At 39.4% G+C, this 121,562-nt stretch overlaps 1 protein-coding gene across 1 annotated transcript; it reads left to right on the top strand.

The window, feature by feature from the left end:
* Nucleotides 1-14,735: 14,735 nt before the first annotated feature.
* LAMA3 (laminin subunit alpha 3) lies at nucleotides 14,736-121,262 on the top strand. The gene is made up of 77 exons (XM_066182428.1): nucleotides 14,736-14,993; nucleotides 20,855-21,007; nucleotides 31,497-31,614; nucleotides 32,241-32,359; nucleotides 33,935-34,105; nucleotides 35,170-35,267; nucleotides 36,798-36,913; nucleotides 39,845-39,963; nucleotides 43,814-43,904; nucleotides 44,911-45,042; nucleotides 46,527-46,589; nucleotides 47,661-47,702; nucleotides 47,834-47,971; nucleotides 48,821-48,955; nucleotides 51,413-51,547; nucleotides 51,946-51,992; nucleotides 52,887-52,986; nucleotides 54,188-54,240; nucleotides 54,778-54,883; nucleotides 55,814-55,913; nucleotides 56,338-56,494; nucleotides 58,340-58,478; nucleotides 60,225-60,367; nucleotides 61,648-61,748; nucleotides 61,887-62,040; nucleotides 63,383-63,543; nucleotides 65,311-65,419; nucleotides 67,322-67,419; nucleotides 69,637-69,802; nucleotides 70,219-70,345; nucleotides 71,371-71,510; nucleotides 71,889-72,004; nucleotides 72,528-72,739; nucleotides 73,553-73,757; nucleotides 74,370-74,514; nucleotides 75,299-75,439; nucleotides 76,825-76,989; nucleotides 78,969-79,070; nucleotides 80,034-80,117; nucleotides 81,089-81,319; nucleotides 85,059-85,172; nucleotides 88,860-88,969; nucleotides 90,871-90,951; nucleotides 92,373-92,479; nucleotides 95,165-95,215; nucleotides 95,590-95,741; nucleotides 96,285-96,395; nucleotides 96,496-96,607; nucleotides 97,193-97,360; nucleotides 98,469-98,665; nucleotides 99,424-99,540; nucleotides 100,066-100,217; nucleotides 101,520-101,661; nucleotides 102,252-102,351; nucleotides 102,735-102,851; nucleotides 102,935-103,114; nucleotides 104,908-105,050; nucleotides 106,114-106,287; nucleotides 107,418-107,569; nucleotides 107,668-107,830; nucleotides 108,298-108,431; nucleotides 108,921-109,068; nucleotides 109,924-110,043; nucleotides 110,951-111,075; nucleotides 111,431-111,551; nucleotides 112,683-112,823; nucleotides 113,564-113,694; nucleotides 114,537-114,671; nucleotides 116,875-117,019; nucleotides 117,323-117,474; nucleotides 117,869-118,058; nucleotides 118,366-118,503; nucleotides 119,298-119,457; nucleotides 119,599-119,726; nucleotides 119,831-119,924; nucleotides 120,263-120,382; nucleotides 120,562-121,262. The coding sequence occupies exons 1-77, from the start codon at nucleotides 14,736-14,738 to the stop codon at nucleotides 120,705-120,707; spliced, it is 10,161 nt and encodes a 3,386-aa protein (XP_066038525.1). The 3' UTR covers nucleotides 120,708-121,262.
* Nucleotides 121,263-121,562: the final 300 nt, after the last annotated feature.

Genomic DNA, 121,562 nt, shown 5'->3' with positions numbered 1-121,562 from the left:
ACAATTTTATATAAGTACGGAAAATTATATTTTATCGTTATTTTTGTTGCTTTTAATTATTATTGTTCTATTCTTGTTGTTATTATTATTGTTAATTGTAGTAGTAGTATTTGAAATGGGCCCCTGCTCCAGGAGCATCCTGAGAAGCCAGCCTCCAGGGTGGGGGGACCCACACCACTCAACCTCTGGGTCAGACCTACAGATCAGCCCTCTGCAGCTCAGGAATAGCACTGAAATGGTCCAAACCCCAAGCACCCTCACCGCAGCCCTAGCCTCATCACGGTGCTAATGCCACCTGCATAGCACCACTTTTGCATTTCACAGCCTCTTCCCTTCGTATCTAGGAAAAACCTGTTCAGAGATTCTGTTGTGAGTACACCCAATGTGCTGCCACCCAAACCTGTGCTGGGGGTGAGCATTCCTTCATCTTGCGAGAATCCAGCTATCACCAACACTATCTCCTATGGCTGATGTGCTCTCATTAGGAAGCCAGTAAGTTCTTAAGGGCTTAATTTTAAGCCTTTAAAAATGAACAACCATAAAGCCAATTCATGTCCTGTTTTGCCTGGCTGCCACAGATTTCATTCAAAGTCTTCGTGATATGAAGTAGGCAAAGCAGGGCATGCTCTGGTGAGAGATTCCTGAATTTCTTTGCTATTGTTGGTTTAAACTGAGCCCTTAGGGATTTTCCTCTTTTGATGTGCACACATAAATCCCATTCACGGGAAAATTATGTGTGTGCATTGAGAGAAAATACTTGTGCTGAGATCCAAATAGCTTATTCTACAAATCTGCAAGTGAAGGGGTTTCTGCAGATCTTTTTCCTGAGGCAATGTTCATCTGTGCATCTGTGCATACAGTAAAACAAATGGGAGGCAGGCAGATGAAAGCTGCTAATAGCACCAGCTCATCTCAGAATGCATGGCCTGGTGTGAACCTTAATAACTGAGATCATGCAATCCTGGATGATCACTCAGGTTGCTTCTTAAACTTAAAAATACCAAATAAACTCAGCCAATTGTATAGCTGAGAGTCATCCTTGCTCTGATCCAGTTGCACAGTGATGATTGTCCACTGAAAGAGGAAAATACTACTGATCTGCACACACTCCCTACCTCACCCTTGGAAAATCCCTTTGTTTATTCAATCTATTGTGAATAACATGCCAAACTTTTCACATTCATCAGCCCAAATACTAAATTTTATGACCAGAAAAACCCTAAAGAATTATCTGAATGAACAACAAAGAAGGAGATGAAAGCAATATCGTTTTTTGGGGATCCGTATTTATCTTAGGTGTCAGGGGAAAAAATTTAAAGTGCTTTTCTTAATATCCCCACAAAATCTGAAATTGCACCTGTTTTCAGTTGCACATGGTCTCCTGTGACTTTTCCGTTTTCATATATAGGCATAATAATTTATCAGAACAGCTGAATACAGAAATACATATATAAGGTATGTTCCTTTTTAGTGATCCTTTGAAAGTTTATCCCAGAAAGCATGTAGAAACAATGTTTTTTGATGCAGACCTCTGCCTATTGTTGCACTTGTTTATGGGCAAAGCGGACGCACGTCATATATACATATATATATATATATATATATATATATATATGCCCAAGAATTTATAATTATTATAACTGAATCTTAACTGTCTAATATAAGAACAATTCCTAGAGCAAATGTAATTATAGCAGAAAAAAAAAAAGGCTATACAGAGAAAAAATCAGTAAAAACATTACAGTTAAAACTTATATACACTTCCTAGTTTTCACTCCTTTTCTGGATGTTATCCTCACCTTTCCCCTGCTCTGCTAGATCCCAGAGTCGGTGGTTTCATTCTGGTGTTGGTGGTTTGGGATGTTATGGTGAGCTGTAGCATCTGGAATTGGTAATTGCAGGGTCTCTGATGTTTGTGTTAAAGGCTTCTTCTTCTTCTTCCTTCTAGAATCTACATAGTTCTGTTTTATACATTTGCTAACATGCTTTTACCTCTGACTCTTTTTTTCACTGGTCTGCAGCTCCATATTACAACCAAACTAATTCTCATTTCAATTAGAAAAGCTGCTGTTAGAGATAAGCCATGTAAAACAAAATTGAGGGAGGTCAAGAGGAGTTTAAAGACAGCAAACCTGGCAAGGCTCAGTCCCAAGGCCCTGAAAAGTCAGTGCCTATTACTATCATGGGAACACTGTATTTTAGGGCTACATTTCTCCCCTACTCTTTAGTCTTGGCAGACTATTTAAGATTGCAAGATACTCGGACTGGTTGGGATTTGCTAGCTGCTTGGCAGAATTCATCTGCAGGGCAGCAGCTTGCATTCCTCACCTAATATTTCATCACAGCAATTATTTCAAAAATCCTGAGTCATGTTGTTTTGTTCAAACTGAAGGCTACTTAAGATGAATTGCACGAACAAATAAAATTATTGTGTTTAAAAGCTGATCCAACCATTCTATGTAAGTCACAGAAAAACCTTACCTGAGTCAGAACAGTTCAAGCACATATATATATGGATTATTAAGAGAAGTAGCACAAATTTTGGGTTAGACAAAACATTCCTTCAGAGATTGTGATCTAAACTGCTACAATTTTTTATGCAAAGATGACATTATTTTCTATCTGCTTTAAAAAACAGCAATGAACAAACGAATACCTATTTCAAAATGTGAATAGACAGCAATGTCACTTTGCCAGCTATGTATGGAAGTGGATAAATACATTTCAGCCGACAAGATGGTGAATGTGTGTTCTGTAACTTCAGTGAACTCTGACACGAGACTCTGCCCCTATCTCAAAAACCTGTTGTTAAATATGCCTGCCATCTTCCAGACTCCCGAGCTCTTTACTGCAGGGTGTGCCACACAACTGCATCTGTGTAACTCAGATGATAGAGCATTGACAAATACATTTCTGCAATAGCTTTTGTCATTTCCCATATGGCGGCATGTCAATAATGTCAGTGCTTCTGCTTTCAATATCACCTGTATAAAGATCATTGATGGAGGTTCGTAACATTTATTCTCTGATTTTAACTTTTTTTTTCCCTGAAACTTTGCAAATGGTGGAGATCTTAGTATAATGTTATTGATTTCAGCTGTATCTGCATTGTCTTCTTTCCTTGGACATTTGCTTCCATTAACATTTAGTTATTTAAATATTTTTAAAATGTAAATAGGTTTCTATGTTTTTCTAGAAATAAATTACTTTATCCAAAGTATGAAAAAAAGGCAATTAAAAATGCAAAATGGAGCAATCTTCAGCAGTTTCAGTTACAAATTTTGAAGCCTGATTTTACCCAGACAACAACAGTAATAAGCCTGGCTACCGTGAATAGCAAATTCTATTTCTACTTTACTAAAGGTAGAAGTCCTCTTTACTACTCTAGTTTTCTCTGCATGATTTCAAAACCCTGGATCATTGCCTCTTAGCCGACTGTATGCTTCTGCCTATGACCTCCTGTGCAGGCCCAGGGAAGCCTTTTGTGCCAAAATCTTTAAAAATAACTTCTCAGTTTGGCTTCCTTACGTTCTTTTGCCTTGTGACTCAAAATGATGACACCAAGACAGAGACTACTTTTGAAACCATCAGCATAAGGTTTTTGCACATCAAGATTCAATACCAGTGCACAGTAAGAGAGCAGCTCTAAAACTTTTGTCTGTTTCTCAACCTTTAGACTCTTTATGTTGCTGAAATCATTCTTGATCTTGGTTAAATCCTGCACTGTGCTGTGGAATGAACTGAGCTGGCAAGCTCAGATACCACCAGCAGTTCTGCTGTGCCAGCATGGACATCTGCATAGACCAGCAAATCCAACTGCTTGGCCGGCTAAATCAGTTCATGCTGACCTCTCTGGGACAGCTACTTCAGTGCTCTAGTCTGGATGAGGAGTACACAGCTGAAGAGAATCTCCTGATCGTCTCCCCTTATGGTGCTCTTTTCTAATTGTGATGGGATCCGGTACCTTGCAAACTGGATCCTGTTTGAACAAACCTCAAAGAACTCCTCCAGGAGCAGACTCAGTGGGTTGCAGTTGCCAACTGGGATTGAAAGAGAGCTGGTCTGAATTAAAACTAAACATGAAATGGGTACAATGTAGACTTCAGGTCCTCAGCACTGTTCTCTCTACAGATTCGCTCCTGTCAGGCTGCAGTACTTGCAAACATAAACAACCTGTGTTGTGCTACTACTACCACAGGTAGCCTAGACATCTCTAAACTGCAGTGGAATCTTTGATCCAGAAAAAGTACCTTATAAGATGTCTGCTACAGCCATGTTGGCCCTCCTCTCCTGCCTGAAAAGTAGCCAAAGTCTTGGCTCCTTCCCTTTACCCTGTGTGTGTTCTCTCATCCAGTGAGAATCTGGGAAGTCTCACTATTTGCCAAGGACTTCCAGATGTTCTGCCGCACCTGCAAATGGGACACAAACCATCAGGAAATCCTAGGCCTGTCCACTGCAGTTTACTGTGGGGTTCATGTATGTGTGCTTCATCAACCCATTTCAAGGACATGATGAGCCTGACCTTTTTCAAGGCGAATGATGCAAATTCATGATACATAACACACACAATAAATGTGATACTTTCTAAGCATGCTGTGTCTGCTGACAACAGCTTGTGTCATCAGCTTGTACATGTCCAACAAGAGTGATACACCCTGGAGTGCCTGGGCTTGCCCATCCCCTGCCTGGGAGTATTATTCATTCCTAATCCAGTAGGTTATACCACCTAGGAATATTCTTCAGCCCAAAAGGAGTCCTTGTCTGATTCTTGATGTGATGTCCTTTGGCTCCTTCACAGGACTTAAGGTTGAGTAAATGGGTTTGCTTCTTTCAATGAGAGTGCACTGCTCTTCTCATGTTGAAACACTTGAACAGCCATAGAGAAAACCTCCTGCATGTCTCAGATTGGTTATTGCATATGTACTTAGCCAAAGTTTGCATGCAAAATGCTAGGACATTATGAGGTGGATATTAATTTGAGTGCAATTCAAACTGTCTTTTGATTAAAAAGAGGAATAGTGACAGATCTGAGAGGCATTTCTAAATTAATTCAGCAAATTGGTATTTTACCTCCAGCCTTCCCTGGCATGCACAAGGAGTTTTAAATCAGGAAAGCACCAGAGCAGATCCATGAATGTGTCACTATGGAAGTGCACAGAAAAACACACAGCCTTGATGCTGAGGTGGTATCTATTCCCCTAAATTTTTTCTCTTTATGAACAAAAAGTGCTGCTCATTTCAAGCCAAAAATCTTATTCTTTCTGGAACTCCATAGACAAAGATTTCAATAACATAGCTTCGGGGAGATCTGCTACTTGAGACACTGAAATCAATACATTCTACCACATTGTGACAACTCCAAGGATTAATTCACAGGATTGTATCAGGTTAATTCATGCTGTCATGCCTTTCCAGTACATTTTCGCCCTGTGTTATGAGCCTGATTTCAGGATTTAGGAAGAACTTTTGTGTGGTTCTTTAAGGAACATGACCCGATTTTGTTGATTTCTTTGTTGTAGGACCTACCTCAATTTGAAGATGGAATATTGCAAATTTTAAGGAAAACTAAGCTAATAGATTGACTTCAATTTTGCAATTACCAGGAACATTACAGTCTTCAGGTTGTATATCGCACTTTTTGGGTTTTTTTTGACTGATAATTTAAATTTTTCATGTTGAAGAAAATGCATTTAAATCATCAGCAATAACTTTGATAAAACAGTCTATAAACAAAAAGATTTTCCATCTGGTCTACCATTTCCATTAATCTTTCCCTTGCTAAACTGCAGAATAAATAGCGACATGGCCTGTTCCTTATTTCCATAGTATTAAAAAACAAACAAACAAAACCTAGTGCATGAAGAAAGTACTTTGAGTTACTCTTTATTTTGGAAGGTACTCCTGGAAATGAACGGGGATAATATTAGAAACAGTAAAAGTTACTTTGAAAATAAATCTTGCAAACTTATCAGGAAAACTGTACTAAGTATTTATGTGTCTCCTAAACCTTTTAAAAATAGCATGGGGGATTTACAGAACTGGACCTTAAAATGGAAAAGTTTGTCTATTAATAGAAATAGTTTACCCAACATGTTGGTAACTGTATTCATTCATCCTTCTAGGGAACTCTTACCTTGAATCTTTCTTTTTACTACACAGCCTTTTTGCTGAGGCCTCCTGTAACATCCAACTTTCTATCAAATTTCCTGGTATAAGTTGGTGTAAGGACATGTAGCTGCTGGGCACCACAAGAGTGTTTTTAACTTCCTTCATGTGAACCTGTGAACTGATGCCTGGGCTAATGACCAGGGAATCAGAGAGAAGTTAGCACTTGCACTTGAATAAGTAGCAGAGAAAAATTCCACAAACTGCCACTTGAATTTTTCAATGAGTTTGCTCTTTTCCTTCCTCTTTTCCATTTGTTCACAGCAAATTGATGACTTTTGTCACAGGTATGAAGAGAAAAGTCAAGGAAATTGATGAAAGGATGACAACTACCATGTAAGACCAATTTCTAGCCCAGTATAAATACCAACATGCTATCTTCACTTAAGTGCAAATGCCTTCCAACCTTCAAACAGCTCAACTTAAACATCTCTATGTTAGCATCTGTACAGGCACATCATACTCAAATGGTTTTTTATCCTTCTCCTCCCAGTCTTGGAATTTTGCTCTCTTCAAGTTATATTGCTTTAAGACAGTGTGTACAGGTTGTGACTGCATGTTTTCTTCATCTGTCATTTCCTTTTGCTTTCCATGCCTACCATCTATATATGCTGATTTTATGAGTCAGTCTGAAATGAACTGTTTACCTATTTTCCATCTGCTCAGCCAGAGAGAAGCCTATGAGCCTGTGTTCAAGTTTGCAATCTTTCTAACCCTATACCTGGCACTTAAATGCTAATGGATAGTGGTGCACAGAAATGAAACTGGGTGACTCCATGAACAATCTAAACTTGATGGCTAGTGAAGTTCTCTAAATAGAAAGGCATATTCAAATCAAATAATATCATATCCATTTTTCCCAGCCATTGTTTGTATATTATAGTATGTAACTTCACTGTGAGAAGTGTTGAGGATCTGAAAACATATGTGTCACGTGAGTGTGAGAACAATGCATGATATATCCCATATACTACTACAGGTAGGAAAAACAGCAGATGATCCAAGGCTTTCTACTTCCCCCCCCCCCCCCCCCCACCCAAATAAAACTAACTTCTTAAATGGAAGAAGTAAATGGACGATTTGTGTGCATTTACCAAGATAGAAAAACCTCAGTTTAAGAAATCAGGCCAAACCCTAGTTATCCTCCAAAGCCTAAGTAAACAGATTTGTTAAAGGGGGACACACCTCATTATCCTTGCACAGGAACCCCAAAACTGCTCTGTATTTAGCATGGAATTGTAAGATTCTCACTGTCTCATTCACATGAGCCGTTCTGACCAGCTGAACGGTGTGTGTTTGGCTATTTCTTCTCTGTCCCAATAGCTCTGTCTGAGGACAACAGAAGATGTTGTGGAGCATTACTTTCAGAGTTCAGACTCTGAGATGCCTCCCTGGGCCCTCAGAGCTCACCCCACCCAGTAAAACTGATCTGGCAGATTAATTTCATCCTCACTTGGAGAGAGTGGAGGTCCTCAAAGGAAGGCAGTGAGACCCTGGGCTGAGGGTATGGATGACAAGGCACAAGCAAGTTCAGTAGAAGTCAACTCTATGCATGTGAGAGAGAAACTACTTGTCTTACCAGGTAAAAAAATTGAGTTACTGGCTACAGCTCAGTCAGTTCAATTTCTCTGTCTTATGCTCTGCTGGTCAGAAAATCAGTCCACTAATTGAAAAGAAAGGGTTTGGCTAAAGAGCATGCACATACAACTGTATGATAAAATACCCAAATGACAAAATAATACCAGAGTAGGGTTACCAAGCATAATCACATTTCCTAATGAAGCTCCTGGTAATTAACATGACTGAAACTAATTACTACTACTAAAAAAAACAACAACAATAACAACAACAACAACAACAAAAAAACAAACAAAAAAAAAGAACCAAAAAAACCCCCACACAAAACCAAAAAAGAAAAAAAACCACCCAAAAATTTATAAGAGCTGAAACTCTTACAATTATAAACTCTCTTCCATGGAGAATTTTTGTAATGCATTATGTTTGTGTCACAGAAATCTGTAATTATGCTCAAAAAAAAAAAAAAAAGTATTCTCCACTAAATTTTTGGCACTTTCACAAGGGATTTGTTTTAAATGTACTATATTTTCTGAGTTTCAAAAATTAAAATAAATAGATCAATATTCTTAAACTACATCTGTTTGAATTTTCACTTAGTTTTTTTGCCTGATCCTCAGCTGGAACAAACTGATGAAGCACTCAAGTCTTCTCAGTTTATACTGCTGAGAGTCTGGCTTCCTATCACATTTAAACATAAGGTTCTATTTAAAAATTAAGACCTTGATGAGACTATGGTCCAGCTAGAGCTGAGATTGAAGTAAACCTGAGGCAGTTTGTAAAAGCAACACTACCTAAAACCTTTCTGGAAACAGATCCCAGAAAAAACACTGTCTTATTATTAGAGATCAGATCAAAGACAATTCTGGCAGAGAAAAATATGAAATTCAAATGCCATTGGCTAAAAAAGTCTCTGAAGAAAAGCAGTCTAAAAAGAAATGGTTTCCATGAGTAGCTGCTTGGTGTACTGTGGCAGAGAGTCTGTGGAGTGCTGTTTTCCCCTATTATGATGGCCAAAGTAGCAATAATAGCACCAATGTCAGCAAATAGAAAAACAGGATGTAAAAAATACAAGAGCTGACATTTTAGTTTTCCTCAGATGTTTGACTGACAAGTCATCGGGTACTGACCAAAGGGATCATGTGCTTTTTCACAAAACATCAGCCATTTTATGACCAAGATTCATTTTCTTCTTTTTGAACTTTGAAGTCCACGAGCAACTCTATTAAAAAGTACAGGCAGCCAAGAATAAGAAGGAAATCCATTAAGAAACAAAACAATAAAGTGGATGGATTTTAATGTTGTCCATTAGAAAGTTTATTCAAGAAAAAAAAAGATACAACTGCTTGTGTAGTTAACATGAGTTATGGTCAAGCATAGTTTGCTTAGGGAGTCTTAGCTATACCTTTAACTACAGAGAATGTTCCTCTAGACTTATTCTTTGGAACTGGGTGGCAAGGAAGTTGTGCCTCACTTCCAGGGTTGTCCCAGCCCCAGGATACTTACTGAGTAAACATAAAAATATCAAAACTGGAATGGACTGTCATGAGTTCTACACACTGGCTAAGGATGAGAGGTCCTCATGTTTGTGCCTTGGAAGTGTAATTTGCCTTCTCAGGAAAATGCAATTTGCCTTCCGATGAATGGGGAAAGTGTTGTAAAGTTGTAAAGTACCAAACGTTCACCTTCCCTCCTCTTTTGGCTTAGCACTTCTCTGCAGTGAAAGAGCATGAAATACCAATCTGCCACAAAGCCATTTTAAAGTTTCTTGAACCACAATCCCATCAAGCCATGAGTGCTTACTAGTAAGTTGTTTGTAGCCAGGACATTTCAAGAAAGACAAGAGATAGGAAAGAAAGACAAAAGATAGGAAAAAATGAGCTGTGATGAGAATGCTCTTCAGATGTTGTAATTTAACTTGAGGGCCCTTAGAAACTGAAAGTATTCACAGTGGTCTTCTATTATAAGACTATGTCAAGTAAACTTAGGAAGCAGAATGTACAGGAAAATCTTAGTACATGACATTGCTGTCTGGCAGAAGGAAAGACAGACCTGGTATTAGGCTGTAGAACAATGCTAAGTAAATGGTAGCAACTAAACTACCATGCAACAGGCACAGTTGCATGGTACAGCAACATTATGCAGCCATCTAATTATGAAAAGTTCAAAAAGCATCAGCTGAAATACCTGAATCATGTTGTAGTAGATGTAGTGAATAAATTTGCGTATAAAATGTTGGACGTGATAAATCTGACGTTGTCACTGTAATTTTGGATTCCCAAAGCTGCACAAGGCATCTCCGAAATTCCAAGGTCCATTGTACAACTGTGAAATGGCAGAATTTGCAACAGAAATGGCAAGGCTGAACGGGAGATGGCCCATTCATCAAGGATGGGCCTCCACTTCATGGCTGATCAACATCTGATATCAGTCTAGGTGGAGGGCATCTGGAGATTGAACAGATCAGCATCCCAATGCAAGGTTCTCAGAACACCTTTCATACTGCCAGGAAATTCTTCCAAAACCCAACATTGAAATAAAGAAATACATGAATATGCAGACTCTCAATAGACATTGCCTCCGGGCAGAAAAACTGTATAAAATCTGTGCGCCGAAAACCAGCATTCGTGGACAAGGTTGGACAGCACCATTGCTGCTGCTCCTCTGTCCACCCAGCATTCAATCAATGTTGTCCAATTTTATTATGGCTGTCTCAGATTGATTTTGGAAATTGCTAAATAAATTCTTTGATATTGGATTGGCTATTGATCATTTACAACAATGTGAGATGATAGGGCAGACAATAAGAGAGGCTCCAATTGGATGGATAACAAGATCTAGCAGGCATAGTATAAGGACATTCAGAAAAAGACGGTCTATGAAGGAGGATGGTGTAATCCTAGTGTGTAAATCCAGAAAGAAACAGGTGTAAGAAACAAGAAAAAATTAACTCAAACCAAAGGACAGAGCAAAAGTGCAGTTCCGAATAAATGAGTTTGGGATTACACTAAGTAATGTAATGTAGTCAACTAAACTGTTTCTGCTGATAGACCTGCATTTGAGACCTCAGTCCTAAACTCTGTATGCCTCTATTCCAGTTACAAAGAGGATAATTTATCTTTTTCAAAGTGGCATGGTAGGGTCCTCAAATACTAAAGGAATTTCTGAGAGATTAACTTTTCTACTTTTTGTCAGAAAAGCAGAGACTAAAATGATCTTAATGCATTTTATTTAATGATACTCAGTGAGGACACTGGTCTTACCAGAATGCTGCACCATTTTACTATTACACCAGAGTGCCTGCAAATAACCTTATTTTACTCTAGGTTTACTGCAAAACAATGTTATTAAAACTAAAGAAAGTTTACATATAGACACAAACTGAGTATTAGTCATGCATAAGCATTTATGACAGGATATGATAAATGGCTTATTTCTGTGATAAAAGTAGGGATTGTTATTTGAGCTTGAAAGCTTCTGGTTGAGTATTTACACTCTAGGCTACAGACATATTTACCTGATAAAGATTTAGTCTGTGGAAGAGTCTTCCTGTAAAGTATTGAACCTCTCATCAAAATTATTAAAACTGTCTTAAACATAAATACCAGATAGGAAACATTAATGGGGGAACAAGATGCACAATTTCATCTTTGATGGTCACTGAGCAGAGACTCGGGACTATCTAACTGGAGAGACTTTCTGGCTACCTGGTAGGATATTGATTCATTATTATCTCAGAAAGAAAGAGCAAATTCCCATAACATCACATGTGGCAAGGTGTGATTGTAAAGTAGGAGCTAAATATTACCACTAATTACTCAGTGAGCAATAAAAAACATTAATCACTGGGACTATCTATTGATGGTTTCATTTTCGCTGGAGGTTTATAACATAACATACATGGAAAAGCAGTATGAAGCGAGATATGCTGTACTGCACATATCAATAAGAGAGTGAAACAGGAGTTACACCAGCAAGGCTAATTTTCAACATTCTTGACTTGAAATTTTAAATGAACATATTTCAAAATAGAAAGAATGATCTATACTCATAGTAGTGTAAATGCCTAATAAAGTAATGTAATCTGCTTATGTTATAACAATACAGAGCCATTAACATTTTCAATTGCCTACATTTATTCAATAAAGTGCTCAACATCAGTCAACTAACAAAGTTTACTCCTTGCAGACAGGAAGAAACAAGGAAAGCAAACCTTATAAAAGCTGAAGGAAAAAGGAGGAAAGTCTTTAGTGGGAGGAAAAAAGGGCAGATAGCTGTAGAAGAGTGTTTTCTGCAGAGGGGCACAGCCACATAAATGCTGATTGCAGAGAGTTGCCAGCTATTTAATTCTTATCTGTGTTTCTGGAACCTGTAATTACAAAAAAAGATGACATGTGGGGAAGATGAAGTATTATTTCATGAATTATTGATAGTGACCTTTTTAGAGGATGAAGTTCTATATTAGTTAAGGTGAGCAAAAACTCAGTGAAGTCACAGAAGGATTACAGTTTTCCATCTGCTAGTGACAGGCCATGCTGTTATCATCACCTCCATGTACACACCCACACTACTGCTCTGTTTCCTCACACAAATTATTATCTCTGACTCAGCATAACTGCAGGGTCTCTGAATAAAATTTCTGGTCACTTTGTATAGGAATCAAGTTATTGAGTACCTCTGCTGGGGACGCCCCTATAAACATTTTTTCCAACAACTTTGAATCAAAGGCAAAAATTGTCATTGCATTTTTTTCATAATATCTGCCCAAATATTTAGAGAGATCTCTAGAGATTTTTCAAGAAAATCTAAAAGGTGGCACTTTGATCTCTATTTCTAGAAAACACTGAATTTTTTAAAAAAATCCCCTAGTTTGGCATAAGTGATTTACAAAATGACAGAAAAATCACCTAGAAGGCCAACAAAATGTTTTTAAATCTAGGTATACATTAAGGAAAATGCACACTATTTTATGAGGGAAAGAACAGGCATATTTCTCCCTCTCTTTTCTATCTGATGGGCTAATTTTGTGAATGTTTACAAAGTTTCATCCCTGTTTCTAACTTTTAGGAAACTAGATCCAAAAATACGTAATTATTTTACTAAACTGTTAGGTTCTTGCTCATGTAAGCTGTGTTTTCTCATGTGATGCTTACCAATAAATGAATACTCTCTGTTTGAGAATGGGCATCTCTCGTGAGCAACCCACCAAAAAGCTCACAAGAATCTTCTCTTTAAAGTGAGATTGCAAAGGATCTCCTGAAGCTAGGTTTCTTACCTGAACCACCCAAAAAAGTGAGGGGCCTTTCTAAGAGCTTGCTTGTTCTGGATTTCCATCAGATACTTCCAGATCTCCATTTCTAAAAGCTGATATACTCCAGGACATACTTGGAATGTAACCGTTTTTCAATAAATAGTTTGAAATGACTGGTGGCTGTCCTATCTGAGAGCATGGCATTTTGCTTAATGGAACATTTGTTTGTATTCAAACCTCTCATATTTGTTATGAAGTGCAATCTATTTGATGAAGTGAAATGATGTACATATGTAATAAGATGTCACAGTTGGAAAACGGAAATATTTTAAGGTGCCCTAGGAGCCAAAAGCATTTAAGAAATTTGATATATGTGAATTGACAGCATGCTACATTTATGAAAGTCAACTTTTATTACAGAGGACACAAAAATTGTCTCCCATAGATATGTCTCTATGCTGTGCTAAAGCCATAGCCAAACAAACAAGGGTGGTGAGATTTTCTTGTAGGCAAAATCAATAGCTTGAGGCTGATGCTTCCTGAAACAGTGTACCAGGGATCTCTCTTGCCACTGCTGAGTGGCATGTAGCAAAGCTTTCATAAAGTTATGAAATGCTTTGCAACTCACATGAATCACTCTTAAACTATTGCAAGCATTTGTCTGAACCCATATCTTTTGTCTTAATCCTTCAAATTTTGTTAGAGGAAAGAACACTGGATGTGTGAGCATGTGTAGGATTGGAAATGTGAATAGGTATGAAACTTAGGAGAGCAATGCCATTGATTAGGCCTCCCTCTCCCTCCCCAACCTTCCCCCTCACCCCTCCAGCTCCTGTGCTATCCAAAATCCGTGCCAAATAGCTTCAAAAAGACAGGAGACTCATTGTTTGCCCTGGATGAGCAGGAACACCCATTTCACAAGGAGCTGCGAGCACTGGCTGTGCATTGCAGGAGGGTGGCCCAGGCTGCGCCGTTTCCAGCAGACTCAGAGCACTGAATATAGCAAGAGGAGCTGCGATTTCTGCAGCACAGTCACACAGGGTCTTCCCAAGGACCGGCACAGGGAAGCGGCGTATACCTTGTGAAGGATGTCCCTGCTCGTGGAGAAAGTTTGACCACCTTAACTTTACTCCCTGTATGTGACATGATGGGTCAGGGGTTATCAAAGAATCATAGAATAGTTTGGGTTGGAAGGAGCCTTTATGATGATCTAGTTTTCCAAGCCCCCTGCCCTGGGCAGGGTGACCTTCCTCTAGACCAGGTCGCTCAGAGCCCCATCCTGGCCTTGAACACTATCAGGAATGGGGCATCCACAACGTAACGTGCTGCGGGCAGATTTTGAGGGTGGCATGCTCCGAGACTTCTTCACGGCCTGTCAAAACTACTGACCCGCGCACTTATCACGCAAGAGGCAGCTCCCAGAGCTCCAGCTGAACCGGGGGCGGCAGCGCTGGGCACGCCCGCGGAGCTCCGCACACACCTGGGCAACCCCGCCAGCCCCGCGACCCTTCCCCCGTCCCGTCCCGCCCCGTCCAGCGCACCCGCACGCCCCGGGGGACGGAGCTGCGCCTCGTCCCGCCCCAGCCCGCACCGCGCAGCGCAGGCAGGGCGTGAGAGAGGTGCGGGCAGCCCCCAGCCTGCTCCTTCTCTTTCTCAGCTGCCGTTCCTTCTCCTGCCCCTCTCCCGCCCGCCCAGCACCCCGGCAGTGCCGCCCCGGGGCGGCCAGGGCAGAGCCCGGCGCAGGATGGCCGCGCCGCCGGGCTCGGCGCTGCTCTGGGCGCTGCTGCCGCCGCTCCTCGCCCTGAGTGCCGCGCAGCCGGGCCCCGGCGCCTCCCGCGGGACGGGGCTCAGCCTCCACCCGCCCTACTTCAACCTGGCGGCGGCCGCCCGCATCTGGGCCACGGCCACCTGCGGGGAGGCGCCGGGCGGCGGCGGGCGGCCGCAGCTCTTCTGCAAGCTGGTGGGGGGCCCGGCCGCCGCCCCGCTGGGACGAGCCATCCAGGTAACCGGGCGGCCGGGACCCCTTCCCTGCGCAGCATCCCCGGGGGGTGTGCGGGTGTGGGTGTCTTTTGCGGGGGTCTGACGTGACCCTGCTGTGCGCGGTTTCGTTTCCTCCTGGCTGGGCGTGTGCCACGGGCATGGAAGGGGAGCGTGGACCGGCGGGAGCCCAGGCAGGGAAGCGCCGGGCAGGATGGATGGATGGAAGCGGACAGCGTCGCCTCTGCCGGCGCACCTGCCCTCGGGTGTCCCGGCACCTCCTGGAGCCACACACCCACACACCGCCCGGGCTGCGGGGAGCGGCAGCCGCCCCTCGGCCGCGGTGCCACGGGGCTGCGGCTGCTCCCGGCCGTGTGGAGCTGCTTGTCCCGTCGGGCGCACCTGGAAGTGCCCCAGGGAGTGCTCAGGGTGGTGTTTTGTGGCCTCAGCGTGTGGCCCGTGGTCTGCGGTGAGCAGCGCGGTACTGCTGAGGGTAAAACAGCGAGCTTGAGGGAATGGATGGGGCAGAACTTCACTGGCGGCTGGTGGCTGGGCAGCAGGCATCTCTCTGCAGGCGGCGCGAAAGGAGTGTCTGGCTCTTTTCTACTGGCTTTAGTTAAGTATTTTGTGCTATTTTAGAAGCAATAAAAGCCTTATCGTTTGTGCCTTGCATTGCTTGTGGGAGGAAGCCAGAGGCTCCTTGGGACTCTTGACGGGGAGTATAAGCGCAGAGGGCAGCGAGGATCATGCTGTTCTTTCCTGGCATAGCGCAAGATTACTACACGCTTTTAGTGCCAGTCACAAGAAAGATAACAATAAACTGCAAAACTACTGAAAAAGGATTAGTGGAAATGTACGTTTCCTTTGGAAGAAACACGTATTTACACATTTGTTTGAGGATAAGGAAGAAGTAACAAATGCTCCAAACTGTTGTGCTGCAGTAGATGCTTGGTATCTGTTTGATCAAAGCTTTGCTAAAAGAGGGGACTTTCCTGAAGCCTCAGACCTTCCAAAGTTATTTTAATTGTATTCTCTCTTAGTGGGAGGAGAACCAGAAAGAAACTGCAATTTGAAAGGGATCTTGAAAGCTTAAAAGTGCTCTGACTTTAGGCAATACAGAAAGGATGCAAGTAATATTTTAGCATCTTGGAAGAAGAGCTAGTGTTTCAAAGTCTTATGAGGTGTTTCTATGTTTCAAAGTGAAATAAACCATAAGACATGGTTTCAGAAGGGATTGCAATGGATAACAGAGTGGTCCTCGTTCTTTAAATGAGAATAGGCACTCAGGATAGGGGGAGAGGACTAAGAAGGTGCAGCATGTGTATTCCTTGCCATGTGCCAGAAGGGAGCGTGCACCATCATGCAACCTGCCCTCACAGTTCATTGGACAGCCACAGCCAGCAGTGTGCTTTGCTCTGGACTTCCCTCTGCCATAACTCCCTGTCTTACAATGAAATATTTTTTATCTCTCTCTCTCTCTCTTTATATTACCTTCTATCTCTGTTGTGCTTTCAGTCATAAAAAGAAGCTCAAAGTACTTTGGAGATGCTTACAGGCTGAGTAGTATACAGTCCTAGTAAAAGGGAGACTGGGACATAGGTATTAGACGCTTAAACTGAGGTTAAAAAAAGTTTGTGATGATCAGGGGGAAACTGCTTGGTTTGCTGTTTCTAACACAGCTCTGAAGTTTAGGCACACGTCCTTCCATACCGAATGCAAACATCCATGTTTAAAGTTGCCTGAAACAACCGTGCCACCAGGTAGATTGTAAACCCAGCAGTCTCTCAGCAGCTTGCTACAGCTCATTGCTGCAGTGAAATCTCAAACTGACATGCCTTGAAATATCAGAAATCACAAGGTAATAAAAATCAGCCAAAGCAAACATCAGATAAACTTGTCAAGTGAGCGGAACGAAGCCTGCGTGTTGCCATTGATGGTTTTTGTGGCTGTTCCCTTGGTATACTAACACTCAGCTGGAAATGGGTGTTTGCCGTGTAAAGGAAGAGGGAGGCTAGAAAGAGGGGAATTCTTAAATGTTTGACTTGCAGGTCCTAGGTTACAGGACTGTTACGGTTCCTGCCTGATTAAAGTTCCCAGAAAGACTGCTGATAGCTCAGCCCTGGCAGGAGGGAGCGTGTTGTGACTGTCAGAGCCTTGTGTAAGCACAGATACCGCAGCGTCCCTTTCCAGTTTTAACAAAGCCTCATTGAGATACATAACATGAATGCTTCTGTGGTGTACCAGTAGTTGTGGTTCAAGAAAGGCTGGAAAGTCTTTCAAAAGGCCAGGGAAATCCAGACATGGAAAATGCACAATGTGCATATTCTCAAACTGCTTCACCTCTCAAGTTCAAAGAGGTGTAAATAAGTGATTTTTTTTTCTTTCATGGAAAATTGGAGAGAATGGCATTAAACTTTTACAGAACATGAGCTTACATAGAAGGATTTAAAATCAGCAGAAGTATTCAAGTGTTGTTTCTTAAGAGTGTGAGGGAAGGCCATGTAGCTTTTACAAAGTGATAGGTGTAATGGCCACTGTGTTGTGCTGGTTCAAGTTCAAGTGATACCACACATCTGAGTCACTCTCTTTTGGACTCTCTACAATGCTGGATTGCAGGAGTTGCTCTATGAATAGTGAAATTTGAAAGGAGGTGCAGAATGTGATCCTCATTCTGGCTAAGGGAGCAGACAGCTCTGTTGCCAGTGCTATCTGAAAATAAGGTAAAGAGGAAGAGCACCCCCAGCATCATTTCCATTGCTCTGCCTTTGGTCGTTTTCATTCAGCTTGTCATTTAGTGACGTGTCTTTTAATGAAGGCTGTAATATCCAGCAAATCCAGAAAGGGCATTTGGCTGTTGTTTAGAGGTGGTCAGTGGGATGGCCAGTCCCTTTGTGGGCAGCTCAACCAAGGCTCTTAAGGCAGTGCTGGACATGCACTGTGGAAAGAGGTGGGTTTCCCTTATGTAGCACACTGGCATGTGGGACAATGACTTAATAAGAGCAGTGTTGAGTGAAGAAATGCACAACAGTATAAAATATTTCAGCAGCTGATAGATAAGTGGCATGCCTGGTTTTGCCTGCCAGTCTGTCCGCAGTGGTGTGCGGGCGTGAGTTGAAGTCTAACTGCATACCTGTCCTGCCCTGCCAGTGGGCACAGAGCTGCTAGGTATGAAATAGTGAACAAATCCTTCATTGTTGTCACTTTCTATAACTTACAGGCGAGATATTTTCATCCCTGTGTGTCCCTGGTCCACACTAGTGTATTTCAGCAAACTCTTTCATGAGGTTCCAGGTCTCTCCTCTGCTCCAGAGAAGCAGGGCAAAGGAGGGTAACAAGGTCACCAGCAAATGCACACCTGCCTGTCTGATGAACTGCAGCCAAAATCAAACCAAGTTTCAAGGCCCAATGTACTGGAATGGAGACGTGCCCTGTAGCAGCCAGGCTGAGCACGATGTGCCTGAGATACTGCCAGTGAGAAGGAAGGAAGGCTGTTCTGTCCAATAATTTTTTTTCTTTCATTTTTGTTTTGCTGCCTAGTTGGCAGGGTTGCTGGAATGTAATTTAAATAACTGAAACTCCAGCTGTTGCAATGAAATTCTTTGAATTATGTGCCCAAAAAGAGAAAGATGGTATCTTGAGTTCAGATCAAGTGCTCTGGTATACTGAAATCACTTAAGTGCATGTAAATTAAACTCTTGTGTTTAATACGCCCCACTGTTTTCTTCTCATTCAACCTTTCTTTGAGGTTGTTTCCAGATCAGGGCTGAAACTGCTGAAACAGCAACTGTTTCCTGTGTACTTCCAGCCTGATCATTTTGAGTGTAATTTAGATCTAAAGACTATGTTTCAACCCCATTATAAAGCTATTTGGGGAAGCTTGCCCTGTTGAAACATATATGTCAGAACTCAGGTATGCGTTTCTCAGGGAAGATGCTCTGATGTGGTAGTAACTGCAGTTGCCAGGGCATAGATTGATTTCTCAGGATATGGATTTTTGCAGATGGTGACATGATGTTTTTTGTCGTCACTGCACAAACTGGCAGCTTTGCCTGTAGCTAGCACGGGCTGATGTGTATCTACTGCAGCAAACCACCTGAATCAGGCAGAGTCCTGACATATTGTAGTTTGTATTAAAGTCAGCTGAACTATCTTCTCTAACAGAGCTGGAGGAGAATCGTGTTATAACATGACTCCAGCTGTAGTTAACCAGCTTGTGTATGTGGGTATTTAGTCTCTTTGAATTGTCACGGGTTAACCCCCAGCCAGATTGGCACTGGCTGTGCTGAATCAGAGCAGCTAATGGTAGCCATGTCTTCTGGAAACTGCATCATATTCTGGGCTTTCTAGAAGAGGAGGATGAGGATGGAACTATTTCTAGATGCAGATGCTGAAATTACTGCTGTTGATACTGCAGAAATATTCAATTGAGTGAACATCTGTGTTTCATATTTTAAAGGCACAGGATGGTATATTCGTATCACGTGAGATGGATTAAGTATTTTCCAATCTGTTAGTAACTATGGTAGATGTTAAATAAATTCTGCTAAACATATTAAACTCACTGAGCTTGCAAGACTGAACCCAGCAAGAGTGCGAGATCTCTTCTGTTACTTCTCTGTAAAAAGCAAATGAGTATGATTGCTCCAGTTACTTTACTCTCGTTAGTCTGACAGCAGCAACAAACAGAACAATGGCACTTAGAGAGGAGTCTGTTAATTCTTAAAGGGTAGGAATGTGCTTCATGCCAGGCAGTGTGGATTGTGGAAACAGCGAAAGATTTGTCACATGCTTCTGATGGTAACATATGCTCAGTTGATAAGGAAACATTTGCCCCATTCCCTTTATTTTAAACAGGAATCCAACACAGTGTCAGCAATTCACAGACTGATGGATTAAGCAACTGTCCAACTTGAAGTAGGCATAGCGAGTGTGCTGCCATTGAATGAAAATGTTGCTTTTCTACAAAGATCTGTAGCTGGCGGAATTTAACTTTTTCACTGATTATCTCCACCTAGTGATTGGAATAAGAAGTGAATGGGACTCTAAAAAGGTCCCTTAATAACTAATTTCAGTAGTTCAGCACTTATCTTAGTAGACTGTAAAATCTCTTTTCTTGGATATAAAAATAGCTTGTGGGGCAAGCCAAGATATGAAATCAAAAGACAATTTTCCTGAAGTTTGTTCATCATTATTGTACAAAGAGCTTAAGAGACTCAAAGGGCATCTCTGGATTGTGGTTTTAGTTGAGGACTGGAAATTGGGCAGTAACTTGAAATGAAGATATAATAGCATTCTTTAAGGGAAAGCTTAAAGGAAACAGTCTTGCATTTTCCACGAGCACATATTGTTTGGAAAACTCTGATTCAGAATGTATTATAATGACATGAAAAGAGTGTTATAAAATTCTAGTACCAAACTTATAGCCAAGTAACAGAGCTTTTTTGTTACGGTTTTATTTATACCAGGCTATGTGCATATGTGGATATTTCATGGTGTTTTAGAAGAACTGAGGATAATTTGTTTGTTGTTTCTAATCCAGTTCTAAGAATCTTTATTTCACTAATTTTCTGCAGATTTCCTGCAGACCACTGTAGATGTAATATAGGTAATTTCACCAAAGTGTCGAAGTGTTAATAAAGATTTACTGTAGTTCCCTTACTGAGATTTCTGAAGTTTTAGTTTGTTACATAAAAGTTAGTGTGTTTCAGTGTGTAATTTAATTACCGGGGGAATAATTTATGCATTAAAAATTATGGTGTATAAAGGAACAACCTTCGCCCACGTTTTTAGTCAACACTGTAGTTTGGAATCTCCATTAGTGACCACATGTGTCATCAATGCCTAAGATGTTGTCTGAGACCATGTTTTTGATGGATTGTGTTTCAGGGCCAGTTTTGTGACTACTGCGATGCTGCTGATCCCAGCAAAGCTCACCCGATAACCAGCGCCATTGATGGCACTGAGCGCTGGTGGCAAAGTCCCCCTCTTTCCATGGGCTTGAAATACAACGAAGTAAATGTCACCTTAGATCTGGGGCAGGTAAGTGCCTGAGCTATGTATGGGGTGAGGTGTGATCATTTCTTGCATTTGTGCCCATGCTTTGCAGTTGGGAGAGACTTTTGAGCTGATGATTTTTTTCTTCCTGACATCACAGCTTTTTTGTCTGGTTTATGTTCTGTATTTTTTTATCAAGTTGACTATATACTGTTTAAAGTGGTTGTTTTCCTTTAGGAATTTTGATTATGGGGGTTCTTGCCAGTGGGACCACACAGATGTAGTGATGGTCTACTTTCATTCACAGACACTGTAACTCACTAATTCAAAGTTACATGGGGGGACCTCTTAGCTGAAACTCAAGCTCTGCCCTCTGTTTAATATTCCTCTTTTCCATGAGCTCAGAGAGAGAGAGGCTTCATGATCTTGGTGCCTGCACACATTTTGAGAATAATGTTTGGAGTCTGCTTTTGCCTCAGGGGTCCTTCTGGTTTCTCTGTCATCCAGCAAGATCTTCAAGATAGACAGAAAAATACTGATAAGATGGTCTAAAAGGGATGGGACAGCAAAACCAGTGTAATATAAGTTAGTAATGAGACAGTAACAAGAACACCCATATTTCCCCTGCAAGTGATAGGCAAGCTAAGAGTAAAGCCTCTGTATCTGTTTTTTAAGTCACAGGGATGGGTTCTCGGCTGCCATCACTGGGTGCTGATCCAGTGAAGTCAGTTACATTGTGCAAGTTCACACCACATGAAAACACATTTATAAATATATGTGTGGGCCTGCAAAATGTGTGTATACACATGCATATATATTTTGGACTGCAGTAATTGTTTATTGACTGGTCATATAGGACATGAGTTTTTGAGTAGACTTTCAATTTAGTTGACTGCAAGGCGGGGAGTAACTAAGAAAGTATTTCTCTGTGAGACTTAGCTGCCATTTTTGCTGGGGATTCACGTGCAACTTATTTTACCTCTTGTCTTACAAGGTGTTCTAATACTCTTTGTTCTTCCCATGGCTGGAATGGTTCTCATTTTGAGAATATCTTTATTCAGCGTTTCTATATCCAGTAGAGCTGCAGTGTAGAAAGGCCACACTAAACTTCTTTTCCTGCTATGAACTTTTTACCTTCTTTGGAGGACCTACTGACAGACACCTTACTTTTTATGTGCTTAGTAAACCTCTAAGAAACCTCTTTGACTGAGAGGAGGGATATGAACTAAGTGCCCTCTTTTCATGGACACTAGCAGCCATATGCTAAGATTTCTGTAGTTGTAAAGGATTTCTTAGAGCGAGGTTACGTGTTTCTCATTACTCTGGTACTACTTGGAAAGATGATTCTGAATCCTCTTTCTTTGAAATGAAGGCAATCCAAGACAAAGGTGAAAACTACTCCATGTCCTGTGATCAGAAATGAATCATTTTAGCTGCTGGATGGATGAGGGTTTGGTAAGATTCATGTGACTTTTTTGTTCCCGCTTCACAGACATTATCTCATATCCACTTTCATCCAGTTAAACCTTAACCTCAGAAATTGTTTGAACTTGAGATTCACTTTTGACATTTTGCTTAGTATTTTCAGTCCCAAATTCATACAGTAGCACACAATATTAGTAAAGAAGAACATTGACTGCTGTGACAGAGTAAGTCTACTCAAGTGAACAGGTAACGACAGGGACCTCAATTCACCTTACCTTATTTCATGGTCATTAATATTAAGAACTTGGTGTGTCTTAATGATGGAGACTTTCTTAGTAATTGACAGAGACAATTTTTCAGAGTGCACTTCCCCCTCAGCTTAACTGAGATGAAGGTTTTGGATTTTAAGGAATAATAAATCTACTTGAAGTTAGATGTGTATCTAAATACAGAACCACATACTGTAATATTGAAAAGATAACAGGGATATAGTTTTCCCTCACTAATTATTTGTCCTTTTGTTTTGTTTTGTTTCTTTTTTCTGCAAACAAAAAATGGAAAAGTTTTTGAGTGTGCAGAACATGACAAAGAGTAAGGTACAAATGCGTGCAGGGAAGCAATGACTGAGTGTAAGCTGCTCAAGTATCCACAATTAGAGGAAGCAGGACATAGTGCAAAGTCAAAAGCTTTTAATTTTCTGCATTCCTGCCATTATATCTTTATCACTGAGAGCAGAGTCCCAGCGGAACCTCTTACCATGGTCTCATGGCAATTTTTAATTGAATAGTTGCAACACGATGGAAGTTTTAGTGCTCACTACAATGGAGTTGGAACAGAACACCCACCTGGTGCTGCTTCTGTCTCACAAGGGGTTGGGTGATTTTGAAAATCAAAATGCCTTCAGGCTGTTAAATCTGTTTGCAAGAAGAATGCTCATTTTGCTGTACTTCGTTATATGAGGAAAAAAAACCTTAAAGCAAAACCCCTGCTTTACTTCCATTTCTGACTTTCTGTACTATGGTTACATTTCTAATCTATCACAACCCTTCCGAGTAACAATTATAATGTTTGTCCCTGAGGCAGTCTCTTCATTCTGTTAACATACCTGCTTACAGAGTGGCTATTCCTGACTTGTTTGAAATATTTGTATCAAATGAAATCTCAGTTATTCCTCTAATTGGTTATGTTTTTCCCAATGTAGTTTTCAACATATTTTAAACTTCTGAGTCCAGAATGTTTGACTGAATTTCATTGCCCTTCCCCTGACTCTATGGAATGCCTAATTTCGGCAGGTGTGTCCTCATCTTTGGCTTGCTTAGTGCTCAGCAGATATTACTGTAACACTCCCCCAGGTATTTTTCTGAACTCTCTCTTCAGAAGGAATGAAAGTTCAGGATAGCATGATAGTGTATGATGAAAAAGAAATGTCCAGCTACAAAGAAGTATAGCCCATATCTTTTATTGTTGCTTTTAGTTATGTCTAATTTTTTTTTAATTTTCCTGTGCTTTTTGGCAATAATATAGTGCTGAAAGGCTTAAACTCAGTGAAGTCTTGTGCACTAATGTGTTGAATAGTTTTTACGTAGTGATATTACTAGTCACTGTTGTAAATTAAAGGTAAACATTGGAATGTAATGTCCAAATTAGTTCTTTTACTAGGGAGGGAGGGCAACTCAACCATAAATTTAAGCTAAGTGGTGTGGCCTGTGAAGGACTTCATGCTTTTATATTTTCTAGTAGTTAAAGCCTATAATCATTTTGTAAGTAGCCTCACAGTTTGGCAAATCTTCTGAGTTGCTTTTTTATGGTGGAGGTCTAATTTTTTTATTTGGTAGCAATCCTTTGATTTATAAACAATATTTTTTGTTTGGAATATTATTCAGCTTTGGCTAGTTGTTGAGAACTAAACCCAATTGTTCTTAACTTATGAAAGATTGACGTGATAACTTAAAATGTTTCTGACATTACAGTTAATTTAAGTGTCATTCTGTAAAATAGAAAGCATTCTGTGGTCACTTCTGTAGGGAGAAACTCTCAAGGTGATGGGAGATTTATCACAAACTGCATTGAACTGAGCTTCCAAAAATAGTCGTTGGACTCATTGTGCTTGGCTTTTGAAGACTTTCCATTATCACTGACCCTGGAATCAGACCCAGCTCTAGCATGAAGTTGCATAACCTCTGTAATGACACTGGGAAGTCCTACAGATTAGGGCATGAGAACCACTGCACGAGGCTTCTGCAGTGCTACAGAGCACTACCTGCAGAGAGACAAAGCCCTTCCTCTGGAGCTCCTTCACAGCTCTGAATCCACAGCAGCACCAAACCCTGCTCTGCTGTTTTGCTTCACACTGGGGAGAAAAGAGGCTCTTGAGTCTGGGGAAGGTGCAATATTGTCCCTACAGACAGAAGTAGACAGAAATGGGGATGCTAACAGCACAGAAGTGTTCCTTTGTATTAGAGAACTCTGGTTCTGAGTATTTTAGTTTGTTTAGGAAGCTGATTTGGGATCATGCTGCAGAACAGTATGCTTTGAAGTTAGTTGTGATTTTTGGCTCATATCACAGGAAGGTGCATCAAGTTGTGAATTCGACAGTTACACTACTTCAGCTGATGAAGTAGCACCTGTGTTAGAGAATCTTCTAAAAGTTGTATCTGGTAATATAAGTTTCATTTATTCCTGGGTCACACTACAAGCAACTCATTCAGAGTTGAGCTACCAGCCTTAATAAGGGAAATACCTTAAAATGCATTCTTTCTTGCTCATAAATTTTCCTTTAAGTTGTAGTCAATATGTTGTGTTTTTTTAAAACTTTAATTAAAGACCATTTCAATGGCTCAGTATTTTTGTCTTGTGTTTTCATTAGTAGTTGTACATCATTAGTTTTAAAATGCATTTCTGATACTAATTTGATATTATTCTGAAAATATACAGGAGAAAACCTTGCAAGTTTTGTTCTCCTTTGCTTTTCTGACTGTCTTCCTCTGACTCTTCCTTAGCATCCCTTTAGGAGGGTCTTGGTTGCCACTTATTGATCTCACTTCCCTCCCTTCATGTCTGTACTTCTGCTTCCTCCATCCTCCTTTCCATACTCATTCCTACATGTTACTTTGATTTTGTGATATGTAGTTCTAAATACCTCAGTTTCAACCCAATGCAGTAAAAGCAGAACCTCTGCTGGTTGCCTGTAATCCATTGCACTTCCCTGGGTTTCTTCCCAGTGCTGACAGTCCCACTGTGTTCCTTCTACTTTGGACTGCAGCCCTCATAAGGAGACGTTTTTCTTCTGGACAACTGAGGGCTGAATCGTACAAATCCTTTCCCAAATCAATAGCTTCAGTGTTCTGTGAAGAAATAGGCCATATGTAAGAAATAATTACAAGAATTGAATTGGTCTTTGTCCAAATCCTAATGGAAAAGTGGCTGCATGAGAAATTTCAGGAAAAATGACCGAGACTCATTGAAGTAGCTGCCTGCAGCCTTGGCAAAAAGACCAGCAACTGGTTGAGTGTGGAGAATGGACTGCCCTTTCATTTCTGGATGCAGTTCTTCCTTCCAGAGTACTGCCCATGTTATATAGGGAGAGCTTCTCCCTTTGGTCCTGCCATCAACTGGGACAGAAAGAAGATCTCTAGATGTGTCTATGAGGCCTATTCACAGGCACTGACTTACCTAACTAAACACGTTTCTCGGCATCAGTGGCTGGTTAAAGGAAAGCATGATGTGAATACACCATGGACAGGGATAACTGAACAACGCTGAAAATCTTGTGCTTATTCCTGGCTTCTGCACCCCAGACTGGGAAGCTAGAACACAAGGAATGACTTCAGCATGCTGTGCAGTGGGAGCCTCTGCAGCTGCTGTCACTGTTTATGCGGGGTAGTCATTGCTGTGTGTATGTGTACTCAGTTATGCTGGATGGAACAGACTTAGGAGGTCTGAGGCGGTCTGATGCCTCTCAGGTACTACCCACACACAATTTTCTCTGCACCTCTGCTACAGCTGTTTTTCCACATACCCAGAAGGGTAGCTGGCAACTCCAGAAATGCTGGCTCAGCCCTCTCTAGTTGGCATTTTTTGTATTACTGCTTATGTTACAAAATACATTGTTGAGAATTGACAAATACTGACTGACAGGAGTGCTTTATACAGTACCTGGATCTGCCAGAGTACCTCAAGTCCTACTGGGATGTTTGAATAAAAGGACTGCTTCCCTCTGCAGCATCAAGAAATCAAAGCCTTTAATTTTAGCCAGAGTATGTGGGATTTTTATTTCATTTGAACAAACTGATGCTTTTGTGGCTTGGTCTCTGAGAGGAAACAGTACTCAAGACCTTAAGGCTTCATTACACCAAGAAACCAATGGGCATGCACACCCTAGGCAGTCAGTGGCACTAAGGTGTGTTCTGGTGCAGGTGCTAAGCACACTTCACACTCCTTGAATCCCTCTCCTGCATCAGTCTCCCTTTGAAAAGTTGAATTTGTGTACTGAATCATATCAGATTTCTGTCTCCTCTGAGCAATCTGCAACACCAACCACATTATTCAAGGTAATCAGAGAAACCTAAAACAACAACCATACCATGTTGAGGGAAGTTTTGGTGGTGCAGCTGTATTGGCCAATAACAGTCTGAGGAAATTTCACCCTTCTGGAAACATTCAAATTACATGAAGAAAGATTGCTGTGGTATCTACAGAATGCCTCAGATAGATGGTCTACCTGGATTTAGTTGGGTTCTTGCTACTACCACATTCTGGGGCTTTTAATCATCCATGAGCCAAAAAGGAAGAACAATCTTTTGCTACAGAAGCAGCACACACAGCATCGTGGTTATTGGGAACATAGTGTGTTTTTTCTTTTGTGCTAGTTTATGTCCAGCACTCATCTAACAAGTCATTTCAGTGTTTTAGTGTTCTGGTTTGAGTTTACAGTGTCAGGAATGGAGGAAAATGTGCTACACCTATATATATGCATATCAAACTTTTATCTGTTTTTAATGCTTTCTAGGATTCAAAAAAATCTTGGAAATTTCTCTAAAATTGTAAATGTAAAGAGTTGTTTAAACTTTTAAGGAGAAAGTAGGGAAAACATTTTAAACTAATATTATGGAGAATTTTAGCATTCTTGTGAGAATGTGATGGGTAACAGGAACTTTTCTTTCTGTTGGTTTAAAATAAGTAGTGTGCATGCTGTTAGAAATTATGAATATTGTTAACAATAATGGTGCAGTGTAGCTCTCAATCAATTTAAATGACCTTTTAATATTAAGTTCACCTGAAAGAGCTTTTATAGAAGTCTCTCTCTTTATAATGTAATATTGTTAATGCGTAACACTGAATTTTAATTTTCACTCTCAGATGAGGAGGGCATTTTGTTCATTCTACTGGATGATTTAAAAAAAAAAAAATTCTAGGTTTTTGTGAACCTTTAAGGCCATTGGCTGCTAGAACATTTTTAATCTGAGCAAACCTGAGTGAACAGGGAAAAGGTCCCATTGATGTGGAATTGATTAAATTCCAGCTGTTGATAATCAATCAGGTTTGACCTATGGTGCTGGATTACAGCAGGATATGGTGTTTGGCTCTTACAGTAATAAATCTTCTTTCAAGCATGCACTTCCAGAGTGCATTGTTTCCATTACTGGAAACAAAATTCTGTTTCCACTTTTAAATTCAGTTCTTTACTCATACAAGGAAATGGTCAGAATTTTGATTGTGATATTTGTGGGATTTTTTTGTGAATTTTTTTTACTATTATATAATTATACCGAAATGTTTACTTACAGTTTTAGCAATCCTTTTGAGAGATGGTATTTTTATGAAACAAATTTGGCTTAAAAGCAACCAAATAAACAGTTTTTCAAAAATAAAGGCACTTTCTTTTTTTCTCAGAACTAAATGGCTGAAGGAAAACATCGCTTTGAGTTTAGTCTGCCTCTTTTTCAGGGTAGGTCTTAGGTCAGGATCAAGATTTAAAGTAGTGAAATACCAGCTTAGAATATGTGATTAAAATTTGCTTTAATGGTTGCTTTTCTAGGTCTTATGTCAGCAAAGTTATTCTTTTATCTTCAGATGGAATTTATTTGCTAAGCCAAGGATTATTTTCCTTCTGTTGTTGTCTCATCAGATCTGGAGAGAGACCATTCATCAACTTGGTCAGTATTTAATCTTAGTGGAAGTTTAGATGTTCAAGTGCCATTCTACTTCCATGATCCAGGCCAAAAGCAAATCGCAGGCACTCATGTGAAGTCAGAAGCAGGACAGATGATAGGCTTGGTGACTATGTTTTGGTGATATGTTGTCATTAACTAACACTAATTTAATTTTTATCAGACCTGTCCCTTTTCCCTTTCTGAATGTGCCTTTACAAACCTGAGCAGTATTTCAAACTGAGAGATATAAGGAGAGCATCATGTGAATAGAAGGTTTTCATATACAACAGTATATGAAATACTGGGGTTTTTTCCCTTCCATTTTTTTTTTTGCATGGAAATATGCAAGGAGTAGCGCTGGGTGGCAGTTCTTTAAGCATTGGCAGACTTGCAGAGTTTTTAAGAGTAGGTGTAGAGTCATTGTTGTAATCACTCCACAATGTGACCACAAGGAGTGGAGCCCTGGAAAAAGGCAGGACGTTCTCTATATGCTTCCTTTATTTCCTCTTGAGCTTTCTAAATCACTTGTCTTGATTAAATCTGTGTCAGTCAACAGATGGAGTGTTATCAGCACTTCCTAAACATGCATTTCAAGATAGGATTTCCAAAGATCTTAGGACATATTAGAAGGAAGATAATATGTTTATGTTGCCTGCCAGTGCAAACCTGGTTTGAACAGGTAAATGCCCCTTGAGAGATTCAACTGACCTAAAGTGAGAACATGAACCACTTTTTTCTTTTTTTTTTTTATTGTGGGGGGGGAAGGGGGAGTTTCAGAACTATTACGCTTTCCTAGCTGAGGAAATCTTTGCACTGAGTGGCCATACCAGATGGATGACGTGTAATATCTGTATGGCCAATATCTCTACTCTGACACTTGACAGTTAAGTAGCAGAAGTTACTCAGACAAAGAGTATCAGAAACTCAGTGAAAGCAAATCTTGCTACTGTCCCCGAAGTATTCACCTATTTCTGACAATGGCTAAAACCAGACTTTGCACCAGCAGTTTGAGGGCAGAACTCCATCTGTGCAGTCATAGAGCAAAGGTTTGGGGTTTGCCATGGCTGTCAACAGAATGACTGCCTCATACTGTGCTCAGTATTGTTGTCTAGTAAGTAATTTTTCCTATGGAGATAATGTTTATTTGCTGAGGTACCTAATTTAGTATCTTTGGAGGTGAAGCTGATGCTTGTCAGGCTGTGTTAAATAGCAGGATAAATTTCAACACTAACAGAAAAGTTGAGTTATTTTCCTCTCGGTTCTCTCTGCACTGACCTAAGTCAGCAACATTCAGCAAAGCAAAAGTTTCTGAAATACGTTGCAAGGTACTATACCTGTTGCAGTGGTGCCTTGGTGTGTGTGTAGAGCAGGAGCTTGCCCTGTTGTACATACTACATTAAATGAATGCACAACACTAAAGTTTCATTTTTTTTTCTTCTGAGATGTGTGGTATATCATGAGAACATGGTGCATGAAGTCCCTGAGTTCCTCTCATTTTTCCATGAGAAGGTTTTACTTTCTGCTGTGAATACAGTATACAGCTATTCAGAAGCTGATGTCTGAAATAGGTGTGTGAGCATGGAGGCTGCATGTAGCCATGGGATTGTCATGTGCAGAGCTGGTTAGGGACAAGTATTTCCAGGTATCTGTTTCACTGCATTATTCACCATTTGCTTCTGCCTCTTGGTGGTCCCAGCTGGTGTGACAGCTATTGAATTGTTCCTAGCTGACAGCTGAATGGGCCAGGCATGCCAAAAGATGCTGCTCCCAGTTTGTGGTCGAGAGCTTGTATGCACTTGTGGTTTGGAGTCTAATAAACTTTGCAAAGTATTAGCTTCAGGGTTATGACATTTATGAGGTATGAGCAAAGATAAACTGTTAGGGTGTATTTGATGTGGGGGCTCTTGTAGCAGTTACTTGCCAAACTGCTGGCTGCAGTCTCTCCCATCAAAGTAAGAATCTCCTGCCAGCAGATGATTTTCAGCTGAGGTTGTTGAGGGGTAAATTCCAGTGCAGCTTCACTTGAATATTGAATGTACCTCGGTATTGGTTCACTTTTATTGACAGCTCCATCCATGTCATGGTTTAATTTTTAAATGGCCTTTAGAATCAATCTGTGTTTAGCTTTTTGTGTAAAGGTAATTCTTACTGATGTTCTGGTTTTTATGACTGTGGACTGTCCCAAGAGGCTTACAGTAAGACTTCCTATTTTGTAAGATCCATTTCTTCTCTGGTATTTGGGAACCCTCTGTGTGATACGCAGTGAGCACCTAAAGAAGCCAGATGAAACTCTTGGCCTTGGGAACCTTGAGCTGATGGAGCTCTTTGTGCTGTTTCAGACAATGAATTATCTACCAGTTACAAAAATCTCTCCTGTGCTATTTGATACCCACAAACTCTGGGGTGGCTTGCTTCCATTACTTGGAAAGTCTGCCAAGTGGCAAATTCATTGGGAAATAACCTTAATATGAGGGAGCGGGTGACTGGGATTATTCTCAACCAAAGGAGTCCCAGTGTGAAGGGTATTTGCATTTTCTCTTATGTGATTTTGATATTCCTTGTCTACAAGCACAATTATATAATTGGAATGTATCACAAATGTACCTGGGTTCTGCAAAAGCAGCTTAGTTGAGTGGTATAACTTTTCCAGGTTGAGTACTGTACCCTTAACACACCCAAGCAGTCAGTCAGCTGCACAACAGACCTGTTCTGAAATGTACGAGATGGCATTTAACACAGTCCTCTTGCAAATGTCTTAATGTTCTTGAACACATTGCCAGGTGAAGCAGCCAGCTGAGAATCTGGCCTCTTATTTGAATGGGAATGAAACTGCAGAGTATAACTTTCTCCCTGTACACTAAATAAAAAGTGCTTATTTGCATTAGTTTTATTATTGCTGTGCTTTTATAGAACTCAAAAAAAGCTCCTGACAATCTCTCTATATATTCTGTTACCAGCTCTTCCATGTTGCCTATATCCTTATCAAGTTTGCAAATTCTCCTCGTCCGGATCTCTGGGTCTTGGAAAGATCCGTGGACTTTGGAAAAACTTACACTCCCTGGCAATATTTTGCTTGTAAGTATCAATCCTTGTGTCACTGGTCTTTTGGTGAAAGGTTTCTTTACTAATTTCCTCAGTAGCAGAAAAATCAAGGAATGGGGCTTGCTGAAGATTTCACCTGCGAGAGAAGACAGTGAATGTTAAATACATTTTATCTTTTCTTATTTAGCCACAGTGAATTAGTGGTAGGAGTGTAAGAGTGTGGTATTTTGAAAGTGTAACTCAGCACATGAATATTTTTCACTTTCCTAGAAATTTCTGTTTCGTTTTGTTTCTCTTGTTTTTTGAGTATGTCAGAACTTCAGTGTCCTTCTTCCCTTGGGACCCTGGAGTTTCTTGCAAGAATCAAAGTGAAATACGAATGTGAAATCTTAGAGTATCTATATATATATTTTTTTTTTTTCTGGTGATGATATGAGAAATACTGTGCCATATCTTGTCAGGCACCACTGAATTGCTTAGGAAGAGAGATTATTGTTTTGAGGAATGTCTGTTACTCTGTGCTCTGTGACACAATCACTGTTCTTAATCTGTTATGGGGAGAATTTACCTGGAAGCACAGGGGATACTTCTCTGTTACTTTAAATTAGAACAATAGGGCCCATTTTTATATAAAATTAATTTTGTTCTTGCGTGACTAGACTCGAAAGCAGATTGCTTGGAGCACTTTGGAAAGGAAGCAAATCTTCCTGTGAGGAGGGACAGCGATGTCCTGTGCACCACCGAGTACTCTCGCATTCTGCCTCTTGAAAATGGAGAGGTAGGTGCTTTCAGGAGAGCCATGTGTGATGCTGGTAGCAAACATCATTGGTTTCAGAACTTTGTTGGAAGTAAATTTTTAGCTATGGCTGCTTGAATCTCCATCAGTAAGTCCATAACCTAAACCTCAGTGAGATTTTGGGAGTGTGACCTGACACCACCTAATTTCACCATTCCCTGTGGGGGTAGGGGCTGCTCAGGGAAACCTGTGTTGATATTTATCATAATTTGTGTACTTCACTGTAGCCATGTGCATTTGAAAGTGTTGACTGCATTTTCTGAATACTTCCAATGTGCATGGCAAAACTAGGTGCGCCAGAATTGCTCATGTGAATAAAGGCTGTAGAAACAGATATTTACCATTCAAGAATAAGAAGCTGTTAAAAAATATATATTTTTAATTATATATATATATATATATATGAAAGGTCCATGTTTATAATATAATAGGAGTATCTGGAAAACATTGCTTTGATTTTAGTCATTATTCTTGCTAGTCAGAACTGTGGCTTGTATTACTTGAGTGCATGCTAAACTCCTGGATGTGCTGATGGATCCTCCTGACATTCTGTTCTTATGCCTGATGTTAGAATCCGGGTCTGAACTCCTCAAGGGTTATCCAGAGTTTGGAGCAGATGGATCTAGGGTTTCATATTAAAATAGAACTTGTTTGTTAAAGTATCTGTAAAATTTTCCTAATCAGATATTGTAAAGAATAATTTCCACAGAAGAACACTGCTGGTGCCATTCCCTATTACATGCTCTATGACTTTTCCTGTGGGAATTGTGCTGCAGTTGGAACAATCAGCATGGCCTTGTTACGTGCTTCAGAGTATAGGAGCCATTTGTAAATAGAAGTCTGTTATCTGGATGGTTATAAATAAATTAAAGTTTTTTACTGAGCCCTGTACATACAAACTAGGTTGTTCATTCAATAGAGATTTATGATTGCTGAGCTGCTGGCAGCTGTTTCTTTAAAAAAAAAAAAAAAAATTATTGGATCCCTTGTTTTGGAAGTCAGACAAACCTGCTTTCATGTGAGGGGATTTTCTAAAGCAACACTGTGTACTTTCTTCCAGAAGACCATTAACATGCTCGCAGGCACTGGACCTGCTAACAATAATATTTTCCAGGAATGTTTATGCCTTGACCCAAAAATAAATGTGCTTTGGGAAAGAGCCAAAATCTGATGTTTTTAATCAGGCTAAACTTCCATTGACACTGTCAACTGTTCAAACAACTACTTGCATCTATTGCTATTGTTTTCTTCCCATTAAAATGTACTTTTTGCGTACTATACCTCGTGTTTTCAAAACAGATAGAGGCACTTTTTTTTTTTTTCTGATATGTTATATGGATAATGAGAATACAGGAGGCTTCAAGATTAACAACAATATTTTTCCCAATATCCTGATTTCAGTATGAAATGCCTGTTGTTACTGCAAATACGTTCAGAAACAATAGTAAGTTTTTGGATTCTTTTATTAATTCTGCTCTAATCCTGGTACTGATTAATGCTACTACTGGCACTTGCAGTTGATATATTTTAACAAGACTGTGCTTACTTCTTTGTTAGATTGTAGTATCTTTGATAAATGGCCGCCCAGGAGCGAAAAACTTCACTTATTCCCCTGGTCTTCAAGAATTCACAAAAGCAACAAACATCCGCCTCCGTTTTCTCAGAACTAATACTCTCCTTGGACACTTGATATCCAAAGCTCAGCGGGACCCCACTGTAACTCGTAGAGTAAGTACTGTTGTCACTGAGATGTAAATAGTCAATAAAATGTCATACCCAGCATCTTAGGGACCAAAAAATGGTCTGAATGTTTTAAGATTGCAACATCCTGACAATGAAATTTGCATTGACCCGCCTTGAAATCCCCATATTTTTCTCCAGGTTTGTTTGAGACAAGACGATAGCTGGGCCAGCATGGATTTATGGAGGGGCAGCAATGATTAATGACTTTGTAACAGACTATTTCCATTCCCTGCTTTCTAATATGGAAGGAAGCTGAGTACACCATGCGAGCTATAAAGCGCCAAAGCAAAATTATTCTAAACTACCTTATGCAGAACTGAGGAACTAAATCTCATCAGCTTTATTTGTCAGTAGTTTCTGATATTTATTCACAAAAGGTTTTCAGAAAATAGTACCTGAGTTTCTGAAGGAGCAGAAATCAAAGGCTGTACTTGAAACTTGCTGTCTTTCCACAAATCATTTGAGATCCCTAGGTGTTTTCAGTGCATTTTGAGCTATCCAAGAGCTTGAAGGCCAGAGTTCCACTCCCATTCAGAGGGCAAATGTAAGGAAATATAGGGGACACCACACATAAATTCATATACTTACAGAGATTTCAGACTTCATATTGTATTGCTATTTTTAATCTTTTCATTTAAAATGAAGATTCAGTAACAATTGGAGGAAACCCTGGGGTGAGGCACCACACAAATGTGTGTGAGGGTTTCTGCACTGGAAAACATCAAGCTATTCCAGTTATTTGACATCACTCCCATCAAGTGCCCTTACTGCCTTGAGTAAATTTTAAGACATTGCTCACAGGCAGATGTAAATGCAGTATGCAGTTTACTTGGTAAGCAGCACAACTGTAGAGTAAGGAACTTCTGGTGTTATCTGGCCATGGGGTGTAGGATAGATGAATGAAATCTCAAGTGTTTTATTAAATTCCTAAAGGAGAGTGCATATTTTTATTGTAGACACCTTCCAAGTCTAGCAAACCTGATATTTATATTTCTGACATAGTGCAAGCAAGGAAAGACCTATACATATTTCTTGTGCTTGTTCCACAGTATTACTACAGTATAAAGGACATCAGCATTGGTGGTCGATGTGTTTGCCATGGCCATGCTGAAGTATGTAATCCAAAGAGTGCTGAAAACCAATACCAGTAAGTAAAGGGAGCCTGACGTTTATCTGAGAAAAAGAATATATGAGTGCTTTCAAATGACCTTTTTTAAATTATAAAGTTATGTAGTTGTACAGGGATTTTTTTTCTTTATGTTTAAAAGAAATAGAACCTGCTAGTGGTTGGCAAGAAAACATGTCAAGAGCGATTGTATGGGAAATATAATAATAGAAAGTCTTTACTTTGGTTTTTCATTTTAATTGAAATACAAGTTTGGCAGATTGAATAATTTCTTAGAAACACATAGTTCTTTTTGGAAAACATGAATTGATGAAAGAGTTCCTTCTTATATCAGGAATTAGAAGTCCAACTCAGGAACAAAATCAGTGAACTTCATGAAGATATTCAGCACTATATCTGAGCTCATGCAAGATCCAATGGCTTTAGCTCATTACTGTAATAACATAGAAACAAACTAAATGGACTATTCCCTTTTGCTGTCAAGTTTGTGACCTCTACATTGATTTCACTGGGAGTTAAATCAGGCTTCTTGGCTCACCTGCTACAGGGATGTGACTGAATAATCAGCCTGTCTCAAACATATTTTAAAACCTGCTTTAAACCAGCTGTTGCTCTTATCCATGATGGCATTTAAACAAACTTTCATCAGGACAATGCAGTATTTTTAGTTGTGTTTAAATGAAGAGTAAGTGGGGAAGGTAAGTGCCTCCATTCCAGATATCTGTGCTAGGGAAAAGTAAGTAAAGAAGGAGAGAAATCTATGAAAATAGGATGGTTATACTCTAAAGTTTTATTGCGTCTGTGTCATTGGACTATACACATAAGAGAAGAATGTTGTAAGAAAGTATGAATAAGAAATATATAATACCCTACTGAATAAGAAATATGAAATATATAATAGCCTTATGAATAGCCTACTTAATAATAATAATAATAATAACGATAATAATAATAATAATAATAATAAATAAAGTAGGCTCTTCAGCTAAATAAATCAAAAACATCCCTACATTTCATTGATGAATAGTGTGCACTATCTTAAAAATAACAAGATCAAGTTATGATCTTGGTTTATTAAAAACACTGATAAAATTATTGTAAACAAAGCATAATGGAAAAGTTATGAAGGCATGCATTTAAAGGTAATAAATATTTTGATTGCTGTAGGCCAACAAATTTCAGTCTTGGAATGAAGCTAAAACAAGATACATCCTAAACTACTGTGTATCAACTTGATTTAATAATATAAAATGGTTTCATAACCCATTCTGTTGCATCCAATTAGAAAGGTTTTCTGTAAGTTATGTGTTCTAATAAACTCATAATCACATGACTAAAGTAATCAATTTTGAAGAATTTGAGGAAAGTTCCAAATCGTTTTAGTATTACTGATTGACTTCTTTTCATGTGAGGTTTATGTCCTGTCCTTTTCCTACTATATATAAGTCTTGGACTGCAGTAAAATGAAGAAAAAAAACAATTATGTTTGATTTAAAAACTTAAGAGAAAGATTTTAAGCCCAGCTTCTTTAAGAGGCTTTCATTTCTGTAGGTTTCAGTGTGAATGTCAGCATAACACTTGTGGAGAAACCTGTGATCGCTGCTGCCCTGGATATAATCAGAAGCAGTGGCAACCTGCAACAGCTGGGAGCACAAACATATGTGAACGTGAGTAGCCAAAAAGATGGTGGGTTGAAAGAAATACTGACAGGAGGGTGGGAATTAGCTGTAGCACACATGTTCATGAAACATAACCAGCATACTTTAACACCTTTTTTTTTTTTTCTGTATAGAGAAAAAGCTTTCCATACAGAAATAAAGAATCAAAAATGCGGTGAATATTTTTATTGTCTTCTTTCTTATTAAACAGTGGAAGTGATAATTTGTGTGAGAATATGACATAAGAAAAGTGGAAGACTTTCTGTAGAACATTGGGTCAGCATCTCAGTCATATCTGTCTGCTGACAGACTGTGGATCTCCAAGCAGAGCAGAGGCTACAGGCATCTTGTACAACTCCAAAATGTTCCTTTCCATCACCCTCTTGGTGTTCAGATTGCAGAGAGGTTGCTTGAGGCTAACACTGCTTGCAGGTGCTTGAGCTGCCCTCCCTTCTCAGACTGAGTGTTGCCCCTCACTGACCGTGTGCCAGTGGCACAAAGGTGTTCCTGGTGGGGAATCCTGGTGATTCCACACTTGTCCCTCTTCCCATCCTTGTATTTGGGCATTTGGAGTACATTAGCCCTACAGACTGACTAGTCAGGCTGGAGAAGCCCATTCATTTGCCTTTCCCCCACTTTCCCTGTGTTTCATTCTTAGACAAAGCGACAGCATGGACCCTCTTTTGGTGATGGGCTGTACTGTCACACACAGGTGTTTTCCATTCCCCTGGGTAGAAACCAGGTGGGGTGCTACAGAGCATTGCAATCTCTGTGCACAACCATTTCCTTTGTGTCTGGCCCAATCTATTTTTCTTGTCTGCCTCTCCTGAGAGTAGCATAGCCAGTGGGTACAAACTCTTAACAGGAGAACCTTATTTGAAAGTCAAAGAGATGTACCTATATAATTACTCTGAGGAATAAAGAGATGACTTGTTTAATTAAAACTGCAGTACTAAGACTTGGGAGGGGGGAAGGAGGTTGTGTGTGATTAAAATGTTTGATAGGAGGTAGGCATGTTGGGACACAGTTTTTGAACAATATTTAAAACCTCAATCAAGTCCCCCTCTTTAAAAGGAAAGCATTTTTTGCCAGAAAAGAGACAAAGAGCATAAATAATGTCATGTTTTTTGAAGAATGAGTGTATAGAAGATCATCTACAAGATTCTGAGCCAAAACCACTTCGTTTCTAACTACCTCTGAGAAAATATCCCTTTTATTATGGATTGCTCCTAGCGGTTTGAGGTGATTTGTTGAGAGCATTTGCCAGGTGCAGGCCTCTTTAGCTGGCAGCCAGTAGTGAAGGAATTAAAACAACCTTATTCAGCTTTCTAGAAGCCTGAGGTTCCTTGAGAGAAACTGATTGTAAAAAATTGGTGAAAGCTTGTAGGGATCGGCCCAACATTTTGCTGTGAGCTTCCCAGCATGTATGGATCAGCAAATGGCCCAAAGTGGTGGAAAGGTGCTGATGAGGTTATAAGGGGTTTCTATTCCTCTTTGAGTAAAAGTGTGTTACTGTAATCAGAGCAAATAATTTCCCATTGCTGTTAGAAGACATAGCTGAGCTGTAGCCCACAGATGGTTTGGCCCTAGAGGCAAGGGAGGTTTTATTTACATTGTAATTATACACATATATATGTATATATATATAAAATACTCTCTTTTTTTTCCTTTTCTGACTTAATATCTTGCGCCAGCATCTCATTTGTGTTATGTTTTATTTTCTTGAATAATTTTATGAGTAAGAAAACCTAAAGGTCTTCATAGGCTATTACATCCTGGCCAGGGGTCCCAGTCTTGAGCCCTGTCCAGTTCTTGTCAGCAGACCATAAGGGAGCCTAATGGCAGGGCCCCTCCTCAGCTGTGTGGTTGGCGATTTCTAGGCAAAGGGTTCCTTATCCACAGCTCTCCAGATAAAAAGATACAGAGAGAATGTAGAGAATGATCCAGTTTCTCTTCTCTTGTCTCTGTGATTATGTAGCAAGAAAATCAGTTCTCCCTGAGTTGTGCTCCCAGTTGTGCCAGGAACTTGGAATAGAGTTTGTAAGAATTACCTCCCATATGTTTCCCTCATCCTGAAGAAGGGGCAGAGCCCTTAGCTTCTGTAATCCGTTGCCTTCCAGAGTATTGTGTCCCCTGGTCCAGATGAAGGGAGGGTTTCCCTAAACATAGGGTCATAAACGTGATTTTATCAAGTCATAAGTTTAGGAATTTCCTGGGAAGGCAATTTCCTGTAATTAAAAGATCAACTAGCACCCAGATGCTTGGGGAAGCCTGTTTTTCCTACCTGCATTCTTTCAAAAAAATTGCCATTTTCCTCTCCAGTGAAGAAGGAAGATCAGATCAGAAAAAAAAAGAGGATGTTGAATGAATTTATGGCCCTTTGGTTTATTCTATTTGTCTGTTGTTATGGAATTATATTATAGCCAAGTTTGCTGGTATATCTGTACCCACAGCTGAGTATGAGAGTTCTTTGATGTAGGTCTTTTTATTTAAATGTGTACATCTTATCTGTAATTGTTAATTTTAAATAAAGGTTTAGTGCACATAGCATCAGTCCAGATGTTTTTTTTGAGACATGAAAAAATAAACATTTGAGCCTGTTTTTGATAATTTAAAAAAAACCTGCTGTGACCATTCTTCTGGAGCTTCCTAGTTCTGCATTTGTGCATAGCTATATAGTTTTGAGATGGTACAACTGTTGCCTTCTCTGGTAAGAGTAGCTGCACGTTTTCTTCATGTCTACATTACTGTACTGTTTCTGGTATGAAAATCCAGTTGTTTATAGGTAAATATGTGCATTTGAGTATACTTCAGCATGCCTGAGTGTGTGTACACACAAAAAAAGCTAATCTTATTTTACACCTCTGCTGGAGGTAGATGCTGTAGATTGCTAAATTACAGCGTTATAAAGAAAGCTGACATGGAATATTGCTTTTTCAGCCTGCAATTGCCATGGACATGCCACTGATTGCTACTATGATGCTGATGTTGATCAGCATCGAGAAAGCTTAAACATTCATGGGCATTATGAAGGTGGAGGAGTCTGCATTAACTGCCAGGTAAAAAGATTATTTTGATCAGTTAAAAAAAATGTTCACACCAGTAGTTTTGGGTCTGACCAGTCCAAATAGGCCCATTTCTGTGATGGTGTTACTGCTTGTACTCAAAGTGTGGAAAAAGGTGCATGAAAATAATTTACCTTATTCAACATTATTTGGTAATGTGTAAAAGTCACATAAAAATTGTATTTATGCTCAGTCCTGTGTGATCAAAACAAAACCACACAATCAAACCAAACAATTTAATCAGCTATAAAAATCCCCTTTCCTGTTGTTACAAAGTCTGCCATTTCCCTGCTTAACAGAAGGAAGTAAAACTAACCAAATTAAATGCCAGCTCAGGCCAGCTTGTTCCTTACTGCAGCAAAACACAGAGGGCTCTCTCTCATCAGCAGAAATAAAGGAGGGTCTAGACTATACCAAGATGGAAAGTTATAAATTGGGAAAGCCAGAATCTTAGAAGAGCCCTCTGGAATCCTTTTGGATTAGTGCTCCACCCAAACCAAGGCTAGATGCAAAATTATATCCAGTTGTATTGAGAAACACCCAGTTGAATTCTCCAAATTTCTGAGGATGCACTTTACACACACTCTTGGTAATCTTTAACAGCACTTAATCACACTCCTGTTCAGTTGGAATTTCCCCAGTTGCAGCTTGTGATAGTTGGCTTTTGGACTTGTGCTGTGCTTACGTGAGAAGAGTTGATTCTGTCTTTTGTGTAGAGGAAAGGTGGCTTAAGTAGAGGAAACAGTCATTACGCACCTTCCCCCTCCATGCCAACCAAAGTCATTCCCTCAGTTTCCTCTGAAAACTGGGGGGATGAGCTCCATAACTATCTTAGGGGCTTCGTTGGACTGAATCAAAAGTTGTAAATTTGGAATCAGAGAGTGACTTTGGAATCAGAGACTGTGTCTGTCATAAATGGATAGCACATTCTTGGAAGGAACAAGAATTTCTTTCATCCTGATTTTGTTGTACTTTGGCAATGACTATGAGGAAAGATCAAATAAGAATCTGATGAAGATCTAATCTTGGCCTTTTCTCTGCTTGTAGCAGGACTGAATTACTTGACCTCCTGAGGTCCCTTACAACCTGAGTCATTCATTGGTTCAGTGATCTTGTGGTTAAATAAATCCAGACTTAGTTGGAAGTCTGTCTTCCTTTTGTTATCAAGTCATCTGATGTCTGACAAGCAGCTGACCAGAATTTGGCATTACAGGAAAGTTATCATCAATTCTATGTTCCTGTGAAATCTATGCATCATGGTTTATGTATTATCATGTTGTGCATTTTAAAATATTGCTGTATTTAAGCAACTAAAAAGGCAAATATCCAGTATAGAGCATGTTTTCCATATTCTTGCCACAATACAATTAGATATTGTCCAAAAGGCAGTCAGAAGAGAGTAGCGTTATTTTTACTAACATGAGTAGAAGAAATGTTCTTTGTCTTCCAGTTGACATTTATGTGCAGAACTTTGTTCATGCAGTCTACTAAGATTTACCATGTTGTTCCTTTCTGTCAGCTCTTTGTTCATGAAAGAACATTTCTTTTAATACTGCTTCAAAGATAGAACAAAATTAGTCAAATTAGTCTAAATCTACAAATCCTAGTTTTATGACCGATATGAATTGTTTGTAATTAATTTTGTGGAAGTCATGTTGGATTAAATGAATCCAATAAGTCCAATTATAGATGTGGTTTTTTGTTGGGTTTTTTTTGTTGTTGTTTTATTTTTGTTTTGGTTTTTTGTTTGTTTTGATTTTTTTGGCTTTTGTTTGTTTTTTGCGGTGTTTTTGTTTGTTTGTTTTGTTTTTCTGGTTTTTGTTTTTTGGTTTTTGGTTTTCCCTGACAAAGTGCAAGAATTTTAGTTTACTTTTTCTGTTTGTGTCAGGGGAAAGAAAAGTTTTAGGAATGGATGCCTGAATGAAGAAGTGATATAACTGAGCTGTTGCATACAATAATAGAATCAGTTTCTTTAGAGTATGATGACAAAGGAGCTGTGGAAATCACAGAGTCCTACTCAAAGTGCTCAGCAACTCATTCCTCCAAGCTTTGAACACCTGCAAAGATTGGAATGCCACAGCCACTCACAGCAACGTGTTTCAGTGTTTGACTGCCTGAATGACAAATTTTGTCCCTAGTATCTAATCGAAATTTTTTATGTTCCAGTCTGTGCCTGTTGCCTCTCATCCTTTTGCTGTGCACCTCTGATACGAGACTGGGTCCATGTCCTCTGGGTTCTCTAATCCAGTAGTTGTAGGTAGCAGTAAATTCACCCTTCTCTTCTTAATTCTGAAAAAACCAAAGCATCTCAACCTCTTCTTGGATGCCATGTGCTTCTGCCTGGGTCTGCCCACAGCACCTGTCATCATATCACAGAAGTTCATGAGGTTGATTTGGGAATATTTTGCCCTGGAAATCTCCTATTACCTTCCTTTGTGTGTTCCGAATTTCTTCACTGAATCTCCTTCCCCACTGAGCCATGGGCCCCTACCCCCATTAGCTTTTCTTTTGCTGCTCCTCTAATCTTTCTTCTTGCACTTCACCTTCTTTGCTAGTTTTAACACTGCCAAGCTTTGGCTTTCCTAACTCCACTATCACATATTTGGGCAATGTCTTTGTATTGCCACCAAGCAGCCTGTCCCTGCTTCCACTTTCCATGCACTTTCTTTCTGAGTTTGAGATCAATCAGGAACTCTATGTTTATCTGTGTTGGCCTTCTGCCATGCTTGCATGTTGGGAAAAATGGTTCTAGTTCTAAGGACGCTGTCCATGAGAATCAACTGTCTCTCTTGGTCCCCTTTCCCACTCACGACACTTCCACACAGTGTCTTGTCAAGCAGCTCTCTGAGCAAGGACAAGTTTGCTTTCCAGAAGCCCAGAACTGTAATTCTGCTAATTGTCTTGTTTGCGTGGCTTTCATACATTCAAAATAACTTCTGGATTACTTGCACCCTGCTGCATTGTCCTTCTGGCATCTTCCTGAAGCTCTGTCTGGGCTGGGGCCACTGATGTGCCACTGGAGTGAGCTCCAGTAGCCACTGAGGAACAGGCAGAGTCCTGAATGCCCTGCTCATGAACTGTTCACCAGTCCATCCAGGAAATGCTGTGTCCCTGCTCAGCTCTGATTTGCAACACTCCCTAAAGAGGAACTAAACAGGGAGTGGGAGCTGGGGGAAATGTTTTGGTTGCTCCAGGGCTGAGCTTCCTCCTCTGGTTCCCTGGTTCTATGTCTGTGAGCTCATCAGGGTGCCTCATGACCATGATTTACTCAACTTGTACTTGCCATCACTGCAGTAGTTCAAATTACTTAGGATTTTTTTTTCTGGTGTGCCCAAACCACATATTTATAGAGACATACACTTTTCTAATGAAAAATATATTTTGTGCTTGCTGGACTGTTCAGTTTTTGGTGTCTTTTGGTATTGCTGATCTTAGACACAAGGTATTCAGAAAATTAATATATAGTACAAGAAAAAATTCATGATGCAGCCTCTTGAGCAATATGTACAATACGTGGTGGTAAGTAGCCTAAAAGAGATATTTTATGATATAAAGAAATATTTTTCCAAAGATTTTTTTTGTATGGGAGGAGGGGTTTGTAGTGCTTTAAAGAAAAAATCCAGCTGCTTTATGTGAGAATACCATGATTCAGAACCCTGTAGAGAACAGGTGGTTAAAGAACACCGCATGATGATTGATTCTTTATTGCAGTCATATTCTATTTTTTCCCATTCTTAATTGTATACAGAAACAGTGTAGAGGATGTTATTGTTTCTTAGTATTTCTTAGTTCTTCCAAGTTCCTCTCTTTATCTTGTATTATCCTTCTGTTTTATTTTGCACAGCACAACACGGCTGGGATTAACTGTGAGAAGTGTGCAAAAGGTTACTATCGTCCCTACGGTGTTCCAGTGAGAGCTCCTGGTGGTTGTATACGTGAGTCCTTCTCCAAAATCTTCTCTTGGTGGCTTGAGGGGTTTGGGCTATATAACCAAGGCATAGGATGTGTCTTTTGGGGAGGAAGAAATGGAAGAATGGGCAAAAGATGTTGGAGAACAGCTACAAATTAATTTCTGTGTTGCTTTAAACTCTTTAAATTATATTCTTCTCAATTTACGAGAAGAATAAGTTGTGTTTATGAGCATATTCAGAACGGCAGACAAATAGATAATAGGGCATAAAAGGGTATAGAGGAGACAGGATCATGGAAACCTGGGATACTGCTACACACCCCACAGTGAGGAGGATCTCAGGACCCCTAGGAAACCATTCTCATCTCATGTTCCCATGATCTTGTTTTTCTTAGCTCTCTGATGTACATGGGAGCTATCCTTTGATGCTTGGTCACTTGAAAATTTTATTTTTTAGCTCAGAAGGTCACAAGGATCACTACTCTGATCTTATGCAGTGCTGAGCCCATTGACTAATAGGTAATGCAGTAGGGTAATTACTAATAGAACATTTGAAAAAGAACTGAATATAGGTAAGAGGGAAGTGTTTAATTACAAACAGGTTGAAGGAGCCATGTGACAGGTTGTAGGAAACTACAGTTATGTTGTGTTTGGGGATTGAAAGGAGTGGGAAGTCAGCAGGGCTGTGGTCATAGTGTTGCATGTAGTGTGTAAGTGAAAGTGAATGGTGTGGCACTTAGTCTAGACCATGGAGAGAGATGAGTGGTTGCCACAGAAAAATTGCTGCCATGCTGTGGAGGAGCAATATGCAGGTTTTAGAATTAAAAAATCCTAAACCCTCCAAGAAACTAATGTGGGTTTTACTTTTAAGGGATGTATTGGTGATATGTAAGTACTTGGGAAGTGTTAATTCCTTAAATAATGAGTCATTCACATCTGCAGGTTTGTTGTTACAATGCCATTGTGCACTGCTGTAAAAGGCAAATTGATTATTTTCCAGAGAGTGCCTAATTGCTGGTACTTTTGCTTAGCCTGCAGTTGTAACTTGGAGCATGCAGATGGCTGTGAGGAAGGGTCTGGCCGCTGCTTCTGTAAGCAGAATTTCCAGGGAGACCACTGTGAACGCTGTGCTGATGGATTCTATGGTTATCCATTTTGTGTCTGTAAGTGTGCAAGTAAAATAGCCTCTTTTTCTGTATTTTAAATGTGCATGAAAGAATTAATGGTTTTAAATTGCTCATGACTTGGTTAAAAAAAACATCTGGTATTTCACCTTCGCATGTTTATGTGTTCTGATAAATCAGTTGTTGCAATACTGAGAGAGTTGGGTTTATTTAACAAAATGATAGTGACTTGAAAAACAGAGATTGTGCTGCATTCTCACAATTCTTTAAAACAAAAGAATCATTTTGATTCTTTTGAAAGAAAAAAATCATTTGAGACATCAAGTTTGCAGCCTATCCTCAGTGAGTTGTGAACTCCAGTTCTAAAGCCCTGAACAAATTGTTTAAACATGTGTCAGGATTTTTAGGGATAAAGACCACCTGCACAGAGAAATAGAACATGACTGTAATGACAGAGAGGGGAGAAAATGATTATGTGTTCTCCTTGACACCTCCTAGGACTTGGAACTCGCATCTCTGATAAACAATGCTTTTCCCATTAAAAATTACATATAAATAACTGAGCAGATAATGTAGCATCAGGATTGCTGCATAAAAGCTTCTGATTTCATGAAAAGATTGCAGAAATGCATCAGTGGGATGTTTTGTGCCTTCAGGAAAAAGACGTGTGTTTCTGACAGCTGGTAAAAAACGAGTGTTAATCTGGGACAAGATCTGAGGTCTGACTAGAAGAGATGTACCACAATAGAAACACAAGAAGAGGGAAAACAATGCAAAACAAAGGGAAAAAAAAACCCTGTGAAAATTGAATGTTGTTTGAATGCAATGGCTGTGATAGAATGTTGTCTGTACACTGCATTCTAGATTATCACATGTCATGCATCTTCTTGAATGAAACTTGACCTTTTAAAATTAGTTCAGCTCAGGTAGACATTGATCTAAGTTACACTGATGTTTGTAGCTCATTGACTTTGGATCCCATCTCAGTGCAAGAATGTTTAAGAATGGAAAGATAATGTTTAAGAATGGAAAGATAATCTAGCAATCTGGAGGACTCTCAAATAAAAGCTTCTAAGGTGTACATGTCATGAATTATGACAGTTCCTGTGGCAGGTGGTAATGCCACATAGAAGGAGATGGACCTTCAGCTGGAAGCAGGAAATGTGAAAGAAATATAAAGATCTTAGATAATTTTCACAAGGCTGTCCAGTGTAAGAAAGCTTTCTGCACAAAAGGATAGGGAGCAGGAAAGCAACCCGGTGGCATTTCCAAATGGTGTCTGGCCTTTCATGCTGCTTTTTTGAGAAGGGAACTTTGTATCTGAATTGGGAATCAGAAGTGCCATCTCTCTTACCTCTCTCCTAAGAAAACTAAAGAAAACTAAGCGGAAGTTTGTTACTGGAGTAATATGAATATCATGCTCTCTGTATTGGGATGGTAGATGACTTCATTGTTTGTCATGGTTCTTAATGAAATTAATGTGTTTGTTTCAAATGCTCCTCATTGTTTCTCTTGTTTTAAAGATACTCCTGTATATCCTCCTACTCCTTCAATTCCAAGAGATGAAGTGGCTGGTGACATAATAGGCAAGTTCTTGGTGGTTTTTCCCCATTTCACTCTTTTTCTCTATGTTGCTATTTTTCACTGTTTCAGTGGTGCCTGCTCTTCTTAGAGTCATAGAAGCATTAAGCTGATTTTTAGGCAGTAATTTTGCCTCTGTTGGTATTTATCTTTCAAGAGAACATTTTTTCTTGTCAGAAGTTCATCACGTTGTCATGTTTATACCAAACAGTTTAGTGGGCTAGCTCCAGAAAGAGTTGTGGATCAAAATGACTTCGGCCAGCCTCTGGCAGACATCTGCAGGAGGGGCTGACCATCTTGTTTAGTGCACTTAAGAACAAATCTATCAAGACTTTCTGACATGTACAACTTTCTGACATGACAGCCACTGCTTTGTGGTGTAAATCTCTTTCTTGAGGCTAATTGGTCTCTGCCTCTGGACTGTCCTCTCTCACCTGGAAAATTGTACGTTGCCGTTGGCAGTGAAGGACTTGATTTTTAAGAAAACTTCATATTTCTTGTTTAGCCCACTGCAAAGCTGCCTGAAATCCATACAATGATTCCCTTGGTAGAGTTACATTTTCTAGCCTATATTATCGTATAGCGCAACGGAGACATCATCACAGCTAGCACTTAATCACTTGCATACTTCTAATGCACTTCACCTTCATGCAGCATCCAGAATAATTGCCCTGGTAGGCCTCTGGGTATGCTCTGTTTCATATCCCCTTCTCTCACAAATTTTTAAAAGAAAAAAAAATCCAAAGGAAAGTGAATAAATATAACAGGAGAAAACAAATATTGAGCTCTTTGCACTTTCAACGAGCAGCACCTGAATTTGAAGGCATAAGAAAGGCAGCTTCCTCCAAGTGGAATTTTCAGTAGAAGTTGTAAATTTGTGCTGTCAGGCTAAGCACAATTGCAGATTGTGGCTTTTTGAATGAGATTTTGCATGTAAGGCTCATACAAACAGGGTATTTTTGTTCAAGAGTAATGTTTAATAAGTACTGATTTACTATTCTCTGCAAAATAACAAGGAATTCTGGGAATATACGCACTAACTTCATTTATTTCTTTTCCTTTCCTGTTTCAACTAGAAGGAGGCTGCAAACCAGGGTATTTTGGCCCCCAGTGTCTACGTAAGTGATGTAGTTTCTTTGACACTTGGAGCTTGTGCTCCAGGATAAATGCCAACCTTTGGCTTCCAAGGGAAATAAGAACTTTAAGATCATAATACTGCAAATGTTTTCTTTTCAAATGTGCTCTTCAGCATGCCAGTGCCATGGTGCAGGAGTGCTGGGCAGTGACTGTGATGGACGTACTGGGCAGTGCAGATGTCGAACTGGATTTGGGGGTTTTTCCTGTGATGCCTGTGCAGCTGGATTTTTTCAGTACCCCTTCTGCCATGGTAAGCCAAACACTCCCTTTTGGCAAGCATATCCCAAACACCAAATGCCCAGGTTTTATACTGAAGGATGAAGTTATTTTGCCATGGACATGTATTTGTAATATGCTCTCCCAAAATTCACACAAGTCAAACAAGAATAATATGATGAGGGGAGATTTTGATCTAAAAATGCCTGTTTCGTTGGTTGCTGTGTCATGTTTGATGTAGTTGCCAGACTCTAGTTTGTGTTTGGATTTAGTAACATTGATTAAACTTAGAATAAGTTTGGAAATATTGCTGTTACTTATCCTTGGGTTTTTTTTTTTTAAATTGTGTTTAATATGAGTTTGCAGCCTCACTTTGATGCATCAAGCTACCACCCCATCTAATCAATACTAGAAAACTGACTGGTTTTGAACTTTAATAGCTATCTCTGTACTGTCTTTTCAGGCAAGTTATTGACCACTCCCACCTGAGATTGTAAATCTAAACCATAAATTGTTTTGCTTCAGTCCCAGAAGCAATGGAACTGCTTTCAAAGTTGGCAAACCACTTGGGATTGATAAATCAGACTCTCAGTGGGGCCAGGCCAAGTGTAGTGCTTTGACACTGATAATGGAACTTTGAACATGCTTCACTGCTCTTTCATTAATGTTTTCCTTGTTCCTGAATTGCTACAGATGTGAGCCATCAATAAAAGCTGTTACGAATCTGTATAAATTTGATGGGAAAATTGTTGTCCTGTTGAGTGTCAGGGAGCAGGGAGTTGGTTTTACTGCTTTTCTTTTCAAATGTATTTTTATTTCAATAAAGATAAAAGAAGAGAGCCTGTACAGAGGCTGCCTCTGAAATACCTTTTCTCATTGGCAGTGTGTGAATGTAACTTGGTGGGTACCCAGCCCGAAGTCTGCGATTCCCTTGGGAGGTGTCTTTGTCGCTCGGGGGTCATTGGACTTCAGTGTGACAGCTGCCAGTCTGGCCACCACTCGTTTCCTGCCTGTCAAGGTAAGGCTGCTGGTTGCATGTACAGCATCAAACAGGGCCCTGAAAAGGCACACAGCGGTGTTTTCCAGGACAGCAGCCAAAGCAATGTACACAGCAGCAAATGGGCAACTCCCTCTTCTGCTCTCCAGGGAAATCCTTATATATTTTAATTCTCCAATTTCAGGCCTTTTTTTCCCTCATGGTCAGACTGTTTGATGTACCCTCAGTCAGCACAGCTGTCTTACTAATAACCAAAGCATTTGAGAGCTGTCCTCACATGGAGGCCCACAGCAACAGGGCACACTTGACTACTGAGGAAGCAGGATAGCAGAACTGTGAAACACTGGTTTGCTTTTGCAGAGAATCTTTGGTCCCTTGTTTGGTACCAAAGTTCGGTACCTTGAAAAAGGTGTGTCCTGTAAATCTGAAAATCTGAAGCTCTCATTTTGCTCTTCATGGTGGTTTCTCACTCATTTGAGATCATCTGACAGGAGGAACTAACCCAACCTGTGTCCACATAGGCATGAAACTTAAAGATATCGGTGGAGTTTCCCAAGGACTAGCCTGCATTTTACAAGACAAGGAAGTTAATGGAGTATAACTTTTGAGTGTTATAATGGTCTTGAGTTTATATGACGACTTCCATCAAGTCCTATTTGGCCCTAGGTTTTGTCTGCCTTTAAAGTGAATGATTTTTCCATTGAGAAAAAATATAGAATATTGCAGAGTTCTGGTATGTGCTTTCCTGGACTGATTAACGAGATTTATGTATAACATTGTGATTTGCTTTCTTCTCTCTTGTTATTTTTGGCTGTTGGCTACATCAGTCTTCTTCCTTTGGGCTTATACAGTTATTTGACTCCTGTAAAGGGACAGCAGAATTCTTTATGCCCTCATGCCCTGGTTTCAGCTGGGGTAGAGTTAATTTTATTCCTAGTACTGGGTGCAGTGCTGTGTTTTACCTTTTTTCCCAATTCTTCCCCCCATCCCATGGGTGGGGTGTGAGTGGCTGATTGTACCTATTTGTCAGCTGGGGTTAAACTGTGGCACCTTGCAAAGATAGACTGGGTTGTGTTACCAAACACAATGGGTGGAATAAATTGTGGGTTAATAAAACCCATGATTGTGGGTTTTGTGGTTTGGAGTAAATGAACATTTTTAATGAAAAACATTAAATCAGGATTCTGCATTGGTACACACTGTTCAGTGGTTTTAAAATGACGGGGGTTTTTCCTAGAGCAAAATCAAGTAGCAATCTTAAAGCAAATCAAGCCCGTATTGAATATGTTTGATCTTTGAACACCAAAAGCTGAAAAGAGACATAAAAGCTTAAAAGAGCATGCAAAAACAAATTGTAAAAGACAGATAAAAATACTTGAAAACACAGTCAGTGGGATTACTCAGAATTGCCGCAGTTCACAGTTTGTTCAGTTAAAATGAGCTGCCATGGGTTTAAACATAAATTAACACAGTGTGCTGCAAGCTGTGGGGGAAAGTGAGCAACCCAGCCTGCTATTCCTGTAAGGAATTGTCATCTTCAAAGGGGAGACAGATCTATATTTTTTGGGCTGCTGTGACTAGAACTAATCTCTCTGGTCTTGACTTGTTGAACTCAATAGAAGCTTTATTCAAATAAAGTGATATCGAAACAAAGCCTTTAAACAAAACTCTTAATACTAAAATTAGGAGAGAATGCAATATAATAGTCAAATGATGGGGACTCTAGTGGAGGTGCTGTTCTTGGAAGCTTCAGTGTTTGGATTTCTCTTACCCTAACTTCCTAGCAAGCCCTGTGTCTTTCCAAGCATCTTTGAAGTAAACATGGCAAAGTCAGATGTCTTTGACTGCAGCAGAAAGAGGAACCAAAAGGGGGAACCAGAAACATGAACATGTAACAAGGAAGACAGTGTTAGCTTTTTATTTCTGTCAGTCAGCCATTTCTGCCAGTCATGACATCCAAGTGGTTTAACTACAGCACTTCGTCTTGTACCTGGGACAGCTGGGATGCCCAGATGGGATCCCATTCCCGCGCCTGTGAAGTGTGACCCTGTGGAACATCCCAGCATCATCTCAAGAAAATGGCAGGTCTTGTCTTTAGCTGTTTGTCCAAAGTAGTGATATCTCAATAGTGGTACCATGACAACATGCTTTGAGTATATTTTTTAAAGATTTCTGAAGTATTTTTCTCATGAGACATTCTTCCCAAATGTAAGACAGATTTATGTCTCTTACATGTGGTTTGCAAGGCATCAAACTGAATCCCTTAGCTGTGAGTTACAGAACTGCAGGAACCAAGATTATCAGTGGTTGAGGAGGCAATTGCAGAATAACCTTCCGTTTTGGGATATTTATTTTTGGTGGTAAAATTATGGTTTGTCTGGTAATCTGAACGTAAATGATAGATTTATATTCAAAGGTAAGTTTTTTTGAAAATTCTAGGTTTAGACATGTATCTGTTATATTTTTTCCTCTGTGCAGAATGCAGTTGTGATGGTGTTGGCTCACTGGGGAGTACCTGTGGTCCTGGAGGACAGTGTCTGTGCCATAGTAACTATGCTGGGCTGAGATGTGACCGGTGTGCTCCAGGATATTACAGCTATCCCAACTGCTGGCGTGAGTAAAAGCCTTCCATACTTTTACCAGGGTTTTCCTTCCTATTTCTGCAACATGGAAGAAAATAAATCTTCTCAAATATATTTCCATTTAAAAGATCTCAATTTTGACGGGACAGGAACTTTAAGAAAATATCTGTCAGTTCCATAGGTTAATGTTCTGTTTTTCCATGTGACTGCTTTGTATACAAACCCAAATACTATAAATCAGGCTAAACACACATTTAAAAGATCATTATTAAAGGCTTCCTGTGTCTTGGAGTTCAAAGCATTTGAGCCTCTACAAAGTAACCGTATTAAAAAACCCTTTCCAGCTCATACCTGCTACGTTGTGCTTCTCACTACCACATTCCACATCTCTGTTTTCAAAAGATCTTTCCATGTTTCTGTTTCATAAAGGTGTCAACAGCGAGTGTGACCCTGCAGGTAGCGTTGGTTCTCACTCTGTAAGTATTGTGCCACTGCAGCTAACAGTGCATGTTAATCATTCATGTGCCTTTGCTGAACACATCCAGCTCATTGCTCAAGCCCTGAAGCCTGCTCTTAGATTCTAAAAGAATTGCATGAGCTTTTTTGAAAAGTAGGAGTGGAAATAAACTTTGTGTTTTGTTCTTTGATCATACCAGTGCAAAACCTTGTCAAGGGTGGGGGGGGTTATCTTTTATATATAAAATATGCATACTGTTCATGTTCTTAACACTAACATATACAGGAAAATATAAGCCTATGCATGTCTCAAAGACCTTCTGGGTCTGGGTTGCAACAGGCCTTTCAGCATCAAATTATTCTTGAAAAATCATTACATCTTTGTTGCCATTCCACTATTATTGTTATTAATACTATGATGGGTATTAGTAGTTGTATATTACCAGAAATTACAGGCATTGTTAAATGTGTAGCAAAGACCACCCAAAGGGTGAGATGGATGGTAGGGGCTATGTAGGCTTCTGTGTAGAGCTATGTGTGTCTTCCACCAATAAAGAAAAGATTAAATATGAAAATGAGTTGGTATTTTTAAGGAAATATGGGGTTTATTCTTTGTGCAAAACAGTTAATACTTTAGAGCAGTTCTAATAAGGCTATAAAAGAATTGGAAAGAACATCCTTTGGGACCCTTAGAATAAATTAGATACATTAAAAATATGCAGGGTGGAACAATCCTGTGCTGATAGTATGAGACAGAAATATCCAAGATGGCTGAATCAGCCTGAGACCCATGTGTCTGTAAAAGTCAGTAAAACTGCATGAGCTCTTAACAATGTTAGGTTTTTCTTAGTAGAAAAGAGCAATAGGATTTTTATGAAGCAGGTGAACCCATATTAGCTGCTTTCTGTTGTTAGGGATATTGTCAATGTCTGCAGCATGTTGAAGGTCCTACCTGCAGTAAATGCAAACCCTTGTACTGGAACCTGGCCAAAGAAAACCCCGAGGGATGTACAGGTAGGGCTTCATCGCATATTTCTCTGGCTTATGACATATAGTCATCTTTATTCTCTGAAACTGTCTGTGGTGCTCTTTGTGACTTTAACTAAACTCTTGTTAACAGCATGTTTCTCATGCTGCTTAATGGTAACACCAAATTACCCGTGATACCAGCAGTTACTTTCAGAAACCAGGCCTTAATTTCCTGGGTGTTTGGCTACTGCTGAACCTGGATGTGCTCTGGAGTTACAATGATATTCACTTCATATGGCCCTACAGCAGATCTACTGGAGCAAGGCAGGATTTTTACCTGTAACCCTGAAATCAGAATTTGATTCATTGTTTTGAGAAAAAAAATAGTGCTTTTTAACTTTATGTTATTTCCTAGCTTGGAGTGTAAAGCCTTCCTGTGCCTCCCTGTGGCCTCAGGGTGTGACAAATCTGTTATGGTTTATATCTGTATAATAACCTGTGATCGTCAATGTTTTCCAATAGGGAGTGTGTGTTTTTCAGCAGATTATAATAATTAATTAAGATTTAAAAGGGTAAAGATAAAAAAAAAAAAATCTTTAGAGGTTCTCTCCAACTGTTTCCATTGGAACAGATTCCACCCCAACAGCCACTGAAGATGAGTAGCTTTAGACCTGATAATGGTATCATTGCATTTTTTACTTTAGATCTCTAAATACTAAACAACTCCTCAAATATTAAGTACTGCACTTTCCATGTAATTCTCTACTTTCAGTCACAGAGTCAATATTGGGTTTCTCCAAACTTCTGGGTGAGCATAGTTCCTCCCTGCAATATTTTCTTCATTTCTTTTACATATGGAGGCTTGATTTAGTCCCGGAATAGCACTGCAGTAAAGAAGGTGCCAGTCAGGCTGGAAGACACTATTTTGTATCAATTGTCTGAATGTTTCTAAGAAAGAAAACAATTGTAAATTCAAACTCAATACTGTTTTTTTGTCAAATAAAAGTCACATCACTTTAAAACACACTAGTAAATCACACACACTTAGAAGTCCTCATTCCTTCTCCTTCTCTTTTTCTTCTCACCTCATACCAGTATCTTGTCTGCTGTTCTGAACCTCCCAGAATAAAATCTATCTTGTGGCACATTGACTCAAAATTGCAGATTCAGGGTGGTGGAATTTTTCCCTGTAAAGTATCATGAAAAGATGAAATGCAGGTGTCTTTGGTTTTTTTCATCTGTGCAGCATGCCAGTGTGATGTGAGTGGAACACTAAGTGGAGTTGGAGAATGTCAGCAGGTAAAGTGAAATTAAAAGAAAGATATTAATTAAATTGATTATTGTAAAGATAAATTATTATAACATTTTGTAAGGTAGAAATCTTTGTACTGTTTATTGCTTTTGAACATAAAATGGCTAGTTTTATACGTCAAAGAATCAATTTTACACATCCAAGGGATGTATAAAGTTTTTAAAAAATTATTTTCTTCTTGAGTTTATGTATTTTCTGGCCTGTTTCTGAAGATCCTAAATGACAGAAATAATGTCCAGATAATGATTTTTGGGTTTTGTGGGTTTTTTTCCTTTTTAGTTTTTTTTTCTTTCATTTGTTTGTTTATGTGGTTTTTTGGTTTGGTTCTTGGTGTGGTGTTTTTTGGTTTTTTGGGGTTTTTTTTGGTTTGGTTTGTTTGATTGGGTTTTTTTGTTGTTTCTTGGGCTTTTTTTGAGATTAGAAGGCTTTTACTCTTTAGAAGTAGAGGGAATTCAGAGTATTGAGAGATTAAAGTTCTGGAAAGGTACTGAAACGTTTTTTGATGAAATTTATTTTCTTCACAGGAAAATGGGCATTGCTACTGCAAATCTAATGTTTGTGGAGATTCCTGTGACACTTGTGAAGCTGGTTATTATGCTCTTGAAGAAAAGAATTATTTTGGCTGCCAAGGTAAAATAAATACAGGACATCTCTGGTGGAACATTTGCACTTAGCACAAAAGTCTTTAGAATTCCCTAGGCTGTACTTTTAGAATGGAGGTGTTTGAATTACTCATGTGCACAGCATTTTGCACTGGTGCTGGTCCTGTAACCTTGCTTGTGACTCCTCTTTTGCCTTTCAGCAAGAGAAGAAACAAGGCAGATGTTACCACTGTGCTTCCCAGACATTTTGTGCATGTCTTAGAAAACAGGATGCTTTTAGGCTATAATATAAATCTTCTTTGGGAACACTCAGCCTGTCAATCCAGCTTGAAATTTTTAGCCTTGACATACTTGTTCCTTAGTACATCATATTATACCTCATTACTAGAGGTCTCCTTTAGTTTGTGCCACAAGTCCTGTCTCCTGTAGAAAATCATTCAATATTGTTGTCCAGTGTCAGTTGAAAATATGTATATGAACACATACATTGCAATTTTGTCAGATAGATTAAATATTGGGGTGCCACACTTTGAGACATTAACATCTTGCAATTTTTATAAGTCAGGTTTTAGATTCTGTGGTTTGTGGGTATTTAAAAATAGTTACTCTTTGTGATATCACTGCAGAAATTCTGACTTGCTAGGAAAACATTTGCGTAACAGTTCTGCAAAACAGCAGCCCTGCATTTAGCAATGTGATATGGTGTACTGATTGAGGTTTTTTTACAAAGTGACTTCTGTCACATTCTAGGAATAAATAAAAAAGAAAACAGGCACAAACACGGGGAGCTCAAAATAATTGCAGCTTCTGCACGTGTATTAAGTTGTGTTTGAAAGAGTCTAAAGGGCTCTGGGAGGAGGAAACGAGTCATTAATGGTGTTTGATTAGGTGAAGCCGTGGTGTGTTTTCTGATAACTTTTATCACTCTTTGATCTGGCCTGTGCTCTGCTTCTGCCAGGCTGCAGGTGTGACGTTGGAGGCTCCCTCAGCCCAGCCTGTTCCCGGCCCTGGGGCAGCTGCCGGTGCAGGGCACACATCGTGGGCACCACCTGTCGGGAGTGAGTCCAGCTGTTCAGTCCATAAGTCCCATAAGTCCCTTGTTATACTTTCATTCTGGGTTTGTTGATAAGTAACTTGGTAAATTGCACTGGTTATTGATGCTAATTTTCCTGGGCAGATTCCCTTCCTATATTTTAGTAAGATTTTCTGACTTGTTTCCTTAAATGACCAATACCAATTTTGCAATAGTATTGCATATCTGTCTATGTATCTATCAAGTTGTATAGGAAAAAGTATGAAAGCTGTAAAAGCTTCTGGAAAGAAAATTCTCATTGCCTCCATTTTGAATCTATGAGTTGCTGTCAGAATTCCTCAGTCATCAGTAGATCACCTCCCTTCCACTGCTTTTTACCTTTAAATGCAGATTATAAATGACTGGTAATTCTTTGCTGATTTGTTTTGGGTTTTTTTCCTCCTTGAAAGGCCTGAAAAAAACTATTTTTTTCCTGATCTGCACCACATGAAGTTTGAGATTGAAGATGGTACTACTGTCCAAGGAGGGAAAATTCGGTTTGGCTATGATCCTCAGGAATTTCCTAGCTTCAGTTGGAGAGGATATGCACAGATGTCCTCTATACAAGTAAGCTGGTATTTCACTCAAGGCTTTGGGGTGAAAATGAAAACAAAAGTGCATAGCACATATGTCTTTATAATACTGCTATGTGTGTAGAGGGTCATGGAAAAAAGACAGAAAAAAGGACAGGATCTGACTAATCCAAACCCTTTGGCACTATGTTGCTGTTTGGATTAGTGAGTGTTGGTATTTTTGTCAGGTACTTTGCATGTTGCTTGTGCAAGTATACCTTCTTCAGAAATGTTCTTTGAGGTTGACTTTTTTGTGAGACAGCTCTAAAGAGGGAACTTACAGCTTTAAAGTCTATAATACTAGGTGCAGAAAATCTTGTCATGCCAAGAACAGTGGAAACAGCAGAAGATTAATGCTTGGCTAAATAATTTGAATTGCACAAGTCTATGACAGTCTGTATCCATAAGATTTTCAGGTAAATTCACAGTGCTGTCACTGAGGTCATCTCACACTTGAACTTACATTGGGTAAAGAAGAGAGAGATGACAGCTTTTATTATGAATGAGACCTTCACATTACAGCAAACAGGAAAATGTGTGATTCAGTAAAAGAAGCTGTGAGCAGGGGCAAATTGGCAACATTTATTTGAGTTTCATGACAGACTATAAATAAACTAAACGACAGCTGAGGGAATAAGTAAATCACAGAAATAGAAAGTCACCATAATTTCTCTGAGAAGGGCCCTTCTGACTTTGGATTGAACCGCTGATCAAATGAAGCAGAATTTTAAAACAGTAGATTTGAGTAATAAATGGGATTTGTTCACTCGTCTTGAAAGTAGTGCTTTGTTATAGTCGTGTCCAGCCTCCATTCGTCTAGGGACTAATGAATCACTGTAGCACGGGACAAAAGCACACATAACCATTGCACAATGATTTCCTTTATGTTCTTCATTTTTCAGTCATTTTTCTTTTGTTGTTTTGGTCTTGGATTTTTTTTTATCCCAGATAATTTTTGAATTTTTTGTATCTTTCCACATTCGTAAATGAGGGCAGCTCTTTGGTTTCTGTGATTTCTTAAATGCTTTCTAATTCAGCTGCTTTTTGCATTTCTTTTGTAGGGGCTTTTTGTTTTGTTTTCAGATGTGGTAAACAGAGAAACTGTTTGCATTTGGGGAAGCAGAGTGGACCACAGTGGTGGGGAGGTCACTGTGCCACAAGTAGCTTGGAAAGGGACAGCAGGTGGATTGTGACGGGTGAACTGGTGGGAACTGGATTGTGAGGGGAGCTTTAGGATTTAGGATGGAAAGGAAGAAACCAAACCCATGAGACTGCACCAGTCCTGTTTTTTCCTAATCCACCACTGACCCTTAACATGTAGTTTTTCTGTAAACTAAGTAATAGGGCTGTGTGAATGCAGAGAATTTTGTGGGTCTGGAGGTGTCAGTTCAGCCCCAGGACAAGGACAGCATTCCTGGTATTGCAGTTCTAAGCAACTGTGGGATCTGGTGGAGAATCAGAAGTTTCAGTGACAGTCTGAGGTGTCTGCATGCTGTGGGATCTCAGACTACGATCAATGACTGCAGCCTGTTCCTTGGAAAGGCAGGAATATCAACAGCCCTTGATACCATATTCCTCCTTTATGGCCCGAGTGGGGAGAATAACAGTGAAATACTGTTGGTGTATCACATTAACACATGTTAGTTCAGCCATTCCGTGTCCTTGTGGATCAGCTGGTATTCAACAAGAGTTTTATTTCACAGGAGATTTTGTTCTATGCTCTTTTGTAAGCTGCGCAAGCCTTTTGTCTTTGCCAAATGTTTTTTTCTTTCTCTGGGTGCTAGTAACAAGTAATGTACTTTCCATTCCTCCTTTTTCCCTTTCTTTTTATTTTTCCCAGCCAGAGGTGGTTGTGCCTATCACTGTGGCTTCCCCTAAGCTCTTCCACCTAGTCCTCCACTATGTCAGCCTGGGCTCAAAAAGCTCTAAAGGGAAGATCTCAGTTGCTGAGAGAAAACATATTGGCACTAATTATACTTGTAAGTGAATTAATTTTCTCACTAGGCTTCCCTGTCTTCCCCTGTCATACACCAGCATTGCCATTCCAGTATGTACTTGTCTGCATGTGCCTTTTTCTTGTAGGACTTTAGTCTGGTGCTTGCATGGCTTCTAACTCTTCCTCAATTCAGCACTTTACGGCTGTTTTTGTTTATTAACTTCCATTTTTCAGAATGAAGTGAGGATAACTTTGAATGTGGAAAAATCAAACCTCTACTTATTTCGCATTATCCTGAGGTATATTAACCCTGGAGGCGAAACATTATCTGGTCGCATATCTGCTTGTCAGTCTCAGCCTGGAGCAGGTAGGTGTCACTCAGCAGTGCAACAGTTCAGATGAATGTTAGATCAGAGAAGGCTTTCCAAGGTGCACCTAAGTCAAGTCTTTAGTGTTGCTTAAAAGGGGCATCACTTTTAACAGCTTTTGTGCTTCTCCTTGTACATTTTGCTGTGTAATTGATGTGGCTGTGTTTGCATGAAACCCCTGCTTGCAGTAGTAATCAACATTTGTTTTTCAAATGTTTGCCACACTTAGTACACTTAGTCCTGTACTTGGAAGCTCTAAACTGTGGGCTTTATGAAGCTTTTAAAGAAGGTAACAACACTTCGTTGGGTTTACTTGCCTTTAATATTTAAGTTTCAAATGTGACTTTTGCCTTCATTCAATGAGTAAGATTTGTTTAAAATTATGAACCCAGTCTACCAAGTTAGCTCTGATTACAGACCTCAAAAATGTGGTGCCTTTCAGGCCCTGATAAAAGATAAATAGTCCATATCCTTTGCATGGTAGGGGCATACCAAACCTATGTGCAGAATTATGTCTTACTATTCCTGCCTTACTGAGAGGAATAAAGTTATAGATCCTTTTAGAAGTTCAAGTAAGACAAAACTGAAGACTTCACAGACACCATTCGGCAGAGTGGCAGAAGTTTGTGGTCATCATTTTGTGGCTTCTAATGACTGGGAGACAGGGAACCAGATTTTGTCTGTTTCCAGGGTCTTCAAGGAGGAAGCTTTTAACATTCATCACAGTTGATTCTCATGACTTGTATTTGACAAAGCATACCACAACTATATTTCTGTAGTGCACAGAGGCATGTGTGTACTGGGTTGGATTGGAAGGGGCTTTAAGATCATCCATTTCCAACCCCCTGCCATGGGCAGGGACACCTTCCACTAGACCAGGTTGCTCAGAGCCCCATCCAACTTGGCCTTGAACAGTGCCAGGGATGAGGCATCCACAGCTGGCCCATCATCACTGCCTAGAAGTTATCTGTCTGTAAGTAAAAATTTTAGGTGCTACTGAGAACCTCCAATACCTGAAGTATTTGACTTAAAGTCACATGAGAATATGAAATATGTCAGCTGAACATGTTGAAAGTCAGTGCAGAGAGAGGTTGAATGGAATATTATGGAAGGGGAAACTGAAAAACTGACTATTTCAGAATATTGAAAAACTGGTCATTACAGGGGCAGAGCTCTGCTTTTCTGTACCAATTTGCTCAGGAGTAGTAAGCAGGAAAACAACAACCACTGCATAGCTCTGTCTGGTCGAGTGCATTGCTAATGCATATTGTCTGAAAAGCACTGATCAACTCCTGTCAAACAAAATTTAGTGGGCTGAATTATCAGTCCAGCTCACTAAGCAAGTAGAAACATTTTACACAGTCACTTACATTTTTCACTTGTTTTTTTTTGGTTTGTTTTTTTTTTTTTTTTTCTGGCAGGGGCTGCTCAGAGCAAAGAGTTTGTCTTCCCACCCAGCAAGGAGCCGGCTTTTATCACAATCCCAGGAAAAAGCTCCACAGAGCCTTTCTCACTGGCTCCAGGCACGTGGACTGTCAGTATAATGGCAGAGGAAGTCCTCTTGGTAAGAAAACAATTGAGGAAAACAACTGCTTGAAGGTTGTCATAAAGTTACTGCTCTGGAGTTGTTTGCTGCAAAGAACCCAGCAAGCCAGTGAAATTCAGCACTAGTGAAAGGAACAGAATACAATTATGAAAATTACACTTCTGCCTCTTATTTCTTCTTTTTCTCCTGCTTTAATTTTTCTTCTCCTTACAAACTTTAAGTCTATCTGGAATCTGTACCTTCAAATGATAAGGTATTATTAACATACAGCACAAGGCATAAATGCTTACAAAAATTAGTTGTTTTTACATATCAGATGTTGTATCTAGAGCTTAGCTCAGCCTAGGCCTTAGTTTCTTGACAAGAAAGTTTTCATAAGAGTATTGTAAGATGAGCTGCATTATAAGCAGGTCAATTTCTGACGGCTTTTATCCTCCTATCTTTCCTTTCCTTTCATTCACTGAAAAGCTGAAAAATTTTCTAGCAGCAGTTTTAAGAAATTGCTAGAGAAAGAGAAATCATTTGAGGTGATCATTGATGAAAAATCTTAAATATGTATGCTCACAAAGCATACCAAAATTCTTACGTATTTTATACAGGGATAAAAAGCGGTGTCTCTAGTCATTAAGCCTGGGGCTGTATTAAATTTATGGAATACCACATGAAGTGTTAGTAAAGAGCTTGCAAAGATATTTCTTGCTGAAAGTGACAGTATTATTGTGCTGGGTTTTTTTACTAATGTCTTTGAAAAGGTATATGTTAATTATCTTAGCCCACCATGTTCTCACATTAACGGTTGTTATACTTTAGCTCTAATGTATCAATTTAAGTAAGCAAGGCAGAACAAAAATCTACCAGCTTTTGAAACACATCTTAATAGGTTATATGGAGTATTTTTATCAAGTCATCTGGGATACATGAATCTCCTGTGTGGAGTCATCCAGAGTTGAGTTGTGTGCTTGTGGATTGCTCTCATGGATGGAAACTGCAGGCATCTGTCTGTGTGTTACTGTCCTGCGGGGAAGCTCCCTTCAGTGAACTGTCTCGTACAACACATGATGGGAGAGTGACTTCAGAGTTTCCCTGATCACAGGGTATCTGAAATTACAGGGTTAGCATTCTGATGTTACTGGCCCAAGCAGTAACAGAAAAAAAAGCCCCACCCACATCTTGCAGAGAACTTCTGTACAAATTGTGTATTTGGTTGGTTTCATTCCTTGTTACTTCTTGAAAACCTGGAGATGTTCTTTTTGTCGTTGTTTGAGTGCTTTAGCATTTGTTGTATTCTTTGTTCTTAGGATTATCTGGTGCTGTTACCTAGTGATTACTACGAGGCATCCCTGTTGCAGATCCGAGTTACAGAGCCTTGCACACATCCCAGGCCTGCTTCAGCAGAACAGTCAGTAGATAAACTACAGTGTAAACCAGTGCCTTGGTTTGTTTTGTTATCATCGTCCTGCACTTGAAAACAATAATAATCCTGTGTTTTGTTTGTTTTGTTTTTGTTTTTGTTGATTTTTTTTTTTTTTGGTGTAAGCTGCTTGCTCTATCAGCATTTGCCCCTGGGCAGATTTTCCTGTGTCCTTGGTTCAGAGGCAGTGCATTTCAGGCACTGGGGAGAATCCAGAAGAGTATCTGTGCGACAGCCAGCTCCCAGTCAGCCGGTGATGGCCCATATCAGTGGAAGAGAGGTCAGATTCCTGCCTGCTAATTGCAGTTCCATCTGTGCTGTTGACTATAAACCTACCAGACTAAAATGGTTGCGGATTTACAGCCCAGCATTTTCAGATCTTAACACATCCCTAAAACTGACTCTGCACCAAGGTCTGCATTTTACACAAAACTACGTAAAAGTATCAGTGTAGACAGATTTATAGCTGTGACTGGAGTGGACATTCCACTCTGGCAAAAGCATTTCATTAAATAAAAATCCTTCTCCTTTAGGCATACTGGCTTGTTCAGAAGAAGTGTCATGATTTGTCAGCAGAAATGGCATACATTCATCACTCTAAATTGATCTCTTTTTTTCTTAAATAGCTACACTTAGGTAAAATGTTTGCTTTACTGGAAAACAAGCAGAAGCAATTATGCCACTGCTGTAGGTCCTTTGATAGCAAAACATGTTTTATGAAATGAGAAGGTCTACTAGAAGTGTGTTTGGCAAAAAATAAAGTATTTTATCAAGTATGTGATAGTGATGTAAGATGATTGTGGCCTCCATTACTGTGCTTGGATATTTCTTTTAAAAACATCAAGTACAGCAAGAGTACTCAAATGCCACAGGCTCTGGTGCTTCTTCTCTGATGCATGTGCAAAATTTACTGGTATGAATAATTGCAGTGAAGTCAAGAGGACTGTTGACAGAATTATTTACATGTTTAAGTGTTTGTAGCCTAAGGAAATACTGAGAAAAAAACAGTTTAAATTTAAAAATAATTATGTAGTCAACTGAAGCAAAATCATTGTAACCGCAGCACTTAACTACTTAGAAGTATTTTGCACAAAATATAGTGTTAACCACTTTGTGCAAGTAACCTAAAAGATAAGCTTGATGATACAAAGTGTTATTGTTTGCTGGAGAAGACGCTTTCACTCTTTGTAGGGAATCAAAATACAGCATTGCTCTACTAGGAATTTTGTGTTCCTGTAAGTTTTTTTTCAGTGGAGAAGTAAACTAAATTTTTGTAGTTTGTTAAGGATAGCTTAGAGATGATGGTGACAATTTTTTAGCATCATAACATTTCTTCCCTTTCTGCTGGGGAGAAGAGAAATTATAATATAGTAATTTCCTGGGGTTATTTTACAACTTCCCTATCACTGTTATAATGGCAGGTGTTTCTTGAACTTGTTTGATTCTTATTAGAGGACAAAGTGATATTTATAAGTGTTGCTTGCGTTCTGCTGGGTGTCTTCTGTTGAGGCACTGCAGGACTGGCCATGGACTAATGCTGACCAGTCAAAAGTGGGAGCTTCCTGCAAGAAAAGGGAGTGAAAGATTTATTATTTTTTTATTTTTCAATTATTTTGACCCAGATCAATTTAGAGATGACCATAAATGTTCCTCAAGTCGGCCGCTATGTTCTGGTTTTTGAGTATGCCAATGAAGAGGATCAGATAAACACTGCAGAGGTAACAGTGCATAGCCCTGGACCTGTCACTGAAGGCAGAGTGAGAATATACAGTTGTAAATACAGGTAAGAATTTCTGAAGTAATCGCTAAATGATTAAATAAGCATTTGGAATGTAATCATGCTTTTTTAAAATTTGAATCTATTTTACTGTGTAGATTGTTCAAATCCTGGGGTGATTTAAAAGCAAGTGCAGGATTCTGTGGATTTTGTAGAGGTTTTTAATTCTCTTTGTGCAGTCGGCTTATTAAATATTGGTACTACTTCAATGAATTGTTTTCCTATGCAAAGGGTTACTTTTTTATATATGTTCTTAAATCCTTATAAACTATTAATCTCCACGTCCAGTGGAAGAGCATTGCTGTTTGCTGCAGATGCCTGCACTGTTTTTCCTTGGTTAAAAATGTGTCCAAGGGCTTTCGCTATAAAAAATGTAGCAGCCGGTTTTACAAGAGTATTCCCAATGTTTCTAACAAGATTTTCTGAAGCAGAAGTATAAAGGTCTCTGAAATTCTGCCTGTAGTCATCCTCTGGCTTTTAGGCTGTAGGCAAGGTCTTCAGCCAAATGCTTCTTTATCCTTGTTGACTGATAAGGTTACTGCAGATGTTTCTGCACAAGAGGTTTTGCCTGTCCTGAGTGAGATTGTCTTTAACACTTGAGCACCTCAGCTTATTTTGAGCCCGTGGGAGAGCCTACCCAGTGCCAGGGGACTACAGACATGCATCCTTTACTCACATGAGCCAACTGTTTGGCAGAATGGAGGCTTAGGGGTATTCAGGATGAAATTGCTCAGTAAGAAAAATAATTTCCATCAGCATGTTTGTGATACAGAGCACAGCCATGTGGAGCAGTGACCTTGTCACATTATTGCTGGGGAAAGCTCTTACTTTAGCCTGTTACATAACACTTTGAGCCCCAAACTTCTTGCTATAAATCTTTCATTTTACTGTTTTTTGGTTGTTTGTTTTTTTTTTTCCCCCAAAACACCCACATTTCCCCCCACATTTTATGGGCTGATTTTGAGCACACTTGCTTGTTTATTTGACACATTAGAAACATGTTCATGGAAATACAAAGAAAGCCCTTGCTGCTTTAATGTAGCAATGCAGCAAATCCCTTCTGCAGACATTCTGCATGAACTGAATGATCACATTGTGAGTGAGGTGCTGTGTCATCTTTCCCAAACAGGAAAGTGCAAGCCTCTTCTGATAAAAAATAGATCAAGCAATGACATAGTGAGGTACATGTGGATAACAGTAACTTGGAGAATTTGTAACATATTGTGCCAGACTTTCTTACAGCTCAGTGAGCTTGAATATTCCAAATAAAACATGGTAAGTGAATAAAACATCACAAGCTTTGAGCAAATATGAAAGCTGCTGATTCACATCCTCAGTGGCACATGGCAGTACTGGAAAGGAGCAACTGGTGTGTGCTGGCACCTCAAGGAGCACAGCCCAGGCAGGAGAATATTAGTTACACACCATGTTACTCAGTGTGAAAACGTCTGCAGGTGGCATCTGTGTGTAGCTGTCTGTCCACATCCTACTTAAGCCAGTAGCTCAAATGGGTGTTTGAGCTGAGATCTGGAGGCTTCAGTTCTAGGATAAGGATATCCCACCCAGATAAGCAATTTTTTTGTACATGGTAGATCCTCTGTCTCACTGGTGAGGACAGTTCATGTTCTGCAGTGGCCACAGGCAGGTTAGTTATGATCCAGCAGGAGGGCTAGTGGCTGTGGCTAGCCAACAGCCAGGCAGTGGAGCAAGGTGACCAACTAAACAACGTGGCAATGCCAGCAGGCTCATCCTTAATCCTGCTTTCTGTCTCAGCTTCCTTTGCCGCAGCGTTGTAGTTGATGACAGGAATCGCATTGCAGCCTATGACCTTCTAGCAGACACAAAGATACGTCTGAAGGCATCATCAAGTAATTTTCTCCTGGTAAGGTGACATTTTCTTTTCCCTTTGGTAATACTTGTCCCTTGATAGGGTAAACAAAGATATTTGTCTCCCTCTATTCACATTCTGTAAGGTAAGGTGTGAAATTATGTATATTAGATGCTTGACTGACATGGTTTATATATACCCTAGAATGCTGAGGCAAATTTGTCAGTTTCAAAGACAAACAAAATTTTGCCTTTATTGGCAAGGCTTTTTCTAGCTTTCTTGTGCTTTATTTCAGTTCCCCCTTCTCTTCTACAAGTAAACTTCAAAAGTAAAATATTCTGGTAGCTTTGGTACCTAATTTTTAATTTTCTTTTTTTATCTTTCATTTTTCCTAAATCCTCAAAACCCATGTAGGAGTTTCCTGGGTCTCTTGCAAAATTCAGGTAATAAATGCATTTATTTCAAGTAATAAATGCATTCATTATCATTTTCAAGTAATGCATTCAGCTTTTAGGTATTTTAATGAAAAAGCCTTCACTGACCTCTTTTGGCCACATCAGGAATATACTTTTCTGGAAACAATTTTCTTGCATGTTGTTTCTGTTTTCTATTTTAGAAACACAAGGCTTGTTAAAGTCTAGAGCTCCAATCCAGTTAGCAACAACTATTAGGACTAACAGCTGATACATGCTTTCTTCATTTCATGCGTCAGTGTAAACTAATACCTTTTACATTTTCTGTTAGCTTCCCGCAGCAACTGCTGTGCTAACAAGATCCGATCTTCACAATCCTTAATTGTAGAGGTTTCACTTAGCAAAGAATGGGAAAGGGGAAAAGAAGTGCTTCTGGTATGCAGACACTAATGAAGTCAAGGGCAGCAGTTTTGGGCTTAAAAACACTCGTGTGTTCCCTTCATGCAGAGCAGAGAGGAAAATGGGAGCCACCTCCAACGCTGGAAACACCTGGTCTAAATAAAGGGGAAATGGGATCCTTGAAGCCATCAAGAGAGGCTCTTACAGCTTGATAGTCTTTATCTCATACTGATACAGACAAGCTGTCTAAACCCAGACCACACTTGGCACTAACCTATTAGCCACTCATGAAGTGCTGTTCAAAGCTTCAGCTGTTCTGCTGCAATGCCCTGGAGCCCTGTGGGTTGCTATATGCAGGACAGGCAAAATGTTGACTGCCCAGGAAAAGGGATTTTTGACACTCTGCCTTGTGGCTCATAAAGGATTTTTTTCCCCCTGCTTACTACTGTTAAAACACAGGCTGAGCCCCCTTAGGATGTGCTTCCAAACTAAATCACATTGCATAATAATGAATTCTTCTTACACAATTTTTACTTACATTTCTACTTGGTGCTAGCTATCTTATTGCTTATTGGACATCTTCATCTCCTTTTCAAGTAGCTCATGAATAAGTTCTGTAATTTGTGCACACGTTTTTTTCTTACATATTTTATTAGTTTCCCTCTTGTGTTTACCCTCAAGCTTTCCCTTATGTCCTTACCACCATGGGTACAGTAGGACTACCACAGATTCATTTGTCCATGTCTACTTTTAGTTAAAATAAAAAATCCCATATGAGGTCTTGCTTCTTTTGAAATCAGTTCTGAATCCTGGGAGAGAAATTCTGGTGTCACTGAAACTCACTCCCATGGACTTTGTGTGAGCAGGTGTTTGTGCCTGTATTTGAGTAAGTCTGGGGGTTCCCCCAGGTTCCAAAAGTCTCTAACACCTCAGATGAGGGCGTTTCCCTCCTACCTCTCTACATTCCTTGCCTTGCTTCTCAGCCTTTGAGCTGGTCTTCTGTCTTTCCTTTTACCACACGTATATACTTACCTTTCAGTTATTTCCCTCCTGAACAGCCAACATTCCCTTGACAGGAATCCTTCCTGTTCAAGCCTGGCCCTGTTATTTATGATGTTAATTGTGCCTTGTGCTTGTTTTTCAGCACAAGGTGTGCATTATATCAGCTGAAGAATTTTCTCCAGAATATGTGGAACCTAAAGTACAGTGCATAGCTTCTTACAGGAGTAACAGTGATGGAAGGTAACTTGCTTGGTTTTATCCTTCCTATTATTTGAGGGCAATCTTGAAAGGTAGAATAAATGGTGTTTTAATTCTTTTGAGTGAAGCTTTGCTCAGTGTCTCACAGGTGATTTGTAGGCCACTTCTTTGTAAAGAAGCTGAAATGTTAGTGTGTAAATCTAGACAGAATTTTGTTGATAACAGCCTTTTCCTGGCCCATCTGAACTACCTGGTGCTGATTTGTGAGAAAACACACGTTTCACATGCCATCCAGTACGACAGGTGTCCAAGCTGGAAAATCATTCCTACTTTAGTGGCTTGAAATGCTTACTGCTCCATCTGGAGTTTTCTTCTGCATGTTACTGCTTCAGCTGTCCCAAAATGGCTTTAATTTGTCACTAGGTGAGGGATGGGACTGCCCTTTCGGGCACAAATCCACCAGCTCAACTAGGCAGCATCAGGTTATTCAACACGAGAATCCCTGCTTCCCAAACAAGCCATTCCCTTTTCCCTGTCATGGCGGGGCCCTTAGGGTGGGTGTGCCCTCGCCATTCACCCCACACAGTAATGCCAGCTGATCCTTCTTCACACGTTCTAGGAACAGTAATTGGGGGACTCGTGTACTGCTTGGTTGATCCAGGCTGACAGCTTTTCTCTTGCTGTGAGGATCTGAACCTGAACCTTGCTTTCCCAAGTTCAGGTTTGGGTTCTGCCGAGCATCTCCTCTGTCCTATTGAAGCTCCTCCCCTCCCCATCTTTTGTTCTTTGGGACAGAGAGGAACTGTCACTGTAGCTTCCAAATTAGGGACCTCCATATTTCAGTGCCTGTTGCACTCCCCAGGATGTGCCTCGTGATGCCTACTCCTAAGGCTTTCTTCCTACTGTTCTAGCAGTGGGAAGGGTCTCAAAATAAAAGTAAATGTCATTTGCAGGACTTAAGAGGCAAAAAGAGTTCATGATTTGGTCTAATAGTTTTCCAAATGGTAGCTTCTAATATAATGGTTGAATTGAAACAGAAAGCAGAAAAATCTGGATAGTAAATTGGATAAAAACATGTGACTGTGCTTGGCTTCCAAGCATGCATAGCATTGAATCACAGCTTTAATTCTGCTCAGTGTTACCACTGAGAGCAGCTTTCTAAGACCAAAGATACTTGTCCTTGCACCAAAGTTATTTTGCACGTACATGCATTTATATTTTGAGTAAAACAGGGAAAGAGGATGGGTGAAAAACATGATTCCAACTAAAACTAATGTTAAAAGGTACATTTTTACTTTGGTTTTGTGTTGGGTATTTTTTAAAACTCTTGTTACATTTGCATCATTTACTGTAGGTTTTAGTTTTGTTTTTGTTGTTATCTGGCAACATTTTTGCTTTCCTGAAAGTGTTTTAAGTTCATCAAGTTGAAGGATGAAAAGGCTTGGCTCAGTTTAACAGTATTGTAAGTGGATGATTTCCCACAAAGGCCTGGCAAATACATCTCAGTTCTGGCCCTGAAACATACTTGCCATTCCAGTTCTGGGCCCATCTTGAGCAAAGATTAATCATTGTCTGTTGAGTACTTACTAGAAGTGAACAAATACAACCAGGAAACCCCCAAATATATTTTATCCTGCAGTCTTGGAAAATTCTTTTCTCAATTCCAGAATTAAATAGGCCAAGGAAGAAATAGTTAAACACAGCAGTGAATGAATAAGGACGCTTTCAAGGAGTACTGTTATTTATTTTGGCTCCAATTCTACAAATATTTGAGTCTATACTTAACTTCTAAGTACTTGAGTATATTGACTTCAGTGGCAAAACTTGCATGTTTAAAGGATACACTTATGTAAATATTTGTAGAACTGAGAATACAACATGAGTACAGATTCTAGTGAATGTAACTAACTGGACTAACTAAAATGTATTTAATTTTTAGCGCTCGTGATTCCCATAAGTTTCATCTTCCTTAGAAAATTCTTTCCACTGAAACTTAAAGTTATGGAAATTTTGTGTGAATAAAATCAGTTAACACGTTAAAAGTGTACACACTTTTCCCTTTTTAAGTTAAATCCATACCCCTTGTTTTCATTTACTTTCTGATCATTCACAAAGAATCCAAATAGGTACAGGGGTTATTATTAAATTATCAATTGCGATACAGTCTAATACACTGACTTTCGTAAGTCAGCAGCTTTTCCTGTCATGATTAAAACTTTCTCCTGGCCCCAAGGATAATTACTGTGGTTCTGTGTTTAGTGCAGCATGCATTCCCTCAGTTTTTGAAGCTCCACCAGGAGCTTTGGTTTTGGATGCATTCAAAGATGGGAAGATTTCCGAAGTACAGGACAATATACTCCATGATCCATTGAGTGCCACTTTACCTGCTGGTTCAGTTCATGGAGTCACCTTGACACCATTACAGGTACCTCATATTTTAAAAACTTTGTTTTGCAAGCCAGAAGGTATGTTCTTAGTAAAGTTAAATAGATGAAACGCTGTAAGAGAATCAGAACTGGATGATGTGATATGATGAAAATGTTGCGAACTGAGTAAGCCACAGAGACAATATAAAGAAAGGGGGGGAAAAAAACCAAACACCAGCTTCTTTCTGAATTACACAACAGTCTCACAGACTGCAGAGGAATGTAAAATGTGCTTGGCCGGCAAACAGAGTTGTAATGCCATGTTTCTTGAAGAAATTAAACTTGCTGAGAGATGCTAAGCCCCCTCTCTTTCACTACAGGTAGGGGGCACTGAGCACAACTGATAAGCCCAAGAATGTTTCACAAAACAAATCTATTCTGCGATTTGATACCAGAGCTGTTCTTGTTTCTCCAGAACCAGATCACCTTGCGTGGCAGAGTGCCGCATTTGGGCAGATACGTATTTGTGGTACATTTTTATCAGCTGGCACACCCCATGTTCTCTGTGCAAGTCCGTGTGAATGCAGGACATGTGTGGTCAGGTAGGCATCTGAATTTGTCCTAATCCCTTTCCTTTCTCAGCATTTTGGGATATGGAGCTATGTTGGGTTGACCCTGGATGGACACCAGGTGCCCACCAAACACACTCTGTCACTCCCCTCCTCAGCTGAACAGGGGAGAGCAAATACAAGAAAAGGCATGTGGGAGGAGATAAGGACATGGAGAGATCACTCACCAGTTACCAACATGGGCAAAACAGACTTGACTTGGGGAAATTTGGCTTAATTTGTTACCAATCTCCTCAGAGCAGGTTAATGAGAACTAAAGCCAAAGCTTCAAACACTTTCCTTCCACCTTTCCCTTTGTCCTGGGCTCAGCTTTACTCCCAAATTTCTCCAACTCCTCCCACTGAGTGGCACATGGGTACAAAGAATGTGGGCTGTACTCAGTTCATCACATGTTGCCTCTGCTCCTTCCTCCTCCGTGGGGGACTGCTCACACTCTTCCCGTGATTTAGTGTGGGATCCCTCACATGGGAGAGAGTCCTCCACCAACTTCTCCAAAATGAGTCATTCTCCTGGGCTGCAATTCTTCACTAACTGCTCCAGTGTGGGTCCCTTCCATGGGGTGACAAGTCCTTCCAGGAACCTGCTGTAGTGTGGGATTCCCAGAGATTTACAGACCCCATTTGAGCATCCACCTGCTCTTGTGTGGGTTTCCCCCGCAGGCTGCAGGTGGATCTCTGCTCCAGCACCAGGAGCACCTTTTCCCTCTCCTTTTCCACTGACCTTGGTGACCGCAGAGTTGTTTTTCTTGCATGTTCTCACTCTTCTCTCTGGCTGTACCTGCTGTTGAGCTGGGTTTTTTCCCCTTTCTTAAATGTTGTACCAGAGGTGCTACTATGGTCAGCCACGGCCTTGGCCAGTGTTGGGTCTATCTTGGAGCCAGATGGCATTGGATCTGTTGGACATGGGAAAAGATTCTTACAGATTTTCATAGAACCCATCCCAGTAGCCCCCTACAACCACAACCTTTTCACATAAACCCCATATATTTTTTCTTCTAGGAACTTTCAATGCTTCATTCTGCCCTCATACTTCTGGGTGTCAGGTTGAGGTGATTGCGGCAAACCAAATTGAGCTTGACATTTTTGAACCCGTGGTCTCTGTTACAGTGATGATACCAGATGGAAGAACGCTCCTCCTGGTATGTGTATTACATAAATGTACTTGAAAATGTTATTCTCAGTTTCACCATTCATTTAGAGATAGATGCAAAGATGAAAAACAAAAAGAATACATTTTTTAATGTTGTGTTTCAGATTTTTAGGACCTTATGCACTGCTTTTGTTTTTATTTTAAACTTTTAAGATACTCTGCACTGTTTTGTTGTACACTGCTTATAACATCATGACTTTGAGGGCAATATGCAAAGTTTATTTTCTTAATTTTTGGTTAAAATCTTACAGGCTTTGAAAATATCCAGAATATATAATGAAGCAACATTTAAACATGTAAATGCCTTTAGCTTGTGCCTTTTTGTTTTTCTCTGAAATGTACAATTTAGCTTTCTTATTGTTTTAAGGAAAATATCTTAGTTGTTCCAGCAGACACCTACAGTTACAAAATTCTTGACAAAAAGACAGTGGACAAGTCATTTGATTTTATCAGCCAATGTGGAGGAAACAGTTTTTATATTGAGTAAGCATCACTTTCGAAAAAACTGAACATTGACAACAAGCTGGGAATAATAATACTTCTACTATGTATTTAGAGATCTGTCTAAAATCCCTGTAATTGTGCTACATTAAAATGCTTTTCATGGCTTATGCTGGCCCAATTAATTTCCATGAGTCATTTTTCCATTACTTTCTATTGCAAATGCATTGTAAAGGTAGAGCTTTATTGCTCACAGTACAAAAGAGGAAAATCTGTGTCATCTTCTGCCTTTGGTATTTCCATCTTTGCTATTTGGTATTTTGCTTGGCATGTCTGAACTGATACAACTAATATGCACTTGCTATGAAAAAAAACCCTCTTACCTGCATGTTCAAAGCCATTCATCCCTGATTTAATTAAAGTATATCCTTGCATGTGTGCTGATGCCATCCTTATGTCCAGCTGTTGGAAAGACAGAACCCTAATTTACTGAACCACTGCAAAGCACTCTCATAACAATTACCGCGTGCCAGCACTTACATGATTTATATTTCAATTTAAATAGCCCAGAACGATCATCAGCCTTCTGTAAGGACTCAGTGAGATCCCTGGTGGCTTTCTACAACAATGGGGCCCTGCCATGTGACTGCCACAGCTCAGGTGCCACCAGCCCTACGTGCAGCCCCCTGGGAGGGCAGTGTGTCTGCAGACCCAACGTCATCGGTCGCCAGTGCAGCCGCTGCCGAACCGGTTACTATGGATTCCCCTTTTGCAAGTGTAAGTATGTGCTTGCACTCCTTCAGCTCCTGACCCAGCCACCTACTTAATCCTCTGAATTTACTGCAGGTGTACTGCAGCCTGACTCTTCTTTGTAGAGCCTGATCCTGTGAGAGGTTGGTCAAGCTGTTCTAGCTTCACCGGATCATAGCTTTCAGTTTAAGGCAGAAGAAATCCCATTCCCCTAAAGCACACCTAGCTCTTGGTGAAGTGTGCCTTTGCATGTGTTGTCTGGTCAGGTATAGTAGGTTAAAAGCTGAACTGGATAAAATCCATATTGCCACTATTTCAGTGAAATGGATTTTTTCTGCACTGTTAAATAATTTCCAAGTTGTTAATGTTTAATCCCATTTTATACCTTCAAGCTTTTCCATAGATAATCAGAGACACAACATTCCTAATTCCTCATATTCTGATGTGTAATAATAACAGCAGATCAATAGATTACACCAACAGTCCTCAGCTGCTTTCACAGATACTATATTGATGTTTATAAACATCGCTTTATAAAAGTGGTGCCCTTGACACCAAAACTACTTGTTTAATCCTTGACAGTTTTGGCAAGTGATAAACAATGTCTGTGGTGAAGTAAAGCAACCAATCCATGGAAAAGAGCCAAGCACTAAACCTGCTCTTTGAAACTATTGTTACAGTCACATAGTTGGTTTCTATGACCCTGAACTTTAAACTAGTGAGGGAAAAGAGTCATGTTTTCTATACATAAAGGTTGTGTGTATTTGTTGCATATTCAATAGGAGTTGATTGTCGTAAGGTGAGATGTGATTGATTTGTAGAACAATTTCTTTGATCTAGTATGCAACTGTGGACAGCGTCTTTGTGATGACCTGACTGGTAAATGCATTTGCCCTCCACTAACTGTGAAGCCACAATGTGAAGTGTGTGAGAAATATTACTTCAGCTATCATCCCCTTGCTGGCTGCAGGAGCTGCAACTGCTCAGAAAAAGGAATTGTTGATGTGGCAAGCCCAGAATGTGATAAAACCAGTGGGCAATGCAAGTAAGTTTGGGTTATGTGTGTTAGAAACAATGCATGAATGGTTTGCTTCAATGCATTTTTCAGGTGTTCGGAGAGGATATGGGAAATTTAAGTTATTCACTCTTCAGTGTGAGCAGAATGGATTTTATCCACTGTGTACAGTTGTAAACTAACCCAAGCTTTGTGGGTGGTTGAGTAATTATTCACATGTTTGCAATTTCCCATTTTACCAGGTGCATGCTTTGAGTAATGCCCAGGCACATTTTCCAGATATAAGCCTTCTTCCAGCTCTGCTTACCTATATTCAACATCTGTGTTTTACACTGTGGTGTACAGGGAGAATAGTTGTGGACTGCAAGGACTGAATAGCTGCAGAAGTCTAATTATATTGTGAGCATTTTTGTCCTTCAAAGTCAAATCCATTCCCAGTCAGTTCTGTGGCCATTTTAAATGTCACACTGTTCAAAATCTGAGAACAATACTAACCAGCTGCTTTTTCTCTGTGGAAGTCATGAAGTTGTGTCACAGCCATGCATTCCCTTTGAAAATCCACCTGCCTGTTGTTTTATTTTCCCTTCCCTGCTCCATTCCTGCCTCTATTATTGACTCTCTCCTCTGTGATTGTTGATGAAGATGCAAACCAGGAATAACAGGACGTCGGTGTGATCAGTGTGCTCCTGGAACTTATGGTTTCCCTAACTGTGTGCCGTGTAGCTGTAACAGAGATGGAACAGAACCAGATGTTTGCGATCCCCAGACAGGAATTTGTCTTTGCAAGGTCAGATAAATCAAATTACTTCTGCATTCACAAGCATCACTTGCACACCAGTGACTATTTCATATATAATGGGGTGAATATAGTGAGTTTATCATTAAGTTTTCAGTGAAAATTAAGTGCAGCTGTACAAATGCATCACACTTTGCGGTACGTGCACAGATTATCATGGTAACCTGAAATACCATTTTTAAATGGCTCCAATATCTGCCAGTTGTACAGGTGGTCTTAGGTTTTGTAGGATGTTAGAGAGCTGCAGAGTAGATGTCCTTTGAATCACTGAAGCAGTCTGTACCCTGCACAGATCCACTTTATTCATCTGCATCTTGCTTTTTGGATGTAAACCAAGTCCCATGCTTTTTTTAGCCATATTATGTCAGTTGACATTTTACCACATCATTATAGCTAGGAATTTTTCTTTTGTTCTGATCTGCATAATTAAATGTGATAAATGTGAACTTTCACAAGTGACCTTTTATATTACGGGTTTGCAAAAGCCAGCAGGAGGGTTTTGGCAAGGAAGTAACCAGCTGTCTCTGACTAGTATTCATTACTCAGTGGTTCACATTTCACATTGTAAACTGGAAAGAAAGCTCATAAGATAGCCTCCAAGACAGTTTTGTTTCCATTTGGAATATAGTCTATCCAGACTATCACATATTTTCATTCATCTGTTTCTATACATTTAAATATATATTCTTTCAGAAGATTCGTTTCATGTTCAGGAAGTTTTGAGACCTCAGCAAAGCAAAAAGCACTGAAATTTCTTTGAACTATGCCTTAACAGGAAAATGTTGAAGGTGCAGCATGTGACACTTGCAGACCAGGATCCTTTTATCTGAACCCTTCTAACCCCAGGGGATGCACACCTTGCTTTTGTTTTGGGGCAACCAGCAACTGTCGCAGCACGGATCGTCGTAGAACCAAGGTGTACCAAAGATTTTTTTTCCTTTTCTGTCATGAACTTACACTTGTTCCATTAAGGAAATTTCAGACTTCTTCCGAAGCTGAAAATATATTTTATTTGTTTCTAAGGTTGAGAAATATTCTCCAAGCAATTCTCCAAGTGAAGATTTAGTGCAGCTTTCTTAAGATTAGGTGTAGACTGAAAGGGCTGTTCAGCAGAAATGGCCCTTTTCACCTGTTTGTTTGCCAGTCACTAGTTCCACTGAAGCTGAGCTGGCCTTTATCTTGCTTGCTTTATCTTCAAATTCTGTGTCATCATTAAAGTCAATGATGTCCTTCAAGGTGCTTTGATAAGCACATCCCATTTTACATGTCTATATTATAGGTGCATTCTTAAGAACTGTGTGACAGATTCTGCAGAGATTGTAAAAATTGTCTTTCTTCCCTCCCTGTAAAAGAGACATGACATCCAGTGTGAGAAACAAAGATTTTTAGTAGCATAAATGAACAGTAAAATGGCTGAAGACTGACAAAAAAAGCAACAGCTGCAAAGGCAAGAGAAAGGAAAAGAGGAAAGTGAGAATAGTGGATGAGGAGTTTATTTAAGGTTTAGACATAGAGTAGATGCAATCCAGATTGTGCCCTTTACTGTTTACAAGCAAAAGGTGAAAATGTGGCCTAGGTGAAATCAGTAGAAAATTTCCTCTAGTCATTATTTGTCCTCACCAAAAACATGTTTATAAAAACATGTCTGTTTTTTTGGTTCTTTTGCTCTGGCAAGTCAAGGGCAATCCACCAGAATCCAGAACTGTTCTGGTACATCATACACATTATGCTGTCTTTCCTACAGCATAACAATAAAAAAAAGAAGAGGCATAGTCTTTCATGAAAGAACAGGCATAAACATAAAATATGCATTAAAGAGGCAGAATATTAGGCCACATTGCCTGCCTCTCCAAAATGTCATGCCATGTACCCTCCCTCACAGTTAACCTGTTCCAAACTCTGTCTTTGAGGTTAGTGCCCTGGGTTTGATTATGGAATGGACTTTAAAAAGCATCTCCAAATTATATCCTCAGGTTTGTGTGCACAATTCCTAGTAACCCCCAGAAGGCTATGTCTTCCTGTGGCTGAAGATAGAATTTAGTTTCCAGGTGACAAACCAAACCAAGTGCCTGCATCCCAAGTAGCTTTGGCACATATTCACATTTACAGTTTTTTTCACCTCAGTGTTTTGAGGTCCATGAAATATCCATTGTTCAAAGACTTTAGGCTGACTCTGAAGGGGCTGGATCAGATGCTAAGGGAATTACAGAGGCTAAACAATTTTTTCTCCTTACTTGGTGCTGGTAATGCTTTAATAAAGCATGAGGAAAACTTTTGTTTCCTTTATGTGTTTTTCATTAGTTTGTGGATATGAGGAACTGGCGCTTGGAGGCAGTAGATGAAAATATGGATATTCCAGTCACTTTCAATCCAGTCAGTAACAGTGTGGTGGCTGATGTTCAAGAATTGCCAGCTTCTGTGCATAATTTGTACTGGAAAGCACCACCATCCTACCTGGGAGAGAAGGTAAATGCCACCTAACTCTTCTGTTTTACTAGCATGTAATCATTTTTTTTTACCAGCATCATTGCTGAAGAGTCTCACTGTTTTTCTTAGATAAGTTTCTCTCTCTTCACTTGTCTCTCTTACCTTTCATGCCAGGAATCCTTTTACTTCTGAATGCAGTTTTGAAATTAACTGATAACACAGAATTAATCATATTGCTTGGTGCTAGATAGGTCTTAATGTGAACAGCATAATCAGGAGCTCAATGGCTCAAATGTCTCAAGAAGCTGGTACCTTCAGCTGTTTTTCTGAAGCCCAGAACATGTAGAACTTGCCAGTGTGGCTTCACTGAAACCCAGAACACACAGGGCTTGAGAATTCTTTAGATTCTCTAGAGTATGTCCTGGGCAGATTTCCAAAAGAATAAAAGGTGGTTATGTGCTCAGTGGCACACAAAACCCCCCCACGTTTTGCTTTTGATGTGTTGCTTGGGAAGAGCGTCAACTGGTTTTCTACCCTTTGTGTTCTTCGGGTTGCTTGCTGGTCTGTCGACGCATGCAAGGAGCAGCCTTCTGCTCACAGTTAATGCCATCAGCACCTCAGCCTGAGGGTCACACTGACCAGGGGGCTTTGCCAATGGTGACTTGCAGGCCCAGAGCCCCAGGTTCTCCCTCTTTGGAGCCCTGACAGTGCCAATACTTAACAGCCAGTTTCAGGACACACAGGCTTTTCAGATGCAATCCTGCTGACACACACGAGAAAACAAATGGTGTGGACACCAAGGCATGAAAGATGGTACAACTTTTGAAGTGTCTCCTAGTCCTCATTTTAAAGATTAGAGCAGTATTTTTCCTCCTGCTCTCCTATGCTCAGAGCTATATATACATATCTCAGGTGAACAGCACATTTAGTTAGGGTGCTTTTTGTTGATGTTATAAAGGCTCTTGTTTCAGTGCCTACAAATTATTTTTGGAAGAAATTTTGTGTTAAAGCATATGTTATCACCTGCAGTGTTAAACCAAAAGTACTTCTGTTGTTCCGCAACAAGATATAAAGCAGGCAATAACCCTTTTTAAACACAGCTATTAAGTTCAGTGCTACGAGTTTTATGTTGCATGTCACAGTATCTACCTAGGCCTGCCATTCCTTACTGTTATTTACAATGACAGCACTGCAAACAAAATAGTTCTAATTTGGGTACTACTTTTGCTGTATGCTGTGTATCAATGTATATTTTAGCACAGGCAATACTGCAGTAATGGAAGTCCCACCAAAATGCTGTCTAGCTGTGAGTTTACAAGTTCATAAATTTACCAATTATTCACGTTACTCTGTTTTGAAAATGTCAGGGTTTGGTCTGCTTCCAGTGATAGCATCTCTTTTTGAAAATGTGAACAAGATCACTTCAACTATTTTTTGTTATGATGAGGGTATAAATACTGTTTTCCATTATCTGAAACCTTTTAACTGGTTCCACTGGAACATTTATATTTAGCAGAGTGTATTTTCTTCCTTTTCTCTTTCTTTTGTTTACAAAGTTAGAAAGCAATCCAATGTAAAATGTATAGCAGTATAGAACCTAAGAGTAATTGAGAAATTCAGATCATATTCTCCCCATTTTCTTTTATATTTTAACATTCTGTTTAATAGACCACTCTTGACTTAAGAAAAAAATACTGTACATACAGAATACAAAGGTTAGTTTGTAACACCAATAGTGTCCTATTAAAAAAAAAACCAAACTGAAAAATAAGTAATTTAACAGCCTCTCAAATGGTGCAGTTCTGAAACTTGTTAAACAGAAAATCATCTCTAATTTGAATTTTCTTTTTTTTTTTTTTAATAATGTACTTATACAGAGTGATTTGATTGAGCAGCATTTACAAAGAGTAAATGTGTTATTTATAGTGCTGGAAGATGAGAGAAATTGCATTAAAATTTACGTTCATATCAAGCAATAATGCAGTAAAGTATCTCTTGTCGTGTGCATTTTGTTACAGCTTTCTTCATATGGTGGCTTCCTAAGTTACCAAGTGAAATCTTTTGGCTTACCTAGCGAGGGCATGGTTCTTCTGGATAAAAAACCTGACATACGACTAACAGTAAGCTTTAAAATACTATATTTTTCTTACAAGCAATACAAATACCATGATTTTTGTGTTACTTAACAACTATGGCAAATTTTGCTCTTATAGTGCACTTAACTATTAAAATATAACCATTAACTTTTTCTATAAAAGTGATTTTACTGCATTTTGCTCAAAGCCATCAACACATCTGTCTCTGTTGCCAAAGTAACATATTACTAAGCATAACTGATGTGAGAGCAAGTAAAAAGATAAAATAGGATTTTCTTTGTAGAATATGCCTGTGGAAAAAAAATTAATTAATGTATTGCGCACTTGTCAACAAGTATGGCCTCATCTCTGCCAAAGATGCCCTGGATTTCGTGTGTAATTAATCTCATTTTCTGTGAGATTTTTTCAGCATAAAACTAAACATAATTATAAGGCTTCAAGGGACTGAAATAAAAAATGCCATTTAGGTTGACAGTGTTTTATTTTAACCATTTTAGAGCCAAAATTGAAATCTTTAACTTTGTTGAAATTCTCAAGGGGGTGTTTTGTTTCCTCACACCATCAGAAATATTAATTCAGTGTTCTAGGATTCTTCCTGGGAAATGTACCTCATAAACTACTACCATAATACCCGTAGTTGCTGGTGCACCAGGATGCAAAGGAGAGTGTTTTAAAATGCAAAACCATTTTTATTCTGAAGTAGTAACTAGTTCCTGTGAAAGTTGATCAGCATTAACTTGATTCTCTTGGTGTATTACTTGAAAACAAGGTTGTTAACAGGCAAAAGCAGAGAAAACCTTGCTGGCACCAGAATTCAGTGCTCACTATACCAGTTTCCTGAGAAAAAGACGTACAGTTTTCCTAGCATTACTTAGTTTTGATTCCCCAAATAATAGGATTAATGTGCTTCCCCAAATTTTATTGCATCTGAACACTTTCCCATAACAAGTAGTGAAACAGCAATGTTATATCCTCATTCTCACACAGGGCCAACAAATGGAAATTGTTTATATGGACCCCAACGACCCACTGCCTGATCGTCAATATTATGGCCGAGTGCAGCTGGTTGAGGTAAGAACTGAAAAAGGTATGGACTTCTCTTTTCCTTCCAGAGTCACATAAAAATACACACATGCAGAATATGTGCAAAAATACCAAATACTTGGTAATAGTGATGAATATAAACTTAAACACTGTAGACCTGAAATGTTAAGAACACTTTTTATCTCTCTTTACTGCCACATTGAAGCAGGGTTCTGGTTCATGACACCTAATTTTAGCACCTCTGGGTTGGGTATCTTTTCCGGTGTAGCCCTTAGCACTCCCTCCAGGGCTGGTGGAGTAATGCTGAATCAGTCCTCAATAGAAGGTGATTCATTGCAACCACAGACTGTACTTAATAGGGATGGAATGGGTTGTTATCTGTTTTCCTTGGTGTCTAGGTACCTAGTTTAGAATGGGGTGTCCAACATTCAGGTAGGTGAATTCAGCAGGGATTATTCCTACCTTAAACCGGTTCTCAGAAAGTCGAACTGGGTTATTTATTCATATGCAGGCAAAAAAGATGTTCCTTGAAGCCAAATTCCATTTTCAACAAGGCTGTGTTTATTAGCAGCAAGAAAGCCCTGAAAGATCGGGTTTCTAGGACTTCACTTACTCTTAAAAACAAAAGCATTTTCCTTCACATTTTCATGTGGTTTGGTGGGTGGTATCTCAAAGAAATTTGGATGACTGAAGAAGAACCTACAGGCTTCTTCACTTTTCCATACCTCAGAGCCATACTTACCTTGCACAGTCAAAGCTACATCCCTTTGTTTATGCTCATTATTCTTTTTCCCACCCATCCTGTGTCTACTCTCCTGGACTCTATTACCCCACACTGTTGTGTTTTATTAACCAAAGTTCCAACACCACACCAATTGGCACTAGACAAGTCTGTTCCGTGGGTGTTTTCTCCCTTTTTCTGTCCTCTGGTCTTCTTTGAAGCTACTGTTTTTAAGCAGCTGCAGTGTTGTGCTCATTTTGTACCCCTTAATGTGCAGGGCAACTTCAGACACGCCAGCAGTGGTAGGCTGGTATCCCGGGAAGAGCTGATGACAATCCTGTCCAGGCTAGATGGCTTGCACATCCGGGCCCTTTACTTTACGGAGACTCAACGCCTGACACTTGGGGAGGTCGGACTGGAGGAAGCCACCAGCCAGGGCAGCGGCAGCGTCGCGCTCAGCGTGGAGACGTGTGCCTGCCCGCCGCAGTACACCGGTGACTCATGCCAGGTAGGAAACGTTCGCCTCCGTACTGTGCCATTATCTCCTGTCTTTTGCCTACAGCTGTACATACTGGAGTGAGTTAGAGGAGCAGGATGGTTGTTAAAGTAATTAAGAGTGCTTCCCCTAAGCCTGTGCATTTTCAATGGCTCAAGTGCTTTCACCGTCTAAGAAGCGCTGTGGGGTTATTCTACTCATGATTGCTTTTACGGAGCTGCAAACGTAATTTTGCATATGTAGGGCATTATAATGAAGGATTCTTCTGTGATGCCCTCTGAGAGGCTGAATAATCTCTTACTTTAATGGAGAGAAGGTCAGAATTGACTTAATCAAAGGCTGTGATACCATACACAGTAGAGAAGATTCCTGGTGTTTCTCTACTTTAACAGGGTCCAAGGGAAGTAGCCTGAATCCAGATAATTCAGGATACTATTTGTGTAGAAAAACATGTGAAATCTGAAATTAATGTATTTGCAAAAAATATTTGGAGATGTTTATTAAAGATAGTGTAGGCTTTGCAAAGTAATACTATTAGCTGAAGACTGGCAATACAGCTGTATATCCTGTCCCTGATGCAGTTCCTGTAGCTATAATTCTTTTGGCTGTCACTTTGCTTCGCTTAGAGCTTGGCTGTTGCTATGTGTAAGTACCCAATGTAGTAGAATAAAGCACCAGAGAGATAAGCAGTGCAAAGTGCAAAAAATATGAGAAATTACTCTCAGAAAGCAGTTGAGCATTACCATAAAGTAGCAATTGCTGTACCAACCTTGCAAAAGCTTTTTGAATTGAGAATGAATGAATGAATAATATCTAGGCTGGAGCAACTGCGGAGAGACTGAACAGAGCCATATATGGCTGGCTTACATTTCGTGTGTGCATCCACTACTCAGGACAGCTAATTCATCGTCTGCAGAATAACCATTTTGGAAATATTTTTTATTTTTTCACACTTCTGTTGCTCCGTGCCACACACAAATTGATGAGCATTGACTGAAAATTCTGCTGCCATCCCATTGCTTTCAACATACTGCCTTGGTTAAACTAAGCTGTTGGGTTTTTTTGGGTTGGTTTTTTTTTTGTGTAACCTGGTGCAAATACAAAGCCAAAGGAAGCGATCAAGACACTCACGGGGAAGTTCGTAAGCCCTGTATGTTTATGCAGCATTACTCAGGCAGTGATTTAGTGCTCTAATCACCATGCTCTGTCTGGCTGCCTTAGGTGGGGAGGAGGTGATGCCTGCCACACCCAGACTTAGGTATATATTGAGCTACAGGAACTGCAGAGTTACTTGTTAACCTCAGGAACAGTCCTGTGTGCTGAGCGACTTGACTCATGGATAAAGTTTAAAGGTGGGGCCCATCACGGCACAGAACCTCATTAATCTGAGTCAGAAGCTGGAGAAGAAGGGGGCGTAAAAAGAGAAGGAACAGTGAGCACTGAAGGGAGAGTAGTGAATGTTCACAGGGGAGCCAAAGTAAAATGATGGCCCAGGCACAGAGGCCAAGAAATGTAGGATGGCTGGTTGTCACTTTAGCGTCCTTTGGGCATTGTCTAGCACAAGATATGCAGCAGAAGCTCTCCTATCCCCACCTTCAGGAGAGGAGTCAGTGGCAACAAGTTCAAATGGATTTTTATCCGAGAGAGGTAATTTGCTCATTTTTTCTTCCTTGCTTCCTTCCTTCTTTCACTTGGTTTTTAAATAAACTAATTTGGCAACAGCTTCTATATTACTTGTTGTAGAAGTAATGAGAAGATTAATCTTTTGTCTCAAAGTGCTTTACTAACAAAAGTGTGTACAAGAGGTTTCTTTTAAATTGCTGTTTACTTGAAAACAATGATCCTAAAAAGCACTTGAAAGTCCCTGGAACTTTATCTTCATGTGGAATCAATTTATCATTTGTATGGAATCACAAATGCTGCTTCAAAAACGAAGTGCCCACGTACTCCAAATGTGTCATTGTAAAGACAGCATAAATAGAAAAACAAAAGGCTGTACAGATTTTTTTTTTCCAAAAGCAATTAGATGTATTTCTAAAATGTCTGATTTATTTTTCTCTCCAAAAATAGACTTTAAGTAAATAAAATTTATATGCATTAGAGCATATATTTTACTTAGTCATGCTGTTTAATGTACTTCAGGCCCTGGTTTCCTCTGAAACTGTGTATATTGGCTCCCTGTTGTTCAGGGAAAATATTCACCCTTTAAAAAATGTATCTGAAAAACTTCAACTGTCTTTTCTAAATTTAGTCCTTGCTCACACTGAAGTCAGTATTCAAAGCTGTTTATGGTATTAGTATTCTGCATACTCTTTTTTCTTTTCCAAATATCCTACGTGTAGAGAAGGCAAAGGTGCCAGTAGTGATTGTTTCGGCGGCAGTAATTCAATAATCCTTTTGGGATCTGCTTTGTGATGGATGAGTATTTTTTTCCCTGTGGTAGTTTTATCATTGAAAAATTCCCTGGTAAATCCTGCCTCTGCATAAATTCTTATACCTCTAACCACTGGAATGTGATTTGTGACACAGTCCCACAGACCCTTTGCTCTTCAGATCGCTTCCACCAGTCTTGGTGGTGCACTTACTATGAGAAAAGATTTATGGCTTTAGAGTTCAACTTTTGCTTGTTTTCTGCATGTTGTTGGGGCCAGCCTCTGCCCGTGAGGCAGAGGCAAGGCATAGGTACAGCTCACAAGAACGTTGCTGGAGGCAGGAACTTGGGAGGTGCTGGCTTCGTGGGGAGCACGGCTTTCTCCCCACTTCCATAAGCCTTTGATCTTCCTTGCACCACACCAGCTTAGCTCCTAGGGGAAAAGAGCTACAGAATGGAAAGGACAGATGGATGTCCAGTCATTTTTAGTGTGGTTGGCGTGCCTGAGTGTTCCAGGAGAAGACGGGCGTGAATTTTTGATCTGTATGCAGAAGGGCTTCCTGCCCAGGGGGAATTCCTTGTGATTTTCCTGCTCATGCCAAGTAAGGACCTGATTTTAACATATTAGTTACTACCTCCCTGCTGTAGGTGAACAAACTTGATGTCTCTTGCTTCATTTAGAATGTTCCTCTGGTTCAGCTCCCTGTTTAAATGCAACTGTGATCTGACAGGCTGTGCTTCTGCTCCTGTGCCCTCAACAGTTGGAACATTCTTCTCATGCTTCCCTTGTCTCCAGGGCAAGCCTGTACTTAGAAATTAGACCACTGTATGTTTTGTTACATCACCTAGCTATGTCTAGGTGTGGCTTTAGCTCTTTGTAGACTTAACCGTGGAAGTCGTGATGAATGTATGTAAAAGGGATCCAGAATTGTTTCCAAGGAAAATAATTTCACTGTAGTGAAATTATTATCAAGATATAACCACTAATTAGTATGTGAGATTTTCAGATGTTCTTCTTTAGATTCACACTACAGTGTTCTCATACTCAAATATTTTTCTGTGGTTTAAAAATCATATTTTATACCTTTGTACATAGCCACAGGAAATGTGTTTTTCTCCGAGGTTAGAGAGAAAATGATTAAATCATCACTGCCAAAGTATTTAAAGCACAGGGTCCAAATGAAACTTCATCAGCTCCATTAATTGCTATTTACTGCATTAAAAATTTTAAACAGTATTATGAGCTTAGGAGAGCTTGAAAGGAAATTCATGCCTTCACTACTCCTTGGAAATGGCAGACATTTTCAAAATATACTTCCTGTAACATGTAAAACTTTCTACCAATGCTCACCATTTTTTTTCTTTCCTCTTGCTGTCCAGGAGTGCAGCACTGGATTTTATCGTGAAAATAAAGGATTATTTGCTGGACGCTGTGTGCCCTGCAACTGCAATGGAAATTCAAATAGATGTCAAGATGGTACTGGAAAATGTATTGTAAGTAATTAGTAACATTCAGTAAATTAATGGGAAGAAAAGGGGAAAAAAACATTTATCTTAGTGGAGTATGGACCATACAGTATTGTTAAATTCCAAGCAACTAAGAACAATCCTTGTATGTCTCATTCTCTTAAGTTTTATATTGTTAATGAGCGTAAGATGCATACACTTAATGTACATGTAATGTAACTGTGGGTGATTGGTATAATTTATGTCCTTGTCTTCATTTTTTTCTTTACCCTGTATTTTTCGTTAGCTCCTGGTTACAAAAAGACATCAAAGTTGTACATAAGGAAACATTTGTAGTTATTTATAATAAACATGGGACTTATCCTGGCATATGCAGTCCCGAGCTTTATGCAAATGTACTATGTTTTATAATGATGACAAACAGCACATTCATGCATAGCATAGGTTTTGCAGAATCTTGTTTAATCAGCTTCAGTGCATCTCCACTAATGATAGTCTACAGCTAGATGGGTTAAAAAATATTGAATTAAATAAGATGAAATACAAGTAATTGAAGTTAGATTTATTAGAAGATTTCAGCTGCTACAGAAGAGGTGGTGGGGTAAAATTTGCTCCCTGGCACACTGTATTAAACCCAAATCAACCCCATGGGAGTGGATCAGCCCTCAGGAATGGAAGCGTGACACTTGGCTGACTGTGCTTCACTTTATATCCATGATGCTTCTTTGAATAGTTTGTCCTGAAAAATTCCCCCTTAAAAAGTTTTCACTAATTTCTCATTTACTGTGTAAACAAGAACCTTGCCAACATCTTTCATGGTCTGTCTTTTTCTGTTACTTTTTCCTTCTTTGCAGTGCATCCATTCTGCCTGCGGTGCATTCCTGCGCGTTATGTCACTCTCCCTGACTTTGTTTCAACCAACCATGTTGCTTTAATAGAAACTATAAACTAATTCAGCACATTCTGGGGGATGACTTACAGGCTGCTGCTTTGGAGGGGCAGGGCAGGCTGTGACAGGAAAGTGCTGCAGCACAGCAAGAAAGATCAGGAAGTTTCACTTCAGATTAGAATTACGAAGGCATATTTTACTTTCACCTCATGAAATATGTGATCTAGATTTTTCTTTATCCTGTCCTTCTCACAGCTGGATTAACTTTCAGATAGGTAGAGCTAAATCAGCCGTTGGTCCCAGGCAAGCAAAGTCATCCAGAATAATGTAGTGAAAAATGAAAGCCCTGAGGGCCTTTATTTCCATCGTGAACTTCTGCCTAACCAAAAGAAAGTTTGTCTCTCTGTAGAGGAGCCATGGGACAAAAACCTGACATGGTGCAGAGAAGACAAGGAGGATTCCCACTGTGGAGCCATCAAGTTCCACATCCAAAGTGCAAAGTTTGTTCACTTGGCTTCCTGCTCCTCACCTGGAGCCCCAGACCCGAGTACCTACATTTGTCAGTGTCTCTCCAGTGACAGCCTCCAGAGGCAGCTTTGTGAGGGAAGCTAACTAAGCCCAGGCTGGCTCCTTCCACTGTGCAGCAGTTCAGGCAGTCACTCTCCTGCTGCTGCATGCTGGTGGAAGGAGTGCACTGCCGTGCTGCTGGAAGCAGGGAACAAAGGAGGGCAGGAGGAGGTGGAGGAGACTGAAGACCTTGGTTCTCGTGTTAAGGGAAAAAGCATTTCTCTGCCATTAATCAGGCTTTGTGTCCTTGTGGTCCCTGCCCTTCCTCCTGGAAGGCACATTCCCTCAGCAGCAGCATGGTGCTGAGACTTGCTTATCCCATGGCATGTTGCTTCATGTCACGGAGCCTCGTGTGTGTGACGTAACCTCGGTAGTTCTCCTGTGGCCCTGACACACCCTGACTGCCTTGTACTGTGTGGGTGCAAATGGAGTCCGCTGGAAGTGTTACTTTAGGGTTTGCAATACTTGATGGTTTGGAGATGTTGTGACTCCAGGGGTGTGTCTGACTCTGTAAAACTTGAAGGAAGACCCATGAGGTAGTTGCTGATTTGGCTTCATTGCACTGTGCCTAGGGAGCTCCAACCTTTACATGACATCTAGCTAGAGGAGCAGCATGGCACATTTAGGGTGGCTTGTATATGAAATAGCTGAAATTTTCTTTGCAATTAACAGAATTGCTTCAGTTTCTATAGACAGAGTGAACAAAACAAAAAGCCAGGAGATAAACTTGTGGGGGTGGGAGGAAGTTGCTGTAAGATGAAACCAGCACATATATTTTAAATACATCTCTTTCTGCAGTTGAATTTATTATTCGGGATTATAAAAACTGACAGTAATTTTTCAGAAACAGTCTGAATTCTCCATTAGGTTTTTGCAGGAACATATGTACCGGCTTTTATAGAGGCCACATTTTAAAATGGTTTCTTTTGCAAACATAGTGCCTTTGTGATACTTGGTGTTTAACTTCATGTGAAATGGCTCACATGGGAACTGGAGCTTCTCCTGTTTTTCCCAGAACCTTTTATCAGTGAGCCACAGATTTAGTTCTTTAACCAAAATGAAAACAAATAAGGGGTTACCACCTGAGGGAAGAGCTCGTGTTTGAGGGAATCTGATGTGAAGAAATGTGAAGGAGAATGGAGTTTCAGAGGAGATGGGAGAGACAGAACTATTTCTCATTTGTAGGGAAAAATGCTTCTCTTTTACCAGTCATGGTAGTAAGGTCTTCAAACATAGCCCTGAGTCATCAAAGTCCCTGAAATGGAAGCACAGTTTGCTCAGTCACTGCTTCCAGCTGATTTCCCACTTTGTTTTTTCCATCTTTTGCTCTGTTAGTAAGCCTTCAGCTCTGTGGGTCATTTGTTCAGTCTGTTGCACAGAAGACAGTTGTAGAACTTCTGTGTGAATGCCTCTTGGCTGTTTGTAACTTGGAATTTTCCTTATGGCTGCTTATATATATTTATGTTGCTTATGTATTTGAACAACTTCTATTTTAAATTAGCAATGCTTTAGGTAATGCAAAGGCAACTTCCTTGTTCTGTACCCATAAAATACAAATGTATGACAATTAGACAGCACTAGAATTAAGAATGTTTCTAAACCAAGATAAAATTCCCAACAATTTTATCATGGTAGAAGGGGCTCAGCTGCATCAGTTTCAATTGTATTCCTAGCTTTTGCTTTCTATTATTTAATCCAGTTACTACAGAAAAATAAAAGTAACATGAAAATATAATATAAATATAATACAAAACATTAAATACATTAACTGGAGAAACTACAGGAAATTCAGTTCTGGTCTGAATCTACAAAGAGAAAAAATTTTTGTATTTATTTAATGAGATTTTTAAAGCAATGTACTTGGGCTCAATTGGTTGCATGCTTTTAGATTGTATCTGCCTTCTAAGCAGTGTTAAGATGCAAATTTTAAAGTTTTATATAAACAGAGAGAGAGACCATTAATGGAATGCTCCTTTACAAAATATGCCTCTGGTTGAGTTTCTTTAAAAATATGTTGAATTCAACTTACTTATCTATTGTTTTTTCACAAGAGGGAGGAAACTGTGCTTTGTACAGTTGGAAAAATGATCAAAACTGTTCTATCCTGGTTGTGAAGGCAGTTTTCACAATAAATGCTTGATTATGTGGAAGAAAAAGAACATATTCTCTGCATAAACAGGCTGTATTTTTTAAAATAATAGTAAATCCATACTGAGTGATAAAGCACTGCCAAATGTCTTGCTTGTTTCCTTTCCAAGGACTGTCAGTATAATACTGCTGGGGACAAATGTGAGCACTGTAAAGATGGTTATTTTGGAGATGCCACTCAAGGTTCCTGCCGGGAATGCCCTTGCCCATATACAAACAGGTACAGTAAAATCTTGTAAGAAGAGTCAAGCAGGGGAGGAAAGGAGAAAAAAAAAAAAAAAAAAGGAGAAAAAATAAAAAAGAGAGAGAGAGAGAGAAAAGAAATCCCAAAGCCCAAACTCTGCTACCATAGGAATATAATGATCTTCTTCTGGTATTGAGAGCTTGGTGGTCTGTCTCAGAGCATTGCCTTTGTTAATAACCTGAGTATTCCAGTTCTCATTCAAATCCTGAACTTCAGAGGCACACTGCTCATAGCCTTGGGGAGCCCCAGACAGTAGAAGTGGGCTTCCTTTCAAAACCACCAGTACTTCCTCCATAGTGAGAAATATATGATTGAGGTCTTTTGCCTTACTGGGCACATCCACAGTCTTTCTTTTTTGCTGGAATGCAAGATCTTTAAGACCATTCTTCTGGCTAGGAGATAGCAGAAAACAGTGAGGCAAGCCTTTTATAGGAATTCAGAAAAATTACTAAGATTCAAAAATAATATAAAAACATTTAAGGTCTTAAGCACTTATCTAGAAGTCTAAAAGAGTATTGTTGCTTTTCTTGTGAAAGTTCTGTTTGAAATGCAAACATACTGAGATGAAAAATGAAAAATTAAAACTTCCTTAGATCTAATAAAGTTGCCAGGCTTTTAAAATTGGCAGTTAATTGCATTTTAAATGCATGGTATGTTTAGCCAGATTGTCATCATTGGTCCATTCTGAAATGTGGTAAATAAAATCAAATTAAAAAAACCCTCAAACCCTAAGCTATCAATTGCTAAAGGCACCACATAGTATTTGCCAGGTGCATAAGCACACACCACATAACCTTTAAATAAGAGATTTACACCATCAGACAATAGACAGGTTTATCATTTATCAGAGAACTCTCTGTTAGATCTGGTTTTGACAACATCTTCTGCAGGTGCTTGCCTGAGGCTGACTGAACAAGTTCTTAGTCATCATTTGCTTTCATAGTTCTGAAATATCTAGGGAGACCATAAACCCTTGCAGTTTCAAAACTGCAGATTAAGGTGGTGAATATAATTTCTGACACAGGAAATGCACCCCACCTGGCATTAGTGGAGTTGACAATTTTTCATCTAGTCAAAATCCAGTAATTCTTAGTGCAGACCTCTGTCTTTGATACACAGACTTGCTTTATCCAACTGTTCAGAGATTAAAACATGAAAATAACTATCATGGCCCTCAACTCCTGCCTTCTCCTTCACAGACATTGAACTTTGAATCTAGGCAAATCTGCTTGGAAGAGCAGAGAAAAAAGTTAATTGTATTAACCAGATCCTTGAGATCCCAAAAATTGCTCACAACTCTACTTTGCCTTGGATAAAAAATCCCTAAATAAAATTAGCAACATAAAAATATCCTTTAATGTTTTCATTGATTAAAAAGAAAAGAGAAAAAAAAAGAGAAAGAAAAGAGAAAATATGTACAAACATGAGGAAATGTTGTCTAGCATAAGCTATTGATTCTTGCCTGCTAAGATAAAATAGCTACCCAGACTTGTTTTATGACAGCAGTATTAAAGTTTATTTTAGGTATTCCTTTGGGTAGTGAACTATTCTACTCAGTCCACAGGGCCAGGAAATTATAATCTTTTGAGTCCAAGGAAAAAATCTGCACAAAAAAATATAAAACTTCAAAGGATTAGAAACTACTGAGGAAGAAGCTACTCCCCAGGAAACTACTTCCCAAGAAATTACTCCTGAAAAAGCTACTCCCTAAGAAACTACTCCCCAAGAAACAAAATTATCTGGAGGCAATTGTATTAGCTGAGAAGTAATTTGGTGGTGTAAAAACTTTTTAATCTGAAAGTCATTAAACTGAACCTCTAGAGTGTAAAATCTAATTGATCATGTGCTCACAATGATATTTTTGCTTCTTCTCAAAGATTTGCAAGTGGCTGTGTGGCAAATGGTGAAGAAATCCAGTGTCTCTGCAAAGAAGGCTACACTGGATCTCGTTGTGAACAGTAAGTAACCTGTTTCTCTAAACCAAGAGTTTTGAAAGACACGATAAAAGGAGTGCTGTCTGTATTGGGAGAGACTTATGTGGGCATATGGACTTGCACCTATGCACCGTATGCATGTACATAAGGAGTAGCTATTTATATGAACAGCTGGTAAAGAGTGGTGCTGTGATGTAATTCCAATCACAAACCAAATTCTCCCTGGGGAAATACAAGCAATTCTCCACAGACTACTGACTGCACCATTTTGACTGAAAAGAGGTGTCTGCCTCTTTGCCCCATGCTTTGCCTCATCCTGCCCTCTAGTAATAATGACTTCCACTTACTTCACCCCTTTTCAAGTTAAAAACATTTTCCCATTTCCTCCAGTGTACACAATGGTGCCTCAACAGTCTTATCTGACAGCAGCCACATAACATTTAGCACCATACCCTTCATCCCAAATCATTCTCCTGCTCCACAGTTGGAGTTTACACAAACCAGACCAAAGCCATCTCTTTTGCTGGAACATTGCAGCAGTTTGGCAAATCAAGAGAGGAACAGCATGGCAGAGGAACCAATTTCAGGGAGGCAGAGGGACCAATTTCACTGAGTTTCAAATCCAGAGAGAACTGAAGTGTAATGGAGTGGTGTTGTCTGGTTTGGAAATTTGAAGCTAATAAGTCATGATGTTGCCTCTGAAGACAGGACCTGCAGTAGGACATGGTCTTGTCCTTCAAGACTGGTGCCTTTGACCCTGTCTTAATCTGAGGGTTATAGGTGTTTTGTCTTCCAGGTATAGCTGTTCCTCAGCTCATCTTGCCCCTTTGATCCTGTATTATCACCCCTATAGGTCTTACCACAGAATAGCTTCTAGGAATGTTAGCTATCCAGTCTGAACAAAATATTTTACCTTTAAAATATTTAGAGATCAGTCACACAGACTGCTTTGCTGGCAGGAGGCAAGAGGGGGTGTCATGCAGCAGAAGGGTGATGATGTCATTCAGTGTTGTTGCTGTTTGAAATCTCAGCTGTGCATGCAGTGTGATCCCCCTTAGTATGTGTTTTCTGGTGGGATCGCAGGCCAGAATGGTATGGTTTGCTTGGTTAAGCCCTGTCAAATTCTCTACGTATGTATGTATCAGTGTGGATTGGGTTTTGGTTTTTTTTTTTTTCAGATTAAGTGAATTATTCCTGCAAGAGCACTGTGGGAGTTCTTCTATTTTTAGAAAAAAATTCTGCAGTGCTCACAAAGATATTTTTAGCATAGTGCAGAGAATACTGTAAACCAAAAATATATTATTTCTGTCTGAGTCAAGACATTAAATCTAAAGTTATTGAAAGTTTCCTCACGAGAATAACTGGGGATTTATCTCAAAGGAAAGTATATTTCACAAAATTAGCTCCAACAATTTAATAAAAATTACTTGTATCTCTTTATCTAGCTGTGCTACTGGATATTTTGGAAACCCACAAAAATATGGAGGCTTCTGTCAGAAATGTAACTGTAATAATAATGGACAGCTGGTTAGCTGTGACCACCTGACTGGAGGTACGTGAGGGCCTGTGAATGGAGCATTGTTCTGAATGGAAGGGAGCATTGTTTTCCCTTTGGGAAGCAAAGAGGGAAGGTACTTGGATAAGCTGAACCGAAGGAAAGAACTAGACTTACAAGAAATGTAGATTGTTTTTTATAAAATGTAAGATTTCCTAAAACACAACACTATGGTAATAGAAGGGCTGTCCTGAGTCATCAGGTTTACCCTTCTAAATGGTTTTGTCCTGTATTTTCCTTCAAATACTGCTGATTTTATTTTGTTTTTGTTTTGTGGCAGTGTTTTTTAAATGTATCGTGGTTCCTTTGCTGACAGAGTTAAATCATATCCTGCCAGTCAGTGTTATGGATTTAGGAAACTGAGCATCCTCAATATGCCTATTTAAAATGTATTTGGCACAGTTTAGTGAAATCTTCAGAGTCTGCATCAGGCACTGCCGTCTTAGGTATCCAAGCCGTCTGCTTTTAGTGGAAGTTAGAACCAGACACAGGAGGCTCTTTTATAAATCCTTCTATACTGCTTTTCTAGCTAAAACATACATGATTTCCCAGAATCAGTCAAACACGTACTTCACTACTTGTAGGCTGTTAGATAATGCCATGGGCATATGTTTGCTTTATCTATTAGAATTCTGAAGTAAAGGGACTGATCTTACATTCCTCAGAGTGTCTTTACCTTAATTCACCTCAGTCCCTTGGGATACTCTTTTATATTCAGAAATACAGAGGCCACTGCTCCTGAAATGTCCTTGATTCTCCTATTTTTCATTCACCAATAGAATGTCACTTTTCCGTCCCTGTAGACAGATTTTCTTCCTCATATGTTAGTGAAATTTCCAACTAATAACTCCAAATATTTCTATACTCTTCATTTCTCTGCCCTGCTGTTCGTCCTGCAGTCCAGTAACTGCAAAGAACCCATTGTCTTTCCTTGGCCACAGAAATTAGAAAAAGAGCAAGTGATATGAAGTGCTGTTGGCATCTGGTGCAATTTTTCAATAGCTTGTTCTCATTTCCTATTTCATCATTGAAGCAATACATCTCTATTATACCCTGTATGGAACAGATCCAAGCAGTGTTTGATGTTTTATCATTCCTTTCTTTTTTCAAGCAAGAGTTTGCTAGGACAAACTAATCCATAGGGCAATATTCAACAATCCTGTTTGTTTACCTCCAGCTACACATCCTGATCCTTTCTCTTCATTAGGAATAAACCCCTCTGTGATCATTGGCACAGCATGTTCTTGCAGGTTCCTTTTGCGTGATGTTTGGTGCTTGGCCAGCACTTCACCATTTCTTGGCTGATGTTTTCGGTGCACAAGCTGTAATAATAATTCTATATAATTGGTACTTCATAGTGACAGCTGAAATGTGCCTGCTGTTAGCTGAACTACACAACAGCAGAACTGCATGGATGTTAGAATTTTGGAGGAATTTTCTGCATTCCCTTAAAAATATATTCTTTATGATTTGTCTCCTTTTGGCAGCAGCAATCATTACCAATCGCCTTTAACTTCCCGATGACTTAATGTGCAAGTGCCAAAGGAAATGGCACAGCTAGGCAGTTTGTTCCAGGCTGTTTCATGCTGCTGGTAAAGTTCAGGTCCAATTTTATCACTGTATCCTCTTGCAAGTTGCAAGCTGTTGTTGACTCTTGACAGCAGCAGGCTATACTGAGTGCATCTTTTCCTTTAGAGTAAAAGACATAGAATTGTTAAGGTTTGAAAAGACTTCCAAGATCATCAGGTTCAATCTTTGACCAAGATCCATGGCCTTTTTCATTTTCAAGAGGAGATGAGAGCTTGGCAGTGGGACCAAGCCTGTAAAAGGAACTTGGGTATCAAGATGTGGAGATTTCTGTCCTATATGATGGCATTTTTAGAAGCCAGTTTCTCTCCTGCATCCTAGAAGTTAGGATCCTAGGATGTTACTCCACATGCACCTGGAGACTGTTAAGGTTCTTAAAACGGGGTTTGTAAAAACCAAACAGATTGCATTGGACAGGATATCACCTGTGCTGGCTTGTTGGAAAGTCTGAGGCAATGTTTGTTATATACAAGCTGCATCTGTGGTCCAAGCTGCATGCCTTGTCTTACATACAGTGCCTCCATCCATGCACACACTGCGGATTTCTCTCAAGCCTGATAAATACCTTAATCTTGCAAGCTGTGACAGGCATGAAGGAAGGTCATAAACAGTTTCTTAGTTCCTTGTGGGTAAGACATTCTTTGGGGAATCAGAACCTGTGGTTTGAACCTGCACATTTAGTAGAAAAAGAGGTTTGAACCTATGTCTTGGGTAAAGTCCTTTGACAATATAATCTTGTCTCCAGTTCTGGTGGTTTTATTCTAGGCAAATTCTAGCAATACATTTGGCGCACTTGGTGTAAGAGGGTGTCCTGCTCCTAGTAGCATAAATTGTGAGATTATAGTAGGTTTCCTTTGAGGGATGGAAAAGGTCTTGCTTTCCATTAGTGGAAAAGGCACTAATTAGGCATTAGTGGGAGTTGAATGTCCTGGCATACTCAAGCCTTCTGAGCATTTCAGCTCATTCACAGTAGGTATGGGCTTATGAAAGGGTAGCATCATGTTTTAATGGCTGTCAAACGAGAAGTGAAAGAAAAAATGCAGTAGTACTTCCATAGGAAGACTTTGGTTACTAATGACAATCTTGTGATTTCAGAATGTTTCAATAATGACCCAAAAGATGTGGATCCCAATGAAGATTGTGACTGTAAGTGATAAAATAGAACTGCTCTTGTATTACTTTCAGCTGGCTCTGAATACATACTGCTGACTCTTTAAAGGGTGACATAGTTTAAAAAGGACTGAAATATCCTGTAATTAATGTTTTAAAATCAAACATTCAACCAAATACTTGGAAAAATTATTAAAGAGGTGCTCGTCTAGTCAGGTGTAGATGGAACCTCCTCCTTACTTCTGGCTTAAGTCATTTCCTTAAGGCTGCAGACTTTGTTGTTGCCTTTGTTCTTCAGGCAGCACCTGGTGACAAGCTTCAAAGGTTTTCCACCATTGCTGCTGTGTTCAGTGAAATGTTCTCTGTGTTAAATATCAATGATATGTATTGGTTTCCACTGTTCTCTCCAGCCTGTGACAGCTGTGTGATTACACTGCTGAAGGATTTGAGCACAATAGGTGACGAGCTTCAGCTCATCAAGTCTCAGCTGCAAAATGTCCATGCAAGTACCCACACTCTGGAGCAGATGAGAGATCTGGAAACACGCATCAGGGACTTAAAGGTAGGCACACAGAAACAGAAAAGTGGATTTCAGATTAAGTGGGTAGGCAGTGAACCCAGGAACCTTTGCCATAGTTTTGTCAGTTGCAAGAAGATCTACATCAACCCTGGATTTCAAATACCAGATGCTGGCAGTACTGGGCTTCACCTGTTAAAAGGTAGCTGTGGTTTCCATGCGGTTTCCATTCCAGAGAATTACTATCTCTGCTTTTCCTGAGGCCTGCTTACCTTGGAAGTTACACCTCTGAGGTGTCCCTCTCGATATGTCTTTCTCAAGCACGTCGTGTCTCTGCGTTGCTGAAAATGCTCAATATTCCACTTGCCATTACCAAAATTCATTCTAAAAAAATGTTCTTTGGTTGGAATAGCAGTTGCTATACTCATCAGGTTAAAAACCCCAGGTTTTGGGAAGGAATTGTTCAGTTTTCATATCAGTAATTCTGCTTTTATTTACTTTGGGTAAAGATTTAATCCAGTGAATTTTTTGCTTTTTGTCTGCTGTGCAGTGAGTAATTTACTGGATTATTCTTTCCTTTCTTTTCAGGTCTTATTGAACAACTACCGTTCTGTTGTTCATAATCAAGGTTCAAAGGTAGATGAGTTGGAGACAGACTTCATTAAACTAGGTCGTGATATAAATGCTCTCCAGGAAAAGGTGATTTACCAAATCAATTTAAAAGTACACATCTCCTGACTATGTATTAGCATGCTGTATCCAGATACTTTTAATCTAACAGGTTTTTTTTCCTTGCTAGGCTGAAATGAACTACAAGGAAGCTGAGAGATTATTTAACAATTTTGGCCAAACTCATCAGAAAGGAAAGGATTTGGTTTCACAGATACAAGTAGTGGTCAAAAATATACAAGGTAAAAAGTAATTTTTTGACTCATGTTTTGTTTTATACCATCTTTTCAGCTTATTTACAATATTCTTAATTATGCATAAGAGGTTTTCTTAGAAAACAACTTAATAAATCAGAATTTAGTCACAGCTGTAGAACTCACTCTTCCTATTAGAAATCTAATACATAATGTTAGTTTAGGACCCTACTTTCCCTATGAAGTAAAAAGGGACAGAGAAACTCCACTATAGAGACATTTTGAGCAACAAATTTGACTATCCTAACTCAAGTCTAACTTTGTTTGGGGTTGTTATCATGGGCTCTTTAAAGTTAGAAGCTTAAAATTATTGCTAAGAACTTGGTAATTTGGGACAAATTTCAAAGCCAGTGCTATCTTACTCTCTCTGGTTGTGTGTCATGGGATACTTTTCATCTTAACAGAATTAATGCAAAATGGATCTGCTTCATTAAGGAAAAAATAAGGCGTGCCCATTCCTGAGTTCATTAATGAAGCAGATCCATCTCAGAAAAGACGTTGGCCCCATCATTTGAGCATTTTGAATAGGCTTAAGCACATCCTGTTTTTAACTTTGACAGTGCTTTTTTTCAGCGCTCTTGGAGCAGATAGCTGGTACAAGTGGAGAAGGGAACAACCTGCCCCTGGGAGATGCCTCCGAAGAGCTGGCCGAGGCCCAGCGCATGATGGCCGAGATGCGCAACCGCAACTTTGGCCAACTGCAAGCTGAGGCAGAGAAGGAGCGAGCGGAAGCTCAGCGGTGTAAGCGCTTGTTCTCTCAGCTTCTGACTTTCCATAAAGATCAGTCTTACATCTGAAGAATTATTGATTGGGTTGGAGTAGAGGGAGCAACCTTTTGCAGTGTATCCCTGAGATTTGTAGCTGTTAGTCAACAGGAAAGTGGTCATTCTGGATGGGATTTTAAGGCATTTTTAGTGTGTTATGGAAGAAAATGGGTTGAACTGGCAAAGAAACCCAGTAGATCCTTCTTTTGTAACTAGATCAATCTCAGTAAAATAAAGATGTAGCAAATCCCAACACAACCTATGCAATGCTTCTGTGTATTGTAAGAGATAGGCAGTGGTATATAGAGTTATTTTAGAGGAATTGCATGTTTAATTTAACAACAGATTTTCAGAAGCTGCTGGAGTAGTCCAAGGGCCAGGTCATACAAGGACGAGGAAGTTCAGGAGTTCTAGTTGCACTAGTACTCCCTGTCATGTTCTCTGCAAGTGTTTGACCGGAACATTCAGAAACTTGATTCCAGACAGTGGAGATATCAAGAAAAGTTGCAAGCTTCTCTCCTAACCAGGGGCATGGTGGAGAAATGTGAAAGCCCATATGAGCGACAGTTAATTTCCCTTAACCTTGAACAATGATGCCTACCTCTGAGTGATTCTTCTGTATCCTGTTTTATTGGCAGTGAAATGGGCATGTTTAAGGGTGTGATTAATTTGACATCTTTTGTGTTCATATATTCTTTGAAATTAAATGTGCCTATATCTATCTTTCCATTGATTACAGAGGAGGGTTTGATAACTAGTGCAGTTGTAGATGAAATTGTTGATGAAATTGTTATTTTCATATAAAAAAGAAAATTAGTATTTTCAGATCAGCCTCATACTTACTTAATTAAGAGAACATTTATCTGTGCTCTGTGTCTGCAGCAGCAAACTAGTGAGCAGATTTGATCCAGCAAGATGCTGAATAGTATCTTTGCTATAGTAGCACTGAAATTAGCGTTGCAGAAGATGCTCAGTTCACACAAGAACAGCTTTATGATCCTAAGTGTCAAGCCCTTTTTAACGAAGTTTGTATCAGTTCCCTTCTTCTCTGAAAAAAACTTTTCTTTCTGGTCCTGATACTGCAGTACTGGCACGTGTTAAGAATGAACTACAAAGGTATCACCAAGAAAATCGTGGGCTTATTAAAGTTGTGAGGGATGCACTGAATGAATATGAATCCAAAATCACTGACCTTCGTGAAGCTCTGAATGATGCAACAGGACAAATCAAGCAGGCTGAAGGCTTAAACAGAGACAACACAGTTCTGTTAGAAGACATTAAGGTAATGTTGGGGTTCAGGAGAAAAAAATTAAACTTCAGAAGATAAGAAGTGGTTTTGGTTGCTGCTTTTGACCTCACGAAGCCAAGCAGCACTAATTCTTTAGACTTTCTTCAGGGTCTCTTCCCATCTTCTGGTGTGCGTATGGACAGGTGTAAATGTAGTGCACTGCTGCTTATGGCCTCTTGGTGTGACCAGAGCAGCGTGACCAAGACATAGCTCTGATGAGCGCAGGGAAGGAGAGTCTCTTCCCAGCACTTCTTTCCAGCTGCCACTAGTGTTTTTGTTTCCTTTTCTATACCAAACTCCTGATGCTGATGTACTTTTCGTAGTAAGTTCTTTAAAGTATTTAGCTTTAACAGCCATGAAAGGTGGGAGTAAAAATGTGTGCAATACTGTTAAATTATTTGGGATTAATATTCTACAGAACAGCTTCTGAGGTCTCATCAGGACAAGGAGCAGCTGTTACTACTGAGCAGTGTTTGAATTTTAGTGCTGGTAAAAGATTACAAGGAATAAGTGTGTGCTGCAGGACACATTCTCTTAATTGTAGCCTGGCTGAATTGTATCACTGGTTTAGCACACTCATGTCCATATTTAAGAAAAAAAATGTGACTGTTCCCTCGGTAAATCCTACTGCCAGCTAGATTAGGTTTGGGTTTGTTGTTTTGTTTTGTTTTAATTTTGGTTTCAAGATATTGCTTTTTCTGCCCCTTTTCTTAAGTCAATAACATGTTGTTCAACTACTCATTTTTCCTCAGAAACGGGTTGAAAAGACAAATGTGCAACAGAATGGTGTCTTGAATATTCTGAGCTCGGCCCAGTCTTCCCTGACACAAGCTAAGAGTGTACTTGGATTATTGCAAGAGAGCAAAGAGGTAAAGTTTACCACCTTAAGAGAGGGTTAAAAATCCCAATATCTTGTTGGAGATGAGGCTTATCTGAGCCAGTCAAGAAAGAAAGGATCTCGCAGCCCATCCTGGATGCAAAAAGAGTCTGCCTGCCTGCACAGGTTTCTGTGAGAGAAACTTGTTGAGGGTTGTGATGTGGCTGAGAAAGACACTGAGCCGCAGATGTCAGAATTTGGGAGAACATCTGTAAGAAGTGCCATAAGCAATTGTGCTATTCTTGTATTTCTTTTTGGTTAGTTGCTTTTAGCCACTGTTAAAGAGGCAACATACTAGGCTGGAAGGGTCTTTGCTCTGACTCAGCTTTTACGTAATGGGTCTGGAAGCATAATGTAACGACTGCCAGTTGTTTCCAGTAACCTGCAGTGTAAGTTGGAAGGGAATAGTTTTCCCTTTGGTCTCCTCAGGTGCAAGGTATGTGTAACACTGAAGTAGACATGGACAAAATGAAACACGTAAAAATACAAGTAAAATTATATATTTTTAAAACCATAGGAATACGAAACCCTAGCTGCTCAGCTGGATGGGGCAAGGAAGGATATGAATGAAAAAGTGGCAAATCTCTCATCGGCAAGCAAAGAACCGCTGGTGGTGAAGGCCGAGGAACATGCCAAATATTTGCAAGATTCGGCAAAAAAACTGGAAGAGTATGTTGCCATTCCTGTAAATTAGTAATTTTTGTACAGAACATCTGTTGTTGTAATGGTCTGTAATTTCACTTGTTTTTATAACCATTTGCAAAGCTAGAGAGAAATTAAGTTGGTCTCTTTCTGTTTCTCCATGATGTACGCAATTTTTCTTTTTCTTCAAAAAGCAGATCTTCCTGTATTTTCCAGATTTTTTTCTCCCCCAGAAGTGTGAATTCACATAATACTGTTTTATACTACTGTACTAACACTTCATTAACATCTTACTAGCAAGAGAAAATCCTCATATACAGAGTGGGAAGATGTTTAGCATATTTTTTGTAGAGTTATTTCAGGTACTCTTACTCAGGGATGTTTTTACGGTGTCAAAGAATTGAGGCAAATAATTGGAATAAATGCTGTCTTGGCACTCTTCAGATGTGCCTGCTCAGCAGTATGGAGGAAAAGACCTCCTCTAGTTTTCTCATCCTTCCATGAATCTTCTAGAAAGGCAAAAATATTATAAACTTGAAAGGAATCAAGTGTTTCTCTCTCCATTATTTGTACTTTGCATTGGAATTGTAAGAGTTTTGGAGGCCTTCTGTGATACGTCAGAACAAAATGAAAAAAAAAGTGAAATCCTGATTTATTTTTCCCTATGCAAATTGTTCACATTTTGTCATTGCACCAACTGGAAAGTCTCAGAAAGTTAAATTCCAAAATACCTAACGTGGCTGTAAAATTCTTGAAGAAAAATCCACATTTTCATTATCTTTTTTTTGTTAGTTTTCAGTGTGATTTTTTTCAATAAAGAAGGCACTGTTGTCACAAATACAAGGCACCTAATACTAGACAGTTGTACAGTTCAAAGGATGTGGGTAGAAAAGATTTTGTCTGTTGTTTCTGGTTCCAGAGCTGCTGTGCTGCTTCTTGTGGAAAACACAAAAGCTCTTGGAGTTGCTCCATGATCTGGCATCTACAGTTCTCTGAATTCCTCTTAACTGAATTGTATTCGGAGGTCTGTGATTGAGGTGCCTTATTACTGACCATGTGCTTTGGTGAATTCTCTCCATCTTAGTCATTTGAAGGCTGCTTTGGAGTCTCACAGCTGTGCTTTTCCACACACCTGAACTTATTCTATCTTCTGAAGAGTCCATGCTGGTCTATCTCCAAATTTGATATTTTTGTAGAATGAAGTTACAGATCTAATGGAAAAAAGTTTTCTGTTATTGGTGTTACGTAGAAAATACTGAGTTCAGATCTGTTTGGAATCCATCTCACAGCCTTGGCAGAAGGCTGCATTTTTCACCCTGTTTCCCACAGAATAAAGAACAGTGCCAGGAAGGACGGGTTGATAGGCTGTGCTGTGGAAGCTTCTACTGCCTATGACAATATTATTGGTACCATCAAGGCAGCAGAGGAGGCCGCCAACCAAGCTGGGAAAGCAGCTGACTCGGCTTTATCGGTAAGTAAGTGGCCAGATTATGGTAAACTTGTTACAACTGGAGTTTTATTTTAACTATTCCAGTGACCCCAAAATGTAACACCTGTGTCTTGGCATGCTTTATTTTTCTGTGACCTTTTAAATGAGTGGCTGTTCTGCATGTTGATTAATTAGTCTTGGCTCAGCACTAACCAGGCCTTTCTGATGGAACTGTCCATATGAGCACTGACTGTTGCTTTCAGTGCAAAATGAAAAGATATTACAAGGCAAGCTTGGTAATCACTGCAGACACTGCAGGTGATTTCAGGTATTCTCCTTTATTCTGCACTACTAATACCCACAAGCTCTTCAGCAGAGACATAACATCCAACAGCTGTATGCTAGTAATTTCCTCCTAATGCCCTAAAATCCATCTGAAGTTTGCTGAAGACGAAGGTTGTAGTTTGCTTAAATTAACCTTGGTAGTTGTTGCTAAAGGTGATGTTCATTAGATGAGATCTCTGCCCTTGTATAGTTGGGATTTCTTTAAATTGGATTGGGCCATCTCTTTTACTCTTTAAATTTTAATGTAATTATCAAGTGATCTTACAGTACCATGCTTCTATTATCAGACTGTGAAGAGAGAAGACCTATCAGGAAAAGCTGCAAGGTTAAAAACTGAGAGCAGTGAGCTCATGGATCAAGCACAGGAGACTAAAAGAACATTGCAAGGTACTAAGAAAGAAAGTGGTACTAGAAATGTTGATACAACATGAGAAGCTTTCCTTGAACGATAAATTTTCACATCTCGGCAAAGCCCTTCAGCACTTTTTCAATTAAAAAAACGTAGTTCCATTTCAATGGGACTTTTTGTGATGGTTATTTCCCACAGAAAAAAAAGCAAGAAAGTGGATTTCCTGCTTCTGCTATGCTGTACAGCTTTGCAGTCCTCCTGTCCAGCAAATTCTTTGCTTTGTACTTGTTTTGCAGTGCACTCAATGCTCAGTGGCAGCATGAGCTGTGTAAGAGTGTAGATAAGTGCTGCAACACCATCTGTCTTGCAGAAAATTGATATTTTTCTTTAAAATTCTTTTGGGGCTTTCACTGTTTTTCAGCTCTTGGTCCAAACCTTGAAGACCTAAAGCAAAGACTTGATGTCGCTGATGGAAAGACGAATACACTGAAAATTGATCTTGTCACTGCTCAAAACAATCTCAATGGCATAAACAGAGGTTTGTTACTTACCCATCACTTCTGGCCTGCCCCTTTCATCTGTTACTATAAAAATCTGCATGTTCATTTCTGTGTGTTTCAGGTGACATCGACAGTATCATCACCAGTGCAAGGAACATGGCAGAAAATGCCAATTCTGTCACCAATAGTGTATTGGATGATCTGGTCCCAATTAAAGCAGAAGTGGAAAGAATTAAGAGTAACTATGGAAGCACACAGACTGCCAGCTTCAATAAAGCACTGATGGAGGCAGACAATTCAGGTATTGCAGGTGCTGTGTGGGACCTGCCAAATCACTGTAGGGTGAACATGGCCAGTTTTGCATTCAAAAGTTAGTCATGTACCCTAAGCTAGTGTTCTGGCCACCTTTCGTGGCTGGTAGAAAGGGACAGGCACAGCAGAGGGTAACTCAAGCCATTCTGTGGTGTATGTTAAAAGCTCCTTATATGTTAAAAGTCAGTGCCATGACTGGTCTCTAGACATTAGAAGGCCAGTGACTAATGGGGGACCTCAGTGGTCAATACTGGGTCTGATCCTGTTCAATATCTTTATTAATGATCTGGATGATGAGGCAGAGTGTGCCTCAGCACGTTTGCTCCTGACACTAAACTAGAAGGAGTGACTGGTACAGCAGATGGTCTTGCTGCCATCCAGACAAACCTCAACAGACTGTGGAAATAAACTGCCAGGAACTTCATGAATTCCTGCACCTGAGGAGAAATGAACCCATGTACCAGTAAACAGCAGGCTGAGCAGGTGGCCAAACTGGAAAAAGCTTTGTAAAAAAGGACCTGGGGGTCTTGGTGGGCACAAAGTTGAAGATGAGCCAGCAATGTGACCTTGGGGTAAAAGTTGAAACACATGAGATTCCCTCTGAATATGACAAAAGAGTTCTTTTACTGTGAGGGTGACTGAGTACTGGCACAGGTTGCCCAGAGATGTTGTGTAGTCTCCATCCTTGGGAATATTCAGAAGCCTGCCAAGACAGAATTCTGGGAAACTGGACCTAGGTGGCCCAGCTTGAACACAGGGGTTGGACATTGGGATCTCCAGAGGTTCTTTCCAACCTCAGCTGCTCTGTGATTATGTAGTTTTCTACTACATTGGCTAGAGAAGGGCCCTAGACAATTATCTTAGACTACATATCTGTTAGCTGAAATTAAGTGAAAAGGATTGCACAGAGCCTGTGCTGAATACAAAATAAGGGGCAATCACACTCCCAAACAATTTAATTTTACATCTTTTCGGCAGCTTTATCTGATAAATTCAAGTAAACAGGAAAACATTTTAAATAATATAAATACAAGAGCTAGTCCTGCATGGTATTACAGGGTTGTAAGTCATCCCTGCAGTTATGAAACTGGTTTATAAGTCATATTTAGAAGAACAAAAGGTCTGGATTTAATTTTATTTGCCTCCTGCATCATAGGGTTGAAGTCTGCAAATACTTTCAGGGTGGATTTTTTGTTTTGGTTTTGGCTTTTTGCAGTCACTGGAGATGAGGAATTGTTTCCTGTTATAATGAAAGTTGAAATTCTCATTATTTTCTTTTCTCTGAAATAAACCTGACCTGATACTTTAAGACTCACTACTAAACTGTGCTGATTAGCAACCTTGACCCAAGAATATAATTCATGCCCTAGTCAGCCAGGCCAGCAGTCTGCCTACCGCATTATTCATTTTCTGACAGTGGCAGTAGGAGATACTAGGAGCCTGAGTCCTGTCTGCTGTCCTTTATCCTCATTCTCCCCTAGCATCCACAGTCACTGGGTAATAATGTCATAGTCCACATCACTGTTCTATTTAATACTTTTTTCTGGACCTTTACCTAAAACATTTTTGGAAATACCTTTGGCCGCAAATTTCAGAAGTACAATAACTTCTCTATAAACTGCTACTTTTAGTGAGAGCTTCCTAATATTGTAGGACCGGTCAAAACTGTTTTCTCATTACCCTGTCCACTACTTTTTTGATAATTGTGTAGTGATACCATATTTTTGCATCTTGTTTTCCTCCTCCTTTTTAATATCAATGATTTGCATTCTTTCATTGCAGTAAAAAATTTGACAAACCAACTTCCAGATCTGTTCAGCAAGATCGAGAGTATCAACCGACAGCTGATGCCAATAACCAACATCTCTGAGAACATAAATCGCATAAGAGAGCTGATTCAGCAGGCAAGAGATGCTGCAAATAAGGTCTGTCCCGAGCATTGCAATCATGCTTGACCTCAGTGGTTTGGACACATAACAGTACTTTCGTTCCTCTTTCTCTTTCTAAATCATTTTATTTAAACATGTGTGAAATGCCAGACATAAATCTAATTCAAGAGCACTACCCAGCAACTGAAGTAACTGTGGTGATGGGAAGCCTAATAATTCCTACATAAACAATGACAGGATGCAGTAGCATCCTGCTGCATCTTTCTCCCTTTAGATTTTTTTTGTTTTTCCCAGGGCATCTCTGTAATACTTATTTGTACAGCAGCCTCTTGCCTTCCAAGGTACATTTTGGTGGCTTTGGCAGCAGGGACAGACCTGGCTCTACTGCTTAGAGACAGGGCTCTCCACCCATGCATGGTCAATTGAAAGCTGACACTGCCAAAGTTGTGCAGCCCTGTGCTCCCATTACTCCAGCTGCTCCAAAATGTTAGAAATTGGCTACTGGCAGCTTATTAGACTGCCCTTTCTCATTTAAACATCTGCTGTAGTTGCTGAAGCAATAGTGTGGTCTCAGGTACTAAGAAGCATCCCTGAGATGATCACAAATAGCCTAGAGTTACAGTGAATAAGAGGAACCAGCGATCATGGTGTATTTAGCTATAATAGGATGTGTCTTTATAATATCAGAGATGCGTTGTATTTCCCAACAGACAGTCTAGGTCCAGCTAAGTGGAGCACCAGTATGTCTTTGTAGACATCTCAATAATTCATAGACTTGCTCTTCGGAGCTGCAGGGCACATCCTTCCCTGTTTGTGTATTGAAGGTAACAGTTACTTGACAGAGGCACTGTAAAGGTTGATTAATTGATGTCTGGAACAAAAAAGTGGTGTGTTAAGTATTGAGAGTACAGACTGCTGTGTTATCCAGTCTGTTGCTTAATTATTTTGTTTGGTAGGATCAGAGTCCAAATCACTGGTAATTAATGGCTGAAACATGACTAGGATGTGTAATGGGTTACTTGGCAATTAAGCACATGAGTGAAACAGGAGTAGTAGCAATAGTTAATTGTAATACACTGAGCTTTGGTTTTCTTAACAGGTTGCTATTCCTATGAGGTTCAATGGCAGCTCTGGTGTAGAGGTTCGACCTCCGAGCAACCTTGAAGATCTCAAGGGCTATACCTCACTTTCCTTATTTATCCAAAGACCTCAGCAAGAACCAGACACCCCCCAGAGGGCAAATAGGTTTGTCCTGTACCTGGGTAATAAAGATGTACGTATATTTTGATATTTAATCTGATTTTTAGTCCAGACATCATGTTTTGAGAAAAGGATGGGAAGTGATCTGTTCTGACTGAAGTTTGTACCTCTGTTGGCCTATTTCTTTAAAATTGCCTTTAAGTGGTGGTAGAAGTGTTTTGTTCATTCCTTCCCTAGCAAAGTAACTAACAAGTGGCTGAGCCTTGTCCTTTGATGTTTTGTTCTTTTGCTCCTTTAAAAGTTACTTCTCCATCATGGATACCATCACACATTCTTACCAGACCTGTCAGTTTCTGCACCAGTCAGCACAAAGACAGCCCAACTCCTGCCTCAGAGTTTTGACTCTTCACAATATAAGTCACTCTGAATTTCTCTGTTGGTTAAAAAAAAAGGATCATTTCAGTTTTAAACTTCAGCCCCTCAGCTCTTTTTTTTTTTTTTGTCTTCTAAATGTGCTGAATAATGCAGACCTGTTTGTGCATTTAGGTTTGCTCAATCACCATCAAACATTTTAAAAATTTCCTGCATGTGGTTTCTTGTTATTTGACAGCAGCTGTATCTGAAGTGAGCCTTGTGCCTACACAGAAAGCTGTTTAGAGGTATTTGTTCTACACTGAATTTAATAATTTTATCCTCTGAATAACTAGCCAGAACATCAGTTGAAAGCATTTTAATGGTTACTTCTGAAATACAGTATCTTGAAGAAATAAAATGTGGTTTTGGGGGGAAAATGACTTCTCCCAGTCACCTCAGTAGGGACCATTGTCCTTCACTGAGTGTTGTTTTGAACATCTTTTTTAAGTCACAGATGTTGAATCTAGTTCTTAGAAAAGGTGTCAAGTTTTCATAGCTTTAGCTGGGAGATGTTAGAAGTGAGAAAAATATTTTAGATACTGTTGTTACAAAATTAAAAAGCCACACATGAATTTTCAGTTAATTTATAACAATATCCATTGAATCAGTGCAACATATAGGATTACAGTTTTTTCTTCCCAGAACTGATAAACTTAATTCTCATCATTAGGTGGGTGGATTTCTTATGACTCAGGCACAGCATGATGATGTCTCTAAGGAAGTGCTGCTGTATTTTACCTTCATTACAATTAATCATGTATTAATTATTATTTGCTTTGCTATTTTTAGGCTACCAAGGACTACATTGGTATGGCTGTGAAAGATGGTTACCTTACTTGTGTTTATAACCTGGGAGGTGATGATGGAGAAGTGAGAGTGCAGTCATTGGTGACTCAAAGCAAAACTGAGGAAGCTGTTATGGATCAAGTTACATTTGAAAGGTATAAGACCCACAGCATACAACAATCTTCTTGTAAACCTGCTAATAACATCTTTTATTAGTGTGATGTGATATTCTCCCTCTCTGTTTTGATTTTAGGATTTACCAGTATGCAAAGCTGAAGTACATCAAAGCAGCAACATCAATTTCTCCAGATCCTGAAAGCCCTAGAAGTGCAAGCAGTGGAGACAGTGACATGCTCCTCAATCTTGATCCCAGCACTGTTGTCTTTTATGTTGGAGGATACCCACCAGATTTTAGGGTACAGAGTTTTCTAGAGTTTTAAAGAAATTTTGTGTCAATCATTCCATTGTTCTTACAAGTAAAGATTGGAACTAGCAGTCTTTCAAAAGCATGTGTAAAAATTTATCCATGTCAGTAGGAATAGATGAGATGCAAGGAGATGCTACTTCCTGCAGAATCTGCCTGGCTTGCAGCATGTTAGAGCTCAAAGAAGGGAGCATGATGATTTTTCACTTGCCAAGGAGAGCATGAAACCTGTCCAGCCCTGCTAAATATTGTTCCAAATCCATATGACTCTATTTTATATTGTGCTGCAGTACACCTAGGGTTGTATCAGATGGTTTGGGTATTATATACAAGCACATAGTATCTTTTTTTACATATTTAGAATGTCATATTTTGTGTCTTAATAATATTTGCAGTAAGTCTTAGCAGTTAGATAGCAATGTAAAATTTTGTTAACTAATTAATGACACTCTTTTGCAGCCTCCACGTAATCTCAACTATCCTCGTTATGAAGGCTGCATTGAATTAAACAGCCTCAATGAGCGTATTATCAGCCTTTACAACTTCAAGAGGACTTTTAATCTCAACACCACTGAAGTGCAGCCCTGCAGAAGGTATGATATGAACACAGAAGTATTTCACAGTTCTGTGATTTTATAGTTATGAATTCTTGTTTTTTCACATCCAGAAGAATAACCACTGTAGCTAAAGTGGTGATTTTTTCTAACTCTTGGTCATTATTACATTTCTTAGAGAAAATTCTCAATAATGACATGATTCATGTCTATGGCAATTTCAATCTGTTTAAATTTAAGTGTTATAAAATCCAGACACATTTGCAGACTAATGTGTTCGTCTACTTTATAAAGTAAATATTACATTAAGTTCAAAAAAGTAAGTCATTAATGATTTCCTCTCTAAAGACCATTTGTAAATCTGATAGAAGCCAGTGGAAGGTTTTCTCTCTACTTGGGTTAGATCAGAATTTGGCCCTATACCAAATGCTTTAACTTAACCTCTTTTAAAATTATAATGGCAGTAAGTCCACGTAGTAGAAGTTTTTGCTGTCACATATTCACACCTGAGACATTGAATTATTACAGGTATAAAGAGGAAACTGACCAAAGCTATTTTGAGGGCACTGGTTATGCCAGTGTCACAGCGGCAGAAAGGATTGCCCAACGAGTACGGTACGAGCAGACAATTGAGACGACTGCAGATGAAGGCATTGTGTTTTTTGCAGCAAATGGGGTAATGTGTGGAATGCTTCTGTCTGTTTTGTAGTGGAAGAACATCTTAAAAACCTTGCTTATTAAAGAACATGTTAGCCATAGTAATAACATAGTAATAATGTCCTAAAAGCGTTATTTTCATCTGTGTGAAAAATGAATAGATTCTGCTGTATGTTTAATGTCATTTGGTTTAGTCTTAGGTAGTTGTGCAAGAAACAGGGAGTTGGACTTATGGGTCCCTTCCAGCTCAATGATTCTACAATGGTTGCTGAATACTCACTTTGTCAAGGCTGAGTAAAAAATCATTCCAAGGAACTCCTCCATTAGGCCATGCAGAGAATTCAGAACTGAGGACAGGAAAGGAGAATGTAATCGGAATCAAACCAACACTGGAATATTGAAATCCTCCAAAATTGGAAGTGCACTCCTCCCAAATCTAGAAGTATATGGAAACAGAGTAAGAAAGAATATAGGAAGTGACACGATGACTTGTACCTGTAAAGATGCTCATAACCACAGTGCTGCTATTTATCTAGTAATCTTGTAGGCATATTTATAATCACTGGGACATATTCTGAATAATTTTTCCATGATATAAGAAGTCAGTAGACATTTGAAATGACACAAAGTCCTTTAGAAATTTGGAGAATACCTACAGCTGATACCAGATCTGTTTATAATAGTTTAAAGTAATTATGATTGATTAGTGTAAGTTTTAGGCCTTGTGTTATCCTTTCCCCAAAAAGCTTTCTTGAAGCAACTAGATAGCTTCATTAAAATTATTCATATGACAGTGAAATATATATCTGAAATTGTGGCAGTTTAATTGTGTTGGTGTTTGTTTGTCTTGTTTTTGTATTTTTTTTAATTGCAGGATCAGTTCATCAGTGTGCTTATTAAAAATGGTCATACAGTTTTTAGATACAAACTTGACTCTGAAACTCCAGAAGAAATAGAAGCCAAAAAAACTGTAAATGATGGAACATATCAACAAGTATGTAATTTTAAAGAATCAAGGGATCATTATTTGAAAAAATTGACATTAATTGAAACTGTCCTGTTGTAAAGTTTAGTTGAGGAGTTTTCCTTTTGTGTGAGGATATCAAGTCACTGGGGACTAGTTTGGAGATGTGAAAATGAATCTTTCTCTTGTCCTGCTTTAATGTGAATAGGTCAGTTTTAACAGTGAAACCACCAAAGGAAAGAAATTTGTCAGAGCAATGCTTTACCTAAAGATAGCTGTGCACATTGCAATTTTTTGCATTAGTTTCACACTTAGATTAGTGTTTTCACCACCCAAGGATTTATTTCTTCAGAGTGGGCTGATCTTTATAGAGATTACTCCCTTGCAGTCTTTGTTGTTGCTTGTCCCCTTAGGTTTAGCCCAGCTCTTTTGTAGCACTACCAGAGTGAAATCATAAAGATACTGTAAAAAAATCTTTTATTTCCTTGTTGGTTAGTTCTCGCTTTTCTCCTTAATATATTTCCAGCTAAATAGCATAAACTGCAGGGTCTGCTGCAAGGAATCTTTATACTCTACTGGATCAAGTTACCTTCAGCCAGCTGACTGACTTAGTTTTTCTTCAGGCAGCAGCTTCTGAATCTTCAGCTGCAAAGACAATATCTGAATCTTAGGTGAAGTGTGTTTTTAGGGCAATCTTTCAGATGAAAATAAAACCTCACCTTGTATTTGGATAGTTGAACATTTTCCTTGTCTTGACAAGGATAAAGTTTGCAAAGTACCTTTGAACTACTGCAGTTATCCTTGATTTAAGTCACTAGTAAATGAGAGGAAGGGGAAAAAAACATCACTGTGTCCTGCTCTGTGGGGATACTTTTAATCAGGTAAATGATTTTTGTTTCTGCCAAGTGAAGTGGTTCTCATTATTTGTGTATTTCAGATTAATGTGGTGCTTGACCGAAGAAACAAAGTTGTGTACGTCAGTCCTGACATTAAAGCCAACATACATGTCTTCAGTTTCACTGAGTACTACCTAGGTGGAGTTCCATCATTTCTACGGGAACAGTGAGTAAACTATAAAAAGATTGTAATATACAGGCTTTGTAGGGAAACTCCATCTAAACTCTTTCCTTACATAATTTTTTCACACTCTGTATCAACTATCTAATGTGACATAAAAAACCAAGCGTATAATACATGGTCATAATCCATGATTTTTGGCTAATGGTGAGATCTTTGTTGAAGCTCATCCTAAAGATGGGGTTTGATCAGCATGAATATGTGTACACAAGAAAGATTGCTCTCTTTCTCTTTTTCTATTTCTTATATTGTCAGCATTTGTAGGTTACTATGGTGTGGTGGTGTCTGCTTTGAAATGCCAGGCTACTGAACTCCTTTTCCTTCCCCTCCCTGAAACCAGATTCAATATATCCACACCTCCATTCCGGGGCTGCATGAAGAATGTGAAAAACCCAAGCACTGCATCTGTTGTTTTTGATAAGACTTTTGGTGTCAGCAAGAAATGCTCAGATGACTGGAAGGTAACTAATACATTTCCTCAAAAACTTCTGCTGGAGTTCACAGACTCTGGTTTGTCTATAAATCCTGGACCATTATGTTTTGCTTAGGTCAAAAATTATATTTGGTTAACATGTGATGGCAGTAAAAGAACCTGGATTGGGTGTGAAGATATGGAAATGAAAGAGACACCAGCCCTATTGTGATAGCTTGTTACAGCACATAGTCCACCCACTTATTAATAATATTTACAATTAAGTATTCATATTTACCTTGTAAACTTGTTGGCTTCCAGTTGCTCTTATTAATTAGGCTGGAATACCTAATACTATTCCATATCTTTTCTCTTGCCAAGGTTTTTACACTTCTTAATTAAATGACCTCTCAGCCTTTTTTCTTAAAAGATCTTAACAGACTACTTCCATCAAAGTCTCTTATTCTAAGGCTCCACTCATCTGATTGTTTTCTAATTATTTTCTGTGCATCCCTGAGTTTTGCCACATTGTTTTTAAAATGGGGCAACACGATATTTCAGTGCTGGCTTAACTAGTACTGCATGAAAAGATGAAAACTATGCTTCTGCTTCTACTTAATGCTGCTTACATGGTGCCTGATCTCATTTGCCATTTTTACTACAGTCTTTCACTGAAAGTTTGTGCTTATTTTCTTTTACTTGTGGCATCTAAACCTTTCACAGAGTGATTTCTTCACAGACTATCTTTGCAGAGAATTTAATCTTCATTCTCTGTATCTATAAAACTTCTCATGTATTAGAAGGTGTCCTATGACTCACACAGTTTCAGTTATGTAGCTCATCTGCACAGCTTCATAGTTATGAACTATTCCTCCAGCTACTCCGTTTTGTGTCCCCAAATGTGAAAACTTTCAAAGCCACAGTAGCTAGAGACAAACAGTTCATTATTCTCAGCAAGCCTCCTCTCTCTTTTTAGAGTTTCTCAGACCATAGTTAATGCTGGTGAAGCCAACTCTGACAGTCTGTTCTGTACTGAAATAATGGCTTTTGAGGTTTGCCTTGTGCTTGGTTTTGACTGGAGCTGATCACAATTATGTTGAGCAGGGCAGCTGTTGTCTCATATTGGCATTTCTTCTGATTAAAAGGAAAATCACTGAAAGAACTATTTTCTTTCTTACAGCTTGTCAGATCTGCAGCTTTCTCCAGGGATGGAACATTGAGCCTGAGTGCAGCAGATTTCCAATTTCCCCAGGATTTCCAAGTTGGCTTTGGCTTTCAGACCACAGCTTCAACTGGAACACTCTTAAATTACAATCTACGGGTATGAAACACATTCAGCTTAGCATATGTGATGGGTTTAATCTCTGAATCAGTCATTTCAGTTTGTGTCATGAGTCTCATGTAGATTCCTGTGTTTTAAGGTAAGAAATGCCTTTTTTGAGTGTGGCATCTTGCATGTCATAGGCCAGAGAAATGCATTCTGGCAGTTTCTTCACATGGCCAACAAGTAGTGCAATGAGTAACTAAACTTTGAACTAGAGCCTTCTGCCGAGTAGCTCATGCATCTGACACCACCATCCCAGGAAGAAAATTGTTGCTTAATTGGCTGAAAATTTTCTCAAGGAAAAATGGCACTCTTCCCACACAGAAATGTGACCCATGTCCAAATAGGCAGAGGAAAGGGATTGGTTCTGGCCATGATCCCTCAGAAAGCAGGGAAGTTTAAGTAGAACCCCATTCTGGCTGGCTGGAGGAGCTAAGAAGTGAGTGCACACCCGGCATTTGAGAAGTGGAGAACTGACTCCTCTGCTTTTTGTAAAAATAAACAAGTATTTTAAAGAAATGTTTGCTATTCAGAGTGCAGAAGTATTTTGAAATGGAAGCTATGCTCATCATGCAGAATTTGGTACATATCTGGTACTAGATGACTGAGAAATGCAGTTCTAGTGTAAGAAAATTTGTTGGCTACTGGCACCCACTGAGAACTGTATTAATGGCAGTAGCAAGAACTAAAGGCTCTTGCATTTATTTAGCTGATCGTTTTGTGGGGTTCTTTTGTAGCCTGATGTTCTTTCCATCTTTCTGAGTCCTGGCTCTGTAACTGCAAAGATCCGAGATATGGAAATTAAACTGGAAAAGAATTATGAAGATGGGTCAATGCATTATGTGACATTAATAAAAATTGAAAACAGGTGAGTCCAGTTCTTCATCTAGTTCTTATATGTTGTGGTTGGAGAAAGGAAAATCAAATTTTGTGGGACTAATCCTTTGGATAAATAGCTTAAAATGGCCTCTTCTTGCAGAGGATACCTAAATAATGAAGGGAAAGGAGATTTTTGTTCTATAAATGTGCATGCTGGTACCTGTGATGTTTCAGCTGTACCCTACTATGCATTTCTTTTATAGGTTGTGTGAGTTTTGACTGCTTGTCTAGGTAGAGCTTTGGAGTCTTTGGAGCTCTTCCCCTTCCCATAACCTTCACGTGTGTCCCTGTAACACAGGTGGTTATAGGACCAGGGAAGAAGCAAATGCTGTGTGTGTTTTTTCAATAATGATCTGTTATGCAGATATTTGCTATCAGAAGAGACAATTTACTGAAAAGCTCCTAAATCATACTGACTGCTGTGGAATGCATGAAATTACATAAATGTTAGTTGAAGTGGGAAGTTTTGAATGGTTTGCTATAACCTTGGGTGATTATAACTTAATATTGTTTCATTTTGACACAAAGAATTAAATCCTGTCCCACAGTTGACAATGAGAGCTTTTTCATTAATTTTAATTGCACCATGATTTCACTATAGGACTGAAGTATGAACTTCACCTCTTGCTCATTATCTAATACGGAAAAGCAGGGCAATTTCACAGCAGTCAACAAACACATACTGAAAAAGTCCCAGAAGTAAGCTTATGAAGCTCTAGCTCATCACAATGTAACAAGAAAACACATCTGTCAAATGGTTCTTTTTTTTATATATATATATATATATATTTAATTTCGTTTCCTATGCTTATTTTCATTCACTTTTTTCAGAGTACATCTGATGGTTGATGATGAAACAAAAGCAGTTGACTCTCCCAGGTCATCAAGCTCACAGGGATCAAACAGACCTATAAAATTCGGTGGAGATAATTTTGAAGGCTGCATCTCAAACATCTTTATTAAAAGGTATTTGGCCTAGAAAGAATTACATTTCATGCATTTTGGCCTGTTTTCCTTCTTTAATCATATTAAAATTACATTTTGCTAAAATGCTTTTCTTCTATGTGTGTGAAACCTTAATGAATGCATAACTTTGCTGCCCTCAAATACTCTTTCATTCAGGTATGTAATACATGGGATCCAGTTATAATTAAATCTGCGGCTCAGATGTAAAGGATTTTTTGTCTGAAGCATACCTGTTTAGTAGTCTGTTAGCCAAAGAATGAACACTGCAGGGTGAATTGGATATATCCCAACAAGGCATCCAAAAGGATTTGCTAGATTGTATCATTATAGCTCCCCAGGGAACCAGGTAGTGAAAGGAACAAAGCTGACGGAACCAAAATAGTTACACAAACAAGTAGAAATCATCTGCCTGATTTAGGCTGTCTCTTTTTTTTCACCTGTTTGTCTGATTATTAGAGACACCTTACAGGCAAAATTTAGGAGAAAAAAAAAAAAAAGGCATAAATATGTTTCTAGAAGACAAGCGTTCCATGCGTCATAAGTCATGTCCCAGTGGGGCTTTGTGTTAGCTACGTTTTTGATGAGTATTTATACAAGTGTAGAGTTTTAAAAAAATAGTGTATTTTGATTTGTTTGTCATAGAACCACAAAATGGGATGGGTTGGAAGGCACCTTTCAAGATCCTCTAGTTTTAGCCCCCAGCAATGAGCAGGGACACCTTCCACTAGACCAGGCTGCTCAAATTATGTCTTCATTTAAAGCACTACAAGGCAATGAAGTGATGCCGAAATGATTTTTTTGCTTTTTCTTTTACATACCTTTTATGTATCCTCAGTACTCCTAGCATGCATACTTGTAATTCCTTAAGTCTGGTAGCTCAGCATAGTCCTAGTGGTCTGTTGAGCCAGAAGACCAAACATCCTAGAGGCCTCGTAAGAGGCTGGAAAGCCCTACGCTATTTTGGGAAACCAAGAACATATCTGGGAAACGAAGATTCTTCCCATCCAGGGGGGGAATTCCTCAGATGGAGGAATATCACACTATTCATCCAAGCCTCCCAAGTCATCCTTGTTAGCTATGCTAATCTGTAAACTCTATAAATTGTATACACAATCTATCGTGTGTGTGCATTTTGGCGCATCCCGCCTTGGCAAAACGGTACACCCTAAGGATCCTTATTAAAATACTGAGGTAAAAACCCCTTATCCCTTAACCGTGTCTGGCTCTTAATTTTTTTAAGACCAGGAAAAGGCATTCAGAAGTGACCTATATATTAAACTTCCCATCAGAAAACAAATTCAGAAAGTTTTTGTGCCAAAGTAAATGAAGAATTAATGCTGTAGCTGGTCTAATGGAGTGAATGGAGAATGACCATCATTATAGAAGTTCAGGTTCTGCTCACAAATCTAACACCCTTCTCATAGAAAACCACAAGCAAGGAGCTTTGTAGCTTTTTTGTAGCTGTAAAATGTTTTGTAATTTACTGATTAGAGATGCTTTGTACAACTTAGAACATTATATTATTACTTAATATTATTCTTTATACACAGGGTAAATCGGCTTTGACAGTCTTTCTGATAATTTGGTTATAATACTAGAGCTACATATGAAGTTGTGATGGGCTTTGTCCCTTGAGAAAACTCATTAGAACATCTTATTTAAGAGACAGGGAGCAGAACCTGATGATGTTCAATTTTCTTGATTTGAAACTGGTTATGTATAATTACCAATCAAAATTTTGTAGTCTTATTCAGAAATCTTAATCAAGGCTGCTGTCATTTTTTTCTCTTTTTTCAAGGACCATATATGTTTGTGTTTTTAAATGGCGTTTAGCAAAAAACAAACAAAAAAAACAAACAACAACAAAAAAAAAAACAAAACAAACAAAAAAACAAAACAAACAAAAAAAAAACCAACAAGACAAAACAAAAAAAACCCCCACCTTTTCTTTGTTTAGAATAGATGAGAACAGAACATCAGTTTTTCTATGGCCAAAAAGAAATGAGCAGAACCAGGGTAAATATTTCACAGCATTGCAGCATTGAATGTACATTTTTCGTTGAAAAATAAGATTTGGCACTTTACTATCTTGTCACTGGGAAATAAATTTTGTGCAGAACACAGTTTTACAATATGTTTGTCATTGATTACACTAAAGAAAAGGAATGCTGAGTCACAGCACTTACTGCTTTCATCACAACAGGGCAGGTCAGCTCCCTGAGGTTCAAAATCTTGTTGTTAATACTGGCAAGACTGGTGTATCCCTCGGAGCTTGCCAGGAATATGAAAACCTTGAACCAGTGTTGCTGCAGGAATTTAAAAATCCTCTCAGGCTTAAGATGCTCAAGGTATGCTTATTATTACTGTCACCTTTACTCCATATTGATGCCCAGGCTATATTTGCACAGCCATCATTTCTGGAACTGAGATTCAGATGTTCGTCCTTTCCTTCCATTTCACATCTGAAGCAAGTTCTCCCTGTGTTGGGAGTTTCATGCTAAACTCCTACCTGTCTGGAATGAAAACAGCTTTTCTGTCTTTTAGGGAAGGCTGTCGACTGCCTTGGGTGGGAGCTCTTAAATGTGTTGATTAAAATGTTTCTATTTATGTGCACTTATAGTAAATGTTTCAATTCTGCCTTGTGTGCACAGAATGAAAAATACCTTGATTATTTGAAAGCTACTAAGGTGCAAAACCACACTCTGCCAGCTCTGCTACATGACAGCAGTGAAGCGCATCTCCTTGGAAGCATCCCCAACAGCTTCATATCCTACATGTTTTCTCCATTGTTATCTACAGACAGGTAATGAAAACATTCTCTGTTCTCCTCGTACTTGAATTTTCAAAGCTGCTTGACTCTTTGGGTGTTGAGTGTAAGGATTTTCTTCTTATTTATGTCTTGGGCCATAACAAAAGGTGTTTCTAAAAGTTCAGGCTTTTTTTTTTTTTTTCCTTGCAAACATTTACCTAAACTGAGTAGATTGGCTGGCATGTGGTGGACAATTATGGTGCATGTTAATGCCAGTTCCTAAGCCTGAATGTATCAAGTTTCATTCACATTTAAAAATGTAGTGCATAATGCCATGATTACACCCAAATGTTATTCTGCATTTCACAAATGGAGTTTCACTGGAGAACAGAAAAGATAAAACTAACAAAATAGACCTATACTGGAATATGCTTACTTTCCTCTACAGGTTACATGTTTCTATAGATGTACGGACTCGATCACCAAGAGGATTAATAGTTTTCATGGAGGAAAGCTCTGAGGAGTCTTACATGGCTCTTCACATTTCAAAAGGACGTTTTGTCTTTTCACTTGGCTCTGGAGAAGAACAAATCAAAGTCAAAACCAGTATTAAATACAATGATGGGCAATGGCACACTGTAAGTAGTATGGAACCACAGTGATAGCATAACTAGCATTCAGCAGGCACAGCCTATTACGTTTTTTAGAGAGTAAAAACTCAGTTTTGGTCATCGGAAATTAATTCCTATGCCTGAAATTTCATGTGGTTGACCTATCAAGAGTCATCTTGATCTGAGAGATCTTATTGAACCTGATGGTCCCAGGATGTTATTTGCAGTATAAATATTTCAACAACCTGGTGTTTAATTTAAAGACAGAGAAAATCTGCAGTGGCTTTCGTTGGCTTTTGGGTTTTTTATCCTGTTATGTTTGCCTCCTGGAAAGGTGGTCTTCAGCACGGATGGGAAGAGCGCTCGCCTTGTCGTTGATGGTCTAAGGGCCCAGCACAGGAAATTGGCAACAAATGCCATCAGCATTAAGCCACCAGTCTACGTGGGAGGGCTGCCACCACTGAAGAAACAGGTAAATAATTGACACATCCACACACAATCCCCATGCTGCAGTAATTATATGGGAAAGTCTTTCATACGTAGGATTTCCATGCTGAAAAGCTTTGGAGGGGATTTCCAAGGACCACATGAGCACCATCTAGGACTGGTGTTTGCAGTGGTTCATTACAGATCTTTTTCCTCACCCATTCACACAGCCTTCACCTGGATGTGTATTTTCAACATGTTGCTGAGACACTGATGCAACCCATGTACTCTTTTCATTTTTATTCCTTAAAAACAGAGTAGGCCAAAGTCATATTTTTAATTCCAGCGATATCATCTTTCTGCAAAACATTGACCTCAGTGGACTAAGCAATAATCAGTAGAGAAGCAAAAAAAAAAATCATTAAGGAATTATGGATGTAGAACTGGATTTTAATCTGAAATATGTGTGGTTTCTATTTTAAAAAGGGGAGAGTTAATGATCCAGGGTATTTTATAAAGTCAGATTTAAATAAACAGACTTAGGAAGGGAAGGGCTGCTTGGGATTTCACAATTAATCTTGCACTGTCTTTTTGATACATCATTGGGAAGTATCTGTTTTACAAGTAGGAGTCATGTTAATTCAAAATCAACTCTTACTGGATTTCAAGCACTTTTTGAATTTTGCAATACCTTTTCACTGCATCAAAGATGGGTGTTAGGTGCCTTTAGTGCCAGTTGGCTTTCTATAGTCCAACAGTCCAAAAGAACCAATGTTTAGTATTATTACTTAAAAAAAAGCCGTAACACTTCAGTATTCATGTTTTGAAATATGCTTTCAGAATATACCAATGAAGAGTTTCAAGGGTTGCCTGAGGAATTTTAAGGTGAATGGAAAAGTCATGAATGCACCTCAACAAAAAAATGGCATACTTCCATGCCTGGATGTTCCCATGGACACAGGGATTTACTTCTTTAATGAAGGAGGATATATTACCATTGGTAAGCTGTGTAGAGATTATGGTATATGGAATTATGTCTGAAACATGTAGGTATATGGGTTACTTGTTTTTATGTGGTTTTCCAATCGTCTCCACCTACGATCATTCCTCTCTGCTCTCCCCACTGTTTAATTCTTCACAGGTAATTTGCTGATGGGATTGGATTTCAGGATTGTATTTACCATTCGACCAAGGAGTTCAGCAGGTGTACTCCTCCATTCTGGAAGCAAGCAAGACAACTACTTGACTGTTTACATGAAAGGAGGAAAGGTGGGTACAGACTGTTCCCATTCCAGCTGTATTGCCCTCATTCTGACCTTCCCCTGTTGCTCCTGTTCTTTGTAACAGTAGCTTAACAGTTAACTTCTTTACAGGTCATTGCTGCTGGAAATAGTGATGCTGGAGAATTCCAGACATCAGTCACACCTAAGAAACCTCTGTCTGATGGACAGTGGCATACCATTGCAGGTACATTGTACATACCATTTCTTTTGAAGCTTTGAAGGCACAGTGGGCACAGAGCACTGCAGCTTCAAATTTTTATTAATCATGTTACTTCTGTTTAGTCTGAGAATACTCTTTAGAACAATGTGCCTTGTGTTAATGAAAGGCTTTACATAAATTTTTTGGTAGGCTCTGTTAGGCCCCCGATGACCTAGGTTTGTCAGTCTGACAGTGAATTAAAATAAAATCTGTTTCTTTTGTGCCCTTAATTTCAAGAAAGATGCTATTTAAAAATAGTGCCATATCTAGCAGATCCCTTAATAGGGTTGAGAAAGAGTTCTCATTTACCTGTTTCTTTGCAGTCTCTCAGAAGAAAAACACAGTGTGGCTAGAGGTGGGCACACAGAGTAACTATACCACTGAACTTCAACCCTCTTCTCTTAGACGTGTGTACCAGCCACTCTATTTCGGCAAAATTCCAGGTAATATTATTGCTTCTTATTTTTTCATGTTTTTTCCTTTCCAAAACAAAGGTCCCATTCATGTATCCCTATATCATAACAGAAGATGTGATATATCTCCTATTTTGAAAGCCTTGCCATAATTAATGTTCTTTAAAATAATTGTTATTAACTTGGTCTTCTCGCCATGTTTTTTGTAGCAAATTTGGACACCCCATGGCTTCCAGTTGAAGAACCATTTTTTGGCTGTCTTTGGAATATTACCATCAATGACAAACATGTCTCCACTAGGAGAATTTCAGAGGTTCACGGTGCAGTGAACTTGCACGGGTGCCCAGAGAAGTAACTGTGCTGTTAGAGTTGTCATGCACACATCGGGGCTGTGTCTGCTGAAGAACTGCATGGATTCCCCTTTGCTGCTCAGCATCAGGCTCCTTGTTCTGAACAGCTGGTGAGCAAATGCATCCTCTGGATGTGGACTGTGCCAAAGCAAACGAAAAGTATTTGCTTTGACAAACTTCCTTTTAAATGTTATTGATTTCTGAGGTAATCCATTGTGCCTTTTGAGATATATGCAGAAAATATAATTGCATATGCCCTACTGGGCCAAATTCTGCTCTCACCCACAACACCAGAGACTTGAGCAACTCCAGTGTCTTAATTTTTGGAATTTTGCCTTAATGTTGGCCACCTTGAGAGCAAGTTTGATCCGTTAATATAAAGAATTTTATAAAAATATAAATTTCTTTGGATTGTTGCTTATACAGATATGTACATTGATGTTAAAAGTAATAATAATAATAATATAAATGGAGTTTGAAGCACTTTAAGGAGTGAAACTCTGGGGGTTTGTTACAAAGTTAGGAATTGTGGGACCAATAAATGCAGTATGTTTCTAAAACCTTTCATTTTCTTGTTTGGTTGTTTTAACCTGGTGGGGTTTTAAAGTACTTTTTAGAAGCTGCTAAGTCCAGCTTGCTTTCTGCAAATATTTCTGTAGGTTTAGCATGCTGATTTGCCCACATAAGCAGGTAGTATGTTCCTAAAACCTTTCATTTTCTTGTTTGGTTGTTTCAACCTGGTGGGTTTTTAAAGTACTTTTTAGAAGCTGCTGAGTCCAGCTTGCTTTCTGCAAATATTTCTGTAGGTTTAGGATGTTGATTTGCCCACATAAGCAGGTATCCATCATCTCTGCATCTCT

This window comes from Chamaea fasciata, unplaced genomic scaffold (genome assembly GCF_029207755.1).
Source record: "Chamaea fasciata isolate MVZ Bird 193981 ecotype frontalis unplaced genomic scaffold, bChaFas1.0.hap1 SCAF_1, whole genome shotgun sequence".
In the NCBI taxonomy this organism is placed as follows: domain Eukaryota; kingdom Metazoa; phylum Chordata; class Aves; order Passeriformes; family Sylviidae; genus Chamaea; species Chamaea fasciata.
Note: the sequence above shows the minus strand (reverse complement) of the source record. Positions and strands in the feature narration are given on the sequence as shown.

What these genes read in the sequence shown, in the direction of transcription:
- LAMA3 (XM_066182428.1), top strand. Translation starts at nt 14,736, where the DNA reads ATGGCCGCGCCGCCGGGCTCGGCGCTGCTCTGGGCGCTGCTGCCGCCG. An exon ending in TTTTGGCCCCCAGTGTCTAC is followed by an intron (nt 47,703 to 47,833) that starts GTAAGTGATGTA and finishes TGTGCTCTTCAG; the next exon opens with CATGCCAGTGCCATGGTGCA. An exon ending in TATTGGCACTAATTATACTT is followed by an intron (nt 58,479 to 60,224) that starts GTAAGTGAATTA and finishes TTTTTCTGGCAG; the next exon opens with GGGCTGCTCAGAGCAAAGAG.